This window comes from Pleurodeles waltl, chromosome 9 (assembly GCF_031143425.1).
Source record: "Pleurodeles waltl isolate 20211129_DDA chromosome 9, aPleWal1.hap1.20221129, whole genome shotgun sequence".
In the NCBI taxonomy this organism is placed as follows: Eukaryota; Metazoa; Chordata; class Amphibia; order Caudata; family Salamandridae; genus Pleurodeles; species Pleurodeles waltl.
The window spans coordinates 954,609,700-954,753,878 of NC_090448.1; positions in this window are offsets into that span (position 1 = coordinate 954,609,700).

Genomic DNA, 144,179 nt, shown 5'->3' on the forward strand with positions numbered 1-144,179 from the left:
GGCAGCCTGGCCAAACAGAGAAGGTCACTACAGAGCTGAAGTTGGCAACTTTCAGGTAGAGTTTTAAAAGTCTTCACCTGAACTAGTTATATTAAGTCCAACAATTGTAAGTTGTGGGATTTATTATAACAATTACTTTGATACCAAACTCAAGATATCTGCCAGTTAAGGGGGCTTTATTAATTAAAATAAAGTCTCCCCATGTTAGCATATTGTAGCCATTCACTACAGTGAGGGAAAAATTACTTTGGCTATTTTACCTCACCAGGGCTTATAAAACCATTTTTATAAGGCCCCTGCTTATAGTTACATGGCACCCAACCCTAGGGACACATAGGGCACACCTTAGGGGTGACTTACGTGTAAAAATAAGTTTGTTTAAGGGTTTGGAAGCACTTTTAATTCCAAAGACGAATTTGCATTTAACTTTAGTTTAAAAGCAGCCAGCAAGGCAGGCGTGCCTTTAAAATTACACTGGGCACCTCAGCAGTGCACCCATAGGTGCACTACCTATGCTGGGGTCCCTAGACCTACATGCCCCACGATATGCTAGGGACTTATAGGTAGGTTGACATAGCCAATTATAATTAGCCTAATTTTCATACTCATTTTACACAGAGCACAGGCCCTGGGATTTGCTAGCAGTATCCAGGGCACCATTAAAGTGATGAAAACACCAGCAAAAAGTGAAAATGGGGTAAAAGGTTTGGGGGCCTCTGCAATCAGCCCTGTTTTCTCACATATATATATATATATATATATGTATATTCAACTAAATATGCCAAAGGTTACAGGAACGTTTTAGTTAGCAAAAGCAAACACTCTGCTTTCAGAAAGAGAGAGCAGAAAGCATGTTCCTACTTGCTTGAAGCAGAGATTTCACCTCTTCCTCTGCCTGTAGACATGTGGGCATGGAAAAAGATTAAATTATTGCTCCTGAACACAGGGAGCTGCATATTTAGAAGGAGGCGGGAAGCTGGCTGGGACCAGGGGAGCCTTGAGGCTCCCTCCACGGTCCCCATCAAAGTCTACCAGGTGCCCAGAGTGGGGCCAGGGCACCCATGAAGATGTGGCTGGCCCCTGGGGGATTTTGACCTCTGGGCTGAAATCAGCCTAGGGAGGGGGCCCTATGCCCCCCCTGTGATTTGAAAGTAAATATTTGGCCCTGGGGAGGTGGTGATCCCTGGGGCCTGGGGAGATCACGTGGCCCCACTTACAATTATTAAGTGTAGCCCTGGGGAGATGGTGGTCTCTGGGGCCTGTGGGTGTCTGCGCAGCCCTTCACATATTAAATGTAGACCTGGGGAGCTGGTGGGGGTTGCATGACCCCCTAAATAATTTAATTATGCAGCCCTGGTGAGGTGATAGTCCCAGGGCCCAGGGGATCTGTGTGACCCCCCTGTAGATTTATTAAATGTAGTCCCAGGGAGGTGGTGGTCCTTGGGCCTTTTAAAAGCTCTAGGAGAGGGGCCCTCTGCACCCCCCTCTTTATCTATTGTATTGGGCATGCGCACGGGGCCTAGCCCACCAGGGCGCAAATTACTAAGAAGTGGGGAGACTGCATTGTTTTTTTATTTTAAAAATCATTTTGGCCATGGAGGACCCCAGGACCAAGACAAGGGTGTTAGGGTGTTTGTACCTAGACCCATTTTCTTTTTTTTGTGTTTGGCAAAGGCCATGTGTGACATGACATTTGGCACTTATAGGGGGTGGGATGCAGGGCCTGGCTGCAGGGCAGGCTCTGCGACCAATGCCTACTGTGCTTGGCCGAAGGCCATGTGTGCTGCGTAGTAAGTTGGCTGTGTGGGGTAGGTACCAGACCATGCAGCCAACCGCACACAGCCAAAGGCTGTGCACAGTGGTTGGATTAAAGTAAAGTAATTAAAATTACTTTGATTAAAAAAAAACTAGAAATTCAACGAAAAAACATAGGTTATAGGGACGTGATAGTTAGGAAATACAATTTAAAAATTCACTTTAAAAACTTTCTCTTTAAGGTAATTGTAAGTTGCATCCTCCCCATGCACTGCTAATTACCCCAGATATAACTGTATTATGGCATCTTTTATAACATCATTAAAAATATCAATGTAACATTAGCTGTAAAATTATTTAAGAGAAAAATTTGCATGTTGGGGGCACGAGTTTACTCACCTTACAGTGAGAGGTATAGTTACTTGAGATATCCATAACTAGAACTGCTAAATATCTACGGTTTTGTGCGAGTAAATTCTGAATCTAATTATAACGACCCAGTAACTGTTGTATATATATATATGTTTCAATTATCAATATAGAGAACTGTTAAGTTCTCTGTTATCCTTTTCTAGGATAAGTCTAGCCTCTAACCTTCTAAGTGTTGATTCTCTGTCTCCCCCTCTAGGGGGTTTGTGTACATTTCGAGATAGGAATCTCTTCATCAGGAGTGAACATTCATTTTCCTGCCCCTAATATACACCAAATATATGTTTTCAACTCACATATTCAACTTACCACTACATAAACCAGAAAAACAATAAACCATATTAACTCATGAATCAAATTAATTTCCAATTCATAATAAAATAGAATTTACACGTAATTATATGAATAAATCAAAAGGAAATGAGTTACATGGTTTAATGCAACTACAACAAGAACACATTATTAACAATGTGATTACAGATTCAATGACAGATCAACACCTAATAATTGATATAACAATTACATTTCATCATTTGAAAACAGTGAACAGTATTACGGTAAAAAATTGACTTCTAAATGTTCCCCAAGGTTTCACACTGTGGATAACAGGGTGACAGCTGTGATGGAATTCTGAGGGACCTCGTGAGTGTTGGAATGTGGATTATTAGTTGGAGCGGTTGGAGGATCTCACCAGGTAATAATGTCACTAATCAATATCAGGTCCAGTTGGGTTACATTCATTTAAACTTGAGCACAGGCCTGGGTAGCTGTGGCACAGAGCAGTCAGGCTTAACTCTAGGGAATCAAGTATAAAGCATTTACCAGTACCAAAGCAGACAATAAGTAGAAAACACAACACAATAAAAATCCCACTCCAATTGATAAAACTAGCGTATAGTTTGAGCTATACATAGAGACCTAAACAGCAAAAATCTGATGAAGGGTATCGGAGAGAAGATTTGTTCAAACGTTTTCATAAATAACTCCAACTTACTCAAAAAGTTTCATAAATCATTGCTTTTCACTTGTAGAGGTCTATGAGTCTCAAACTTGGGAGTTTCTGGCAAAGTCAAAGTTTTAGGCCGACCACAATGGAGCGGCAATCAGATATAGGGCACTGACAGGTACTGCTGAAGGCTTTCACTTATGCAAGTGGAAACTTTTCTGATTCTTATCCTCATTGATGGGGCTTGTTGGAGGGGTCCTCTGTAGCTTGGATCCAGTGCTGTGCTCAATGTCAGCAGGCAGGCAAAGTCCAGCAGTCCTTTGAGACCCTTGATTCTTGATGGGAGTTCGAGGCTATCCACAATCAGGCAAAACCTTTCAAACGGTTGCAGTCTGAATTTGACCACCCAGGAAGGCCTCAACTATGATGGGGGGCTGAGTGGTGACAGTTTGGTAGCCTCTTCTTATTTTTCTAAAACTCTTTGAGCGCTTGGCTCCTATATTGGAGTTCTTCCAAAGGAAAGACTAAACTATACCACCAGCCAAGGGTATAGGACCTGGTGGGCACCTTTTGGGGGCTAGGACGCAATCTCCCAAAATGCATCAGAGGGATCCAGGACAAATCCAGTTGTAACTGGACCACTGGGCTCTGACAGGTGCAAGGAATTTTACCCTTTGTGTTCTTGGAAATTAACAGGAGGCTAGCCAACTAGAGTGGAGTCCGCTCTTTTGTCCTGTGCAGAGCTTCTCTCTACCAGTTGTACAACTGGTCTAGTCCTCTTTGCTTAGAGTCCAACAGGAGGTCAGTAGGTGCAATCCTTTTTCTGTCCTCTACAGTTTCAATAGTGTTTCAAGGCTGGAATCCAAGGGTGACACTGTTATGTCAGTCTCAAGAGTGTGGGTGGGTAGGACTTCCTGACCAATAAAAATAAAATTCCCACCAATAACCCTACCCACTCTTGCATCACCATTACTGCTCTTAGGACTGACACTAAACAAACTCATAGAGCATTTCTCTGCCCATGTCCAGATGTCAGATCCTTCTTTCGCTGAGTCTGAGCAGAGGACGCACCTGAGGTGTGTAAGGCATAAAGAGCAATGTCTCCTGGCAAACTGGTTCTGCAATAGGTTTTCCCTTTCTGGGAGAGATACCAACCTGTCTACCTAGAGAAAGGGGACAGCAGGCTAAAGTGTGAATCATATTTGACTGTGACTGGTGGCTGACCCTTTGTACCTTGACCATTTTCAGTCACAGTCATCTGACCTATCTGTCACAAGAAGGGCATTCCTCCTCCCACCAATAACTCTATTATTCTCCTTTCCTGGGAACAGTTCACACCTCCGGGTAGGAGGGCAGCAGATAGTCTCAGTTAACAGCTGCTGGAGTTAGTCAGAAATGGCTGCTAGGAACATTTTAAGCAGGAAGTGGTGACTTTTTAAAGTCATATTTTTAATAATAGGTAGCTTAAATCTGACTTTAGCAACAACTCAGATTGGATCTCAATATTAATTTGATACCTTGAACTACTACTTTGGTATTCCCAAATGGAAGTTAGTACTTTGTACATGTAAAACTGTAACTCCATTTTAGTCAACAGGAATGGCAGCCTTTCCATGGTGAAAATGACTATGGTGAGTTTTCACTGTGAGGACATGTAAAACATAAAATAAACATGCCCTTTTTTAATATACACAGAAAGAACAGATGATGGACGGAATGTGGAACAAATCAAACATCCACCCCCAGTCACAGATCTGGGTTTAATTCATCAGTTGTTTTGCTTGCCATGCCATTTTAGTTTGGACCCAGCCGTATGCGAATCATTCTTGACCCTGTTCCCCATGTGTACAATCCAGCCTGAACTACCAGACGAGGTCCTCCCTGGAGCAGAAACAAGCATCCTGGGACCGGTTTCATGGCAAGCTAGCTTGAATCAGGGCCATAGCAAGCTCAAGACCCACGTCTGGGCATACCCTTCCCACTTAGTGAAACAAATACAAAAAGAACAGATGATGGACGAAATGTGGAACAAATCAAACATTCACCCCAGTCACAGATCTGGATTTATTCCATCAGTTTTCTTCCTCGCCATTCCATTTTAGTTTGCACCCAGCCGTATGTAAATAAGACTTGACCCTATTCCCCATGGAAATAGTCCAGCCCGAACTGCCAGACTGGGTCCTGCCTGGACCAGAAACAAGCATCCTGCACCGGTTTCAGCGTATCACCCCTTCTCAGCCAAGCTAGGTTGAATATGGTGGCATAGCAAGCACAAGACCCACATCTGGGTATACCCTTCCCACTCAGGGCAACAAATGCAAAAAGAACAGATGATGGACGGAATGTAGAACAAATCAAACATTCACCCCCCAGTCACCGATCTGGGTTTAATCCATCAGTTTTTTTGCTTGCCATGCCATTTTAGTTTGGGCCCAGCAGTTCAGTAGTTTGGATTCAAGCTAGCCTGGCTCATGAAGGGTGATACCCTGAAACCCGTCCTAGGATGCTTTTTCCTTTTTTCTTTTTCAAAATGCAATAAAGAATTAACACAAAAAAGAAAGCGACAGGTGATTGAAAAGGCTAAGGGGCTGCTAAAGGGTTACATATTAATTCAAACTCGTTTGATTCTGAGTGAAAATTCTACAGACAGATACAAGTCCTCCAATATTGTATGTCCATTTCCCTCCCAACTCTAAATAAATGCATCTATTTTCTACAAGTCAACCCAATGGCTAATGCTACTAGATTTACTTTCACTACCACAATAACCTTAGTAGAAATGTAGTTAATCTGGTCAAAACGTTGAAATAGTCTATACTTACTGCACAGTGATGAAAGGACCACCTTGAAAATCAAGTAACATTGATGGAGCCTTTCATCAGGTAGCATAAGCAAAGTGTTTTGTGGAGAAAATAGTGAGCCTTTAACCGTAGTGGTTCAGATATTGCTCTTTTCAAATTTTTCATGGTGTCAGGAATATATGTTACAAAGTATACATCGTAGGGCATTTCCAAGGGAAGAACAGGTAGGATACAAACGAGGCTCAATGGAATTGACGATGTGGTGAGGCTGTTAGAGTCCAATGCAGGTGGAGAATTGATCATTTGATTGATTTTTGTTCTGAAGACAGAGTGCTGTGTACATCATAGAGAAATACAAATAATCAATCAATCAATCATGAATTTGTAAAGCGCACTACTCACCCATGAGGGTCTTAAGGTGCTGAGGAGGGGAGGACAGGGGGGGTGTGGGGAGGTGCTGCTACTGCTCAAACAGACAGGTCTTGAGAAGACTCCTGAAGGTAAGGAGGTTTTTGGTCTGACGCAGGTGGGTGGGAAGAGTGTTCCACATCTTGGCGGCGAGGTGCGAGAATGATCTGCCACCAGTTGTAGTTCTGTGGATGTGTGGGATGGTTGCGAGGGCAAGGTCGGCAGAGCAGAGATGCCGGGTCTAGGTGTAGAAGAAGAGCCGTCTGTTGAAGTATTCTGGTCTGGTGTTGTGCAGTGCTTTATGAGCATGGGTGAGGAGTTTAAAGGTGATTCTCTTGTTGGATGGGAGCCAGTGCAGGTCTCTCAGATGGCCTGTGATGTGGCAGTGGCGGGGATGTCCAGGATAAGGCATGGAGGTGTTCTGGATGTGTTGCAGCCTTTTCTGTTGGCTTTGGTTCTTGCATAGAGGGCATTGCCGTAGTCCAGTTTGCTGCTTACGAGGGCTTGGGTGACTGTTCTTCTGGTTTCAGTGGGTATCCATTTGTAGATCTTTTGGAGCATGCAGAGGGTGTTGAAGCAGGAGGAGTAGATGGCATTGACTTGCTGGGTCATGGATAATGAGGAGTCCAAGATGAATCCTAGGTTGCGTGCGTGGTTGGTGGGAGTCAGAGCGGCTCTGAGAGTGGCAGGCCACCAGGAGTCATCCCAATGCGGAGGGGGGTGGAGCCGAAGATGAGGACTTCCATCTTGTCAGAATTGAGTTTGAGGTAGCTGCTCTTCATCCATTTGGCGATGGCCTTCATTCCTTCGTGGAGGTTGGTCTTGGCAGAGTCCTCAGCGTATGGGATGATGTTGAGGTTGTGGGATCCGGCGATGTTAGCAAGTGGGGTCATGTAGATGTTGAAGAGGGTCGGGCTGAGGGACAAACCTTGGGGTACACCGCAGATGATTTTGGTGGCCTACGAGCGGAATGGGGGGAGGTTAACTCTCTGGGTTCTGCCGGTGAGATAGGAGGTGACCCAGACCAGGGCTCTGTCGTGGATTCCTGCATTGCTGAGGCGTGAGTGTAGGGTGTGGTGGCAGACTGTGTCGAACGCAGCCGAGAGGTCCAGGAGGATGAGGGCTGCGGTTTTGTCGCTGTCCAGTATGGTTCTGATGTCGTCGGTGGTGGTGATGAGGCGGTTTCGGTACTGTGATTGCTGCGGAATCCTAATTGGGAAGTGTCCAGGGTGCAGTTCTCCTCGAGGAAGCAGGTTAGTTGTCTGTTGACAGCGTTCTCAATGAGTTTTGTCAGGAAGGGGAGCAAGGAGATAGGCCGGAAGTTCTTGAGGTACTTTGGGTCCACCTTGGGTTTTTTGAGGAGTGCATTGATCTCGGCGTGTTTCTAGCTCACCAGGAAGGTGGCGGACTCGAAGGAGCTGTTGATAATCTTCTGTAGTTGGAGTGCAATGACAAAGCTTGCTTTGTTGAGGATGTGGTGAGGTCAGGGGTCAAATGGAGAGCTGGAGTGGATGGTGTTCATGATTTCGATGATGTTGTTGTCATTGATGGGGGTCAAGGAGATCAGGAGGTTGGTCGGAGGTGAATCTGTAGTGTTGGTGGTTGCTGGGGGGTCTGGGTGTTGAAGCTGTCGTGGATGTCTGCAATCTTGCGGTGGAAGTAGGAGGCCAGGGAGTCACAGAGGTCTTGGGATGGTGGGATGTCGCTGGCATTGGAGCTGGGGTTGGAGAGTTCCTTCACAAAGTTGAAGAGCTAGCTCCTTGTGGCTGTGTGCGTTGTTGTTGATTCGGTCTTTGAAGGAGGTTCTCTTGGCGGCTCAGATGAGTTGGTAGTGTCTGTCTTCAGCAGGTTTGCTTAGATTCGTGTAGATCGGCGGTAAACCAGAAAGCCTTTCTGTTGGTGTGTCTGTTGGAAGGATTCTTGATTGAGGCAAGAGTATTGGCACAGGTGTCGACCCATTGCCTGAAGTTGCAGGCAGCTGCATCAGTGTACCGGCAGTGTCATTAGCAATCCCAGGAGCCTAGTTTTCAGACGAACCTCTGAAAGTAGAACGTTTGAGTAAATCAGGAAACATTAATATATCACAAAGCGATTCTATACTCTAACCCATACTGAGATGTATAATATTGTGTACTATTGTTTATGAGTGTAGGAGTCTGGCCTGGCTTATAGTGGGTACCTTGTGGTACTTACACCCTGTGCCAGGTCCAGTTATCCCCTATTAGTAGAATAGAGATGTTTCTAGCAGCTTAGGCTGATAGAAGGTAGCTATGGCAAAGCAGCTTAGGCTGAAATAGGAGACATGCAAAGCTCCTACTATACCACTTATATCATATAGCACAATATCATAAGAAAACACAATACTCAGAGTTACTAAAAATAAAGGTACTTTTTTTTAGTGACAATATGCCAAAAGTATCTCAGAGAATACCCTCACTTAGGAGGTAAGTAATATACAAAAGTTATATGTACACAAACCCAAAACAGGTAAGTAACAATAAGAAAAGTAGTGCAAACATTGTAGAATCACAATAGGATGCAATAGGTGAACATAGGTCTAGGGGCAACACAAACCATATCCTCCAAAAGTGGAATGCGAATCACAAATGGACCCCAGACCTATGGGAGATTGTAGAGGGTCGCTGGGACTGTGGGGAAACAGTAAGGGTGTCCAAAATACCCCACCTCAAGACCCTAGAAAGTAGGAGTAAAGTTACCCTACTACCCCAGAAAGACACAATAGTCGTGATAGGGCGATTCTGCAAGAACCACAAGAATCAGCAAAACACTGAAGATGGATTCCTGGACATGAGGACCTGCAAGGCAAGGAGATCAAGTCCAAGAGTCACAATAGTGTCCGGGGGGGAAGGAGCCCAGGAAACCCCGGATGAAGGTGCAAAAGGGCTGCCTCTGTGTGGAAGAAGCTGAAGATTCTGCAACAACAAAAAGGGCTAGGAACTTCTCCTTTGGATGGGAGATATCGCACAGCGTGCTGGATGTTGCAGAAGTGTTTCCACACAGAAATACTGCAAACAAGCCTTGCTAGCTGCAAGGGTCGCTGTAGAGGTTTTTGGGTGCTGCTGGGGACCAGGAAGGACCAGGATGTCGCCCCTTGGAGGAGGAGACAGAGAGGGCGCTCAGCAACTCAGAGAGGCCCCACAGAAGCAGGCAGCACCCGCAGAAGTACCGGAACAGGCACTTAGAAGATCTGTGAACTCAGAGTCACAAAAGGAGGGTTCCACGACGTCGGATCCAACTCAGTGGGTTGAGCACTGCAGGACGGAGTGCTGGGGACCCAGGCTAGGCTGTGTACAAAGGAATCCTTGGAAAAGTGCACAGGAGCCGGAGCAGCTGCAAATCACGCAGTACACAGGTTTGCTGTCTGGTGTGGGGCGGCAAGGGCCACTGAACTGTGGGAGACACTTGGACCCAGCTGCTGTGTTCCAGTGACCACGCTCGTCAGGATGAGAGGGGACCCAGAGGACCGGTGATGCCGTCTTTTGGTGCCTGCGTTAGCAGGGGAAAGATTCTGTCAACCCACAGGAGATTTCTTCTTGGCTTCCAGTGCAGGGTGAAGGCAGACAGCCCCCAGGGCATGTACCACCAGGAAACAGTCGAGAAAGCCGGCAGGATGAGGCGCTACAATGTTGCTGGTAGTTGTCTTGCTACTTTGTTGCGGTTTTGCACGTGTCCTGGAGCAGTGAGTGGTCGATCCTTGGCAGAAGTCGAAGAGGGAAGTGTAGAGGAACTCTGGTGAGCTCTTGCATTCGTTATCTGAAGAATACCCCAGAGGATAGACACTAAATAGCCAAAAAAGGAGGTTTGGCTACCAAGAAAGGAGGTTTGGCCACCAAGAGAGGTAAGAACCTATCAGAAGGGGTCTCTGACGTCACCTGCTGGCACTGGCCACTCAGAGCAGTCCAGTGTGCCACCAACACCTCTGAATCCAAGATGGCAGAGGTATGGGACACACTGGAGGAGCTCTGGGCACCTCCCCTGGGAGGTACTGGTCAGGGGAGTTGTCACTCCCCTTTCCATTGACCAGTTTCGCTCCAGAGCAGGGCCGGGGGATCCCTGAACTGGTGTAGACTGGCTTATGCAGAGATGAGCACCATCTGTGCCCATCAAAGCATTTCCAGAGGCTGGGGGAGGCTACTCCTCCCCAGTCCTTCACACCTATTTCCAAAGGGAGAGGGTGTAACACCCTCTCTCAGAGGAAATCCTTTGTTCTGCCTTCCTGGGCCGGGGCTGTCCAGACCCCAGGAGGGCAGAATCCTGTCTGAGGGGTTGGCAGCAGCAGCAGCTGCAGTGGAAACCCAAGAAAGGCAGTTTGGCAGTACCCGGGTTCTGTGACAGAGACCCGGGGGATCATGGAATTGTCCCCCCAACACCAGAATGGTATTGGGGTGACAATTCCATGATCTTAGACATGTTATATGGCCATGTTCGGAGTTACCATTGCGACGCTACACATAGGTAGTGACCTAAGTGCAGTGCACGGGTGAAATGGTGTCCCCGCACTCACAAAGTTCGGGGAAATTGCCCTGAATGATGTGGGGGCACCTTGGCTAGTGCCAGGGTGCCCACACACTAAGTAACTTGGCACCCAACCTTCACCAAGTGAGGGTTAGACATATCAGTGACTTATAAGTTACTTATGTGCAGTGAAAAATGGTTGTGAAATAACGTGGACGTTATTTCACTAAGGCTGCAGTGGCAGGCCTGTGTAAGAATTGTCAGAGCTCCCTATGGGTGGCAAAAGAAATGCTGCAGCCCATAGGGATCTCCTGGAACCCCAATACCCTGGGTACCTAATTACCATATACAAGGGAATTATATGGGTGTAACAGTGTGCCAATGAGAATTGGTAAAATTAGTCACTATCCTGCAGTGACAAATTTAGAAAGCAGAGAGAGCATAAACACTGAGGTTCTGGTTAGCAGAGCCTCAGTGATAAAGTTAGGCACCACACAGGGAACACATACAGGGCATACACAGGATCCCAGTGACACAAGAGCAAAAACAAACATTCATACATTGAAAATGGGGGTAACATGCCAGGCAAGATGGTACTTTCCTACAATGATACACTTCATTCTTCATTTTGTGGCGCCAAAACGCATTATTGGACACCATTCTACACAATGTCTTATTTTCTTTCTACGTTTGTGAACCTTCACTTATTTATATATATATATATATATATATATATATATATATATATATATATATATATATAATTTTTATTTCCAGGAAGATCTTTTATCAAACGTTTGGTGGAGAACTTTCCAGAGAAAGGTTTCATTATATTGGAGAGTGAGACATTAAAATTAAACGCATTCAAAGTGGTTTTGTTTTCCAGGATCTTGCTAGTTAGTTACCTTTAAGACTCTCAATTCTCGTCCAAAGTTCAAACCAATAAGCAGTTTTCTAGTTACATTAGACGATCAGTGTTAAGTAGTATAGTGTTCTGCTTGGCAGCACTGGAATGTTTTGATTTCTGAGAATAAGATAACGCTTTCCAATATTATTACACAGCGTAATGCTAATGAACTGCTGTGTTTTCCATTTTTAATCTCTATGTCTTAAAGGGAGCTTTTGAACTTCCTGAAATTCGTGGTATAGATATTCCGACAATGTTAGTATTGCAGAAATACCAGGAAAAGTCTCCATAAGAAGATTACGAAAACAAAGGAGCCATTGTATACGATTAGCCTACTTCTATAGAGTTTGTGCATGGATAAGCATATGACCAGTTTTAGGCAGAATAAAGTTCATGTGCAGAAGGTTTTGAACGATGTGGCTTTCGAGGAACTGAACAAAAAAATCTGTATACAAATTCGTCTGTCCGTTGGTGCCTGGAAATAGGGGCATCAGCAATAGGGAACAGAAAATGAGTATTTATAACACTGTCCCAGAATGGCTGCGTCTGCCTATTGATTCACCTGTGTATCATTGTTAGAATTCTGCATCTCTAGTACACAGGGCCGAGCAGGAAACAAAAAATACTCACTTAAATTATGAAATATCGGCCCCCATAATTTGTGTTCCAAACAAGCACGACTTGATGACTTTTTGAAGGGTGTAGGGGTTCTCCCATGAAAGAACTGTTTAAAAAAATAGGGTAAAATTGCATTCTATAACGCATTATTCAATAGGAAAGGGCATGCTGTAGGTGTCATTGCAAATTGATTCAATAAGAGACGCATCAATGTTTTCAAACAGAAATACAGTCAAAATCATTCAAAAATTCCCAACTCCCCTATTGGGAAGCTGATGCGTTTCTGTTAGCCACCAACACACCCTAACTTAACCTATGCTCTCTCCCTGGATTGCTTTGCAAGGAGCATTCAGGCTTAGTTTAAGAGGCAATGTGTTAAATATGTGTGCAACACTTTAAAGAGTGAAACAGTGAAAACACCACACCAAAAGATACCACACTTGCTTAGAAAAATAAAGCTTAATTTAAGGAACAAATAAAAAATAAAAACAACAAAAAATCAGTAGGAAGAACATGAGATATTAATTTCTAAAGAATAAACTGAAATGTATTGCTTAAAAGTATAAAATGCCAAATGGGGTAATCTGGTGGCTCTAGACTGGGTGTAATCTGAAAGTTCAGGCCAACCATGCCGGTTGGATCCAGCCTTGGCCCACTGAAAAAGTACCTTGATTGCGTCGAAGTTGAATAAGATACGAGGAGCAGAGGAGGTGATGAGGCATCATCAACCCTTGTGATGGAGGCCGTGGGTCAGCTCTGAGCCTCACAAATTTGGAGATGTGTTGGAAATTGAGGCAATGCACAGTTCAGCAGCGAAGTGTCAGCGTTAATGCAGATGCTCCAGTTCCGAGCAGCACAATACTGCTAATGAGGGGGTTCAGTCTAAGGCAACACTTTATACCCACTTCCAAAGGCCCAGGACTGAATTGGCACCACTTGCAGGGCAAGAATCACAGATAGGAAAGTCCATGTGCTGTAGCAGGACAGTTAGAAGTCTTTAGTGTCCCTGAGACTTCAGAAACCAGAAGATCAGTCAGCTGGCTCTTGGAGTCACTCTGGATGTTGAGTTCAGGTGATGTGGGTCCAGTCCTTCTCAACCAGGCAAAGAGTACAGTAGGTCAGCACAGCAAGACAGACGTTCTTCCAGAGCAGCAGTCCAGCAGAGTGGCAGTCCTTGAAGTAGCACAGCAGTCCATCTTCCTGGCTAGAGTACCCACAGGTCCAGAAGCGTACTGAGTGTGTAAGGTCAGAAGTCCTGTTCTTATACCAAATGGTGCCTTATAAGTGGGGGAGACTTTAAAGAAGGGCTTTGATGTGGACAGCGGGCCTCCCTTCATGCCCTGGCTCCAGACTTACAACAGGGGTTTCAGCAGTCCTTTCTGATGGGACAGGACACTGCCTATTCAGGTGTAGGTGTGAGGCTGTGCCCAACTCCTTCCTCCCATCCTGCCCAGGACAGCCCATTAGGATGTGGACGGCCCATCAGTCATACCTAACCTCCCTTTGTTTGTGGCTGTCTACAGGGAATGCACAATACCAGGCTGTCACCCAACCCAGACGTGTATTGGAGACAGTCTGCAGGCACACGGGGCTAAGAGCAGGAAAATGTAAACTTTCAAAAAGTGTAATTTTTAATATTGTAACAAGAAACCTGACTTTATCATTTAAGAAGATTTATCATTAAAATCCCATGGACACTACATATGACAGATCTACCCCTTTCTTTGAGAAAGTAGCCTCTTTCTAGCATGGTTACCCTCATTTGTGGCCTGTTTGTAAGTGTTTGTCAATGTGTTCTTACTGTCTCACTGGGATCCTGCTAGCCAGGGCCCCAGTGTTCATAGTTTAAAACCTATTTGTCAGTGTGTTTTACCTGTCTCACTGGGATCCTGCTAGCCAGGACCCCAGTGCTCATAGTTTGTGGCCTATGTGTATTGTCAGTATGCTTGATTGTGTCACTGAAGTTCTGCTAACCAGAACTCCAGTGCTTATGCTCTCCCCAAATTTGTCACTACACTTTAGTGATTCCATATTCCAATTCTGATAGGCTCAATGGACCCCCACTTATAAGTCCTTAGTATATCGTACCTAGGAAGCCCTGGGCATTAGGGTTCCAGGAGATCCTTATGAGCTGCAGCATTTCTTTTGCCACCCATAAGGAGTCCATACAAACCTTTCTTCAGAACTGCCACTGCACTATGGTAACTTATAAGTCACCTATGTGTCTAAACTTCATTTACTGAAGGCTAGGTGCAAAGTTATTGTGTGTGAGGGCACCCTTGCACTAGCAAAGGTGCCCCCACATTGTCCAGGGCCAATTCCCCGGACTTCGTGAGTGCGGGGACACCATTATAAGCGTGCACTACATACGTTGAATACATATACATAGCTGCACAATAGTAACTCCCAATATGGCCATGTGAGGTGTCTAAGATCATGGGATTGTTCCCCCAATCCAAATATGGTATTGGGGGACAATCCCATGTACCCTGAGGGCTCCCCCATGGACACCCAGTACTGCCAAACGAGCTCTCTGAGGTTTTCACTGCAGCCCCAGCTTATGCCACCCCACAGACAGGTTTCGGTCCTTCTGGGGATTGAGCTGGTCAATACCAGGAAGGCAGAACAATGCATTACCTTTAGAAGAGGGGTGTTACACCCTCTACCATTAGAAATAGGTGTTACTAGCATGGGAGGGGTAGCTACCTAGAGCCTCTGAAAATGCTTGGAAGGGCACAAACGGTGCCCTCCTTGCATAATCCAGTCTACACCAGTTCAGGGACCCCCAGTGATAGGTGCATACCTGGGTAGGTAGCCAATCTCCCTCTCAGGGCTATTTAGGGTCTCTCCTCTGGGTGTTTCCTCTGATTTGGTTTGCAAGATTCATCTAGGACTCCTCTGCATCCTCTGCTTCAGCTTCTGACCGTTGGAAAACTGCAGACTGCTCCAGGAACCACTGTAACTGCAACAAAGTATCCAGAAAAACTTCTGTGACCTGCAACGTCAGCTCCAGACAGCATTTGCAACAGTTTCCAGGGTATTCACACTCTGAGGACTGCCTGTCTTCACCCTGCACCAGAAGAATCGAAGGAATCTCCTGTGGAGTGATGGAGTCACTTCCCTACTTCTGCAGGCACCCTTATGCGATGACAACTTGTACTCTGGGACTCCTCTCCTGACGATGAGCATGCTCCCTGGAACACAGGGGGAGGACCGAAGTGACCCAGACTGTCCAAAGGTCCAGCTGTCCAAATTTGGTGGAGGTAAGAGCTTGCCTCTCCGTGCTGCAACAGTGCCCCTGTGCACTGCGTCTTCTGCAGCTCCTTGGGCTTCTGTGCACTTCTTCCAAGAATCCTTCATGCACAGCGTAGCTCAGGTCCCCAGCACTCCATCCTACGATGCACAGCTCCCTGAGTTGTTCTCCAGCGGCATGGGACCTTCCAGTGTAGTGCTGCGACGACTGCACTTTACATCTTCTTTGTACCTGTGTTCTGGGACTCCTGTGGGTGCAGCCTGGTCTTCTGAGGACTTTCTGAAGTGCTGAGAGCCCCCTCTGTCTCCTCAGTCCAATTTCAGACCTCCAGGTCCCTCCTGGGTCCAGGCAACTCCTTTTTGATGCAAACCATGATCTTGCTTGAACCAAGGCTTGTTGGCGGAATCCAGTGACGCAAACAGCCTGCATCCAACAACTCAACGTGGGACATCTCCTGCACCAAGCATGAACCCTCAGGCATCTTTTTTGGTGCTCTTCTGTACTTTTCTTCTGACAGGAGAATCCACTTTTGTACCTTCTTCTAGGTTGGTAGGAGCTCCTGTTCTTCCTGGACTCTTCTTCGACTTCTGTACTTGGTCTCCTCTCTCCACAGGTCTTCAGGGCCAGGAATCCATTGTTTGTTGCTTGCAGGCTTGCTTGGTGTAGGAAAGTACCATCTTTCGTGGCATGTTACCCCCATTTTTACCTGTATGTCAGTTTTTGCCTGTCTCACTGGGATCCTGCCAGTCAGGACCCCAGTGCTCATAGTTTATGGCCTAATTTGTGTGTTGTGTACAGTGTTTGACTGTGTCACTGAGGCTCTGTTAACCAAAACCTCAGTGCTTATGCTCTCTCTGCTAATAAATTTGTCACTATAGGCTAGTGACAACATTTACCAATTTCAATTGTCACACTGGACCCCCCCTTATACGTCCCTAGTATCGTACCTAGATACCCAGGGCATTGGGGTTCCAGGAGACCCATATGGGCTGCAGCATTTATTTTGCCACGCATAAGAAGCTCAGACAAACTCTTCCACAGGCCTGCCATTGCAGCCTACGTGAAATAGTGCACACACTATTTCACAGCCATTTTCACTGCACTTAAGTATCTTATAAGTCACCTATATGTCTAACCTTCACTTACTGAAGGTTAGGTGCAAAGTTACTAAGTGTGAGGCACCCGTGCACTAGCAAAGGTGCTCCACATAGTTCAGGGCCAATTCCCAGGAATTGTTAGTGCGGGGATCCCATTACACGCGTACGCTACATATTGGTCAATACCTAAATGTGGCTTCACAATGGTAACTCCGAATATGGCCATGTAAGGTGTCTAAGATCATGGAAATGTCCCCCCATTCCAAATATGGTATTGGGGAGCCAATTACATTAATCCTGGTGGCTCCACTCTGGACCCCCAGTACTGCCAACCAGCTGTCTGAGGCTTGCAATGCAGCTACAGCTGCTGCCACCTCACAGACAGGGTTCGGCCCTCCTGGGGTCTGAGCAGCTCAGTCCCAGGAAGGCAAAACAAAGCATTTCCTTTGTGAGGAGGGTGTTACACCCTCTCCCTTTGGAAATAGGTGTAACAGGCTGGGGAGGGAAAGCTTTCCCCAGCCTCTGGAAATGCTTTGAAGGGCACAGATGGTGCCCTCCTTGCATAAGCCTGTCTATGCCGATTCAGGGACCCCTTATCCCTGCTCTGACGTGAAACTGGACAAAGGAAAGGGAAGTGACCACTCCCCTGTCCATCACCACCCCAGGGGTGGTGCCCAGAGCTCCTCCAGTGTGTCCCATACTTCAGCCGTCTTGCTTTGAAAGGTGTGGGGACACTCTGGAGACCTCCTGGTGGCAGCCAATCCCCCTCTCAGGGAAATTTAGGGTCTCTCCTGTGGGTTCTCTTCAGATTCTACTTGCAAGTGACCAGCAGGAATCCTCTGCAACTACTACTTCATCCTCTGACCTCGGATCAACCGCAGACTGTTCCAGGGACTGCTGTGACAGCAACAAGGTATCCAGAAGGGCTACTTTTCCTCTGCAACTTTACCTCCAGCCAGAAACTGCAACAGATTCTATTGTGTGCACGCTCTGGGGACTCCCTGTCCTCAGCTCGAACCAGAAGGTCCGAAGAAATCTTCAGTAAAGTGACTCGGTCACTTCCCTGCTCACGCAGACAACTTCAAGGTCGATGACCGGTTCTCTTGGACTCCTCTCCTGGTGACGAGCGTGCTCCTTGGAACACACAGGATGAACCCCATCGACACAGATTGTTCTGAGGTCCTGCTGTCCCAATTTAGAGGAGGTAAGACCTTGCCTTCCCCAATAATGACAGTACCCCTGAGCATCTTCTTCACCTCCTGAGGCCTCTGTGCAATATTTGCAAAATTCCTCTGTGCACAGCCTGGTCCAGATCCCCAGCACACTATCCTGCGACGCTCAACTCGCTGAGTTGTTCTCTGGTGGCGTGGGACCTTCCTTTGTAGTGCTGCACCAAACTGCATTTTGCACCTCTTTTGCATGAAAGGCATTCGCAGACCAAAAAAAAGAAATCGCGAAAATTTCGATTTTTTGCGGTGCGACCGGGTTTTGCGAGTCGCATTTTGCGATTCGGTATTTCCAGTAGGAAATTGCGAGGTGCAAAATGCGAATCGCAAAATCCGAATCGCAAAGAGATGCAGCAAAAAATCGCAATTAGCGATTTTTCGCAGAATGGCATTTTGCACATGCAAAATACTACTAAGTGAAAGCAGGTGGTAACCAGGTGCAACCTATATAAAGAGGCCCAGAATGCCTCAGACTCTCTACCACAATGGCTGCACTCTACGTCATGGCGAGGAGGATGAGGATCCTGGCAGGTTTGAGGAGAGGGAGGAGGAGACAGGAGCGAATTTTCAGAGCGGGCACTACACTTTTTGACCTCACAGATGAGGAAATATATGAGAGGTATAGGTTGAACTCAGCCATGATACTTGACCTGATAGCTGAGCTACAACCCATACTGCAGCGCAGAACACTAAGGACACATAGGGCCTCATTCCGATTCCGGCGGGCGGCGCCCGCCGGGCGGGAACCGCCACTTGCCCGCTCCGCGGTCAAAAGACCGCGGAGGCCATTCTGGCTTTCCCGCTGGGCCGGCGGGCGCCCGCCAAAGGAGCGCCCGCCGGCCCAACGGGAAAGGCCCTGCAACGAGGAAGCCGACTCCGAATGGAGCCGGCGGAGTTGCAGGGGTGCGACGGGTGCAGTTGCACCCGTCGCAATTTTCACTGTCTGCAAAGCAGACAGTGAAAATCCTGCTGGGGCCCTGTTAGGGGGCCCGGCACTGCCCATGCCAGTGGCATGGGCAGTGCAGGGGCCCCCAGGGGCCCGCGACACCCGTTCCCGCCATCCTGTTCCTAGCGGGTTTTACGGCCAGGAACAGGATGGCGGGAAGGGGGTCAGAATCTCAATGGTGGCGCTGCAAGCAGCGTCGCCATGGAGATTCAGCCCAGCCGGGGGAAATCCGGCGGGAAACCGCCGGACCCGGCTGGGCGACCGCGGCTGTAAAGCCGCGGTCAGAATAACAGAGGAAGCACCGCCAGTCTGTTGGCGGTGCTTCCGTGGTTGTTGACCCTGGCGGTCGATGACCGCCAGGGTCAGAATGACCCCCATAGTATCCCCACCCATGTGCAGGTATTATGCTCCTTACACCTACTCGCCTCAGGGAGCTATCAAGGGGTCATAGCAGCAGCTGGGGGGGTCTCACAGAGCACCCTCTCCAGATTCTTCAGTGCATTTATCAACGCCATGCTAAGCAAACTCCAACAGTACATCCGATTACCCCACACCCCACAGGAAATACAGCAGACAAAAATGGACTTTTATCAGATAGCACAGTTCCCCCACGTCCTAGGTGCCATAGATGGCACACATGTGGCAATATGTCCACCTTCTGTCACAGAGTATGTGTACCGAAACCGTAAACACCAACATTCCATGAATATACAGGTGATATGCAATGCCTCCTACATCATAAATGATCTTGTGGCCAGGTACCCAGGGAGCACACATGATTCATACATCTTTCGCCACAGCGGCATTCACACAAGACTGCTAGCTGGGGAGTTTGGTGGAGGATATCTACTAGGTAATGTCACTCTTTACAATGGCGCATAGATAACAAACCCATTTCAGATGGCTGAGGTACTCATCAAACCTTCTGTCCCTTTCAGGAGACAGTGCCTATGCAGTGCGCACCTACATGATGACGCCCTACCTCAATCCCACCACACCGGCAGAACATAGATACAATGCAGCACACAGGGCAACCCACAACGTGGTGGAGCGCACATTTGGCCTCCTGAAGAGTCGCTTCCGTTGCCTCCACAAGAGTGGAGGGGCACTACAGTACAGTCCAGAAACCACATGTAGAATAGTGGCTACTTGTGCAATCCTGCACAATATAGCTACAACCAGGGGCATTCCTATAGAAATCAGTGACACTGAATCAGATGAGGATGACGATCCCATACCACCTCTACAGCCAGCAGACAGGACCAGTGAAGCAGAGGGACGGCAAAGGCGTGCTGACATCACACACAACCATTTCAGACGTGAGTATGTATAACAAAACTCCACTGACAACTGTAGCTGTAGTGATAGAAATATTTATTACCTTACGTCAGGTTATTAATTGTGATGAAAGAAGTAAAAAGGTGGATGAGAAAAATGAAAATCAACAAATGAACTGAGTCCCACACTATTAATCCATAGTGGGGACACCAGAGTCAATGCGACAAGAGTCACTTCCTCCTCCCTCGCACACCACTGGGGTGCCCAGTTGACTCACTGGCACCCTGAATGTCAGCCTCAGTGGCAGTGCTGCGCCTGGCACTGCGCCGTCTGGTGTCTGAAGCAGGTACGTGCACACTACTGAGGCTCGAAGTGTCCACTGTGTCAACCAAGGCAACCTCACTGGGAGTGGCCGACCTCTGTCCCATTACTAGTTCTATCACATTGGGGATTTGGACAAGGCCCTGGACCACATCCCTGCTGGTGTGTGCAGCCTCCACCTGGGCCGCCACAGCACGACGGGCGATGAGGGTGGTGGAGTTGGCCATCCGATTTGAGGACCTGCAGTAGTTCGCAAACATGGTGCGAAAACGGTGCTCATGTCTGCGTCGACTCACTCTTTCGTGTCTCAGCTCCTCACACAGGTCACGCACTGCACTGGTCAGCTCCCTAGTGTCCTGGGAGGTCTGCACCTGTCCCTCACGCAGCTGGTTGATATTTTCGTTCAGGGTGTCAATTCTCCGATGCAGGCCAACCATATTTCTGTTGTGGACTCTAAGGTTCCTGTCCAGACTCAGTATTCTTCTGTTTTGCAGGCGCTGTTGCTGCAACATAGCAGCCTCAAGTCCACCAAACAGGGATGTACCCTCAGCTGCCTCCTGCAGTTGGTGTTGGGACACTGTGGCACTTCTACAATGCGCTGAATGACCCCTGTCCTCTGGGACCTGGCTGCGCCTCTCGGGTGCAGATGGTGTGCCTGGCCCCTCCTGCTGCACATCGGAGTCACCACTGAGGTCTGGAAGTGGCAATGGCCTGGGCCTGCGGCGCACAGTTGAGACATTGATGGACCCACTGGTGTTGGTGTCAGAGGGCAGCTGTGTGTGTCCGTCTCCCCTACACACACAATTTCTGTGGCTGCTGTGCCAGGCCCACCTGCAACAACAATATGCAGCATGTCAGTTCTGTATGTTACATTCTCTGTCCAGAAATGGCAATAAAGCTATAGGTACTGCTCTACATGGTGTAGTGTGTGTTGTGTTACCTTGGGTGCCACTATGCTTGCTTCAATTATCATGCCACTGTCTGTACTAGTTTGTGGACCACGACTCCCATAATGCATTGTTGTGCTGCTACTAAGATGTGGAGTGGACTACTTCACACACTACTTCACATTACATGCTAATTCCTAAGGGGCTTTTATGCATGCATATATTGGGTTCACTCGACAACATTGCACTTACCTTGGCTGGTACTTGGTTGAGCGGAGGTGTCTATATCTGTGACCCCTGTCACTGCTTCCGGTAGGAGTGTTGATTCCACCAGGTCCTCCAGTGGTGTGGCAGGTGGCTCGGTTGGTGGTCCTCCTCCTGTGCTCCTGGCCTCTGCAAGTCGCCTTACCACCCTCTCCTTTGCCCAGGACCGAGGGTCATACCAGTGTTTCTTGATATCTTCAATGGAGCGTAGTGCCACTCCAATTGCTCAGATTTTACTATGAATCTCAAGCCAAAGTCTTCTCTTCTCACTCTCTGGCACCTGTAGGAATGATTTGCCAAACAGGCGGTCATGACTCCTCACCACCTCTTCTGTTAAGACCTCCAGCTCCTGCTCACTGAACTTCAGTTTGCGCTTCCTCTCCTGCTTCTCAGATCCTGGACCTTGGGGCTCCATTGTGGCTCAGGTGATGCTGCTCCTTCACAGTGCTGCTCACAGTGGCTGGGCTGCTCTCACTCAGGATGCTGGTTTGGATGTGGCACCTGAAACAGCCTGGGATGACTCTTTCCTGCTGGTGAGTCATCAGGCTCCTCCAGGTGTGCATTCTCGAACTCCATTTACCGAATCGCAAAAAAATCGCAAATTGCGAGAATGCAAATTGCGATTCGGTAAATGGGCCTCGCAAACCACAAATATTTGCAGACCCCAGTTTTCATACATCTGGCCCCAGGTCTCCTTCCTTTGCAGGTCTTCAGGTCAAGGAATCCACTGTTTGCAGACTTGCCTGGTTCTTGCAATAACTCTATTCACGACTTCTAGTGTGTTCTAAGGAAACTTGCAGTGCTTTACTCCTGCTTTTCTGGTCTCTGGTGTGGGGTAATTTACTTACCTTTACTGTATTCTTACTCTCCCAGCGATTCTGCATACACTACACTTGTCTAGGGGGGAATGCGGGCTTCGCATTCCACTTTCTTAGTATATGGTTAGTGTTACCCCAGACTTATTTTCTCCCATGGCATTCGATAGCATTTGCTATTGTTCACACAATTGTATGTCTAATTACTTGCCTTATTTTGGTGTCTAGTGTATATATTGTGTATAATACTTACCTCCAGAAAGAGTATTGCCTCTAAGATATTTTTGTTAATGTGTTACCCAAATAAACTACTTTTATTTTTGGTAACACTCAGTATTGTCTTTACTTGTGTATCAGTACTGTGTAACTATAAGTGATATTGCAGGAGATTTGCATGTCTCCTAGTTCAGCCCAAGCTGCTCTGCTATAGCTAATTCTATCAGTCTAAACTGCTAGAACACTACTACATTTCACTAATAAGGGATAACTGGACCTGTTGTAAGGTGTAAGTACCCAAGGTACCCACTACAAACCTAGGCCAGACTCCTACATTGGTGGTGCAGCGGTGAGTTAAGTACTTGCAATTGCTTTACCACTTTGTTATTAGTGCTTTTCACAAGAAAAGCTTGCTCCTATACTTACTGCATACATAGTATATACCTAAAAGTAATTTCTAACATTCTAAAAAGTTCTTTCAACTTTGCAAAAGTTTTTCAAAGTTTTTGAAAGGTTTTCTTCTTTCCTCTAAAAAGTTAGCTCTGTTAGTCTACTAACTTTTACTCACTTTCCTAAACTTTTTCTCTTTCAATATGTCTTCTGTAGAAGCTACCCCTAGAGTTGTAAAAACTACCTATGAGAATCTAAACTTTAAAAGTTTGAGGGGTCTCTGTAGTGAAAGAAGTTTAGGGATTGGGAAGAACCCCAACAAAGAGTTCCTCTTAAATCTTCTACTCCAAGATGACAAGGGACTCAGCACTGGTCCAGATCAGACGGGGGAGGGCGGGTAGAGGAAGATTCCAACCAGGCAGGCTCAGAGGGGCACACTGATAATCCTGGGGAGGGTCCTTCCATTGATCTTTCTGTTAACAGGCCCCCTGGTATAACTGGGAGTGGGAAGGGTTGGCACACTAGTAGGGCTCCATTCATCACCAGAGGCCAGGTCACTAGAGTGACTCAAGTTAAAGAAAGATCACCCTCTGCACATTCCCATGTTACCTCTGTATCAGAGGTATCCCACACATCTAACCATGAGGAACAGTCCCTAGATAGGGATCTCTAGGGATCTCAGAAAGCTAAGGTTAGAGGAGGCCAGACTGAGGCTATTGCAGCAACAGATGGCCTTAGACAGGGAATCCCTAGCTGTGGAAAAGGAAAGGAAGGGTATTGGGTCAGTTCCCCGTGGTGGCAGCAGCAGTTTTAGAAATTCCAATGTTAAGGAACCATGATTTGATGCTAGGAATCTGCATAAAGTTGTCCCTCCTTACAAGGATGGAGATTACATAAATAAGTGAGAGGGCCTGTAAAGTTCAGAGGGTGCCTCATGTTCATTGGGCTGCTATCCTGTGGCTATCCTTCTCTGGCAAGGGGTGAGACAGACTCCTCATTGTCAGAGAGGATGATGTAGATAAATATCAAATTCTCAAAAGTGCACTCTTAGATGGTCTGGACGTAACCACTGAACAATACAGGATAAAGTTCAGAGAGACCAGAAAGGAGGCATCACAGGATTGGACAGACTTTGTAGACTGTTCAGTGGAGGCCCTAGAAGGTTGGCTAAATGGCAGTAAGGTGACTGACTATGAAAGCCTATATAACTTAATTCTGAGAGAGCATATATTGAATAATTGTGTCTGATTTGTTGCATCAGTATCTTGTGGACTCAGATCTGGCCTCTCCCCAAGAATTGGGAAAGAAGGCAGATAAATGGGTCAGAACAAGGGTGAACAGAAAAGTTCATACAGGGGGTGACAAGGATGGCAAGAAGAAAGAAGGTAAGTCACATGACAAGAGTGGGGACAAAGATAAAAAATCATCAGAGTCTTCATCAAGCCCACACAAATAGTCTGTGGGTGGTGGGTCCAAATCCTCTTCTCACAATAATAAGAAACCATGCTGTCATCTGTGTAAAGCCAAAGGTCACTGGGCAACTGATCCTCATTGTCCAAAAAGAAACACCAAACCCATCACCACCACAACCCCTACTGCAACCACTCGTGCCCCTATTAATAGCAGAGGTGGTGGGAAGAGCACTACTAATAGCCAATCAAAGGGTGTAGCTGGGCCCACCATTAGTAATGTAGTTGGGGTTGGTCTAGTTAGGGACATCACTTAGGCTGTTTTAGTCTCTTATGTTGGCATTGACCTCGCCACCTTAGTTGATTGTTCCCTTAATATGGATAAGTACAAGCAAATACCCCTGATTAATGCTGTTCAGGTTGTGGGCTACAGGGACACAGGTACCAGTGTCACAGTGGTGATGGAGAAATTGATTGCCCCTGATCAACACCTACTTGGTTATCAGTACCAAGTGACAGACGCCCATAGCAACACTGTTAGCCACACCATGGCTGTTGTGAATCTCAACTTAGGGGTGGGGGTTATTGGTCCCATGAAAGTTGTGGTAGCCACTGATTTACCTGTAGAATGTCTGCTAGGCAATGATTTGGAGACTTCAGCTTGGGCTGAAGTGGAGTTGGAGGCCCATGCAGCAATGCTGGGAATTCCTGGGCATATCCTTGCTCTTACCAGGGCTCAGGTCAAGAAGCAAAGAGGACGGGGACACTTGGATCCTGGAATAATGGACCAAGTGCTCCCAAAAACTAGGGGTAAGAAGGGCAAATCTTTGTCCACTATCCCTCCCTCCACAGATGATTTCCCGTTTGAGGAAGAGGAATTCTCTCCCTGTGCAGAGCCTACACCAGAGGAGCTGGAAGCTGATACAGCTGAGCTTTTGGGTGCAGGGGGGCCTGCCAGGGAAGAGCTGAGCGTGACACAGCAAACCTGTCCCACATTGGAGGGCCTCAGACAGCAAGTTGTAAAACAGCAGAATGGGGATGTCAATGACAGCCACAGAGTTTACTGGGAGAATAAGCTCCTCTATACTGAAGCAAGGGACCCTAAACCTGGTGTCACCATGAGACTGGTCATCCCCCTTCAGTACAGCGAATTCCTCCTAACTCTTGCTCATGACGTTCCCTTGGCTGGGCATTTAGGCCAGAGTAAAACATGGGACAGACTTGTTCCACATTTTCACTGGCCCCATATTTCAGAAGACACAAAGGAGTTTTGTCGCTCCTGGTTCACCTGCCAAACCAGTAGCAAGACTGGTGGCACCTCAAAGGCCCCCTTAATCCCACTGCCAGTGGTTGGGGTGCCCTTTGAAAGGGTAGGGGTTGACATTGTTGTCTCCCTTGACCCTCCAACAGCTTCTGGCAATAGATTCATCCTTGTGGGGGTGGACCATGCCACAAGGTATGCAGAAGCTATACCCTTAAGGACCACTACAGCACCTGCAGTGGCAAAAGGCCTCCTGGGACTCTTTTCCAGGTTGGGTTTCCCTAACGAAGTTGTATCAGACAGAGGTAGTAACTTCATGTCTGCATACCTCAAGGCAATGTGGAAGGAGTGTGGTGTTACCTACAAGTTCACCACCTCTTATCATCCACAAACAAACAGATTGGTTGAGAGGTTTAATAAACCTCTCAAAAGCATGATCATGGGACTCTCTGAAAAACTCAGAAGGAGATGGGATGTTCTCTTGCCATGCCTCGTTTTCGCCTACAGTGAGGTACATCAAAAAGGGAGTGGGCTACAGCCCCCTTGAACTCCTATTTGGTGACCGTGTTAGGGGTCCCCTTGCTCTTGTTAAGGAGGGTTGGGAACAACCTTTAAAAGCTCCAAAGCAAGACATAGTGGACTATGTACTTGGTCTAAGATCAGGAATGGCTGAGTACATGAAAAAGGCCACTAAAAACCTTCAGGCCAGCCAAGAGCTCCAAAAGCAATGGCATGACCAGAAGGCTGTCCTGCCAGAGTACCACCCAGGACAGAAGGTGTGGGTATTGGAGCCTGTGGTCCCAAGAGCACTCCAGAACAAATGGAGTAGACTCCATCTGTAGGAATGTAGCCTCTTTCTAGTCTTGTTACCCCCACATTTGGCCTATTTGTGAGTATATGTCAGGGTGTTTTTACCATCTCACTGGGATCCTGCTAGCCAGGGCCCAGTGCCCATGTTGAAAACCCTATGTTGTCAGTGTGTTTGAATTGTGTCACTGGGATCCTGCTAGCCAGGACCCCAGTGCTCATAAGTTTGTGGCCTGTATGTGTTCCCTGTGTGGTGCCTAACTGTATCACTGAGGCTCTGCTAACCAGAACCTCAGTGTTTATTCTCTCTCTGCTTTTAAAATTGTCACTGCTGGCTAGTGACTAATTTTACCAATTCTCATTGTCACACTGGAACACCCTTATAATTCCCTAGTTTATGGTACCGAGGTACCCAGGGTATTGGGTTTCCAGGAGATCCCTATGGGCTGCAGAATTTCTTTTGCCACCCATAGGGAGCTCAGACAATTCTTACACAGGACTGCCACTGCAGCCTGAGTGAAATAACGTCCATGTTATTTCACAGCCATTTTACACTGCACTTAAGTAACTTATAAGTCACCTATATGTCTAACCCTCACTTAGTGAAGGCGTGCACTACATATAGGACAACACCTAAATGTAGCGTCACAATGGTAACTCCGAACATGGCATTGTAACATGTCTAGGATCATGGAATTGTCACCCCAATATCATTCTGGTATTGGGGGGACAATTCCATGCATCCCGGGTCTCCAGCATAGAGCCCAGGTACTGTCAAACTAACTTTCTGGGGTTTTCACAACAGCTGCTGCTGCTGCCAACCCTCAGACAGGATTCTGCCCTCCTGGGGTCTGGGCAGCCCCAGCCCAGGAAGGCAGAACAAAGGATTTCCTCTGAGAGAGGGCGTTACACCCTCTCCCTTTGGAAATAAGTGTGAAGGGCTGGGGAGGAGTAGCCTCCCCCAGCCTCTGGAAATGCTTTGATGGGCACAGATGGTGCCCATCTCTGCATAAGCCAGTCTACACCGGTTCAGGGATCCCCCATCCCTTCTCTGGTGTGAAACTGGACAAAGGAAAGGGGAGTGACCACTCCCCTGACCAGTACCTCCCAGGGGAGGTGCCTAGAACTCCTCCAGTGTGTCCCACACCTCTGCTATCGTGGAAACAGAGGTGTTGGGGGCACACTGGACTGCTCTGAGTAGCCAGTGCCAGCAGGTGATGGCAGAGATACCCTCTGATAGGTTCTTACCCCTCTTGGTAGCCAATCCTCCTTTCTTGGTAGCCAAACCTCCTTTTCTGGCTATTTAGGGTCTCTCCTCTGGAGTATTCTTCAGATAACGAATGCAGGAGCTCACCAGAGTTCCTCTGCACTTCCCTCTTCGACTTCTGCCAAGGATCGACTGCTGACTGCTCCAGGACGCCTGCAAAACCGCAACAAAGTAGCAAGACGACTACCAGCAACATTGTAGCGCCTAATCCTGCCAGCTTTCTCGACTGCTTCCTGATGGTGCATGCTCTGAGGGCTGTCTGCCTTCACCCTGCACTGGAAATCACAAAGAAATGTCCTGTGGGTTGACGGAGTCTTCCCCCTGCTAACGCAGGCACCAAACTTATGCATCACTAGTCCTCTGGGTCCCCTCTCATCTCGATGAGCATGGCCCCTGGAACACAGGAGCTATATCTAAGTGACCCCCCCCCCAGTCCATTGATCCTTCAGTCCAAGTTTGGTGGAGGTAAGTCCCTGCCTCCCCACGCTAGACTGCAAACCTGTGTACTGTGTGATTTGCAGCTGCTCTGGCTTCTGTGCACTTCTCCAAGGATTCCTTCATGCACATCCTAGCCTGGCTCCCCAGCACTCTGTCCTGTAGAGCTCAACCCTCTGATTTGGACTCCGACATCGTGGGACCCTCGTTAGTGACTCTGAGCCAGCTCCGGTTCACAAATCTTCTAAGTGCCTGCTCCAGTACTTCTGTGGGTGCTGCCTGCTTCTGTGGAGGCTCTCTGATTTGTGGAGTGCCTCCTCTGTCTCCTCCTCCAAGGGGTGACATCATGGTCCTTCCTGGTCCCCAGCAGCACCCAAAAACCTCTACCGTGACCCTTGCAGCTAGCAAGGCTTGTTTGTGGTATTTCTGCGTGAAAATACTTCTGCAACCTCCAGTGCGCCATGGGACATCTTCCATCCAAAGGAGAAGTTCCCATCCCTTTTTGTTGTTGCAGAATCCTTGGCTTCTTCCACCCAGAGGCAGCCTTCTTACACCTTCATCCGGGGTTTCCTGGGCTCCTGCCCCCCCTGGACATTATCGTGACTCTTGGACTTGGTCCCCTTGCCTTGCAGGTCCTCAGGTCCATGAATCCGTTTTCAGTGCTTTGCTGGTGTTTGTGGTTCTTGCAGAACCCCCCTATCACAACTATTGTGTCCTATTGGGGTAGTAGGGGTACTTTACTCCTACTTTTCAGGGTCTTGGGGTGGGGTATCGTGGACACCCTGACTGTTTTCTCACAGTCCCAGCGACCCTCTACAAGCTCCCATAGGTATGGGGTCCATTTGTGATTCGCATTCCACTTTTGGAGTATATGGTTTGTGTTCCCCCTAAACCTATGTTCGCCTATTGCATTCTATTGTAATTCTACACTGTTTGCATTACTTTCCTTACTATTACTTACCTGTTTTGGGTTTGTGTACATATGACTTGTGTATATTACTTACCTTCTAACTGAGAGTATTCACTGAGATACTTTTGGCATATTGTAATAAAAATAAAGTACCTTTATTTTTAGCAACTCTGAGTATTGTGTTTTCTTAGGATATTGTGTTATATGATATAAGTGGTATAGTAGGAGCTTTGCATGTCTCATAGTTCAGCCTAAACTGCTTTGCCATAGCTACCTTCTATCAGCCTAAGCTGCTAGAAACACCTCTATTCTACTCATAAGGGATAACTGGACCTGGCACAGGGTGTAAATACCACAAGGTACCCACTATAAGCCAAGCCAGCCTCCTACATTGGTAGTGCAGCGGTGGGATAAGTACTTGCAACTGCTTTATTACTTTGTCATTTGGTACTTTTCAGAGAATCATATACCAAATAGTTCAGAATTTGTACACTTGATCAAAAAAGTTTACTTTTCTATTCTAAAACTTTTAACAAAGTTCTGAAAAGTTTTTGGAAACTTCTAAAAGTTTTCCCAAAGTTTAAAAAGTATTTTTTCTGTGCTTTTTAAAGTTCTAAAACTTTTTCTTTCTCACTATTCTTAAACCTATACTATCATGTCTGTTGTAGAGCCCACTCTCAAAATTGTTAATGCAACAGATGAGAGTTTAAATTATAAATGTTTGAGGGGTCTCTGCCTGGATAGAGGTTTGAGTATAGCAAAGAATTCTACAAAAGAGTTCCTCCTCAACATGCTCATTGTAGATGACCAGAACCAGTCTGGCCCATCTCAGGAGAGGTTAGAAAGGGCCATATGTACGAACACATTTTCCCATAGACACTGAATGGGTAAAACCCTTTGCTACATCTGGCCCAAAATGGGGAAGCTTCCCAGTCTGACTCAGGGGAGTTCCTTGAGAAAGCTGGGGAGGGTTTGTATCAGGTCCTGCCCCCTAGCAGGGCACCTGGTGATACTGGTAGTGATAGAGGCTCCCACAACAGTATGCCATCTTTCACCCATAGAGGCCAGGTTACTAGGGTCCAGACAGTTAGGGACAGGTCCCCCTCTGAAACTTTCCACATTTCCTTTGTGTCAAAGCATTCCCAACCCACCCACCCTGAGGATAACTTGTTAGAAAGGGAACTCAAAAAGTTGAGGGTTGAAGAGACCAGACTGAAGCTTAAACAGCATCAGCTGGCCTTAGATAGGGAATCCCTAGACATAGAGAGGGAAAACAGAGGTTGGGGTTAGTTCCCCATGGTGGCAGCAGCAGTATTTCTGATAGCAATCCTGTTAACGAGCAAGATTCCAGAAACCTGCATAAGATAGTCCCCCCTTACAAGGAGGGGGATGACATTAACAAGTGGTTTGCTGCACTTGAGAGTGTCTGTATGGTACAGTTGGTCCCTCAAAGGCAGTGGGCTGCTATCTTGTGGCTATCTTTCACTGGTAAGGGTAGGGATAGGCTCCTTACTGTCAGAGAAAGTGATGCTAATAACTACAAAGTTTTGAAAGATGCGCTCTTGGATGGATTTGGCTTAACCACTGGACAATACAGGATTAAGTTCAGAGACACCAGAAAAGAGTCCTCTCAAGACTGGACCGACTTTGTAGACTGTTCAGTGAAGGCCTTGGAGGGTTGGTTGCATGGCAGTAAGGTGACTGACTATGAAAGCCTGTATAATCTGATCCTGAGTGAGCATATTCTTAACAATTGTGTGCCTGATTTGTTGTACCAGTACTTGGTAGACTCAGATCTGACCTCTCTCCAAGAATTGGGAAAGAAGGCAAACAAATTGGTCAGAACAAGAGTGAACAGAAAAGTTCATACAGGAGGTGACAAGGATGGCAAGAAGAACAATGGTGAGAAATCTCAGGATAAGCATGGGGATAAGGGTAAAACTAAAGATCCTTCTTCAAATCCTAAACACTCTTCAGGGGGTGGAGATAAATCATCGTCTTCCTCTACTTCACAACCCACACACATTAAAAAGCCTTGGTGGTATGTGTGTAAAAATAAAGACCATAGGCCAGGGGATAAGTCCTGCCCAGGTAAACCCCCTGAGCCTACCACCACTAATACATCAAACTCTAGTGCCCCTAGAAGTAGTGGTAATAGTGGTGGGACTGCTGGCAACAGTCAAAATAAGGGTGTAGTTGGGTTCACTTATGGGTCCATCCTAGAAACTGGGGTAGTAAGTCCCAAGACAGTTTCTGTCACACCTAGTGGCACTGGCCTTGCCACACTGGCTGCTTGTCCCCTTACAATGGATAAGTACAGGCAGACAATTTCAATAAATGGTGTTGAGGCTCAGGCCTACAGGGACACACGTGCCAGTATCACTTTGGTGACTGAAAACCTAGTGTCTCCTGCACAACACATCATTGGACAACAGTACAAGATTATTGATGTCCATAACTCCACTAAGTTCCTTCCGTTACCTATAATTCAGTTTAGTTGGGTTGGACTTACTGGCCCTAAGCAGGTGGTAGTATCACCTAGCTTACCTGTAGACTGTCTCTTAGGTAATGACCTAGAGGCCTCAGGTTGGGCTGAGGTAGAGTTTAATACCCAGGCAGCCATGCTGGGTATCCCTGAGGAAGTGCTTCCTCTCATTTCAGCTGAAATGAAAAAGCAAAGGAGAGAAAAGGGCCTGAAAACTCAGGATCCCTCTCCAACAACAGGTGAGAAGGGTATCAAAGTATCCCCTACCCACCCTGGCATTCAGGATACCATTCCTGTGGCGGGAGAAACCTCTCCCGGGGGGGCACCTGTACGAAGGGAATCATCTGCTAACACAGCTGTACTCCCTGAGGTAGAAGTGCCTCTCTGTGGGATAGCTAATATTGGTGAGAAAAAGTGCACCATTTTAGTTAACAAGGAGCATCCCTCCAACCCTCCCAGAGAAACTTTAGTGCAGCAACCCTGCACTGCCTCACAACACTTAGGAAAGCAGCCCTGCCCTAGTGTGGAGCTCATAGGACAGCATCCCTGCCCTGCACCAACTCAAGAGAAACAGCAACCCTGTTCTCTCTTACATAGACAAACTTTTTTGCCCAGCTATGGCTTTATTGAGACAGCATCCCTGCCTGGCATTCTCATCACTTGATATAGGTCCAGTGGACAATTCACACTGCTCTAAACTAAAACATACTAATAGAAACTCTGAGAATATAACTTCGCATTGTTGGCTAGCTAAAAAACTTCAAACAGGGTGGTTCACATACTCACAGGGAAGTAACCATACAGTGGATGATAAAGGGAGTAACCAATCTAGTGCAGAGCTACTTTCCAATTATCACCACTTAGACAATAAAGACTCAACTGGCCAAAGTTAGCCTTATTGTCCTTCGTTTGGGCAGGGGGTGTAGGAAGGTAGCGTCTTTCTAGCCTTGTTACCCCCACTTTTGGCCTGTTTGTGAGTATATGTCAGGGTGTTTTTACTGTCTCACTGGGATCCTGCTAGCCAGGGCCCAGTGCTCATAGTGAAAACCCAATGTTGTCAGTGTGTTTTATATGTGTCACTGGGATCCTGCTAGCTAGGACCCCAGTGCTCATAAGTTTGTGGCCTGTATGTGCTCCCTGTGTCTTGCCTAACTGTATCACTGAGGCTCTGCTAAGCAGAACCTCAGTGTTTATGCTCTCTCTGCTTTTAAAATTGTCACTGCAGGCTAGTGACTAATTTTTCCAATTCTCATTGGCACACTGTATAATTTCCTAGTATATGGTACCTAGGTACCCAGGGTATTGGGGGTCCAGGAGATCCCTATGGGCTGCAGCATTTCTTTTGACACCCATAGGGAGCTCAGACAATTCTTACACAGGACTGCCGCTGCAGCCTGAGTGAAATAACATCCACATTATTTCACAGCCATTTTACACTGCACTTAAGTAACTTATAAGTCACCTATATTTCTAACCCTCACTTAGTGAAGGTTAGGTGCAAAGTTACTTAGTGTGTGGGCACCCTGGCACTAGCCAAGGTGCCCCCACATTGTTCAGGGCAAATTTCCCGGACTTTGTGAGTGCGGGGACACCATTACACGTGTGCACTACATATAGGTCAAACCGGTTTTGCCTGTCTCACCGGGGTCCTGCTGGTCAGGACCCCAGTGCTCATATTTTATGGCCTAATGTGTGTGTTGTGTATAGTGTTTGACAGTGTCACTGAGGCTCTGCTAACCAGAACCTCAGTGATTATGCTCTCTCTGCTTTTAAATTTGTACCATAGGCTAGTGACTTCATTTACCAATTTTAATTAGCACACTGGACCCCCCCTTATGAGTCCCTAGTATATGGAACATAGGTACCCAGGGCATTGGGGTTCCAGAAGATCCTTATGGGCTTCAGCATTTCTTTTGCCACCCATAAGGAGCTCAGACAAACCCTTCCACAGGCCTGCCATTGCATCCTGCGTGAAATAGTGCACATACAATTTCACAGCCATTTTCACTGCACTTAAGTAACTTATAACTCACCTATATGTCTACCTTCACTTGCTGAAGGTTAGGTGCAAAGTCACTAAGTGTGAAGGCACCCTTTCACTAGCACATGTGCCCTCACATAATTCTGGGCCAATTCCCGGGACTTTGGGAGTGCGGGGACACCATTTCACGCGTAAACTACATATAGGTCAATACCTATATGTAGCTTCACAATGGTAACTCTGAATATGGCCATGTAAGGTGTGTAAGATCATGAAATTGTCCCCCATTCCAAATCTGGTATTGGGGAGCCAATTCTGTGCATCTTGGTGGCTCCACTATGGACCCCCAGTACTGCCAAACCTGCTCTCTGAGGCTTGCAATGCAGCTACAGCTGCTGCCACCTCACTGACAGGGTTCTGCCCTCCTGGGGTCTGAGCAGCTGAGTGCCAGGAATGCAAAAGAAAGCCTCTCCCTTTGGAAATAGGTGTTACAGGCTGGGGAGGGGAAGCCTCCCCAGCCTCTGGAAATACGTTGAAGGGCACAGATGGTGCCCTCCTTGCGTAACCCAGTCTACAACGGTTCAGGGGCCCCTTGTCCCTGCTCTGGCATGATACTGGACAAAGGAAAGGGGAGTGACCACTCCCCTGTCCATCACCACCCCTGGGGTGGTGCCCAGAGCTCCTCCAGTGTGTCCCAGACGTCAGCCATCCTGCTTTGCAAGGTGTGGGGACACTTTGGAGGCCTCTGAGTGGCCAGTGCCAGCAGGTGATGTCAGAGACCCCTCCTGATAGGTCCCTACCTGATGAGGTGGCCAGTCCCCCTCTCAGGGCTATTTAAGGTCTCTCCTGCGGTTTCTCTTCAGATTCTACTTACAAGTTTCCAGCAGTGATCCTCTGCAACTACTACTTCATCCTCTGACGTCGGGTCAACCGCAGATTGCTCCAGGAACCGCTGTAACAGCAACAAAGTATCCAGAAGGTATACTTTTCCTCTGCAACTTCAGCTCCAGCCAGCAACTGCAACAGTTTCCATGGTGTCCACGCTCTGGGGACTCCCTGTCTTCACCCTGCACCAGAAGGACCAAATAAATCTCTTGTGAAGCGACAGAATCACTTCTCTGCTCACACAGGCTCCTTCTAAGTCAACAACCGGTTCTCTTGGACTCCTCTCCTGGTGACGAGCGTGCTTCTTGGAACACAGAGGGTGGACCTCCTTGACACAGACTGTGCTGAGATCCTGCTGCCCAATTTGGAGGAGGGAAGACCTCGCCTTCCACAAGAACAACACTACCCCTGTGCACCACGTCTTCTTCACCTCCTGAGGCCTCTGTGCACTATTTGCAAAATTCCTTTGTGGACAGCCTGGGCCAGGTCCCCAGCACTCTATCCTGTGACGCTCATCTTCCTGAGTTGTTCTCCGGCAGCGTGGGACCTTCCTTTGTAGTGCTGCACCAACTGCTTTTTGCACCTCCTTTGTCCCCATGTCCTGGGACTCCCATGGGTGATATCTGGCATTCTGAGGGCTCTGTAAAGTACTGAGAGTCCCCTCTTCCTCCTCACACAGAGTTGAGACCCCCAGGTCCCTCCTGGGTCCAGATAGCACCAACTTGACACAAAACACGACTTTGCTGGAGCCAAGGCTTGTTGGAGGAATCCAGTGCCAAAACTCGCCTGCATCCAACTTCTCTTCGTGGGACATCCAGTGCATCATGCAGGAACCTGCTGACATCTTCCTAGGGTGCATTTCTGCAGACTTCGTCCAACCCGGGACTCTTCTTTCTCACCCTGGGTTGGCAGGGGCTCCTGTCCTTCCTGGAACTTCCTTCGACTTCTGGACTTTGTCTCCTTCCTTTGCAGGTCTTCAGGTCCAGGAATCCACCATTTGTTGTTTGCAGTCTTGCTTGGTTTTTGCAATAACTCTAATCACGACTTGTAGTGTGTGCTAAGGAAACTTGCATTACTTCACTCCTGCTTTTCTGGGCTGGGGCAATTTACTTACCTTTACTGTATTCTTACTCTCCCAGCAATTCTGCACACACTACACTTGTCTAGGGGGGAATTCCTAATTTGCATTCCACTTTCTTAGTATATGGGTTGTGTTGCCCCTGGACCTATTTTCTCCCATTGCATTCTAGTAGCATTTCCTATTGTTTGCACTATCTAGCTTACATAAGCAGTAAAAGGAGCCTTGTTGAGACAAGCAGGATTATTGTGTTGTTCAGCAAAAGTACCCGATCAGGAACAGTACATTCAGGATGAAAGGATGTGGAACCACCTGAAGAGTTATCTAGTTCAATAGTATGAGCTAACTCTGCACAAGCTATACTTTGTGAACTCTTTTAAAAAAAAAAGAGTTTATAGATGTGATAATTTGCTGAGTCTATTTTGCCATATAGCCTACTATGAAAAAGTAGGAAACAGAAGACTTTTTAGCAGGCTAAGGTGACTAAAGGACAGGAAAAGAAGGTCTACCTACATCAAAATCCAGTAGGTAAATGAAGCAAAAAGGGTGGAGGTGTTGATGCTTGCTGATGAAAGTCAGAAATAAAAAATATCTTAATTAGTGAAATTGGTTATTGTTTTGCTTCACAGTTGTTGACATAGTTTGCTAATATAAAGGTTTAAAGTTACTATTGATTTCTTTCCTTACTAGTTATCATTTTCACTTTTACTATAGTATTGCAATATTGATTAAAACTATTAGTTCCATCTTCAAGGAGTGTAAACGTTCTGCTGCAAGTACATATATCTATATGGTACTATGCACATCTTTTATGCTATAGAGACTTGGTAGTAGCAAAGCCAATTATTTCACTATCCAACTATGGTGAATTGTCATGCAACAGTGACGGGTCAGTAGAGAGATCAGTCCTTTTCTACACTGTAGTATAGGGACCTCTGATACAAGTGAGAGGTCTTGGCCCAGAGGGTACTGCATCTTCATACTCTACTATGCACTCTTATCATCTGCTGAAGATATGATAGTGGAGAGGGCAGTTGTTTTGCGCATCACTATATATACTTTTGACTCTGAAGAGAGGTTTAAACAGTGAGGTATGTCCATGTGCATACCCTACTATGTAAGGCTGTCACCATTGGGAAACATCTGCAAGAGAAGTGAGTATGTTGCTACATTCAAATATGCACTTCAGTTGTTCACAACACAATTCTCAAAAGAGAGGATACACCATTTTATAGTCTACTATCGACATTCATCACTATCTGTCATTACCCACAGCCTACTTTGCACATATTTTAATCTGGGGAGGTGTCTGAGCTGACAGGGACGTGTGTTTACATGCTATAGTTTCTATAGTTGTTATGTAAGACAGACTTCTCAGCACAGAGGTAATTTTATCCCCATGCCTTACTTTTAAAATTTTCATCCTGGGAAGAGCTGTGACCAGAGAGCTAAGCCCCTTTTCACACCCTATGCAAGCCTGTCATCAAAGACACAGGTCACAGGAGGAAGTCCATTCTCTCCCCATACTCTACTATTCAGACTTATCATGCAAGAGAGATGTGTCAGCAAAAACTGCAGCTCCTCCCCGTAGCCTACTATGCATGCCTGTCAGCATTAGAAAAAGTTTGAGCAGAGAAGTCATTTTTTCTCAAGCCCTACTACAGATACCTCTCATCCTGGTGAGATGTGTTAGCAGACAGTCCATTCCATTCCCAGACAGTACAGCATATCCCTGTAGCTCCAGGGAGAGGCATCAGCAGAAAGGTCACTCCTTGCCCACTCTGTAATGCACATCCATGTTGTCCAGGAGATAGGTGTTAGTGGAGAGGAGGATGTTTCCCTACACACTACTGTGCATGTCTGTCATCCCGGGTAGAGGTCTGAGTGGACAGGTAAACCCATTCCCACACCCTAATACATATGGTTATTTCTCTGGGGAGAGGGCTCAGTGGAGAGGACAGTACTTGTTATACTTGCTATGCAATAGATATGTCTCACCTGTAAGGTGAGTACCTTCCCCACCCTAATATGCATACTGCTGAGCTTGGGGGAACATGTGAGTGGAGAGGCAGTATATCTTTACACTCTACTCTACACCATGGTTACCTTGATGCAAGGTCTGAGTGGAGAGGGCAGTCCCTACCCTCTACTATACACAGTTGATGGTCTAGGGAGAGGTCTGAGTGAGAAGCCAGTGTTTCCTCACACCCTACTGTGCAATATTGTCATAGAGTAAAAATGACTCTTTGGAGGGGCCACTGTCTCTCCATACACCACTAATGGGGACTATAAGGCATAAGTACTGTAATGAAGAAAAGTGTAAATTTCTCCCCAAAAAGTTTTAGGATCTTGAAAGACTCTTGCAGGATTGAAAAAAATAAGAGTGTGGAGAAAATCGTTCTCAAGAGTGAGGTTTCACTGCAGAAGCTTGTATGTTTGCACTGTCCAATACACGCTCGCTATGATTCAGAGTTATATTGCATGTAAGATAGGTGAAATGTTTGAGCTTGGGAGCATGTGGAATAGGCATTTGGGTGCTCTTGCTCTAGCAAGACTCTCAGGGGATCGTAAGTTGGGAGTCAAGACAATCTGTCTCAAGACAGAGGTTTCAGTGCACAGGCTTGTGTGTTTGTAGACTGTAGTATATACACCCTACTATGTACAGTTGTTATCCATGTAATATAGGTGAAATGTTTGAATTTGTGAGCCTCTTGTGAGTGTCGGACAAACATGCGGGTGGAGGCAGGTGTTTGGGTGCTCCAACTCTGGCAAGAGACTCCCAGTTATCAGTTGCCCAAAATAGAAAAGGGAGTTATGACAGGAAGTAATCACAGGATGTAGGGATAGGGTGGCTCTGACAAGAGCCTTTGTGTTTATAGTACGTAATGTTCAGTTACACATTCAACTGGATGCTTTCCTTGATGTTATTAAGGAAGATCCTGTTCCCTTTTGCAGTGAAGTGCACTCCAACTCACCTACAGGTACCAAGCATATCAAATCGGATGTTGCTATGATATAGAAAGCCCATGCCATAGTCAAGAAGAAACGCAGAAACTGCTTTATTGACATGCTACTGGGATTTCTCAATCTTAGGACAAACCTTTTTTGATCCTTACCATTTCTGCTTTGGCATATATTAGAATATACTAAGGCAGTTTGAGGAAAGAGAGACATAAATTGTGAAAAGGTCTCCTTCATTTGGTTTTTAAGGTCAACCCTGTGATTGTGCCTAGGTCATTGCCACCACAGTGCACTATCATCAGGTCTGGTTGCTCACAATCAAAAATGCTCTCAACCATTGGTAACAATTCATGCCACTTCCAACCTCTATGGCCAATCCAAGTTATGTTCAAGTTCGGAAATCCAAGATTCTTGTCAATACCACAATTCATGGCATATGCTGTAGCCCAGTGGATGAGGGTGTTCGAAATTGTGTTTCTAGTTGGCAGTCATTTTCTACCCTATCCAAGTAGGGACCCTCATTCTAGTCAGGATAAGGGAGATACCCAGCTCAGATAACCCCTGCTCACTCCCTTGGTAGCTTGGCACAAACAGACAGGCTTATCTCAGAAGCAATTTGTGTAGCCATTACACATAACACACAGTAATAAAGGGAGAACACTACCAAAGGACACCACACCAGTTTTAGAAAAAATTGCCAATACTTATCTTTGTAAAATAAAACCAAAACAAGAAAATCCAACATACAGTTATAAAAGTATGAATTTTACAAGAATTAACTTAAAAAATACAGTTCCTTGAAGTTGATAGCTTTGTCTGGGGCTATCATAGCATCCTGAACAACAAATCCAACAGTTCAGGCCGGCTGCGGCATCACAGGCCAGCCATGGTGTCAGGAAGACCCGCAAACAGTACCTTGGAAATATAGGGCATCGTGATCCTCGCGATGAGATCCGGAGTGCAGCATTGCTGGTGTCGCAGGCATCAGTTCTGGAGGTTAGTGAGGGGGGGTCATCAGGTCCTTGAAGTCACATGCATTGGAGATCTAACTCCGGGCTGATGATGGAGTCAGGAGAGCTGGTATTGATGACGTCAGGGCTGTAGTACGACACGGGAGGATGTGACGAGCGGTTCCCACAGGTCACGGTGCAGGCAGCGTCTCGGTGACGGCATCCGGCAACATCAGTGAGACTAGGTCTGGGATGTGAAGCGGGGTGGTGCGACGTGTGGTGTCGCAGGTCACGGTGCAGGCAGCGTCATTGTCGCTGCTGAAGCAATGGCTTTGGTTGGCACAAGACAGCGGTACAATGCGGCCGGGGTACGTGCACCGCTCACGGGTCGCAGTGCAGACAGAGGTGTCGGATGACAACGATGGAGTTGATGGCGCTAGCGTTGGTGGATCAGGGCTGCTGTGGGGGGTGGGACGGTGCTTCGTGTACCTCACAAACAGTGCCCACAAGCCACGGTGCAGGCAGCAACGTCGGTGTCAGCGTGAAGCATCATCATCAGGGATGTCAAGGCTGTGGTGTGAGCAAGGCGATGCAGAGTGCGGGGCCCACAGGTCATGGTGCAAGTAGCAGCTCTGTGACGGCAACAGGTGGCAGCATTGTGAGACCAGGGTTGCGGTGCAGTGTGGGGCACAGCTCTGTGTGGCGTTGTCAGTCACGGTGCCATTGGCGGCGTCAGTGACAGTGTCGCAGTGGTTTTTCTTCTGTTGCAGCACAAAACACACAGTTCCCATTGCTGTAGGCAGATAAAACTGATGTCTTCGATATCCCTAAGACTTCAACAGGAGGTACGATCTACTCCAAGCCCTTGGAGAAAGTTCACAAGCTGGATACACAGCAAAGTCCAGTCTTTGCCCTCTTTTAGGGCAGAAGCAGTAACTGCAGGCCAACCCAACAAAGCACACACAGCAAAGGGGCAGCACTCCTCCTCCAGCTCTTCAGCTCTTCTCCTTGGCACAGGTTCCTCTTGATCCAGAAGTATTCTACTAGTCTGGGGTTTTGGGTCCACTACTTACACCAGTTCTGGCATTTGAAGTAGGCAAACTTCAAAGAAAAGTCTCTGATGTTCACAAGATCCTGCCTTACCCAGGCCTGGCTCCAGACACACACCGGGGGGTTGGAGACTGCATTGTGTGATGACAGGCACAGCCCTTTTATGTGTAAGTGTCATCTCCTCCCTTCTCACTCTAGCCCAGGAGACTCCTGGAGACTCATCGGGTTATGCAGGCTACACCCCAGCTCCCTTTGTGTCACTGTCTAGAGGAAATTCACAACAGCCCAACTGTCAGTCTGATCCAGACATGGAAAACACGGGCAGGCAAAGGACCAGAATGGTAAAGCTGCTCCCAATTAGAAACTGCACTTAAAATATTTAAAGGGAGTCTCCATGTTAAATCTATGAGAGAGATAGACCTTGCACCAGGGCAATAGTTAACTGTCAGGACACGTAAAACACACTAGTACATCTACTACCTTTTAAATACACTGCACCATGCCTATGGGGCTACCTAGGGCCTACATTAGGGATGTCTTACATGTGCAAAAAGGGAGGGTTTGGGCCTAACAAGTGGATATACTTACGAGGTCGAATTGGCAGTGCAAGACCTCACACACAGACACTGCAGTGGAAGGTCTGAGTCATAGTTACAGGGCTGCTCGTGTGGGTGGCACATCCAGTGCTGCAGGTCCACTAGTAACATTTGATTTACAGGCTCTAGGCACACATGGTGCACTTTACTATGGTTCTACTAGTAAATCAAATATGTCAGTCATGGAAAACCAATCACCAATATAATTTACATAGGGAGCGCTTACACTTTAGCACTGATCAGCAGTTGTAAAGTGCGCAGAGACAATAAATCAGCAAAAACAGAATACAGCATACAATAAAAACAGGAAGTCAGAGTGCAAAAAAACAGGGAAAGCACACCAAAAGATGCCAGGTCTAACCAAAGCTATATCCTAAAGTACCAAAATCTAGAGGCAAACCATGGTCCAGTATGGAGATCTCAGTCACAAGAGGAGTGCTCAGCAAAATCAGCAAGCTCCAGGAGGAAGATAAAGTTAAATCAGGAGAGAAAAAATTAGAGTGTGGTAAAATTATAAATGTAATTGGTATGTTTTTGGCAGTTAGACAGTAGGTTAAGTTGTGACCATCTGCGGTTTCTATGGTGTACAATTACTTGATAAACAGAATGACCTTTTCTATTGGCTGATTTTCAAAATTATGTACAGTCCTGTGAGGGTCTCGTGAGAGTCACTGACAAGCTTCTACAGATGAAGCTTGATAAGAGGACACCCATGATCCCGTCAGAGCACCATGACCCTTGACCGAGTGACCTTGCCACACACTTTGTTTCAATCTTGCAAGAGTCTTGCAAGTTGTATTGTACATGGAGAGAAAAGAACATGTATTACCACAGTACAAGTGCCATTAACTGGTTAAAACAACCATAAACCAATCGAAGTAACACAGGTAGTAAATGTTAATAATTAAGGTAAAATTAAAGGTTACAATAGCTATTAAAAGGGATTGAGGTACATGTAGTACATTTACTGTGAAACAGATGCATTTCTTATTTGTAGAATGCAAGACTGAGGTTATGTTTGACTTTCCCTCTATAAGTTAAAAAAAATCAACAATGTGATTGCCTTCAAAGCTTGAGGGGTCATATACTTGTGTTGCATAACCTCAGGCATCTGAGATTGCCCTTGGTGGTTTGGAAGTGAAGCAAGTATAATCTCATTGACTTGTGCTCAGCAGAAGTCATTTGACTTTTGATTAAAAGTGATTGGTGTATTCCGCTACTTTCAAGATACAGCTTCATTTTCAGGTAAGTGAAAATATACTATAATTTATTTATGTAATGTCTGACTAAATAGTAAAATAAAATAATATATTTAGGAACAACTTTCAATATATTTGTCTAGTTTGAATGTTGAAAATGCTAAATAAAAATTACAAGTGCTTGCCATTAAATGTCAGCTGATTGTATCTTCCATGTATTGTTGCACTCATAAGTTGCTATGGAGATTGTTTTGCTTTGGGTTCTAGGTGTTTCTGATGCATGTTTGATGTATATACTAAAGTTTGAAATTACTATATAATTTTTTGACAATGGATGTGCTAAACACAGTTAAACATATACTAGAGTGCTTTTGCACTACAGAGTATGCACCAAGTGAATTGAATCATAGCTGGTACTCACTCAGAAAAAATATATTTTCATAAGGAATAAATTACTAAATTGTTTAACACAGAGGTTTCACCCTGGGCAAAGATGTTTTGTACAGAGTTCAAGTTGACATTAAACTAAAGTATTCATACTCTAAGTTGTATGATGTACACGGAAGGTTTCTATCAAATTGCACTTTATTCAATCAATAAGTCAATGTTAATGGGTGATAATAGAGGGCCTATTGTTTGCATAGATCCTTCTACATGTATCCCTTATCCTCTTCAGAACTGTTAGGTAGGTCTTTCTGATCTGAAGCAAACTCCCTGTTCACTCTGACAAAAGTGTGTTTAGAGAGATGGGTGTATTAGTAAATATGTTCACACGTATTATCTAAACTGTACATAGCTGTAAACAGAGTGGTATGCTATTATAAATTTGAAGCATTCACTCTATGTAGGCGTGTATTAGAGACAACTATTATTCCAAAAAACAGTATTACAAGCAAAGTGTAGCCTGTTTACATCTGGTAGGAGAGAGCCTAGTGCTTGTCTAAAACCTTCTATATTGACCCTTTACTCTCGTCAGAGGTATCCGTAGAGACCTTGGTGTCTATAAACCCATATATACAACATATTCTCACAGTGGAAAAACCTTTGTGCAGGAGTGAATTACTCAGTACATTTTTTTACACCCAACCTTTAAACTCTACAGACCTCTTAGTAGAGTGGGAATGCTCTGATACAAATGAACTAATCATTCTGTATACAACTCTATAACAAACTTGTTATTTTAAATCAAACTTAACTATCCCTCATCCCTCCTTCGGTAAAACGTAGTAGCACAGGGACTAGTGTTTGTCTGATTCCTTTTACACATACCCTTTACTCTGTTCACAGATATCAGTAGGCAGCTTGCTGTTCATAAAGCTATATAACACATGAGGAACTAGCTCTCAATTGTCTTGTTTGCAAAACAATAGTTCTCTGTTGAACTGTCAGTCAGACAGAGTGATTTTACAGGATACTATGATATAGTATCACCGGTTGATGAAACTGTATCATGCAGAATATGTAGCATGCTGAAATATAGTGCATGAAGGCTCCTTCTTCTGTCCGTACTCCTACAGAGACTGTGTACTCTGCTCAGATGAATCATTATACAGCCTATTCACGCAAAGAAAGTGATAACATTCTCAGTAAAGCATTTCACTCCCAGCACTCACCGTGATTAGATGTGTCAACAGAGAGGATATGAAAAAAGAAGCATTGAGGGGCATATTTATAAGCCCCTAGCGCGAACTTGCGCCACATTAGCATAATTTTTACGCTAATTTGGCGAAACGAGGCCAAAATCCTCGCATCACATTTACAGAGTGGCACAATGCATGCATTGAGCTACTTCGTAATCCTTTGTGCCACATTATGCCTAGTCCAGGCATAATGTATGCAAAGGGGGCGTTTCCCCATTGGGGGGCTGAACAAATGCACAAGGAAATCTATAGATTTTTACAGCACTTTTAACGCCTGCAGGCATTAAAAGGGGCTTCCATTATTTAAAATGGGCCCTGATGTACTCTGCAGGAGTAGCACCAATATTTTGGCAGTACTCCTGCAGAGTACATCAATAGCATCATGAAAAATTAACGCTATTTCCCACTACCCTGCGCCATGGTGTGCCATATTTTAAATACGGCTCACACATGGTGGCTGTAGGGGGAAGGTAAAGGGCACTAAAAATTGATGCTACACACAGTTCCTAAATATGCCCCTTAGTCTCTATACACTTATAAGAAAAGGAGCTCATCTCTCCTGAAACTGAACCGTACAGAATTTGTGGCGTGTTAAAGTGTGATAATAGAAAGTCCAGGAGCCTGCTTCACAAAGATGAAGGTAGACCAAAAGTCTAACTTTATGATTTTTGACATTTACAAAGGGACTTATGAGTCGTATCTTCAGGATTGCAGATGTACTGCACTCAGGGTGGAATCTCCTCAACTGGGGCAGAATTTCCTCACTCAGAGCAAAGACTCGACACTGAGAGCAGAAACTTCATACTTGGAGTGGAAAGAGTGTAATTTTATGCAGTTGCAGTCAATTAATGTTTCCTGCAACCCATGTACAACAAACCACATAAAACCAGCACACTTCCAAGACTCTGGTTTTTCGCACCCACATGTCACCAGCTTCTACTGTACCTTGCCATTACCTAGTTACCTGTGAGGTGGAAGATGAACTACTCTGAGGAGGAGACTACCATCATTGTGACCTTTGGAATTACCAAAAACTACATAGTCTACCTCCATACTTTAGCAGTACAACACAGAAGGCAGCCCTATTCACTCAGGGGAGGATGTCCAGTCTGTCACATACATAAAAAAGAAGTGGGAGGATGAGTGGAGGAAAGTGGAGGAGAAGGGCACCAGGATAAAGGGTGCCCCAGCTCTCCCTGAAGGACAAACTGCAACCCGTCTTCTTCTCAGCCCATGTGAGAAAGATATCCTATCTACCATGCATGCCAAGCAGCTGCATGGGCCTTCTGTTGATTGTAGAAGGCTGGCCTGGTTAGTAGTGGGTACCAAAGGTACTTACACTTTATACCATGTCCAGTTATCCCTTATTAGTGAAATGTAGTCAGTGTCTAGAAGCCAAGCTGTCTAGGGGTAGCTGTAGCTGAGCAGCCAAGGCTGAACTAGGAGACATGCAAAGCTCTTGCAATACCACTGTAGTCACACAGTACTCACACACATGAGAGAAAATACTCAGTGTTACAAAAATAAAGGTACTTTATTTTGGTGACACAATGCCAAAAATACCCTAGATACTATACTCCCTCAGGAAGTAAGTAATATATACAATATATACACTAGTAACCAAAAACAGGTAAGTACACAGTCAGAAAACAGTGCAAATAGTGAAAACCACAATAGGTTGCAATGGGCCTAGGTAGAACACAAACCATATACTAAAATAGTGGAATGCGAATGTCGGTTTCCCACCTACGCAAGTGTAGTGTGTAGAGGGGAACTGGGACTGTAAGAAAACACCAAAGGTAAGTAATAGAACCCACCCCAGAGCCCAGGAAAGCAGGAGGAAATCTCAGTAAGTTTCCTGAAACACACAAGAAGTTGTGATAGAAGATTATGCAAGAACCAGAAGAGAGTGCAAGACACCAACAATGGATTCCTGGACCTGAAGACCTGTGGAAGAAGGGGAACAAGTCAAAGAAGCACTGAAGAGTCCAGGGAGAACAGGAGTCCCTGCTAACCCGGATGAAGGTGCAAAAGAAGAACCATTGTGAGAAGACAAAGTCAGTTATGCACCCAAGAAGACAGATGTGGGTTCCTGGTTGGTGCAGAAGATCTCCCTTGCCAGATGGATAATTGCAGTCTGGTTTGCGTCGCTGGAATCTGCCAACAAGCCTTGGCACACGCTAAACTCGTGGTTGGCAGAAGCTGGTGCTGCCCGGGACCAAGAGGTTCCTGGTGGCCGCTACTCAGGACAGGGAGAAAGATGGGGCTCTCAGCAACTCAGAGAGCCCTCAGAAGACCAGGCAGAATGCACAGGAGTCCTACAGCATGGGGACAAAGAAGGTGCAAATGGAGGTACACACAGCACGACCCAAACGAATCCCACGCCGCCGGAGAGCCACTCATGAAGCTGTGCGTCACTAGATGGAGTTCTGGGGGCCTAAGCTGTAGTGTGCACGAATAACTTCATGGAAGGTCACACACAAGCCTTGGCAACTGCAAGTCAAGCAGTGCACGGGGACTGTCTTGCGTGGGGAGGCAAGTTGTTACCTCCACCAAAGCTGGACTGCTAGACCTTGGGAAAGTCGGGGTCATTTTAGTTCACCACCCATGTTGCTGGATCTACGCTCGTTGTCTGGAGAGGGGACCCACGCCACCGGTCCTCGTTGCTTAGAGGTGCCTGCTGAAGCAGGGAAGTGACTTTGTCACTCCACGGGAGATTCCTTCAGTTCTTCTGGTGCAGGCTGAAGACAGGCAGTCCTCAGAGGATGCACGACCTGGAAACTGTTGCAGTTGCTGGCAGGAGTTGAAGATACAATGTTGCAGAAGTTGTCTTTGCTTCTTTGTTGCAAGTTGTGGAGTTCCTGGAGGGTTCAGCTGCGGTTCCGTCAGTAGAAGATGAAATAAAGGATGCAGAGGATTTCCGCTGGAGTCTTTCAATCTGAATCTGAAGAAACACTCAGAGGAGAGACCCTAAATAGCCCTGAAAGAGGGCTTGGTCACCTAACCATGTAAGCACCTATCAGGGGAGGGCTCTGACATCATAAGATGGCACTGGGCACTCTGATGTTCCCAGAGTTCCCTGCTCATCCTGAAAACAAGATGGCAGAACCCAGGGACCCTCTGGAGGAGCTCTGAGCACCACCCTTGGGGTGGTGATGGACGGAGAATGGTCACTCCCCTTTCCTTTGTCTGGTTTCGCACCAGAGCAGGGACTGGGGGTACTGAACTGGTGTAGATTGGATTAGGCAAGGAGGGCACCATCTGTGCCCTTCAAAGCATTTCCAGAGGCTCTGAGAGGCTACCCCTCCCATGCCTGTAACACCTATTTCCAAAGGGAGAAGGTGTAACACCTCTCTCCCACAGGAAATATTTTGTTCTGCCTTCCTGGGCTTGAGCTGCTCAAGCAACAGGAAGGCAGAGACCTGTCTGTGAGGTGGCAGCAGCTGGGGCTGCCTGGAAAACCTCAGAAGGCTGGAATGGCAGTACTGAGGGTCTATAGTGGAGCTCCCAGAGTGCATGGAATTGTGCAACCAATGCTAGAATCAGTATTGAGGTACAATTGTCAATTTTTAGACATCTTACATGGCCATATTCAGAGTTACCATTGTGAAGCTGGACATAGGTATTGACCTATGTCCAGTGCATGTGTAAACTGGCGTCCCCGCACTCCCGAAGTCCGGGAAAATAGTCCTTCATAACGTGGGGGCACCTCTGCTAGTGCTGGGTTGGAAGGCCTGACATATAGGTGGCTTATAAGTGACATGGTGCAGTGAAAATGGCTGTGAAAGGGTGCATACACCATTACAAAGCTCCCTATGGGTGGCAAAAGTAATGCTGCAGCCCATAGGGATCCCCTGGAACCCCAATGCCCTGGGCATCTAAGTACCATATACTAGGGACTTATAAGGGGTGACCAGTATGCCAATTTGGAGTGAAATACTAGGTTACAAGTATGTATTGATCAATTTGGAAACAGAGAGTGCATAAACCTTGGTGTCCTGGTTAGAAGGACTTCAGTGACACAGTCAAGCATACTTTGAAAAACAGTGATACATACTGACAATAAGGACAAACAAACCATGAGCACTGGGGTCCTGGCTAGCAGGATCCCAGTGACACAGTCAAAACACACTGACATCAGGCAGAAATTGGGGGTAACATGCCAAAAAGAGGGTACTTTCCTACGTTGATGATGACCCTAATGTGGTGCTGTAGGAAAGTACCATCTTGCCTGGCATGTTACCCCCATTTTGTACTTATATGTATGTTTGTTTTTGCCTGTGTCACTCGGATCCTGCTAGCCAGGACCCCAGTGCTCATAAAGTGTGCCCTGTATGTGTTCCCTGTGTGGTGCCTAACTGTATCACTGAGGCTCTGCTAACCAGAGCCTCAGCGTTTATGCTCTCTCTGGTTTTAAAATTGTCACTGCAGGCTAGTGACTAATTTTACCAAATATGATTGGCACACTGGAACACCCTTATAATTCCCTAGTATACTGTATTGTGCCTAGGTAGGTATTGGGGTTCCAGGAAATCCCTATGGGCTGCAGCATTTCTTTTGCCACCCATAGGGAGCTCAGATAATTCTTATACAGGACTGCCACTGCAGCCCGAGTGAAAAAACGTCCACGTTATTTCACAGCCATTTTACACTGCACTTAAGTAACTTATAAGTCACCTATATGTCTAACCCTCACGGAGTGAAGGTTAGGTGCAAAGTTACTAAGTGTGAGGGCACCCTGGCACTAGCCAAGGTGCCCCCACATTGTTCAGGGCAATTTCCCCAACTACATATAGGTCAATACCTATGTTTAGCTTCACAATGGTAACTCCGAACAGGCCATGTAACATGCCTAAGATCATGGAATTGTCCCCCCTATACCATTCTGGTATTTGGGTGACAATCCCATGCATCCTCGGGGCTCCAGCATGGACCCCGGGTACTGCCAAACTAGCTCTCTGGGATTTTCTCTGCAGATACAGCTGCTGCCAGCGCTCAGACAGGTTTCTGCCCCACTGGGGCCTGGGCAGCCCAATCCCAGGAAGGCAGAACAAAGGAATTCCTCTGAGAGAGGGTGTTACACCCTCTCCCTTTGTAAATAGGTGTGAAGAGCCTGATAGGAATACCCTCTCCTGGCCTCCGGAAATGCTTTGAAGGGCATAGATGGTGCCCTCCTTGCATAAACCATTCAACACCGGTTCAGGGAGCCCCCAGCCCCTGCTCTGGTGCGAAACTGGACAAAGGAAAGGGGAGTGACCACTCCCCTGTCCATCACCACCCCAGGGGTGGTGCCCAGAGCTCCTCCAGTGTTTCCCAGACCTCTGCCATCTTGAATGCAGAGGTGTGAGGGCCCAATGGAGACCCCTGAGTGGCCAGTGCCAGCAGGTGATGTCAGAGACCCCTCCAGATAGGCGCTTACCTGGTTAGGTAGCTAATCCTCCTCTGAGGGCTATTTAGGGTCTCTCCTGTGGGCTCGTCTTCAGATAACGAATGCAAGAGGTCACCAGAGTTCCTCTGCACTTCTCTCTTCGACTTCTGCCAAGGATCGACAGCTGACTGCTCCAGGACGCCTGCAAAACCACAACAAAGTAGCAAGAAGACTACCAGGAACATTGTACCGCCTAATCCTGCTGACTTTCTTGACTGTTTCCTGGTGGTGCATGCTCGGAGGGCTGTCTGCCTTCACCCTGCACTGGAAGCCAAGAAGAAATCTCCAGTGGGTCGACGGAATCTTCCCCCTGCTAACGCAGGCACCAAACTTCTGCATCACCGGTCCTCTGGGTCCCCTCTCATTGACGAGCGTAGTCCCTGGAACACAGGAGCTGGATCCAAGTGACCCCGACAGTCCAGTGGTCCTTCTGTCGAAATTTGGTGGAGGTAAGTCCTTGCCTCCCCACGCCAGACAGTAATCGTGTGTACTGCATGAACTGCAGCTGCTAGGGCTTATGTGCACTTTTGCAAGGATTTCTTTGTGCACAGCCTAGCCCAGGTCCCCAGCACTCAGTCCTGCATTGCTCAACTCACTGAGTTGACCTCCGACTTCGTGGGACCCTCTTTTGTTGTGCTGAGACGACCGCCGTGCTCAGATTTCTTGAATGCCTGTTCAGGTCCTTCTGTGGGTGCTGCCTGCTTCTGCGTGGGCTCTCTCTGTTGCTGAGCACCCCCTTTGTCACCACCACTCCAAGGGGCAACCTCCTGGTCCTTCCTGGGCCCTGGCAGCATCCAAAACCTTCACCTGCGACTTTTGCCACTAGCAAGGTTTGTTTGCGGTCTTTCTGCATGGAAACATCCTCCAGGATGCCGTGAGACATCTTCTGACCAAAGGAGAAGTTCCTGGCACCTTCCGTTGTTGCAGAATCTTTGGCTTCTTCCGCATGGAGGCAGCCCTTTTGCACCTTCATCCCGGGTTTAGTGGGCTCCTGCCCCCCCCGAACACTTTTGTGACTCTTGGACTTGGTCCCCTTCCTTTGCAGTTCCTCAGGTCCAGGAATCCGTCTTCAGTGCTTTGCAGTCTGTTGTGGTCTTTGCAGAATCTCCTATCATGACTTTAGTGTGTTTCTGGGGAAGTAGGGTAACTTTACTCCTACTTTTCAGGGTCTTGGGGTGGGGTATCTTGGACACCCTTAGTGTTTTCTAACACTCCCATTGACCCCATACACACTACACTAGGCCTGGGGTCCCTAAGTGGTTTGCATTCCACTTTCTTAGTATATGGATTGTGTTGCCCCTAGGCCTATTGCATCCTTTTGTATTCTACAGTGTTTGCACTACTTTTCTAACTGTTTATGTACCTGATTCTGGTTTGTGTGTATATTTTGTGTATTTTACTTACCTCCTAAGTGAGTATATCCTCTGAGATAGTTTTGGCACATTGTCACTAAAATACAATACCTTTATTTTTAGTAACTCTGAGTATTGTGATTCTTATTATATAGTGCTATATGATATAAGTGGTATAGTAGGAGCTTTGCATGTCTCCTAGTTCAGCCTAAGCTGCTCTGCTATAGTTACCTCTATCAGATTAAGCTGCTAGAACACTACTAATCTACTAATAAGGGATAACTGGACCTGGCACAAGGTGTAAGTACCATAAGGTACCCACTATAAGCCAGGCCAGCCTCATACAGCTCCACCTCTTCTAATCTACTTCTGTGTATGCAGGTTGTTGGCTACTGCATTCACCCTGCCCACTATTCTGGAACACATTCACCTTTTCTGGGAAATAGGAGTATTTTGGACTTGTGTTCCAAATAATTATGGCTCTACTATAATAATTCCATCCACCATGACAGGGAACTCTACCTCTGTAAAACGCGGATTTCTTCTCCCTGCCATTCTGATTAATTATGAAAAAAGAGTGCCCCAAAAGATGATGGAGGAATACAAAAAGTAATGGTAGCAAGAAACAAAGGGAGTGTAACACAGAAAAAAATGGCTCCTGTGTGAAAATTCCTGCATCCAAATGATCTGCTGGAGTGTAATGGCAAAGGATCATGGTCTGAAATGGAGTGTACTTCATAGTGTGTTTTGCAGGTGTTCACAATTGTCCAATTTACCACAGGTGTGAGCTACTAGCATTCGACCAATGGCCACAGCCGTGGTACTATACTGAACAGATCGTGCCACAGACTCCTGCAGTCATTTCTTACTGCTGACACACCGCCAGCACGACTATGTGATATAAATAGACTTGGCTGGAAGTCGCAGTCAAGACGGTGACTGAGTGCTAACCGTCAACATTGGAGTCTGCTGCGTCAGCTGCGGGGCGCAGCTAGCACGACAGAGCCACTCCGTTGTTGCGGTCTGTGACTTCGCCGCACTGCATTTAAATACAGTGATCAGGGGAACACCGATGTGACGTTCTTTTCAGGCCCGCCACGGACTCAGCTTGGCAGTAAGACCACCAAGATCTAAATCGGACTCTTAGCATCTTAACCATTCGACCTATGAAACGACTGCAGTGTTAGAGTAATCTTAAAGTTGTTTCTTTACGAATAGGCACTGTTAGTAAAACTTTGAGAATGGGAGTGATTTCATTCCGGAATGTATTGTGCTTACCTTGACTCGTGTTTGTCTTATAGTCCACAAATGCTGAGAAGAAATCTTAAAGTTTCATTTTGTTTCAGATAAAAATGTAAATGTATTGTGTGTCTAAAATGTTCTTTGTTAAAACTTCCAAGATTGACAGAAGGTGTCCAGTTCTCATGATGACATCAAACTGTGATTGGCTGAAACCAGAAGTTACCTACAGAATACTTGCAACTTGTTATATTATTACCTTTGTATAAATACATGTTCCCAGACTAAGATTGAGGGAACCCTTTCCTTGAGCGAGAATACTCTGACAAATTTTGGTAATGCGTCTCAGATTCTTTCTGAGACAGACTCTATCCTGCTTTGAATTTATTTGTTAGAGAGTCTGCAGAATCTGTCAGACTCCTCTTTATTAGAAGCTCTATTAAAAGACTATAGGCTATGACATTTGAGGCAAGAGGTCTTATGGATCCTACTGATGTTCTATGTCCTGAAATTAGCTAAGAGTAGGGCTAAGATTTTATGAAACACACTTCCTGCTTTGGTCTGTAACTGCACTGAGATTAAATGATTGGCTAATCATTTAATAAAATCGTGAAATATACTCCAACTCTCAATATTGACTCCTATGAAACCAAATTGAATGTTCTTAAATTGTGAATGTGCAGTTCTTAATCCCGTCTAGTTCTGGCTCAAAGGTTCTGCCTTTTGGGCTCAGTTGAGGTGCAGGAAATTCATATGTCTGAAGGCTCACAATAGCCCTCAGGGTGCAGTGTTAAAACTGTGTTGGCAATTTTACACACATTCTCCTGATAAAGGATATGACATATTATGAGGGTAGTCAGCTCTTATATGAAGATTTCTTTTATTTTTACTGTCCAATGCGATATTCACTTTATTTGCCCAGTTTTTTTTTAATCAGGATTGAAAAACATACAAACACTAAAACAAAATCAATAAACCCTCAATCGAAGGGCTTGACTTTTGTATTGCTCGTATTTTTACACAAAATATGTTTTCTTCTTTGACCACCCTCCCCGTCCATAAAATATTGATTTTGCTCAATGCATTGCAGTAAAAAAGTTCATTGAGGCATGACCCTCATTGTCACGATATACACAAATCTCAATAAAATATCCATCTTTACTGTTTGTTTGTTATAGTTAGGACTTGTAAGGTTTCTTTAATCATTATTTATTGAAGATCTATACACTATGGTTGTGCAAAATTCACTGATTTCCTTTTGGTAATTATGCAAAATTTTAAAAAAATTCTGAGAAATTACACAAAGTTATTAAAAAATTCAAAACTGGAATGTAACTTTACATATTATATGGTGAAATGCATCCTCAAAACCATTTTATATGCAAGGAGGAAGTTAGCACTAAACAAATAGAACCAAAGACATAACTACTGCAAACAACAGTCACTCATCATCTGTTTGTTGGCATTGTTCCCATGTTGTGTTATGGTGGAATTTCGGACAAAACTGCAGAATTATGTAAGATTACATAATGGGCATTTTGGCCAGGCCTGCTAAGCACTAATTTTTTAAGTGGAAGCAGTTGTACTTTAGCACCAAATTGGACAAATTATTGTATGAGTAAGAGTAGGACAGAGTCAGAAAGAAAAAAGAGTTTCATGCTTCCCCTCTACAAAAGACTAAGGCCTCATTACAATAATGGCGGAAAATGCCGCCTACCGCCGCGGCGGCCGCCGCAGCCAAAAGACCATCGTCGCGGCTACCATCTGTTTGCCAAATATAACCACAGCTGGATTTCCACCACAAGAAGGGCGGAAATCTGGCTGTGGCCATACTGGGTGATGATGGTAAGGTTGTGCTGCTACCACTAGCAGCGCCACACCAGTAGACCGCTGCCAGCCCTATTATGAAAAATAATACAGCCTGGTGGTGTTCTGCTGGTGGGCCCTGCTGGCGGTAGCAGCGCCCCTTCCCGTCACCTGCCGGAAGACCCCCTTGGTACAGTAGGTAAGGTTTCCGACAGGGGAGGGGGTCGGGGTTTGTGTGTGTGTGTGGGGGTGTTTGCATGTACGTTTGAGTGTGTGCATAAATGCGAGTGTGTGTTTAGTGTTGTTTCCGTGCGTGTATGCATGTGTGTGAGTGCGTGCATGAATGGAAATGTGAATTCATGAATGAATTAATGCATGCGTGTATGTATGCATGTATGTCTGTGTGAATGAGTGTGTGTCTGCGTGTGTGTGTGTGTGTATGGGGGAGGTTGGAAGTGACGGGGAGTGTGGATGAAGAGGGGGTGGGGGCATCTGGGGAGTGTTGGGGGCAGGGGGGCTGCTATCAGTGACAGGGAAGGAGTTCCCTGTCACTGATAGGGCCTACCGCTGTGATTTTCGTGACATTGCTACCACCATGATGGTCGGAGTTGTTCATTGGCGGGTTGGCTTCAGCCAACCCTGAATGTCATAATGTGGGGGTAAGTACCACTAGCCTGTTGGTGGTACTACCACCACATTATCTCTGACCGCTGGGGTCATAATGACCCCCTAAGTGCATCGTAGGGCATCATCCTGCAATGCATATTGGTGCAACCATGGTGTGTTGATTGTATTTTATCCAAATCAATCAAACCAACACCACTTATGTTAAAATAAGAGATTCTAATGCCCTGTACCAGGAAGTAATTCTAGTGGGCAGTGGAGGAGATGTTGTGGTGGAGCCTGGATTGGGTGGGCAGAAGGAGGAGAGCTTCTGCTGTCTTTCCTACTGTCACTTTATTTTGCCTCCCTAATCACCTGTGGCCGCTCACGTCTAAGGCAGCAGTGCTTTGCACACTGTTTGGCCACAGTTGGGACTATTGTTTTCCACATGCTTCTCCCAATTTTGTTCATATTTTTATGGCTGAAGAAATCACATCTGTGGTTTTTCCCCATCCCATATTGGGCATATGGGTGTATGTCAAAATATAAACAACAAAAACATATTGGTAGAACAATATCGTAGTAAAAATATTCTACACGATAAAAAGCATTTCAAATACACAGTGCAAAAATTGCTCCCGTGCTGGAGGAGCCGCCAGCGAACGTACTGCTTATCTCCAATATCTGAAAGAAAAGCCAGCAACCATACTTCTCATCTCAACGATTTGAAAAAACGCTCACTCAGGAAGTCTTCTAGAGGTTAGAAGTTTATTGTTGAATTCTAAACCTCATGACACGTTTTGGCAGCAACAGCAACCTTGTTCACACACCCAACTGAGTGTCGTAGCCTTATTTAAAGTTTTCCACAGAGAAAGTACAAACAAAACACAGAAAGGACATTGCATTGTGGCACTCAGGGAACCAACTTGGAGTGGTTCACTATCTATGCCAACATACATATTATAACAAGAATGTATACATACAAACCAGGAAACAATACAGCCCAAGTGGGCGCACCACTGGTGAAACTCATCACATCTCCTGCAACAAAAATGTTGCTATATCTTTCTGCAAAGATACATCCTTCAGATGCTTTGTAATCACGTTACCTACATTGGGAGTCCTTCCGACAAGAAACAATGTACCATTTTAATGTAAAGAACAACAGACAACAAATAATGAGCTCACAATAAAACCCAAGTGGCTACCGTCTCAGCTGATTCTCAAAATAACCATTAGTTGTTTCAATCTAGTGCAAGTGGGCGAATTTAGTCATTTCAAAACTATGTTGTCCACATGGCCAAGTGAACTGCAACACTTAGTGAAGTCTTCAACCTCGAGAAAATAATGCATAAAATATTTACGAACCAAACAATAACTTCAAAAAAGCAATATTTCAAGGAAACGTACATGTGCCATCACACATAATAACGACGATCTCAGAAGAAAATGGTAGGAGGTTCCTAAAAATATGACCTTTCTAACACTATGGCCACTGCTGCCCGAGAATACCCTTTCTAATCTTTCAATGTGATACAAAGACTAAAAAAAGTATTAAAAGCGACCCAAAACATGGTACACGTTGAAAGTGGAACAGTAAAATCAGTACATTAATCTCCCAAATGCACATTCGTTTCTCTCCCTGTATTCTAGTAACATGGAACCTCAGCGTCATGGTCAATGATCTGTTTAGACTCTTCTCCTAAGTTATAACTACCTGTTCCCTTCTCTAATGTTATGTAGGATTTGTTAATTAGCCTAGTAGTTCAGTTGATTCCAATCACTGAAGTGAGCTTTCCATAAATGTATAGTATTAGGGTAGTGTTTGTCACAGCTGTGTATGGCCGTCATCTGTTCCAAAACTTTCTTTTTCACCTGATGTATGGTGCTCCGTATGCATATTGTCTTTCAACCGCGGTAAACCATTTGCGGTACACACCGCCGTGCTGAAAATACACACACACATACACAAAACCACACCACATTGGACAATTCAAAATACACACACCTGACACACATACACGCACCACACCCACACACCCAAACCACTATAAAACACACACCCACAACCCCTTAAAGCGAAAAAAAAGAGACCAAGCACAGAGAGACAAGCAAGAGGACCCACTCAATCAGAGGCACAGACCACCATCACCCATACACCATTCATGCACATCACAGCATACACCACAACACATCACCCCACACATCCCCCCACACATCCTCACTCTTATCACTTACACCACATCCATGGCACCCCAAAGACACCCCAGGTTTTCAGAGGAGGAGCTAAGGGTCATGGTAGAGGAAATCATCCGGGTAGAGCCACAGCTTTTCAGATCACAGGTGCAGCAGACGTCCATTGCAAGTAAGATGGAGCTATGGCGGAGGATCGTGGACAGGGTCAATGCCGTGGGACAGCACCCAAGAACCAGGGATGACATCAGGAAGAGGTGGAACGACCTATGGGGGAAGGTGCGTTCCGTGGTATTAAGACACCAGATTGCTGTACAGAGGACTGGTGGTGGACCCCCACCTCCTCCCCGACAACTAACAACATGGGAGGAGCAAGTCTTGGCGATCATGCATCCTGAGGGCCTTGCAGGAGTAGCAGGAGGACTGGATTCTGGTAAGTCAAATCTTTATTACTATACCCCCACACTACCTGCATGCCATCACAAACCCCTACCCCTACCCTCACCCCCATCACTCCACCAACTCTCATATACCCCACTATCACAACCCACCCGTCCTAATACCAAGCCCTGCATGCAACACCAGTGCATGGACACCCATCACAGGCCTGCATGGACACCCATCACCAGAGCATGCACAGTAGAGAGACTCACCCAGCTCACAAAATCATCACTCACACAAGGGCAAGCCGACAGGGAAATCACAATCAGAGATGGAAACACACCCATTCACAATATGGCCAACACAGATACATTAACAATGCATTTGCATCCCAACAGGACCCCTACTCAACGTCACCAGAAGGAGGTGCCAGTTACATCCAGTCCCCCACCCCCCCGAAGAGGCCCACAGTGACGACAGCAGCTCTGCACGCCTGGATCACGATGACCAACTTGGCCCATCAGGGGCCTCTGGACAGTCGGTTCACCTGCCACAGTCCCAACCCACCACAGAGCCTACCCCCTCAGGAAACACCAGCACAGCACCCACCCAGTGGGCCCATGCCACTGTCCCCAGGACACATCAATCAGAGGGTGTTTTACCACCATTACAGGGACCCCAGGCAAACACAGGACGATCAGGGACCTGGGGTCAGTGGCAGTGGGCACACGGTTCAGGGGACAGAGGCACAGGACAACAGGGAAGCTGGGAGGACTGCTGTGCGACAGGGGGAGGACAGGCCCAGGGAACCCACTCTCCACGAGGCACTCTCCAACATGCTGGGAGCATACCACCATTCCCAGGAGACCATGGGCCAGATACTGGCCAAGTTGCAGGAGACCCAGCGGCTGCAGGAGGGACAGTACCTGGTGATTAGGGATGACCTAACAAAAATCTACACCACCCTGGTCACCATTGCAGGGGTGCTGGCTGACATGGGCAAGACCATGAGGGAGGCAGTGGCACAACAAAGGGCGCCTGACACTAGCCAAATCGAGGAACAGCCTTCCACCTCCTCCGGCGCTAGTGGACAGGAGGCCTCACCACAGGACCAACAGGCTACCAGCACGCCACCCCCTGCAGAAGGAGAACCACCCCGCAAACGGTGCCTGCGATCCAGGCAGAAGACAGAGAACATTGCAAAGAACCCCGCCAGGAAATAGGACTCTCCTGATAGTCACCCTTTTGTCCCACTATGTTACCCTGTCCACCTTGAACTGCCATTGCTCCCCTTCCCATGCCCCCTTGGTCAATGCACCTGTGATACCAAGAGACTGAACTCTACCATGGACTTTTCTCCACCATCACACCCAGCCCCTTGCACATACCTCTATACTTATTAGCACCTAAATAAACACCCTTGAAACAAATAACAATCTGGAGTCAGTCTAATGATTCACAAATGTAGTAGTACAACATTATCAAAGCATTGCAATGTATATGTACAGTGAAATATACTACAGGATGACCTTTGGTGGGCATCAGTACATATAGCAAGAGCCAGAATGGGACACAGTGATCTGAAAATAGAGAATCCAAAGGAAACAGTCAGTGGCCATAGACATAGGGAAGCAGGCTGCCATGTACAATGTCCAACAGAAAATTGAAATGTGAAGTAAATTTACAGTGTCTTAACTGTGTGTCACTGGAAGTACTGCTGTATTATGTTTGTTCTGTTGTCCACATCTTCTTCCGCTGCCTCCTCTTCGTCACTGTCCACAGGCTCCACAGCTGCCACAAGACCATCTCCAGGCACATCCTCCTGAAGAAAAGGCACCTGGTGTCTCAAGGCCAGGTTGTGTAACATACAGCATGCCACGATGATCTGACACACCTTCTTGGGTGAGTAGTACAGGGATCCACCTGTCAGATGGAGGCACCAGAACTTGGCCTTCAGGAGGCCGAAGGTCCTTTCTATAATCCTCCTTGTACGCCCATGTGCCTCATTGTAACATTCCTCTGCCCTTGTCCTGGGATTCGTCACAGGGGTCAGTAGCCATGAGAGGTTGTGGTAACCAGAGTCACCTGCAGATTTGGAGGGACAACTGTTAGACACACACTAACCCTTAGGGGCAATCCCATACCCAGACATCAACATATACTCGGATGGGGACCTTTGGCTCACCTATTAGCCAACCTGGTGCCTCTGGAGTTGGCCCATCACATATGGGATGCTGCTATTCCTCAATATATAGGCGTCATGCACAGAGCCAGGATATTTGGCATTCACATGGGAGATGTACTGGTCCGCCAAACACACCATCTGCACATTCATCGAGTGATAACTTTTTATATTCCTGTAAACCTTTTCATTTCTCCGGGGGGGGGGGGGGATGCTACATGTGTACCATCAATGGCACCAATGATGTTGGGGATATGTCCCAGGGCATAAAAGTCAGCCTTCACTGTGGCCAAATCCTCCACCTGGGGGAACACGATGTAGCTGGACATGTGTTTAAGCAGAGCAGACAACACTCTGGTCAACACGTTGGAGAACACGGGGGACATGAATGCAAGATGCCATGTTCTCTCTAGTGGTGTCAAGCAATCAGCGTGCAACAAAATGGGACACTTTTAGGAACTCAGATGACCTAGTAGCCCGGACACATGATTTAGTTTCCAGTCAATTGTTAGAATTCATATCTAATATCCACACTCTAAAACAGATCATGGCTAAGCATGACAAGTTGTTTGCCTCCTTGAAGGCATTATTTGTTAGAGATGATGAAGGAAGAAGGCAGGTTAAATTGGGTAAAGCCAACAATTGGTTTAACAGTAGATGCAAAAAAGCTATGAGCAGACTTCTGGAAGCAATAAGACAGAAAGATAAATCTATGATCTCGGCTAGGCGTGCTTATGCAGATGTCATTAAAACTAGCAAGGCATAGTGGGAAGAGGACACATGGAACAAATTGTTAATAGCAGTGAAAAGAAACAATGCTAAACGATTCTGGTCCCTAGTTTCCATTATGGTTGCAATGAGAACCCCAGACCTGATTGTCACATCTCTGCTTAAAACTGGACTCTTCACTTTGCTGAACTAAATAGACAAGAGCCTGGATCACCACTAGGTTTCGTGAACTCAAATGAGTGGAGTGACGAAGGGGTTGGATCAATCACCCCTTTTACTTTAAGGGAAACTGAGGTAGCTATCATGGTGCAGAAACCAGGGAAACCGCCTGGGCTAGATAGGATATCGACTGACTTGTTCAGATCTAATGTAAAGCTCTGGGCCCCTACATAGACTGTGTGTCAAAGGCTGTCCTGTCAGGAAGCCATTTTTCCCATTTCTGGAAAGGTGCGATTATTGTACCCAGCTATTAAAAAGGAGACAAGTCGGCCCTGGGTAACTACAGACCCATTAGTCTGTTAGACAACCTCCAGAAAATATTTTCCTTTCAAATATTGGGCAGGCTTTGGGACTGGATTATGGAGAAAGATGCTCTCAGCCACCTACAGACAGGCTTCAAGCAGAAGACAAGTATGGTGGACCAGATCTTCCGGTTTTTCACAATAAAGTGGAAATCTGTTGACCTGGACGCCGGGAGACTGTTTGTAACCTTTGTAGATCTCAAGTCAGCCTTCCGCCTAGTCCCTCAATACAAACTATGGGAGATTCTTGCTAGAATTGGCATCCCCGGGGCTTTGTTAAGACTGATTAAGGATTTGTACTCCGAGAAATTTGCCAGAATAAGATGAAGCGTGTACGGGGAATTATCAGACGAGATACCTATTCAGAAAGGCGTCAGGCAAGGATGTGTGCTGGCCCCCACGCTTTTCCTCCTATACACTAATGCCTGTATTCCTTATTTGGACGATTGTGAAAATGATGCTCCAAAAATACACGGGTCAAAGACACCCTGCTTGTTATTTGCCGATGATACCCAAACAGCGTCTGGATTGTCTAATCTCTTGGAGAAATTCCTGGGGTTCTGCAGAGACCATGGTCTGCAAGTAAATAACACCAAAACCAAATACATGGGCCTATATTTATACTTTTTGACGCAAAACTGTGCCAACGCAGTTTTGCATCAAAAAGTTAACCGCCGGCTAACGCCATTTATTTGCAGCACAAAACACAGGTGTGAGTCAATTTTTTTCTACTCAAACGTATGCGTCACGTCGTAAAGAAAAACAACGTTAACGCGGCGAAAATGGCTGTGAGCCGGTTTACGACGTCGCAAACCGGATACACGCCGTTTTTTGACGCAATTGCGTCAAAAAGCGGTGCAAACACAGCAAAATATGCTAAGGAGAGCCAAAATGGATCCCAGATGCTTGCATAGACCCCAGGAAGATGAAAACAGACCAGGAACCAACCAGGAGAACCCACACAAGGCCAAGGACAGGGAGAAGAAGAAAAGAAAGTGTTGCTTCAGTGCAGAGGAGCAGGAAATTCTGGTGAAAGAAGTGACGGAACACAGGGACCAACTGTTTGTCACCTCAAAGTTGCCAATTAGTAGGAGAGAGGCAATATGGCAACAAATTGTTGACAAGATCAACAGTGTGGCAGAAGTACGGGGAACAGTCATCGAGTGCAAGAAACGCTGACATGACTGCAAGCGCAGGACCAAGGAAAAGATGGCCAGGATCAGGAAGGCAGCATTGCAGACTGGAGGTGGGAGTCCAGCACCGAGGGAGGCCCTGGACCTCATGGAGGAGATGGTCGCAGCTTTCATCCCAGAGGAGATCGTCACAAGGATTCAAGTACAGGACAGCGCAGACTACCAGGAGACAACACACATGCAGGGTAAGTCGCATGGGGAATTGAAATGCAAAAATGTTAACTGTAAGCGGGGGTGGACATACCTATTACACGATGCATGTAAGTTATGATATTCAGGGAGTGGCATGGGTAAAGGGGCATGGCACGGGGCATGGGCTGTACATAGGAAACCTGGGGCACAGTTCTACACTACACCAACAACCTTTGCATGGGGGTATGCTGCCATGCCAATGATGTTGGAAAGGTAAAGCCAGGCCAGGAGGGTAGGGTACAATGTAAAACTGGCAGCCCGTCATACGTCAGCCAGTATTCTCCCTACATGAACTAGGGCCCCATTAACAACCTCTGGCCATATCTGCAAGTGGAATATAACATTGACAACAGTTGCCATTACCACCTCTGCTGTGTATGCCTGTCAAGTAGCTAATGTCAGTAACGTCCCTATGGACCAAACACACCCAAATTAGAGGGTTCAGGATGACAATGTTATCAATCCCCTGAAATCAATACAAATGTCCCAATCCTGTCAAATGTGATTGTTCATAGTTACTACAAACATCAGCCATTGTCATAAACATTAGGAGGTATACAGCACTAATGCCATACCCATGCTGCATATGTCTGGGTCCACCCTGTGCCTGGGTCACAATGCAACATCCCAAATGTCATACAGCTCAGACAACAGCATTGAGGAGGAGGACATATGTAACTGGTTACAGAAATACACCTGCACAGTCAGAGGAGAAAATGGAACACTGCTAGGACAATCAGTACAATCCAATGTAGCACACATTCCCCAACATCAGCAGTACACATTACCAATGCTGACATCCATATCGTGCCATACCAATGCTATACATAGTATATGCTAGATCTCAACAACATATAGGTGGATGTGAAAGATCAGAGACTGGGGCAGTTCCAGAATGTTAAGTGTGGTGCTAGCGCCATCAGAACACCCACAACCAGTGAAAGGCTTCACCATGAGAATGGAAGTAGACGGAGGGTTGAGTAGGACAAGAAGGTGGCAATTCACAATTTGGCCTGAACCAACACCTAGAGGATGTGATGCTGACAAGTCCACAAACTGGCCACAATACATGTGACATGCAGGTGGGGCATAGGCCTGGGAGAATGCTAATATGAAAGACAGGAACCAAGATCAAAGTGTGAAAATAATCGGAAGGCAGGCATGTCACATTACAAATGTCACAACACAGACACACTAATTGTACCATATCTTATTGCAGAGGACGATGGCTCTCATGCGGATATGCCTGTCCAGGACTACCCTGATGACATGGATGACGAGCTGACAAACATCAGCCAGCAGACCCTCCAAGATGTCCTTGGAACCCTCCAGACCCCACCTTCAGTCACAAGGAGGAGCACAGAACTAGCAGCCATCACAGAGGACCCACCCACCACCCCAATTGTACGACCTGCCAGCTCCAGCACAGCTGAGGACTCTGACGACCCTGCCACCAGCTTTGAGCGAACTGTAGTTGGAGTACAGCGGGAACTGGCCAAGGAGGTGCAGGTGGGGATGCAAACTATGGCAGCCAGCCTAGTGGGGGTGCGTTTGTGCATGATGTCAACCGAAGAACACGCAGCAGCTATGCAAGGGCAAACAACAATCTTGTAGGAACTTGAAAAATGGTTGAAGGAAATCAGCACAGCTGTAATAGAGTTGGCCCAACACCTACAACAACAATCCTGTCAACGCGTGCACAAATGCAATATTGAACCCCTCAGAGCTGACCTAGCTGCCTACCACAGTGATGTGGCTGCTATTCTTAAGAACCAGCAGCTCCTCCTTGCTGCAGTACTGCCCTTAATAGCCCCACAGTTGGCAGCTACCGGGATGTCTGACTCCACGTCTTCAAACACTGTGGTGTGTGTTGCCACTTCACAACCACCACCACAAAGGGCAGAGGAGATAAGACACACATCAGAAGATGAAGACATGGACCAGATCACCTTCACTCGTAAGAGTACCCGGTAGCACTAGTCCCTGCCACATGGCCACCTATTACCAAGGTCTTGTGCTTTGTAACATGCCAGTCTTGCAACAACTGTACTCAAGCACTGTTCTTCAGCCCACTGTTTATCTTGTCTTCCTGCCCTGTGATTGTCTCTCACTACCTCATTGGCAAATCCTGTCCCTCTGCACTGTCTGACACTTCACCCCAGCATGTCCAATGACATGTCCTTTTGCACTTGTGTAGGATCACAATGGAAGATGTCGCACTAATGGACTCACAATCATGGACAATGTAGATATAGCACTACAGCACTTTCAAATAAATAGCACTTACACAACAACTTTGTTTCTGTGTAATGTGACACATCAACCGTGATGGCCATCAGTGATGTTTACCTCAGGTCAATGATTATTGATTGTCAATACACCTGACCTGAACGAATGTTGGCTGATAACTATGCACAGTGGTCTGGATTGTACCATTATCTGCCCTTCCTGAGGGTTATTTCTGAGGAAAATAGAAACTATACACCATAATGCTGTGCTGGACAGAATAACGCTTCCTCAAGGGATGTCTAAGCCAGAAAATAGTGCCTTCAATGTTTTCTTCAAGCCAAAACTTACGTATGTGGCATTTGCCCCAATTTTTACATAACACACACCATACAGCATGAATGGATGTGTATGAGTTTCCATACAAATAAGTCACTGGGTTGAACATTGTAACAAATGATAGGTGTGAGTTATGTATCCCATACTACATGAGAGCATTCTACCACTCACCTTATAAGGATTTGCTTGGACATCAGGCTGCAGGCAGACGTAATACAGTGTCCTCAGTACCAAATATGGTAGCAAAGTATGTGACATTGAAAACATACATCACAAATTAACCACACTTTGGGATCCATAGTAACCGTGAGTGGTGGGTGCAATGGATGGCCGAAACTTAGCTAAGTAGCTTTGGTGTAGCTGCCAATCTAACAGCTCAGTTGGGATTTGGTTGCAGCATGGGACACAAAAGCTAATTCAAAAGAGACACTGTTCACTCATGACAAGGACCTGATCTACAAGCATTTGGCACATACTGTAAAGGGTTACCTAAATATTTATTAAACAGTAAAAACAGAAGCTAAAACCAGGGGAAACACCTTACCTAACCTAAACTATTCTAGCTACACATTACCCACAACTGGCCCTAACTAACCTAAGCTAAACTTACTTATCACATTTAACGAAACAATCTAAACATCAACCCCCCACTCCCCTTATAAGATGGGACACATGGAGGACACCATCTACTAACCTAAACACATATTTTTGGGGATTTTTTTTTATCTATATATTTTTTTGTTTTTTAAAACACCAAAACCCCAACATCTTCAACACACACAATAAAAAACAAATATAAAAAGGATCATACCTCCACCACCTACCCACTACTACTAACTAAACTAACAGCCTATACTAACCTAACACTAAGCCCCCTAAACCCACTAATTAAAACAACCAGGAAAGAGGAGGGAGGGGAGGGAATCATGGCTGAGTATAATGTCTACAAGTTGGCCCTCTGCAGGGTCTTTTTGATGGCACGCACCCTTCGATTTACTTGTGCCACCTCCTGCTGCAGCCTGGTCATTTTCCGCAACATATGGTCCAAGTTCCGTTGCATCTGTAGAAAAGCTGCTGGGTCTATGACTACAGCAGGGGTGGTCTGGGTGTCAGTGGAGGAAGTATGGGCCCTTGTCAGTGCCATGTCTGTAGGAGGAGGTGCAGGTGGTGCTGTGACAGATCCTGGAGCTGTGGATGTTTACGGTCCCCCAAAGGTGCCTGCTAATGTTGGTGCCACCTGGATGGTAGTGGTGGTTCTGGTGGTAGTGTCTGTGGTGGACACGGATCGGCCCCATTGGGCAAATGCAATCCACACTCCGGAGGAGCTTTCATGGCGATAACGCCTTGCCATGTTGCTGAGCCCCGACTCCACATCCAGAATGTGGCGGTAACGCATCGCCCTGCGCTGAAACTCCCGAATCTGGATGGGATTCATATTGGCAGCTGTTAAAACAAATATAAAACCAAACATTAGGTACTTGATTGTGTGATATGGCTCCAGAAGTAAATCAGACAATACATCTAATGTACCAGAAACAGGCCATATCATCATACAGATCACTGAGTGTCCCTGAGTCAGTACATGCTGAGGCAGCCTACACATGTCCTATCATCAAACAGCACAGCAAAACTCTAAAAGATGGGTGACAACTTGAATGACTTTGGCATCATTGTTCAGCCATTTGTCAGGTACAAATAATGCGGCAAGTCCTCCACCACTGACAGGCCAACAAATTACTATGGTGGTCATTCCGACCTAGGCGGGCGGCGGTTGCCGCCCGCCCGTCGGAAGCCGCCTGAATACCGCCCCGCGGTCAATAGACCGCGAGGGGTATTCTGACTTTCCCGCTGGGCTGGCGGGCGATCTGATTCAGATCGCCCGCCGGCCCAGCGGGAAAGCGCCTTCCACAAGGAAGCCGGCTCGGAATCGAGCCGGCGGAGTGGAAGGCGTGCGACGGGTGCAGCAGCACCCGTCGCGCTTTTCAGTGTCTGCATCGCAGACACTGAAAAGCCTAGTTGGGCCCTGTTAGGGGGCCCCGCGACCCCCCCTACCGCCATCCTGTTCATGGCGGCTTTCCCGCCATGAACAGGATGGCGGTAGGGGGGGTCAGAATCCCCTCGGCGGCGCAGCGAGCTGCGCCGCCTTGGAGGATTCTAAGGGGCAGTGGAAAACCGGCGGGAGACCGCCGGTTTTCCCGTTCTGACCGCGGCCAAAGCGCCGCGGTCAGAATGACCAAGGGAGCACCGCCGGCCTGTCGGCGGTGCTCCCGCCCCCGTTGGCCCTGGCGGTAGAGAACCGCCAGGGTCAGAATGAGGGCCTATGTTCTTGATGACAATCAAGGGCCACAAGATCTGCGAGTTGTAAATGGAATTGCCAGGATAGAATGCAGTTGCTAATCATGAGTGGGTATCCTAGGTTTGGACAACTGACTTACAGATTTACATGTCTGTGTACTAAACTTGGATCATCAGTCCTAGGTACACTATTCACAACCCTACGCCTGTGCCTGAGGGGGGAGGGGGTGGATGTAGGAGGCTGGTCTGGCTTGTAGTGGGTACCAAAGGTACTTACACCTTGTGCCAGGTCCAGTTAGCCCTTATTAGTAGAATAGAGGTGTTTCTAGCAGCTTAGACTGATAGAAGGTAGCTATGGCAAAGCAGCTAAGGCTGAACTAGGAGACATGCATGCAAAGCTCCTACTATACCACTTATATCATATGCACAATATCATAAGAAAACACAATACACAGAGTTACTAAAAGTAAAGGTACTTTATTTTTACGACAATATGCCACAAGTATCTCAGTGAGTACCCTCAGTAAGAAGGTAATTAATATACACAAGTTATATGTACACAAACCAAAAAATAGGTAAGTAAGAGTCAGAAAAGTAATGCAAACAGTGTAGAATTACAATAGGTTGCAATAGGAAAACAAAGGGCAACACAAACCATATACTCCAAAAGTGGAATGCGAATCACGAATGAACCCCAGACCTATGGGAGCTTGTAGAGGGTTGCTGGGACTGTTAGAAAACAGTCAGGGTGTCCAAGATACCCCACCCCAAGACCCAGAAAAGTAGGAGTAAAGTAGACCTACTACCCCAAAAGAGCACAATAGTCGTGATAGGGGGATTCTGCAAGAACAACAAAGACCAGCAGTGCACTGAAAATGGATTCCTGGACCTGAGGAACTGCAAAGCAAGTGGACCAAGTCCAATACTCACAACAGTGTCCGGGGGGGCAGGAGCCCAGGAAACCCCTGATGAAGGTGCAAGGAAGCTGTCTACGGATGGAAGAAGCTTGGATTTCTGCAAGAACAAAGAGGACTAGGAACTTCTCCTTTGGATAAAAGATGTCCCACGTCACGATGAAGCTTACAAGTGTTCCCACGCAGAAATACTGCAAACAAGCCTTGCTAGCTGAAAGGGTCACAGTAGAGGTTTTTGGGTGCTGTTGAAGACCAGGAAGGACCAGGATGTCGCCCCTTGGAGGAGGAGACAGAGGGGGCGCTCAGCAACTCAGAGAGCCCTCACAGAAGCAGACAGCACCCGCAGAAGTACCCAAACAGGCACTTAGAAGATTTGTGAACCAGAGTCCATGCAGAGTTACAAAGGAGGGTCCCACGACATCGGAGGCCAACTCAGAGGGTTGAGCACTGCAGGACGGAGTGCTGGGGACCCAGGCTAGGCTGTGCACGAAGGAAGTCCTGGAAGAGTGCACAGGAGCCGGAGCAGCTGCAAATCACGCAGTACACAGGTTTGCAGTCTAGCGTGAGGAGGCAAGGACTTACCTCCACCAAAGTTGGACTGAAGGGTGTGAGTCACTTGGATAGAGTTCCTGTGTTTCAGGGACCACGCTCGTCAGGATGAGAGGGGACCCAGAGGACCGGTGATGCAGTCTTTTGGTGCCTGCGTTAGCAGGGGGAAGATTCCGTCGACCCAGGGGAGATTTCTTCTGTGCTTCTGGTGCAGGGTGAAGGCAGGCGACCCCCAGAGCATGCACCACCAGGAAACAGTTGAGAAAGCCGGCAGGATGAGGTGCTACAATGTTGCTGGTAGTCGTCTTGCTACTTTGTTGCGGCTTTGCAGACGTCCTAGAGTAGTCAGCGGTCGATCCTTGGTAGAAGTCGAAGAGGGAGATGCAGAGGAACTCTGGTGAGCTCTTGCATTCGTTATCTGAAGAATTCCCCAAAGAAGAGACCCTAAATAGCCAGAAAAGGAGGTTTGGCTACCAAGAAAGGAGGATTGGCTACCAAGAAAGGTAAGAGCCTATCAGAGGGGGTCTCTGACGTCACCTGCTGGCACTGGCCCCTCAGAGCAGTCCAGTATGCCCCCAACACCTCTGTGTCCAAGATGGCAGAGGTCTGGAACACACTGGAGGAGCTCTGGATACCTCCCCTGGGAGGTACTGGTCAGGGGAGTGCTCACTCCCCTTTCCTTTGTCCAGTTACGCACCAGAGCAGGGCTAGGGGATCACTGAACCGGTGTAGACTGGCTTGTGCAGAGATGGGCATCATCTGTGCCCATCAAAGCATTTCCAGAGGCTGGGGGAGGCTACTCCTCCCCAGCCCTTCACACCTATTTCCAAAGGGAGAGGGTTTAACACCCTCTCTCAGAGGAAATCCTTTGTTCTGCTTTCCTGGGCCAGGGATGCCTAGACCCCAGGAGGGCAGAATCGTGTCTGAGGGGTTGGCAGCAGCAGCAGCTGCAGTGGAAACCCCGGAAAGGCAGTTTGGCAGTACCGGGTTTCTGTGCTAAAGACCCAGGGGATCATGGAATTGTCCCCCCAATACCAGAATGGTATTGGGGTGACAATTCCATGATCTTAGACATGTTACAGGGCCATGTTCGAAGTTACCATTGTGACGCTATACATAGGTAGTGACCTATGTATAGTGCACGTGTGTAATGGTGTCCCCGCACTCCCAAAGTCCGGGGAATTTGCCCTGAACGATGTAGGGGCACCTTGTCTAGTGCCAGGGTGCCCACACACCAAGTAACTTGCCACCCAACCTTCACTAAGTGAAGGTTAGACATATAGGTGACTTATAAGTTACTTACGTGCAGTGAAAAATGGCTGTTTCACTCATGCTGCAGTGGCAGGCCTGTGTAAAAATTGTCAGAGCTCCCTATGGGTGGCAAAAGAAATGCTGCAGCCCATAGGGATCTCCTGGAACCCCAATACCCTGGGTACCTCAGTACCATATATAAGGGAATTATATGGGTGTACCAGTGTGCCAATCAGAATTGGTAAATTTAGTCACTAGCCTGCAGTGACAAATTTAGAAAGCAGAGAGAGCATAAACACTGAGGTTCTGGTTAGCAGAGCCTCAGTGATTCAGTTAAGCACCACACGGGGAACACATACAGGGCACAACATACTATGAGCACTGGGGTCCTGCCTGGCAGGATCCCAGTGACACAAGGGCTAAAACAACATACATACAGTGAAATATGGGGGTAACATGCCAGGCAAGATTGTACTTACCTACAGTGGACAAGCAACAAATACTTTCAAACAACAAGGACACCCAGGAAGTTCTGGACAGCTGTACATGGGTTGGGCCAGCCCACCACAGGTAAGGAGGAAGTCCAACTAGGATGCACCCAACCTTGGGCAATCCTATCCACACTTATGTTTGGAAATGCAGACCATTGTCAACATCATTTCCTACCAATAACCCATGACTTACAACAAGCAGATAGATGCAAGCACACTTCCTGCCATGAGCTGCATGCACACCTATGCCATTGTACTCAAGTACCTCATACTCGTAGCACAACATGTGGAGCTACATGCTGCTAAGAAGTCAAACATACAGTCAAACATGTTCATTAGTGAATAGGGAAGCTGAAGTCTGTGGGTAAGACTTTGGCATCCCTATTTGGGAGAATCAGGGTCTGACTTGCTGACTAAATCACTAATATTGTCCTCTGCATTTTCTGAATTTAAGTTTTATCCACATAACTCATTCCTATTCACATGGCCGTGCCTACAGGACTGACCTACAATCCCAAATTATGACAATACGCTAATGACTGGCCAACTCAAAGATGGGGAAAAATGTATACTCCACTCAATGAACATAACCGATCATTGACCAGCGCATCACCCCTTGCTATGTGTCCAACACACAGGAGTCAATCACACATCATCAGCAAACACAACACACAACAGAAATATCAACACTTACTGGAGACGTCTAGGTCTGCAAATCGAGCCACCTCTCCGATAGTGTAGGGTGCAGCTCCACCTGTGAGGCATGGAAGGGAGAAATGTGCTCAGTCTGTGCACTGTACAACACTTCAAAATACAAATACTTTGTGTAATATTAACTCAGAAAGTCAAGCCTCTCAGGCATGATGATACTGCATCCTACATACTACTGCAAACATGTACAGACCCAGGGACTCCAGTGAGTGATACACACATATCTGCACACATGCAGTGGCCCTAACTATCATGTGGTGGCAAACATGCTCCTTCATTAGTTTGCAGACTAATTCATGGAGAGTATTCCTCTCATCATGTGTATCCATGAGTGTTAGAGGATGGTTCTTACCATCAGGTCTGCCCTGATTTTTCAATTTTTGACCACCTGGTTTTTGACTGTTTACTATGAGGAAGCCTCCTATGAGGTGACTCCCGCACAGTAAACACATGGTAAAATGGACTGCACATGTTTCCCGCTGGTGTCGCCGTGCTAAGGAAAGGCTGCTGTGGCGCAGCAAGGGCAGGAGGCCCCGGGCAGGTTACATGGGATCATGTGTGCGCATGGATGTGCACCCATGTGAGGGCTGTGGGAGGAGGATTCCTAGTGTGCACAGCCCAAGAACTGCGCTTAGGTAGTCCTGGTGCAGGAGGAACTATGCAGAGTGGGTGGTGACCTGGAGCAGGTCTCATGAGAGGAGTGTATACATGTGAGGGAGAGTCAGTGTGCTTACTGTCTTTTCACTGTAGGGACACCCAGTTCAATGCCAATGTCAGGGTGCTTAAGATATTTGCATTGGGGGGATACTCCATTGAATGTCAATGGGAAAGGAGGGCCTAGGGTGCAACTCCAGTTCTTTGAGACCAGAGTCACACCAAAGTATACTGTAACCTGTAAGAAAAGAATGATGCAGTAGGTTACAAAAGCTTAGTTGAACAACTTATGGGTCATCCGGGGATGTCATCTTTCTCTGACTCAGCTCACGATTAGGGCCAATTACTGCTCTGTCCAGTTGCTGGAGCAGGGCCTAGCATGAATCAGCCAGCTGTCATTCCGTGTCAGGAGCAGGCTGGAGAAGCCCTGCGAGGAATGTCAGGGAGGAGGGGGTGAGACTTTCAGAGCACATGTGGCAACTAACTCCTAGAGGATGCCATCTTGAGCTATCCCAGAAGACTGTGCAAGAAGGAGGGGATGGGGGCAAGGAAGTGATGTGGCACATCTGGATAGGCCAGAGGTGCAGACCTGCTGGACACTTCCGCCCCCACTTAAAAGGTCCTGCACATGGGAGAGCTCTCTCTCATGGCTGTGCTTCACTGCTGGACACTGGGACTACAGACGGGTGTCATGGACAACTGGAAGGAAGAAACTCCTGACTGCCCTTGGGGCAGAGACTGTGCCCCTGAAGGATTCCAGGCCAGCGAGGCGAATGCCAGGGCCAGGCAAGCTGACCCCCTTACCCCCCCAGAGGACTAGTTGGGGGAAGGACTGGGCTAGCGCAAGGAGAGCACGCTGCCCAGAAGGAAAAGAGGGAACCCAGAGGAAAGATTGGCGCTGGAGTCAGTAGGACTGGCTCCCAGATGATCTGGGACCCTACCAGGCCAGGAGGCCTAAGGAGAGTGCTCCTGGTGGCAAGGGCTTGTCACCAGGAGCGGAATGACACAAGAATGATGAAAATCGGCCCTTGGGGGCCCGAGAAATCACCAGACAAAGGATGGCAACCTTTCACCTTTGGGAAAGCAGCTACGAAGCGCGTGGAGCTCCGCAGCTGCTGGCGACTGTGCCCCCAGGGTGGGCCAGTGCCTGGGGGCTGCCCAGGAGGAAGAAGAGAAAACTGGAGTGTCGTCGCACTCCCCCTCTCTGAAGAGGAAGGGGCCCCAGACCCCATCCCAGGGCCCCGTGAAGCCTGGTTCAATTTTGGTGGTTTAAAATGGGGGGGGTGCCGTCGTGCACCCCACTGCCGCTGTGGGAAGGGACCCCGGACCCCATCCCGGGGCCCCCGGCGCGAAGACATGCCGAGGAGCGCTGTTGCGCTCCCCGTGAAGGAAGGAGTAATGGGGGGGTGCCGTCGCGCACCCCCCACCAGAAGGAAAGCCGCGGAGCGCTGTCACGCTCCCCGTGAAGTTGGCCCACATGGGGCCCCGGACCCCATCCCGGGGCCCCGAGAAGAGGCAGGAGTGGGGTGCGCACCCCCAGCCGAAGCAGAAGTCGGGGAGCGCCGTCGCGCTCCCCGTGAATTTGGTTGGCAGGGGCCCTGGACCCCATCCGGGGCCTGAGCAGAAGAGGGCCCGGGGGAGCGCCGTCGCGCTCCCCCCCAAGGAGAGGAGGGGCCCTGGACCCCATCCCAGGGCCCCGAGAAGGGGATGACTCCGGGGAGCGCCGTCGCGCTCCCCGTTGCAAGGTAGAGGGGCCCAGGACCCCACCCCGGGCCCCAAAGACGCGAGGAGGAAGGGGGAGTGCCGCTGCACTCCCCCCGCACGGCCCTTCCAGCCGTGAGCATCCCTGAGTCTGCCCGTGGGAGCGGGCAGACTCCAATTCAGCAGACCGGCTCCCCTGGCAGCACCCGGAGGTGCTGGCCGTGCGGGGAGCTGGCGGGGGCGGCCAGGGGTGGGCTCCCTGGGCCGCCCTCCAACGAGGGAGCCTTGTTGTGGTGCGGGGGTGTCCGGGTGGGACCGGCACCCTCAAGAAAGAAAAGCAGGAAAACGGGCACAGCGGCTCTCCCCAGCACAGCGGGAGAGCCGCTCATCAATAATGCAGCCGCTCCAGCATGCTTTGCAGGGCAGGGGGCTGCTGTTTGAGCCCCCAAAACGCCTGTGGTGGTCCCAGGGAGAGGAGGCCACCACCAACGGAGTATTAGGAGACAGGGGGAGCTGCAGGAGCAGCGCAGCCTCCCCCCAACATCTGTTGGTGTCCCCACCCTAGGTAGGGTGGGACACATGAGATATAACCCCTCAAGGGTTGGATGGATATTTGAATCACAAGCTTCAGTGAACTTTTGTTCCTGTTTGTGCAAGAGTATCTACCATAGGTGTAGGTTGGTATGGCCCCATGTATTCTACTGTTATTTTATGGTTAAGTAGGAGTAATCCAAAAGTGATCTAAATGTAATCCTGATGGGTATAATTCTAGAATTTGGTCTCTCATGTTCCCCGATTATGCTAATTTGAATAATGATACTGACAGTCACATCTTGGCAAGATGAAAGCATTTAATCACAAATGTAGGTGTCATCATTGCACTGTACTGTTGAATTCTGTCAAAATGTTCAAATGTCGCAAGGGGGGTACTGGGATTGTTTTGCAATGTGGATTGTTGGATTATATTCTCTCTTGAGGAGACCTGAGAGATTACATACTGTTTGCCCAGAGTGATTCTATCACTTTGTATATATTTGTAGATTGTTGCATAGTATTGAGTAGTGTGTGTGAATAATAAATGTACTTTTACTTTATCAAAAGAAAAAGCACAGACTGGACATTCATTTATTAAGAGTCATGCTTGCGTGCTGGTGAATGGGGATTACTAGCCCACACCACCTCCCTTGAGTAAGCCTTGGACTGCTCTGCAACGCTACCCTATGAGAGTCAAGCGCTACAATGTGGTGTTTGGTTCCCAGTGGCGGTCGTGTGCGGACTCGTTACTTGTGCAGGCCACACAAATAATGACCCACCTTCCAACAATGAGAGACATGCCAAGCCAATTTCTGGGAGGACTGCAATACCAGTCACCCAGCTATTGTGACTAGACCAATTTAAAAAACACAGGTACAATATACAGAGGGCCAGGGACAGTTGTTAGCCCTCAATTTGTATCATTTTCTTCATTTGATGTGCCACAGCTATGGTAAGTTGCACCAACCATAGAGATATGAATCTGTGTGCATACCTTTTGGCATCCATCCCTAATTTAAATGTGGCACTACAAACTCCAAATATCAGTCTAAGATGTTACCTGAGGTCAGCTGTAACTTGTTACGTATGTGTCAGAATCCAGTTCAGACATGTATCACAAGACATTGAGGAACACTATGGGGCATATTTATACTCCGTTTGCGCCGAATGTGCGTCAAATTTTTTGACGCACAATCAGCGCAAACATTGCCCCATATTTAAACCCTGACGCCCGAGCCCGCGGACGATAAAAATCTGCAATGTGCGTCATTTTCTGGTTGCGGCAACCCGCTCTGCGTTAATGATATGCAGGGTAGGCGTTCCCATCCAAAAAACGAGGCACACGGCCATGCGTCGTATTTATGCTTCCGGGCAAAAATGACTCTCGGCCGGGAGGCGGAGCAAAAAAAATGACGCAAAGCCCGATGTGCGTCAAAATTTAACGCCTGGGTCAGGGCAGGCGTTAAAATGGGGCAAACACACATGTATTTAATCAGAACACACAGAACAAACAACAGAGCAGCAGAGCAGCAGAGCAGCAACAGGGAGACATGGAGGTGATTTTTATCCAGCGTGCACGTAGACGCAGAGCCCTGCAGCAACAACAGCAGCTACAACAACAACAGCAGGGACCCCAAAGGCAGTGCAGAAGGCAGAAGAGGATATTCCGCCCAAGAACAACCCTGCATGGCCTCAGGGAACACGACATCATACAGAGGTACCGGTTGAACTGGCAGGCCATTCAGCAGCTGCTGAGAAATATTGAACAGCAGTTGGCCCCCACTTTAGTGACACCCCACACCATCCCAACAGAAACAAAGCTGCTTGCCGTACTTCACCTGCTGGCAAGTGGCTCGTTTCAGACAACTGGTGCCCTGGTTGGCGGAATATCACAACCATCATTCTCCGCATTTCTGCCAAAAGTACTGGATGCCATCATTCGCCTGACACCCCTCCACATCTGCTTCCCTAACACACTGCAGAAGCAGCAGGAAACAAAACAGGGGTTCTACCCCATCAGTAGCTTCCCACACGTCCTTGGTACAATCGACTGCACACACGTACGCCTTGTGCCACCTGCTGCAACAGAACACCTCTAACGCAACAGGAAGCACACACATTCCATCAACGTGCAGGCCATAGTCGATCACCAAGGATTGATCAGCAACATCGTGGCTAAATATCCTGGGAGTGTACATGACTCCTTCATCTTCCGTCACAGCACCATCAACCAACACTTCCAGGATGGACGGTATGGCAATGGAATACTTGTTGGTAAGTACAGAAATCTACTTATATACACACTGCACAGCAACCCTCTAGGACACACAACACATACACCACAACAGCAACATGTCGACAGGAACACACTGAGGTCCTCACATCACTAGCCATGTTTCTTAAGTCACCATTGAACCTGTCACACATTGGAATTTACTGTACAGCTTAATGTGAAGACATTAATGAGTGTGGTTGCCTAAATGTCACCTTGCAAATTGTAAGTGTCACAATAACCTGTACATTAATACATTGCATAAGTCTAAAGGTATGGGATGTCCAGGGTACTTTCATATGAACGTGTGAACGACACTTTCAATTTTAACTCTGCATGGAATTATCATGTCACCCCCAGTGAAGACACACGGACACCTGTATCACAAGTCACAATGCTAGGGAGGACACACTCTATTGCAATTCCCAAAACATACTGCTGACAAACGGTTAGCTAACAAACACTTGCTCAGCCAAGGAAAAAACACAATGCAAAAGTATTAGCCTACAAGTATAGGTTGTCACATTAGTACACAAAAGAGTCACAGACACCACAAGACAACTACTGCCATTAAAGGTCTTTACAAGAGTGCCTCCTACATCTACATGATCCCATTCTGTTTTTTTCTTTCAGCTGATCAGGGGTATGGCATCCAGCCTTGGCTAATGACACCATTTGGGAACCCGACTACTGCTGCAGAGCGGGTATACAATGACGCCCATAAGAGGACACGCAGCATTGTTGAGCGGACCTTTGGGATTCTAAAGTCAAGGTTCCGCTGCCTTGACATCACTGGCGGTAGCCTGATCCAGACACCTGAGACATTCTCTCACTCAGCACAAAAATGTAGCTCATTTGAAAGTCTCATTACACGTGTTCAGTGACAGGGTGGGACCATCCATGTGTAGGTGACCATGTCCTCAATGGCTTCTCTCCATTTCTGCTACAAACAATGTCCAATTGGAACAAGAGTAGCTGCCACTAACTCATGAGGAGACCTGGAAGTTACAGTGACAACATACACCCAGACAGTTGATAGTGGATCTACATTGGACCACACTTATAAACATGTACCATCCAATCAACCAAATATTTGCAAGCAGCCGATCACAGTAGTGTCCCAGTTGGAACCTAGCAGGAAGAATGAAATATGCCACTAAACGAGGTAATGCATAAAGGGCCACATACATCAACAACCTATTTGTCATCAGCACATGAGGAACCCCGAGATTTAGAAAAACATTTCAATGCAAAATGGTATGTCAGATTGCTCCAAATAATCAATAGGGCAAATGTCAAATGTGCAAATGGGATTATTGAATGGCAAACAGTGAATAATACCCTATGGCCTTCCATGAGCCTGCTGCTGCAGGTTTAGCATTACTGAATAAATGAAACCCTTGGATAAAATAGCAAATCTGGAAGGGCAAACCCTAGGGTGCTGGGGACCTAAGTCCACCTATACCGCCCCCCAAATATACATGAAATATGCACATGTGAAGTACACACATGCATAAGGCGCATGTGTGGCATACATGTCAAAAGTAAAACACATATAAGATACACAAATTCAAAATAAGGACATGGTTACCCCCATAAAAAGTGTAAGTGACAATTGCACAACCTGTTTGGACTATAGATAATTGGATTACTGTGAGAAATGTGGACACATTGTTGCTAAGGAATACATCCTGGTATCCCATTCATCATTTGAAATTAGCCATCAGCAATTACCCAAAATATGTGTACAAATATGGGTAATAACCATTTTGAGCAATCATTACTATTACACTGTGAATGCCTTCTATACATCCTATAAGGGACATGTGTCATAGCTAACCCCAAATGTGTATCACTTAGCACCGTTTGGTCATGACAAAATTCCTTTCACAATCTGACAAATTTAAGACATATTTCTCAAAATGCGTCATATTTCCACGCATACAGCTTGGGCGTCATAAATTTTGACGTACAGGAGTGCACATAATGCAGAGTCAAAAAATATCATTTAGAAATTAATATATTAATAACCAGAATTACATGGCCACCATATTTTATATGATGCATCATATTTCCACGCATACAGCTTGGGCGTCATACATTTTTGACGCACAGGAGTGCACATAATGGAGAGTCAAAAAATATAATTTAGAAATTAATATATTAATAACCAGAATTACATGGCCACCATATTTTCTATGATGCGTCATATTTCCACGCATACAGCTTGGGCGTCATAATTTTTTGACGTACAGGAGTGCACATAATGCAGAGTCAAAAAATATCATTTAGAAATTAATATATTAATAACCAGAATTACATGGCCACCATATTTTCTATGATGCGTCATATTTCCACGCATACAGCTTGGACGTCATAATTTTTTGACGTACAGGAGTGCACATAATGCAGGGTCAAAAAATATCATTTAGAAATTAATATATTAATAAACAGAATTACATGGCCACCATATTTTCTATGATGCGTCATATTTCCACGCATACAGCTTGGGCGTCATCATTTTTTGACGTACAGGAGTGCATATAATGCAGAGTCAAAAATAAATTTAATATCTGGTCATCATATTTGCCAGCGGCATAAATTTAAACTCTAGAACTGTAAAATAAGCCTCACACAAATATAAGGGAACAATGTCGAAAAAATATTTGACTCTGCATTATGTGCACTTTTATGCGTCAAAAAATATGACGTACAATCTGTATGCGTGAAAATATGACGCATAACGGAAAAATAAAAACGGCGGCCATTTTATGCAGGATGTGATGTAATAGGATATCCTGTTTACAGATTCTGTACTGTGGGTGTACTTTCACTTTCACTTTGCAGTCTCAGATTATTCTAGACTGTGTGGCTGTGTGGAAAGTGTTGTCCTGTGTTTTAGTGCTTTTGTGTCCAGTGTACATTCTCTATTGTGCTTTTGTGATCACTGTGTTGTTGTTGAATCTTGTGTGAGTCTGTTTTGTATACTTTTGTCAAGTCCAGTGTTTCTTTTATTGTCTGTGGGAGTCTATTCTGGGTAGTTTAAATTTGGGGTTAGTTGGGCTCTTATTCTTAAGTTTTCTTTTTTTTTCACTACTCTACATTTCCCCATTTCCTCCTTTTCCTATTTTTTCCAACTTTTTCACCTTTATAAGTGCAGAGATGTCAGGTAGGCCACGGCTTGCCAGGATGGGTGAGGAGGAATTGGGGGGTTTTATATGGCTTGTTTGCCATTTCCTCCCACTCATGCTGGAGGCTGGGGGCCGTGTGATACAGGGGTATCACACGGAGGCACGTAAAGTCCGGTGGGGTAAGGTGCGCCATCACTTGGTCCGGGTCTACGGTAGCCTGAAGAATGACCATCAACTCAAGCACTGTTGGGCTGATCTGATATCCAGGGAGCAGGATCTGCTGGACCACCTGGGAATCAGGATTGGTGGCCATGTTGGTGAGTACAAATCAATTACATGTGAATAATTGAAAGCTGTGTGGGGACATGTGATGATTGTTACCCAATCTGCTAGATAAGTAGCTGACTGTGTGTAATGCTAGGGAAACCTACGGGGTGATTGTTGCACAATGTGTAGGAAGACAAATGCTAGCAGTCAGATAGCTCATGTTTTCTACACATACCGATGCCTGTAGCTGTGTGTAATGTAGTGTTGCCTTTGTGTCAGACAAGCGACACGTTAATGCCTCTATTTCAACTCTACAGGTCATAATAGCCAGTGAAAAATGGATGTTGAAACATCATACCTACATATGTAGACGCCATAGCTAGACAGAAATTTGTAAACCCAATATGATGCTATAAATGAGTGGTGCCTTCAAGTCAATTGAAGTTAGCTATGTTGTCCACACATATGTCACATGTGTGTCTGGTTGGTGAGTGTTGAAAATGACCACATAGCCTGTTTGAGTTTGAGGGGTCATGCAGTCCTCAAGTAACCAGCTTTTGGATGTCTCTCTGGGATGCACATGATGAGATGAATGCACCCCAATATTGTTGGGGCATACTAATGGAGGTGTAACTTTGACACCACATGACTGTCCTGGCTACTGCATGTGTGTAGTAGGGTGTGTAACTGTAGCAGGAGACTCATCCAATGTAAATGTTGGTGAAGAATTCTTCCATGCAGTATGAGCATGTGTGAAAGTGTTTCATTACGCATGTCATATTCTCACATTGTCATTGTAACTGCAATTGTTTGTCAGTGCACGGAGTCTGAGTATATTCTTCCTTCCATGCTTTACAGGTGGACCTGCACCGTGCACCGTGGGAGAGGTGGCTCATTTTGAGGACTCCGACACCTACAGTGAGTGTGGCATGAGTGCTATTTTTATTGTTTGCTAGTGATGCATGATGGACTACTGTGTGTACAACAGAATTCAAGGTTTGATGCGCTGCCCATTCATTGGTATTGTTGCATTAGTGGGATTTCAAATATCACTTCAGTTTCAGTAGACCAATGCTTATCCATCTCTCAGATGTAGGGGCTGTAGGTCATTCCAGTCGGCCCCGCTATGGGGAGTGGGATGAGTCATGTGGAATACACTGGTTAATGTAAGAGTTGCTCTGGGACTTGGCTTGGACTGAGTCTGCATTTCAGACTGACATTCTCCCAGATACCTTCTGCAAAAGGCATGTCTTAAATATGCAGCTTCCCTAGTTGAGGATGCACTGAGTACACTGTAGGTTGGATCTTCCGGGGGCATGTACTTCCACAAGTTGAACTAGAAGTGTGTGGGACTAGAGTGCAATGGCCTAGGTGTTCATTCTACTCATGATCATGGGTGTTCTTGCTCCTCTGTGTGTGTGTTAAAATATGCCTCACTGGTAGTATGTGATGTTGGCCTAAGTCAGTGCATTTTGACATGTGTGGACCTTGGATAGGACAAGGTTTGGCTGACTCCAATTTGTTGCTAGCCCTTCATTGGTGTTGTGTGTGGAGGCAAATACTTGTTGACCTTTCTATACACTCCTGGGTGTGCTTTGAATCTGGGATTGTTGGTTGTTCTTCCCACCCCACCCTCAAAGACTGCCATGTGATTGGGAATAGGGTACCAAGGACTGTAGCAACCAGTATGTTACACATAGTTGTGAGCTTTTGCAACTTTGTTTAGAACCTAGTGTACACATTCGGTTATGGCACATGAGTTCAATATTTGCAAAAAACATTTACAAATGGCATTGAGTGAGGGTTGTGATAGTTATCACATAGAGTGACATATGTAGTGAAGTCAGTATGCGGAAGAGGTTCAGCCATAATGTCAGCTGCATTACCCATTATTTGGATGAGAAGTTTAGGCTGATGTCACCCATCATGTTGAGACATGGATATGCTAGGTGTGAGATGCCCTTTTGTATGCAGGCTTCACATGTACTTCCTCTGAGACTTTCAATGAACTATGTTGTGACAATCGCTGTAACAATTACAGTACAAGTAATGTGCAATTGACCCATTGTGCAATTCCACCCAATGCATTTCCTATGGTAAATAGTTGCCATATCTCTTCACAGCTGCAAACATGAGTGCCGCAGAGAGACATCAGTTTGAACGGTGTGCAATGAGATACCGGCACATCCTGCAGGTGCAGTCGGGGTTCAGGAGGATGGCCCGAAAATACCAAGCCGATCGGGCCTCCGGGGCATGGTGGGCCTCACCACAGGGTGGCCCTACATTGCCCACAACAGCCACCACCACCACCTCCACCAGGTCTCCCCAAGTGGCCCCAGCAACGGCGGGGACAGTTGACCCTGCCTCGTCAGCACGACCTGGACCCAGAAATTTCCAACACGCAGGACAGTCCAGTGGGCAAACAACTACTGCCACACCGTCCACCTCGGCCAGCACACAGACTGCAGCAGCCCCTCCTATTGATCCAGCGGCATTCCTGGCATTAAACCATAAAATGGACAAATTTATTTCAAAGGTGGACAAGCTAAGCCAGGATGTGGCATATATTAAGAAAAGGGTTCGGTCCATCAGGCGGACCCTACGGAGGGCCAACCTCTAGGACTTTATTGCATGTTTTATATTTACCCCTCCCCTCTCTCCTCTTTCCTTTTTTGTACTGATAGTTGGGTTTTGGGGATTAGTGTTAGGTTAGTGTAGGTTGTTAGCTTAGTTAGTGTTAGGGAGGAGGGTGGGGGGTCCTTATTCTTTCTATTTTTCATTTTTGTGTGGGTGGGTGGGGGTCAATGTTGGGATTCCTGTTTGTTATTTAAAAAAAAAAAATTACAAATAATAATAATAATAAATAAAAAAAAAAATAACAAAAAAATATATGATTGTTTAGGATAGTATAGTATGTGTGTAGGTTAGTATGTGTTGTCCTGCATGTGTCCTGTCTCATAATGGTGGGTGGGGGGTTGATGTTTAGATCGATTCGTTATATGTGTAGAGTAAGTTTAGCTTAGGTTAGTTAGGGACAGTTGTGGGTTAGGAGTAGTCAGGTTAGATTAGTGTAGGTATGACTTTTCCCTTAGTTGCCTCTGGTGTGAATACATAGGAATAAACATATAGTTAACCCTTTGCATTATGCGTTAACTGCTACTTGATCATGGCCTTGACATCAGTGTAGGTGAATGTTTTTCTATGACATTTGTGTCCTATGCTACACACCACAGAAAATGGAGGTTTAACATGGCAGCTACCCCTGTGCTAACTTGGTAAGTATCCACCATTTGGGAGACCCACCATTGGTAGTTTACATCGATCACCAAGGATTTGTGTTGATGAGTAGGTATTCTACATCACAAAGTGTGCTTCCAGACTTGGTATTGTGGGTAATTTATTAGGTCGGAGTGCAGTGTGATGTTCAGGGAGATCTTTGTAGATGAGGTGTTGTTAACACTCTTGTCTTGTTGCATTCATTGCTGACATAGATCATGTGTGTAAAAATTCAGCATGACTTCCCTTCATGGAAGTATACTCAGAAAGGGTGATTGATGCAGTGTTTATTTGTGTTTGCTTATATTATGCTGCATAATTTCATGTTTTAGTATTGCATGGTGCCTACTTTTATCAGCCACCATTAGTTGACTTGAATTGCTATAGATGGAGCATTATTCTGTCCAACACAGCATGATTGTGTGTGGTTTGTCCCTTCATCAGTTATTCTCCTCAGGATGGTAAGGCTATGATGCAATCCTGGCCACTGCACAGATGTATCAGACTACATGATGTCAGGACAGTTGTATTGACGAGCTATATGGTTGTCACACAGGCACTTTAGAGTTATCTACTGCACAGTTGATGTGTCAAATAACACAGAGACATATTAGGTGTGCAAGTGCTATTTATTGATAGGTGCTGTAGTGCAAAATGTCCATTGTCCATGTTTGCTGAGTCCGTTCTGGTGCATTCTTACATGGTGATCCTACAGAAGGGGTGTGGATGATGCTCCTGACATGCTGGGGTGATGTCACAGACAGTGCAGAGGGACAGGACTTGCCGAATAGTAGGAGAGAGACATTCACTGGCAATGGTGACAAGTCATACAGTGGTTAGCAGAACAGTCATTGAGTGTAGTTGTAGTGAGACTGGCATTTGACAAAACGTAGGACCTTGGTCAAAGTAGGCCATGGTGCAGGGACTAGTGCTTCCGGGTACTCTTCCGTGAGAATGTGATCTGTTCCATGTCTTCTTCTTCTGATGTGTGTGTTGCCTGGTTTGTCCTTGTTGTTGTTGGTTGTGAAGGGGCAACACACACCTCAGTGTTGGAAGACGTGGAGTCAGACATCCCGGGGGCTGCTCCATGTGAAGTTCTTAAGGGCAGTACTGCTGCAAGGAGGGCCTGCTGGTTTTTGAGAATAGCAGCCACATCACAATGGTAGGCAGCCAGGTCGGCCCTGAGGGGTTCAATGTTGCATTCGTGCACGCGTTGACTGGATTGCAGTTGTAGGTGTTGGGTCAACTGTATTACAGCTGTGCTGATTTCCTTCTGTGTTGACGTCATGCACGAACGCACCCCCTCAAGGCTGGCTGCCATATTTTGCATCCCCACCCGCACCTCCTTGGCCAGCTCCCGCTGTACACCAACTACAGTTCTTTCAAAGCTGGTGCCAGTGTCGTCAGAGTCCTCAGCTGTATTGGAGCTGGCAGGTCTTACAATTGGGGTGGTGGGTGGGTCTTCTGTGATGGCTGCTTGTTCTGTGCTCCTCCTTGTGACTGAAGGTGGGGTCTGGAGGGTTTCAAGGACCTTTTGGATGGTCTCCTGGGAAATGTTTATGGGCTCGTCATCCATGTCATCAGGGAAATCAGGGACAGGCATATCGGCAGGAGATCCATCTTCCTCTGCAATGAAACAGGGTACAATTAGTGTGTCTGTGTTGTGACAATTTTGCCGTAACATGCAAGCCCTTTGATGACTTTACTTTGTGCTCTGGTTTGGTATTGGTATCTGCTGTCCTTCATATGGGCATTGTTATAGGCCTATGGCCCACCTGTGTTTCACATGTATGATATAGAGTTATCAGACTTGTCTGCCTAATCGCCTCTAGGTGTTGCTTTGTACCAATTAGGGAATAGCCATCTTTTTGTCCTACTCGTCCCTCCGTGTATATCTATTCTTATGGTGAGACCTTTCACTGGCTGTGGGTGTTGTGATTGCCCTGGCAGCACACTTGCCTCTCAGGACCTGCTCCAAAATCTTTTTATTCACACTGACCTAATTGTAATTGTTATGTGGCATATCCTATGCATGGCAATGTTACGATGTGATATGGATGTAGACATTGTTGATGTTTCCAGCTGATGTTGGGTAATGTGTGTTTAATTGGGTTGCCCTGTTTATCGTATCAATGTCCTATTTGGTTCTCAGACTGTGCAGGTGTGTTTCAATGACCAGTTCCATGTGTCCCCTCCTCAATGTTGTTGTCTGAGCAGTATGACATTAGTGATGTTGCCTTGTTAGCCAGGCACCTGAGGGACCCTGACGTATGCAGCATGTGTGTGTCCTTAGTGCTGTGTGACTCCTATTGCTGTTTACTTTGGCTGATGTATGTGTCAACTATGGGCATTGACATTTGAGTGTACTGGTGCCTTTGTCTTATTTCTGGAAATAGTTGCAGATGTCATCCTCACCCCCTAATTTAGGTATGTATGTTCCATGGGGAGGTTACTGCCATTGGCTACTATAGCTGCACAGAGATCAGAGGTGTTATTGTCAACTGTTGTCGCAGTTACATTGCAGTTGTTGTTTTGGCTACTGCATTACTGATAGGGACCTAGTTGGTGTAGGATACATTTTGACTGATGAGTGCCTGGATGTAAGTTTGACGTAGTGGCCTTCCCACCTGTCGCCGCTTTCCCTTAGCTCCATTGTTGTCATGACAGGATGCCCCCACGGGACTGTTGTTGGTGCTGTGTTTTGTCGTGCCCCAGCTTCTGTCTGTGCTGGGCATGCCCCCCTGCCGTGCCCCTTTACCCATGCCACTTCATATATATGCTGACTTACATGCATTGTGTAGTAGGTATTCCCCACCCCGGTTGCAGTTATCATTATTGCATTATAATTACCCATGCGACTTACCCTGCATGTGCGTTGTGTCGTGGTAGTCTGCGCTGTCCTGTCCTTGAATCCCTGTGACGATCTCCTCAGGGATGACGGCTGCGACCATCTCCTCCATGTGGTCCAGGGCCTCCTGGTGTGCTGGACTCCCACCTCCAGTCTGCAGTGCTGCCTTCCTGTTCCTGGCCATTTTTTCCTTTGTCCTACGTTTGCAGTCATGCCAGCGTTTCTTACACTTGGTGACTGTCCTGCGTACTTCAGCCACACTGTTGATCTTGTCAACAATTTGTTGCCATATGGCCTCTCTCCTGCTGATTGGTAACTTAGATGTGATGAACAGTTGGTGCTGGTGTTCCGTCACCTCTTTAACCAGGATTTCCTGCTCCTCTGCACTGAAGCAACACTTTCTTTTTTTTCTATATATGTCTTGGTTCCTGTATGGATCATCCTGGCTGGTTCCTGGTCTGCTGTCATCTTCCTGGGGTCTGTAGTGGCATCTGGGATCCATTTTGGCTCTCCTCTGCTGAAAGGGCAGTGTTCGCGGGTAAATTTGACGCTATTGCGTAAAAAAAAACGGCGCTTTCCGGGTTGCGCTGTCGTAAATCGACCCACAGTCAGTTGCGTCGCGTTTCCTTTACGACTTGACGCCGCTGTGTGCGTCACAAAATAATGACTCCCACCTGTTGGTTGGGCCGCCGTGCGTCAAAGTATAAATTTGACGCCCGCACGGCGCATCAAAATGGCGTTAGCCGGCGGTAATTTTTTTGACGCAAAACTGCGCCGTGCAGCTTTGCGTCAAAAAGTATAAATATGGCCCTATATTTCCTGTAAAAATATGGATTTAAAACATGTGTTTCATGATACACTCACAGACCATGCATGAAACATATGTTAGAGCCACATTAGCATCATCAATTGATGTGAAGGCAGCACTAATTTACAGGCTCCTGTTGTGTTTTGAAAGTTAGATTAGCTGTTGCGTAAACAAATGACGGTAATGTGTAGGAATTTTTGTATATCTCACAGGCAACTGTGGCCCATATTTAGGCATTTTTTATGCAGCATTTGTGCTGCTTTCTGACACAAAAGCAGCACTAACTTACAAAATACAATTGTATTTTGTAAGTTTGCGCCACTCTTGCTTCAAACAATGAAGCAACTGCAGTGCCAAAAATGTAGAAATATGGGCCTATATGTTTAACTTGCATTCCACATGTTCAAAAGCATTGCCTGCAGCATATGAACAAATCAGCTACTGTTACTACAGAACATTTAAATGTGCATATTACTCTGATTTGTACTCACCAACAGGACCACCAATCACAATTCCCGGGTGGTCCAGCAGGTCTTGCTCCCGGGCAACCAGGATATCCCAACGGTGTTTCAGCTGGTGGTCATTGCGTGGTGTGTTGTAGATTCGCTGTAGATGGTACAACACCTTTGCCCACCTGAGCCTCCTTGCCTCTGTGTGATAGCCCTGTATCACACGACCACCTGCTTCAATCATTATGGGCAGGAAGTGGCACACCAGCCAAATAAAGCCACCCAGCTCCTATTCTCCCATCCTGCCAAGACAAGGCCTACCCAACATGCTTGCACCAAAAAAAGGGAATAAAGGGGTACAGAGGAGAATAGAGGGAAAGTAGGACAGGGAAATGCAAAATAACTAACATAACTCAGTCCAACTATCCCCAAACGAACACTACCCACAACAGACTCCCAACACTACAAAGACACACCAGAAATGACCAAAAAAACACTAACACAGGATACCACAGATACTTATGAAACACAAAAAGACAATTTAAAGACCATACTGGAGACAAATTCACAAATTGCACAGAGAGACAAGTCAAAACACAGCCACACAGTCAGGAAATATCACAGACTGCAAAGTGAAAGTACACCCACTGCACCAATTCTGTTAACAGGATATCCCATTACATCACTTCCTGCCTCAAATACGGTGCTTTTTTATTGTTATGCATCAAAATATTATGACCCTTACAGTCTGTGCGTAATTTTCTTTTGACGTGCATGCTTAGAAATAACCCTACATCCATATTTTGAAATATGTTTCATACTTAACCAATTTCAGGGGTACAGTGTGGGAATTACCTCTCAGGGCCAATGGATGTTTCATGGCAATGTGTGTCATATTTCAACACATATGCGTCATTTTTTGACGCATTTGTGTCTTTTTTTACGCGTCAAAATTTCTGTCTTTAACTGGGTTTGGGTAATTTCTCATTTGTAACAGTACATGACAGTTGTGACAATACAGAGATAGGCTGATTGCACCAACATTGTGCATTCCGGTGTATGGACACATGTGACTGATCATACTACTGCGGACCATGATCCTCTACTTGTTGTACCAGATTTGCACTCTTCACTGACACAATAGATGGCCAAACGTGTGGAATACAATTAGGTATTACCCAGTTTGGGCATGTTTTGCGTCAAGAGAGGATAGCAAGGCGACGCAACTCAATACAGTAACTTAATGCCTATGGGTCAATGTGTGTGATTTGGCTCTTACTATTGTTGTTGTTCCACTATGTGAACATCACAAGACGCATTTTTGCAAATCTATGAATGTGGAGTCAGTGTGTCCAACCCTCAGATGCTATTCAGTGTGGAAATGAGAGAGGACATGTGTTTGTCATACACGTAGCAACAAAATATGTGTGCACTTCCTATTTTTTTTGGACCATAAGCACCACCAATGACAAAGCATGCACAGGATAGATAGCAGACGGTTGATCATGGCAATGTTCCAAAACTAAGCCTCCATATGTCCTGGAATGTTGGATACTACTTCCTAAGTACTTGTTTGTTTACTCACCATGAGTCAGGCATGGGATAATGCTATGTGGGTACCATGTTTGTGACACTGAGTCCCAAATACAATCCACAAATGTCATGTCACGCCACAGTTGGAGTCATATAAATGAGCCATGTCTCTCGTGTGGCAGTGGAGGAACAGCAGACCAAGCAGCACGTGTTCACATATTTCCAGTGGTAAAATGCACAAAGGTGTCCGGTTTAAGTGTGTTGGCCAATGTTTAGCCTCTATCATTATTGGGGTCCATGTTGTCACAGTTACGTGCAGGTCTAGTCATGAGTCTATGGAGCCATTTCCTGCATCTACAAAGTATCCTTCACAGATCAATTGAAGGAAAGCCGAAGAGGAACTGAGAACACACATGGGGATAGTCCAGCTATGGCACTGCAGATGTGTTATGAGACTGACAACAGGGCAACCTTGGTGTGCTGACAAAGATAATGTATCAGGATTCTTAAACCGGCAGGTGTCCTCACAACATTTGTACAAAGGATGGCCTCTTAAATTCCCACTGCATCCGGAAACATCAGTGTCCCTGTGCTGATTAATCTCACAGCTATTTACCACGCATTGCCCCATCAGTATGTGGGGGCAATGCGAATCAGCGTGTGGACTGTCATGGTCCTTTCATGTGTTGACATTTGATGCAGATTATCTGACGTTGTTTGTTGTGCTGGAGGAACCATACCCAATCCATGCATACAGCCATGGTACACTGTCACTATTTGTCACTCATGCATACATGAAACCCAGACAAGGGATAGGCCATGATTCGGCTATTTGGAGAAAAGTTCCACCCCATGGTACAAAAAGTAAACTGATTATGCTATACAATGTATTAGAGTATGCATTGTAGACCCACCTGACACAATACCCCAGCAGGAAAGTGAGGGCTGGGAAAGCAACTATGATACAAATGTAGCCACAGGGAACCTTTGTGGTAACGCAAAGACAGGAACCAGTCAGGCTAACAGGATGCAGGGTCAATCAGGATCCAACAATTTAACCAGGCAAATACACAGTGAGCAGACTGAGACTGGTCAAAGGTGGAACAACACTGTGGAAAGTGAAAACTGTGTTTCTCCTGTGTGTTAGAACGTAACACAATAACCCAAGGGCTGTGTTACACAGCTGATTTATACGACAATGCATAACAGTGTTATAGATAAAATGGCAACTTCTATGCTGTTACAGGCAGCTACAAGGGCAGTGCATGTTCAAATGGCTGGTCTCCATGGAGGTGCTCACAGGTGTGTGCAGCTTCAGTCTCTCACAAGTCCTGTAGGTGAGAATCAAGTTCAAAGGGCCAACAGTACCTTTCACATGGGAAGCAATGTACAGGTTTTATTATTTTATTTGAGTTCATTCGGTCTAGAAATCTAGACCATTTGAGGTAATAATAACAATCATACATAAAAGAAAAGAGTGATAAAAACATGGTAACAATGTAAAACCAATAGTCGTCAAAACATTCTAGCAATAGAAACAACAGGACAGAGCATTTGATCAAATATATAAATACAATAAAGTAGGACATAAATAGATGTAGTAAAAAAAAAGGGGACAGAGCTAAAAATTAAGGTATAAAACTTTTTGTCTGGGGGACCAGTGTGCACGACCAGAAGACAAAAAGACAGAGATAGTCTGATTATATTAAAAAATAGAAAATAGAATAAAAAACATTATCAGAATACCAATCAAAAAACAGCAGTAAAAGCTATATGGGAAGGCTATATAGGCTAGTGCAGTCTCAGGAAATCATGAAGAAGGCAACAACTTCCTAATGGAAATTTCCTGCTAAAAACAATACAGGAAGATAAAAAGAGCAGATTAAAATCCTTCTAAAGACTAATATAGAAATGACTCAGGAGCTTTTAGATGCAATGAATTTGCGACGGATGTACCAGGTCTCCGATAAGTATTTGGTAACTGGAATGGCTACCCTGGGAGAGAAATCATGCGTGCAGATTCTAATGGCAGTTGCTCTATCCTGAAATGACATATTTTTACAGAGGGGAATAATCCACCTCTTTCTTGGTGTCTTATACAGAGGGCAGAAGAATAATACATGCTCTGATGATTCTTTACAATGTTGGCAGAAAATACACCTATCATTTGTAGCGATGTTAGATGGTCAATGGGCCGTGAACCCATTGATAGGCAATGTACCATATCTTAACTGCAGGTAAAGAGCGCGGGCATACGGAGGGATAGGGAGGTTCAGGAAATTCTCAGCCCAGGGTTCATGCTTAATTTGAAGAAAATCCATTGTTAACCTACCCGCCCCCTTTTGGTGCAAGGAATCTTCGTTAACTTTCTCCCAATATCTGCTTGTAACAAATCTCCTAGCCTTATCAGGGATTTGATCCGGGTGGTTCCAATAATGGGGAAGACCCATTTTATCCCAGGCGGTTTTCATCTCTTTCAGCCAAGGGATTCTCTCCAATGCCTTGGGGGCAGCTATCAACTCTCTTATAGCCAGCCTATATGGTTCAAGTTCAGCAGATTTCCATAGACGAATCCAGTAGGAAAGGGGTCTTAAGGCCGCTATGGTTTTAATGCCATTTAAACCAAGGTCAAGCCTTAAAGGGGTCATTGGTGTACCTGTACCTAGCCTGGACACCTGCCTAAGGAAAATGTTTTCCTTGGTTTGCAGAATGTCCAGGTTTTTGTTGGACCCCCAAAGTTCCGCTCCATATAAGGCCGCTGCTCTAATTTGAACATTATAAATCTCCGCGAGAATGTTCAGAGGGGGGCTCGGAGCCTTTCTAGATCTACGGACTAAGGCCCCACCTCTTTGGCTTATGATCAGAGCCCCTTTATCAATAGCTGCCTTCCATTTGCCTGATGTAGATAATCTGAGACCCAAATAGTCAAACTCTTCAACTTTCTCCAATGGGGTTGAATTCATCTTAATATCAGTACACAATCGTTTTTTAGAGTTAGTGAATATCATGAATTTAGTTTTCTTAATGTTTACTTCTAAACCATAGTCGCTACAGTAAGCACAGAACTGGTTGATCAGGTGTTGAATTCCCATTGGTGATTTTTGACAATAGGATCGTATCATCTGCATAAAGCAGACAGGGGATTTTTTTCCCACCCAGTTTCGGAGAATCATTTATGCAGTTCTCTAGGTAGTGGATACAATTATTAATGTAGAGCAGAAAAAGAGTAGGTGCCAAAACACAACCTTGTCTAACTCCTTTTTTGATAGCTACAGGGTCAGTCAGCTCGCCCCCTTGTCCACACCTGATTTGGGCAAAGGTATTTGTCAATGTACAGGTGATTACAGGTTCTGCAGACTACAAGGCAATGCATTATTTAACCAGAAGTCCATGCAGACAGAAGTACTAAAGAGGGAAGCACACTGGATTCACATTGTGAGTATGGGTGTGTGTAGAGGATGGATTATCTGGGTCCACATATTCCCTTTCCAGGGACATCTGAAGAAGGGTGGGGTGAGACAGGGAACATGGGTGTGGCAGGACTTAGGACATGGGCTGCTATGTGCAGGGGATGTCTTATGAGCAATGCTAGTGATACCTGAGGCACTTGTGCTATCAATTTGCTGCTTATATGGAAATCTTGTCACACATAGGGGGTGATTCTAACTTCGGCGGGCGGCAGAGGCCGCCCGCCAAAGTTCCCCCACCAAAATACCGCTCCGCGGTCGAAAGACCGCTGAGGGTATTTTGGGATTTGCCCTGGGCTGGTGGGCGGCCGCCAAAAGGCCGCCCGCCAGCCCAGGGCAAATCAACCTTCCCACGAGGACGCCGGCTCAGAATTGAGCCGGCGTAGTGGGAAGGTGCGACGGGTGCAGTGGCACCCGTCGCGTATTTCAGTGTCTGCATAGCAGACACTGAAATACTTTGTGGGGCCCTCTTACGGGGGCCCCTGCAGTGGGGCCCCGCGGCACCGCCTACCGCCATCCTGTTCCTGGCGGGAGACCCGCCAGGAACAGGATGGCGGTAGGGGGTGTCAGAATCCCCATGGCGGCGGAGCGCGCCGGTTTCCCGCATCTGACCGCGGCCGAACCGCCGCGGTCAGAATGCCCTGCGGGGCACCGCCGGTCTGTCGGCGGTGCTCCCGCCGACCCTGGCCCCGGCGGTCTCTGACCGCCGGGGTAGGAATGACCCCCATAGTCCTTGAAAAGATAGGTGATGTAACACTTACTGCTGTCAAGGGTCTGGTCATACCTTCTTGTCACCAATGCAATAGCACATCCACTGCCTCATGTACGAGGCATTTGTTTCCCTTATTGACTGATGGTGTCTTAGTTGTGTGTCATCTGCTGCGATGAACCATGTTGCCAACATGTATGTGTGAAATAGCTGTGGTCCTCTGCTATTGCCCTTCAAATGTGAAATGTACAGGATATATGTCATTTGCAGTGTGTGTGAATTTGGCTGTACATTCACATGCATCAAATTTGCTGCAGATTTTTCTGTGTCCTAATCTGTATTTCTTCAATACTCCATGAGGCTACACTCTGATTCTGATAGTCAAGGATAATGTTATGCAACAATGATTATCCAGACCATGACATTTTGATTAGAATAGGTGTTTATTGACATATGGTAAGACAGTGGTGATGGATGAGTAGAGTTAAAAGACATTTTGGACAATATGTTGTCTCTGACGTAATCCTGCAGCTGTGTTTGGATGGTCCCCCTCATGTTGATGGACAGCATCCTCCTCTTCCTCCTCTTCAGGCATTTGTGGGTCAGGTTCATATAGGGGAATGTTCCTTCTTAAACATATGTTGTGCAAGATGGTACAAGTCAAAATTATTTTGCACACCATTTCAGGTGAGTATAGGAGGATGCCTCCGGTGATGGCGAGGCACCTGAATCTTGACTTCAGGATGCCAAAGGTCCTCTCGACTATGGTGCATGTCCTCCTATGTGCCTCATTATAGGCACATTGTGCTGCAGTGCTTGGGTTTGCAAATGGGGTCATAATCCATGGCTGGATCTCATATCCCTGATCAGCTGAAAGAGAAAATGAGCCAGAACATGTTGATGTGGCTTGCACCATAATTATCACTTTGCATGGCAGATGTTCTCTTGTGTTGTCTGTGACTCAGCGGTGTTAGTGTTATTGAGTGGAATCCTAGGCTTCTAGGATGTACCATCAGCATTGGGTTGTTTCCTTTTCTGAACAGGTGTTTGGCTGATTGACCGGATGTCAGCAGTATTTTTGTAGAGTTGCAGTACAGTGTGTACTCCCTTGCATTATGTCATGTGAAAGAGGTGTCCCTGTGTCTTAACTAGGGGTGAGATGATACTTCCATATACAGAATCAATTCCACAGTGGTGGTAACACGGTTGCATCTATATACCCTGGACAACCCATCCAATTTCACATATGCAATAGAATTATTTAAACATCAGTGAGACCCTTAGATTTGGCTAGGTGACAATGTACAACACATCTCCATATGTTGTCAGCACTGACGTGTTGACAATTGACTATGCACTAATTTCACATGTGTGACAAGTTCACTGCAGACCTATTTCTCTGCCCTTGCCAAGTCGACTCAGGTTGTAACATGTACCTATACTAGTGAACATGTTCTAGTTCAGATGGCTAACTTGGTTGTGAGGTTGTCATTTTGAGTGTCAGAAGGTCCATGTGCCTGTACATCTGCTGTGTGTGTGTGAATTTGTCGCAATGCGTATATGTAGGAATGTGCACTTCCAATATTGTCCCATCACTATGTGTTCTTTGCACAGTCCACTTGCTTATTGGTAGTGGGCAATGTGAGAGCAGGAGTGGTGTAAGATATTGGTACAGCCTCAATGATTGCATGTCACCTTTATTGTAGCCATCATCATGCTATGTGTGTCATGGTGCTTGACCTGCAACGAAACACCTTACACACCCCTTACACAGTACGTATTGGTTGGAAGGGTGTTTGATTGAGTGTTTTTGATGTGATATTGAAAGATTAATCTTCCAAATTGTACTGCCAGTTGAAGCCATGTCATTGTGTTGTTTTAAATTGTCCCCTTGTGTCTGTGGAGTGGCATCTGTTGTTCTTTCATACTGTCATTTGTCCATAGGTGCGTATCCCATTGGGTGAGGATATCAAACATGCCTAGCAGTGTCACAACCTCATTGTCTTCCTGGCCACGTGTCGATGTTGTGGTGTATGTGTTGTGTGTCCTAGAGGGTTGCTGTGCTGTGTGCATATAACTGGGTTTCTGTACTTACCAACAAATAGGCCATTTCCATATCGTCCATCCTGGAAGTGTTGATTGATGGTGCAGTGACGGAAGATGAATGAATCATGTACACTCCAAGGATACTTTGCCACAATGTTGGTGATCAATCCCCGGTGATCGACAATGGCCTGCACATTGATGGAGTGTGTGTGCTTCCTGTTGCGGTATAGATGTTCGGTTGCAGCAGGTAGCACAAGGCGTACAGTCAACAGCACCAAGCACGTGTGGGAAGCCATTAATTTGGTAAAACCCCTGTTTTGTCTCCCGCTGCTTCTGCTGTGTGTTGAGGAAGCTGATGTGGCGGGGTGTGAGGGAGATGATAGCATCCAGTACCATGGGAAGGAAGGCGGAGAATGAGGGCTGTGAGATCCCGGCAACCAGGGCACCAGTGGTTTGAAAGGAGCCACTTGCCAACATGTGGAGTACAGCTAGCAGCTGGTTTTTGGTGGAATGGTGTGGGGTGTCTGCAAGCTGGGTGCCAACTGTGCCTCAATGTTGTGCAGCAGCTGCTGAATGGCTTGCCAGTTGAGCCTGTGCCTCTGAATGATTTCTTGTTGGCGGGGTCCCAGAAGGGTTGTCCTGGTGCGGAATATCCTCTCCTGCCTTCTGTGTTGCCTTTGGGGTCCCTGCTGGTGTTGTGGAAGCTGCTGTTTTTGGTCCTTTGCTCTGCGTGCAGGCTGGATGAATAGCACCTCCATGTCTTCCTTTTGGAGCTCTGCTGTTGCATCTGTTTTCATTAAGTACAGGTGTGTTTGACCCAGTTTAACACCTGACCTGACCCAGGCGTTATTCTTTTACGCAAATCAGGCTGTATGTCATTTTCCGACTCCGCCTCCCGGCCGTGCAGGAGTTTTGCGTGGTTGGATAAATAAGGTGCATGGGTTTTTAAGTCATTTTGTGGACGGGAACGCCTACCTTGCATGTCATTAATGCAAGGCAGTTTCCTGCATCCAGAAAATGACGCACACAGCGGAATTTTGGCATTTGCGGGCTCGGGCGTCAAAGTTTAAATATGGTGCACGGTTTGTACTGAACGTGCGTCAAATTTTTTGAGGCACATTCGGCGCAAACAGAGTATAAATATGCCCCCTGGTCTTTGGAGATAGTAAGCAGAGAGTGAAGAAATCCATACTCTTAGATGGAGAGGAACGTGAAAGAATCCCGGAATTCGACCACTTGGGAATCAGATTAGACAATTCCCAAAAATGGTCGGGCCCATTGTTGAGGTGTACCATGTCCTTAAGACAAAAGGTAGGGAGAATCCTAAAATTTTACGGAAAAGCATCCAACAAAAGTCAAGCCAGAGGGGGAGCTCTATATGGCGCTGAGTTGTGAGGTTACAGCAAATTGGATGACGTGCAAAATGTAGAGAACAACTTTTTAAAAGCTTTAATAGAGATCCCCCAGAGCTCACCAACTCTTCCCATCTGTCTGGATTTGAGTCTGCTACCTATTGCAGATATTGCAGCCCTTCGGCTGCTGCAGTATTGGATCAGGGTTTGGTCTACAGAAAAATAAGAACCATAGAGGGTATGGCTTAGATGGCTGTTGGAGGGTCCCCATGTTGAGAAAATTGGGTGGTGTTGTTATGTAAAGGGCAGTTTTACTAAATTAGGTTTGGGCTCACACCGTCCCAAAAATGCTTTGCAGAGCCTAAAGGATTTATATTGGCCCAGCGTGCAAATGGAGGAATTAGCATCTGTATCATCGGGCAGTTTGACGGATAGTTCTTTTTTTTAATCAATCAACTTTTTTTATGAATTAGAACACTATTTTGATACTATTTCACAGACTTCATCACGTGCACTTTATATCAGATTTAGAATTGTATCTTTACCTTTGTGTGACTTTACGACTAGACAGAAACAAAATCGCAGATTAACAGATTTTTTCCCCATGGGATGTATGACCCAAGAGAACATTAGCTATGTTTTGTTCTTTTGTCCCCCTTACAAGAAACAGAGGGCTCATTGGATTAAATCCCTTTGTAAATTTCAGGGGCTTCGCTATCGTCATTCAGCCCATAGGATTTGCAGAACTAGCACCCATGGTGTTGTTGTGCGTGCTGTAGCAAAGTTTTTAACAGCGATATGGCACATTAGATCATAGTCCCTAAGTATCAAGGAAACATTCTAAAACCAGAGGGCCCAAAATGAATTCTGTAGCACATGTATTTTATTGTATATTTTAATGTATGGTACATATCTTTATATTTTATCTAGGTTTTAATCCCATAAGAAGTGGTAGCAAGAATGTTATTATATTTTAACTTCTGATGTTTTACACTTTTTTGTAATTGTACCTTTTATGATTCAAATGAATCGAAATAAAGGATGATGATGATCACGATGACAAGTTTGTTCTTCACTAGCCTCAGACCAATATAATTGGATGTTGAATGCTCATCGCTAAATCGAGTGGCATTTAATATGTCCTTTCTAATGACTGATCTGCAGCCTCTGGCCTTTCTGAGCCACTCAATGGCATTATTGATTTTTGTATCTTGTGATTCTCCACTGTCATGTGAAAGTTTGGGGAAAGTATTCATGAAGATGTCATTTTGCTTAATGGAAACTCCTGGGGGTCTTACTCTTAAACCTTTTAGATTTGGTATTGAATTTGAATTTGATAATTTATTGTACAGATAATAAAATCCAATACAAAAAAAGAAGAAGCAAAAAGAAAAAAAACTGTTGAAAATAAATACCCTCAGAGACTAAATTCATGCTAAAAGCACACCATGATTAGACACGCATACCATTAAAAAAGTCTAAAAATGTAAAACATCCTGCAATATAAAAATAAAACACTGGGGGTCACATAACTAAAGCCACCAAACAAAGAACCCCACATAATACACAGAGACAAAGTGCATGGGCATGCCCTAAAGTGCATGGTGCATTAAGAAGTAATTGCACTAAACATCAACATATGCCATTAGAGCTCCTCAACCTAACCAGTAACAGGCAATATAGTAAGAACTGAAAGGATTCTGATTATACCTGTTCATTGCTCACAGTGCAATTGAATTTAGATTGTGCAATTTTAATAAATTCAGTCAATAACACATTTAGGGGGTTATTCTAACTTTGGAGGAGTGTTAATCCGTCCCAAAAGTGACGGTAAAGTGACGGATATACCACCAGCCTTATTACGAGTTCCATAGGATATAATGGACTCGTAATACGGCTGGTGATAAATCCGTCACTTTTCCGTCACTTTTGGGACGGATTAACACCTCCTCCAAAGTTAGAATAACCCCCTTAATGTTGGGTTGCCTGGGTCCAAAGACTGAATAATAGCCTGTTGACAGGAGCAGATTCCCAGTTCATTCCATTTGTTCCAAATCAGGAATCTACGCTCCTTTAATAAAGCTGGACACAGGCAAACCACATGATCAATGGTTTTATCCGCGTTGCTACAGCCTCTACATACCATCCGGTCCCCAGGAGATAGCTGCCATAGGGGCAGATGTTTTAAAAAAAAAACAATCTCCCATCCTTAAGGCCATGAAGGCCTTTTTCAACCAAAACCCATAGGGGCAAGAAAAGAAACTAGATGGCTTGAAGGATTCTATTACTGGCCAGGCATGCTTCCATTGAACAAAGGGGGGCACAATATGAATGATAGGAATACAATTGAATGCGTCTTTTAATGTCTAGTTTAAACAGAGGTTAGGAGGGGTTACTTCCCCAAAGGTCACTAGCATCTAAATGCCATTTACATTCAACCAATAAATGAGAAGAAGTACACTTCAATTTTGATTCACTAATTTCTTGCCACAGAACTGCCTCCAAGTGACCGTCCGTGACCTGACGCAATTTATAGCTTCAAAAAAGCACCAGCACGACTGCCAACAAATCTGGAAGCCCAATTTCCAACCCTACCTGCGCAGGTGAAGCCAGTCGCGAGACAAGGAAAACTCTCTTGTAGATTTGTTTGATCAGCCTATTGAGTAGGCAAGAGCCCTTGCCCAACAGCATTTCTCGGCCATAGGAAAGCGAGGGGATAATCTTTATTCTCATAACTTCCATTAGAGGAAGAAGAGTCGGCCCCTTTAAAACTTTAGATAGTTTGGAGAAGGCCACTTGCAGTGCCATAGCTTTAAGTTCGATTTCCTTCATATGTTTAACAAAACTGCCCTTGGAATCGAAATGTACCCCTAAATATTCATAAGACTGGTCAGAGACAAGTTTACAGATTTAGAATGCCAACTAAAGCCCGAATGTTTTTTCCTTCCAAAGGTGACCACTTTTGTTTTAAACAAATTGACTTCCAATTGATTGGTAGAGGTATACGATGCAAGTTGGTTAAGCAGACATTGGAGGCCAATCTTAGTGCAAGTAAATAGTGTGAGATCATCAGCATAAAGCAGATGACTAAGCCTAAGGCCACCAATCTTGGGGGGATGGGAGTTAACGGCATCAAGAAACTTTGACATGTCTGCAATAAACAGATTAAAAAGAAGGGGCGAAAGGACACAAGTGGTGGGAATTTTCCTGGAGAGGGAGCACCCATCACCAAGCTTAATACGGTCCCAAGTGTTTGTATGGAGTTCTATTATAGCACCCAAGAGTACTGCTGAGATGCCACAGTTTAGTAGTTTGGTCACTAGCAGAAAAGTGGATAGTAAGGTAAGACGTCCAAGCTCCTTCTGAAATACCAGCAACGCGAGTGCCCCTTTGGTTGCTATTTAATTTGTTGATAAGGGACCAAAATTTCATAGGGTTTGGATCTTTACTTGCACTTAAAAGTTTAGCCCAAAAGACCAGGATGGAGCGCAGTTACGCGCAGAATGGTGGAACTTTGACCACAAAACCAAAGAAAGTTTAACCCATAACTAAATTGGGGTCCCACAGCCCGACCCCTCAGTGTCAAAGAAATTAATACATTCAGTCAATACTATGCCGCCAATAGATGCATTCCATTTTAAGCGCTATAGTGACTCAAAACAAACACCACCACCCACTGCCCGCATAACATTATGTGCAGAAAACCTAATTTTGGTAGCAGTTTGTGGACAATAATCGCTCTCACTTTGGGACGAAATCAAAAACCGTTCAATGAAAGGAAATAATTCAATATTACAAATGGTGTAGTCTAAATAGGAGCGAGATCGACAATCGGACGTTGTCCACCGAGGGGGGGGGCATCATCAGGTAAATGGCCATTCAGAACTTTAAAGCCCATACTTTTAAAGTGCGTTACTACATACTCTCCCAATGGACAATGCAGACAACCCTGGGGCCTTTATTGATCTGGAATTGACTGGCGTTTACCACAGACGGGACACTCAAGAGCCTCCATTATGTCCTGAAACAGGTTTGTATTAAAATCACCAGTTACAAGATAATTAGCACATGTGTATTCCCCAACTAAGTTGCCCACAATCTGCTTCAGTCGAGACAATCTGCCCCTTTTTTCCTTTGTTCCGTGAACAATGTAAACATTAATTACTATAAGGGTCTGCTGTACGGTCCTGTTCCTTATGACAATCCCCTGAATCCAGTTATCATCCCAAACCAGTGGCAATATACTCCCATTTAATTTAACAGTTACATAGATGGCCAATACTCCCTTAGCACGGCCATTCTTACTCATTCTATGGGCCGATTTCCATATTTCTAGATACCCTGACAATGGGCAGTTGTGCTCAGCCTAAGTTCCCTGAAGGGTGATTACATCATAATTGTTCAAAAATGTTAAGAGGTCAGCTGAAGTAAACTTATGTGTAACCCCATTGATATTCCATGAACATAGGGACAACTAACCAAGTGTTTGAGCAGGACTACCCCCGTAAGGGTCAATAGGAGCGTCCATGCAGAAGGGTAGATGGCAATCAATCCCAATTAGCAGACCCCTGAGAACCAGAAACAGCACAAGAAGTGCCATTAAAAGTAAAGGTGCCACCTAGGGCACTTTTCAAGATTGAAAAGGGCTTCAATACTGTAGGGGCCGTTAAACATTGGGATTCTGATAGAAATGCAGGGTAACCGGACTCCTTATAGGGAGTTATTTTAATGCCCCATGAGAGAAATAGATCTCTCTTAGAGAGAATAGAATGAGCTAATGTAGCAGACATTAACGAGACCAAGGTGGAGCCCCTTGGGTAGGGCCCCCTGGAGTCCAAAAATGCAATAAACGCAATGTCACTGGGGCCAATGTATTTGAGGTGCAGGATGGCATTAAAGAGTCTCAAAATGTTCCCCCTATTCAATATGTCATGAGGACCCCTAGAGCGCTACTCTGGGGTAAACACAAGTTTAAGAGTTGAACGATCCAATAGAATCGTAGAGGGACACAAAGGGAATAGAGGTTGTGGCTGTTCCTCTACACTGGGTTGATCCACAGAGCCCCCCAAAGCCAGAGTGTCAGCAGAAACGGGCCGGAGGCTAGGTGGCAAAATCACAGAGGGCAATCTGAGGACATTGGAAGAACCAGGGGCCAAGACATCACCATCCATGATCCCATGAACAGCTTTAGATACAATTAGTGTGGCAGCAGGGCAAGTAGGCATTCCACTGCCCCAGTGCGGGGCTACCGAAACCGACACACTGCCTCGGTTGCCTTTCTCGGCCAAGATCAAACAATCCTTGAGCGGGAGATCAGTTTCCTGCAGAGTAATGCCAGCCGAAGAGTCCTTTACAGGCTTAGTCTGGAGGGGAGAGCCAACAGGTGGGGTCAGCAGGGAATTGGATGGTGATGTCACACTAGCGACACTCTGCAACTGCGAGAGCTGCTGCCCCTCAGGATGAAGCAGCAGTTGAATGTTTGTTAAAGGGCCTTGCAGAGGTTGACTCCGCTTAATGTTCTGTTGTTTAAGGAGTCTTTTTTTCCCTCTTGCTCAACAACGGATGACCCCCGGGATCAGCTCTTGGGGCATTGATTGAACCAAAACAGGTTGTGCAGGAGTACAAGGAAAAAAGGAAGAGGACGTCACTGTGGACTCAAGTTCGGGAAAGGAAGAAGTCGTGAGAGCACAATTGGCCGCAATAGCATGCTCCAGGACTCCAGTAGCAACTGGCCGAGGAGGATTGATGGAGGTTACACTTTTAGCTGGAAGAAAGTAATCGTCTAATGTTTTTGATTGAGTTGGCCCACGGCCAAATCAGAGAGGGAGCTTAGACTCGGCGGGGGCACCAGAGACACAGAAGCTGAAAATAGTCTTTTGATTTCACATACCACCGAACTTTAAAAAGTGGGTAACAAAGAAAGGCTTTCAATGATTGGAGAACAACAACATGTTGATTGCACAAAATTGGAGCTTGACTGCGCTCTAGTGGTTCACTGGTTGAAGTTTTCAATTTTTTGATCAATGCCGGCTACATAAGAAGCCAATGTGCTCAGCAAATCAACTTGGACGACCAGTTTGGAAGAGTGATAGTTCAAAACCAGCACAGTAGATTGAAGGGTTTGCAGAAGTGAGGCCAGGCCGAACCAGTTGCCATGATCGTAGGAGAAGGCACAGGGTTGAAATCCCCATCAGCACCGCTCAGAGAATCATATTGAAGACAAGAGAGGTCAAGAAGAGAGTGATCATTGAGCTCGCCTTCAATGAACTCAGTTTGACGGCTGGGAACAGACCTGCTAAAAGGCCTTATTGATAACATTGGATGAATGCTGCCAGTTGAAATCCGTGTCCATTGGGCTGACGGAGGGCTGGGTGGCAGAGGGATGCTGTGAACCTGTGGGGAGTTGCGGCAAGATGCAGTCGGCCCATCTTGCTCTGCCAACCGATGGAGGTTTGCTGGAGAGGCTGCTGAAGAGGGCCCCCACTCCTCTTCGTTTAAAGAGTGGTCACTAGAAATGATGATTGGTGAACATTCATGTTTTGACAGAAGTGCAGACGGCTGGTCCTCGTGAGGTGGTGAATGACTTATTTCGCTCTGAGATACTAATTGAGGGAAGACGGGAGAAACTGGCAGTGGACTTGTGCCGCTGTTATAGAATAACCACAAGCAATGGATAAAGGATTGGTGACTGCAGGCTCCATGGAAACACTCACGCTGGACTCCGGCTTAATCTCCCCACTATTAGCCAAAGGTTCCAACTTAGTTTTTTTCTTAAAGTAAGTCAGAAGAGAGGACTCACGGAGCTTCGAAGGGCATGGATGTGGCGTATAGACAACAGAGGGTTGAGATTTCAAAATTGCTGAACTGGACAAATCAGCAGCTGGTGAAAGACGGGCTGCAGTAATTGCAATGGGTGAAGGGGAATGAGACCACTTTTCAGAAGCTAATTGTGAAAGCGAAGTCGTATTACCCACATCGATGCCACAGCAGCATTTCTTGCGCTTTCGAGCATTTGCGTGCTCCTTCCTTACTTTCCCAGACCTCGACAGGCTCCAAACCCTTCCTTCAAATCTGGGGAAGCTCGGAGAAGGGAATATAACACTCGGTGCAGGTGAGTAAATCCTTGAGTCCTTAGGAGCTTATCTCATCTCCAGCCACGCTCCGGTGTCTCCAGCAGCATTTCTAGCAGCGTGCGAGCACCAAGCGTACTCCGCTCTGCCTCCTGTGATGTACGTACGTCTCAACGTCTCTCTCTGCACTAGAGCAGCAATTCCTCTGCGTCACTGTCACTATTTTCCTAATGCGCCGACCAGGATTCGGTATTGGGACAGCCTTCATCATATTTTGTAGGCCAGATATTCCTTTGTCCTTATGTAGTTGTGTAGGCCTCCAGTCATGCCCCAAAGATGGATTAAGATTGCGTCCAAGGTGCGGGAATGATATAGTAAAACTCTAGCAGTAACACATGCATTTGTGTTTTGGGGCTGAATTGCTGGGCGTAATATAAGGCCATTCACTGGAATGCTTCCCAAATAGTTTGCTTGGTTAGAATGTACAAAATCGTCCTTCCCCTATGTTTGGTGTAAATTGGAATTCAAATTTATTACCTAAGTCAACAAGTTGTCCATTTTGTCAATGGTGGCTTTGGACATTCTATCAATACAAACACTTAGGCTAATTATCTCTTTTTGTAACAAGACTAGCTGCAGATTTGAGCGGTACCTGTCTGCTGCAGAAATACCAATAAAAATTGCTAAAGTCTGGGGGTTATCAGGAATGAGTTCTTCCATGGCCCCTAATGCATTGAACCTGTTATTACATTCAATAGGTATTGTAGGGACAAGAGTAGCCAGAGCTAATGGCTGCGTTATTGGTGGCTTTGTTGGCTGATCCCCTGAAGTGGCAGTACACTGGTATCTACGTCAATGTAGTCAGTACACTGACTTTCACCAGCTTATTGAAAAATGATTTAATGTCCCCTATCTGCTCTTCCCCATTTATTTCCCTTAGCTTTCGTGGCTAGCATTCCTTCAGCCTATTCAATCACTACATTTATTTCACCTAGGGTGCAATTCCCTGCTGAATGTCTTGGTGTTTTTATTTTTTGTTGCTTTCCCTAGGTCAGATAATTTATAATTGGTTTTAAGTTTCACCATGATGACGAGGCAAAGCAAAAACTACTGCAGCACCTAACCTATTGTATTGTTAGTATGTCTAGGTGATATTTCACAGAGAAAGAGAAGCACCAATAGTTTCAAGGCCTTCCACCCCAGGTAAAGCTAGTAATGCTAGTAGCCAACCAGAATTATCACACAAAATATATCAACCAATAAGCAGCTCTAAAAGCTTCAGTTTTCTATGTAAGAGAACAAACATATTGCATAAAAAAAGGTTTTCATATTCAGTATTACAAATACATTTTAGATACTATTTAAAATCCATTTGTCTTTGAATGTAAAGGACTTGGTAATGTCAGTCCGTAGGTGCACTCCTGCACTAAACAGCACTAATTCATAATTAATTAATAATTATCAAAAAAGAAGAGGAGCACCTAACCATTGCACTTTGCAAAATTGCAAAATTCCCACCAGTCAGGTGAGTGTTCTTTGCCAGCTGCTGATTCCTTGTGCTGGCAATCCAGAAGGTCAAAGTAGGGAGGCAGGGCTTCCAAACAGTTTAGTCAGTAGCTGACAAAGATGTTAACAGTTAGTTCCTGCACCTAGTGGTTTAGTAGGCTGTAATCTCAAAATCCAGGACCACAGGCTGGAGAAACAAGTCCATGCATTGGTGGTGGGAAGTCACAGAGAGTGGCCTCCACACCTGCCTTTTTCTGGCACTGATGGGTGCAGGATGGGCTTTGCCCAGGCGTGTCTTGCACAAAGGGAGGTGTCTCTGCGCTATATAGCGCTACTGATAAGGTGTAGGTGCGGTAAAGCTAAGGGACTCCTCCTTGCCCTCAAAGCAACATGGGACATGTGGTCTGCGAACACAGCAACAGCATTGTGATCCCACACAGTGGGACGTGTCTCTGCGCTATATAGCACTCCCGCTAAGGTGCAGGTGCTGGTAATGCTAACGGTCTCCTCCTTGCCCTCAAGCAGCATGGAATAAGTAGTCCCCAGTCACCACTGTAACAGTGTTGTAATCCCACACAGCTGACGGTGTCTTTGCGCTATATAGCGCTCCCGATAAGGTGCAGTGCAGGTAATGCTAAGGGCCTCCTCCTTGCCCTCAAAACAGCATGGGACACAAAGTTCCCGGTCACGGCAACAGCATTGTGATTCTGTGCAGCCGGAGGTGTCTCTGTGCTATATAGCACTCCTGATAAAGTGCAGGTGCTGGTAATGCTGAAGGCTTCCTCCTTGCCCTCAAAGCAGCATGAGACAGAGTCCCCAGCAACAGCTTGTGATCTTGCAAAGCAGGAGGTGTCTCTGTGCTTTATAGCACTCCTGATAAGGTACAGGTAATGCTAAGGGCTCCCTCTTTGCCCTCAAAGCAGCATGGGACAAATAGTGATTCCACACAGCAGGAGGTGTCTCTGCACCATATTGCGCTACCGATAACATGCAGCAGCTGGTAATGCTAAGGGCCTCCTCATGGCCCTCAAAGCAGCATGGGACATGTAGTCTCTGGAAACAGCAACAACATTGTGATTCCATGCAGTGGGAGGTGTCTTTGCACTAATATCAGGACAAATTTGATGCCTAGTATTCTGATGAGGTGGGAACATGCATCATCTCACCTTTGATACAGATCTGGGTCCCTACAATGTCAGGATTACTGAAAAGACATGGCAGTGGTCACTAGTAGATCCAGCTTCTCTGGTTTGAAACACCTAAAATATAAGCAGGGAGGAGGCAAAGGAAAATGATGTTGCTTGCCTGGGATCACAAAGCTGGGATTTTTTTAACGAGACTTCTGCGACCACTATTTAGTAATTGGCAGTGTCCTCCACTCACTACATCTGTCATTGTTTGAAAAATGGGATGTTTCAAGCTGCTTTGTATCACCCACAAAGCTATACATGGAACAGGACCGCTTTTTATCAGAAACAAAATAACCAAATACATCCAACAAAGAAACCTCCGCTCAAGATTGGCACCCCGCCTTAGAATGCCACCATACAAGAAAAAGACTATAGGTGGTAGATCCTTCTCCGTTCAAGCAGCCAAACTATTGAATTCATTACCCCCAACTATAAGAGCCACAGATAACTTTCTTGCCTTCAGAAAACTACTCAAGAGTTGGCTCTTTCCTTCATAACCACCATATTCAAACAACTATGGACTGCATATGCCTATGTTGCTAATTATTTTTTCTGATTATGTGTATATTTCTAGTTATGTATAGTTATGTAGAAAATATGTATTGCTACTATGTCATAACAATAAAATACACACACACTCTTTAAACCTGTTTGACTAAGTATATTTACCCATGGTTCTAATTATGTATTGTATGTGCATATGTGTGTGTATTCATGTGTGTTTGTATGTGTGTATGTGTATATATATATATGTATATATATATATATATATATATATATCTCTCAGCTCCAACGGATCCAAAGAGGCGCACTCTTCTCATGTCGGTGCCCGCATGGGAAGGACCTATTCCCATCAATAATCTTCACACCAGTTTGACAATTACATCAAAAAATGCAGCACTCACAGGATTACAGCAGGTTGCTTTTATTACATAACAGGATCCCAAACAAACTAACACCAACGTGTTTCGACCTTCCCGGTCTTGGTCACGTTTTTCTCTCTGCTTCCACATCTAACTCACCAAACCTCACTCTACTACCGTGACCTCCCACACAACCCTACTAAATTCTCCTGCATTTATCTCACCCTGCTACTATGGTCTCCCTAACCCTTCCACATACTCTTCCCTCCTCCATCCATCCCCCTTTACTCATCCCAAGCCTTTGGGTTGAGTAAATGAAGGATATACTCCCAATTAACACTTCTGGATTTCTTTCCTCCTCCACCCCTCCGTTACTCCAGTCAATCTAACTCTCATACCCGCGGCTCAAATTAACTCATAATATTACTAAAACTGTACTCATATTTCCCGATACTAACCCATCACTAATTCTTGTTGGGTTCCAGAGTAGCATGCTACTCACCAAAAAGTGCTTCGACGCCTCGCCAGGGGTAGTAAGCACTATATAAATACTATTACAATACAATACAATACAATACAATACAATATAGTGCTCCCTATAAAGTGCAGGTGCTGGCAATCCTAAGGGCCTCCTCCTTGACCTCAAAGCAGCAGGAGGCATGTTTTTCCCAGTCACAGTAACAGCTTTGGGATCCCGTGCAGTCGGAGGTACCTCTGCACTATACAGTACTCCCAATAAGGTGCAGGTTCTGGTAATGCTAAGGGCCTCCTACTTTCCCTCAGAGCTGAATGGGACACATAGTCACCAATCACAGCAGGTGGTATCTCTGCACAATATAGTACTCCCAATAAGGTGCAGGTGCTGGCAATACTAAGGGCCTCCTCCTTGCCCTCAAAGCCCCATGGGACACCTAGTCCCCGGTAAAAGAAACAGCGTTGTGATCCTGTGCAGTGGGAGGTGTCTCTGCACTCCAGCACTCCCAATAAGGGCCTGGTAATGAGAAGGACCTCCTTCTTGCCCTCAAAGCAGCAAGAGACCAAAGTCATAGGTCACGGCAACATTGCTTCAATATGGCATTGGGCTGGCAACGTAGCCAAAACAGTACAAGCGAAGCCATTCATTCATAAAAAGACTAGACTGTTACTTTTTAACATACTACTGCATGCATTCAGCTATTACAGTACAATTGAAGGTCATATAACCATATTAACCAACAGAGTACAGTATTATAAATATACGACCCAATGACCTTATTTGGAACATATTATACTTCTAAAACAAGCATGCTGTTTGGTTCAATATGACATTGGGCTGGTAATATAGTCAAAACAGTACAACTGAAGCCCATTCATTCTGAAAAAGGGATATAGTGGGTAATTTCTTCAAAATGACCCTAGAACATAAACTAATTGTATTGACATGACATGAGTATCCAATTATATGCGTTGTTCCAAACAACATTTGGATGAAACACTAATACCTATTTCATAATACTTACCTGTAGCCTATAAACATAAGCCAATTTAGTTGTGTGCAGTTTTGCTCTAATACAGCTGGGCTTGAACAAAACATTACAGATATACTCATTTGTTTAGAAGTGTTCCATTGTTTCCATCTAAGGTAAATTACAGGAAACTGGCATTGTATTTATCAATAAACTATTATTAAACTAGTGTTGCATCTACCTCAGATCTTTATACTCCATTGTATTTATTTGTAATACTACTTTTTATTTTGATCATTAGTTTTCGTGACACCCAAAGTTACCATGATGCCTTGAAAACATGACCTTCAGCAAAATAAATGAAAAAGTACTCCAAAGGTATAACATAAACCGTAGTCACAACATTCAAAAGGACAAAGTGGATGATGTAAATAGGAGACACGTTATAGTAATATTAAATGCTTGTAAAGTAAAACATGAGTTTCCGCTCAGAATATGCTTCAGAAAGGAGATGATTACAAATATTCTTTCTACACAGTTTACAACAGAGTACTTTGAAATGTACTATAAAGTATTCCTACTTTTAAACATAATTTTTTTATGTAATTGACTTTTAATGGCGATTTACCAATCATTCAATCCTTTATTTGATTTTAGTTACAAAATCATAAAAGTACACATAATTATCAAAAACATCATAGAAATAATAAAATATAAAGACCCAAAACAGATCATTCAATACCACTGCACTTCTATAAGTATGCCTCATTAAAAGTTACCTAAATTGGCTTATACCACTTAAAACAATGTATAATACATGTAAAAACAACTCCTTAAACATCCAATACCAAGTGCTATCGAGATCAATTCTATACCAATCCTAACACAGCGTGCTGACATATAGCCCGGTGCATAAAGATTGCCACTGAATGACATAACCTCGCTGTAGATAGCCTCTGAACAAACTTGAAGGCAGCCCTACGCTGCCTTATCTTAGACTGCTTCAAGAATGGCAAAATGTATGTTGACCTAAAAGCAGAATAAAATTTACAAAAAAGAATGGTACCTTGTGCAGACAATCCATCACACGGACAGGCTGGGAGAGTAGCATGGGCCACTAAAAAATAGGCTGTATTAAAACGTAATCTAACTAGCAGAAACCTATGTTGTGGATTGTTCACCAAAATAATAAGAATTTTTTGCCAGTCTTTTATCTGCACATCTCTCTAAAAAAGCCTGGGTTAATTGTGTCCTGAAGCTGAAGCTAGCGGTGGAGGAATTCAAAAACAGCTCATCCAGGGCCAGTTACAGGTCTTGGATATATATGAGAGCCAGGGAATTTTAAGGCCCTTTTCCAAGGCCAGGCAATCAGCCAAGACTGCGCAATTTAATGTGGTCTCTTCCTTTGTCCATACCCTTAACCATAAAAGAAGAGGCTGCAGTCTCACAAAATCGCCTATACTGTATGCCTTTGACCAGTTTCAAAATGACGTACATAATTGCTCTTGATTTAGGAACAGCAAACAGTCATTTAAAAAAAGTTGACATTTACCGGTCACTTACTTCTCGTTGACTGCATCCACTTACTGCCAGTACCTGTAAGTATAAAGTTATCAATAGCACACAGCTCTGTATTTAAATAATGCTGGAAATAGTTCAAATAAGAACAGTTTTTTTCTTTTTTTTTGGTTGATTTTTGGGGATTTTTTTGGGAAGGAATTGTAGGTCAACATGACCAACACAACCCAGAAACAGGAATGCACCCGTCAGGATGTCAACACATGTCCTGCAAACAAATCCCCAAAAACCCTATGGGCTCTGGTGAGGACAATAGTGAGCAAGAACCAGCTCACTGTGAATGTTTAAATCACTCTCCCCTGCATGATAACTGTCTGCCTGCACAGATAGTGTATTTCTGTACCCACATATGAATCAAAGATATTCCGTTCTTGGTGAAGACGGTTCACAGGAACCTGGGAGCCAGCTGCTAGAATGGTGGGTGGCAAAGAGGTGGAAGGTTGGGATGGTGGTTGCCTCTGAAGGCCGGATGTTGAGGCAACAGGAGGAGGTGTTGTGTTGGCAGAAGCACCAGATGCTTCTTGGCCCAGTTCCTGTAAATCCAGGTCATGCCTTATCTCGGCACATGCCAAACTGGTGGCATGTATGCCGCAGAGGTGCTGGTGCAGTCTTGTGGTCCCAATGGAATACTGTTGTTCAGACCCCTGAGAAGTCAATTTTCAGCACAGGCAACAAGTTACCAGGGGGGCATTTACTTTCCTCTTCAGAGATGGAAGAGAGAGGAACTGCCAGACAACAGAGTTCTCCTCTTGCCCCTCCAAAGGATCTGGAGCAGCTGCAGCAGGTTGAGGTCTTTCTGCCGTCTCTGCACCAACTCCAGTAGAAGACCACCACAAGATGCAGCAGCGCTGGGGCAGGTTTCAGTAGCCCTGAACCAGAAGACAACCAAGAAGAATCACATGCTTATTTTTGGCTGACAAGATCTTCTTACAGCCTATTAGAATCAATGTTACACTTGTGGAGTACCACTGTACTCATGAGTGAGTACCGCAAAACTGGTGAACTTTTGAAAAAACATACAAACTAAACATACATAATGCACCTATATAACCTAAACCCTGGTCACTACTACTATTTCTAAAAGTTTAAAACTCACCTTACTATATTTCCAACAGATTAATATTACAGGCACTTCATATTACATGAGAGCTACATCATTGTAGCCCAAATGAAGCCCAAATCCAAAATGAGGCAACATTTTTAAAAACAATAAACAGTGACACTTTAAATATAAAGACTACTTTTAAAATATATTTACTATAAAAACCCAATAAATGTGCAAAAAACAACAAAGGTTACTTGATAGTTATTCTTAGGGATTACTACATGGGTATAACAGGACTTTTAAACTACATAAACCTTAAAAATATAAAATTTATAGTTTGCAACTGAATCCACTACTGTAATTCTTTATTACATCACATATTGTAAGCTTTATATTCATATAGTACTTATTAACATCACTGAAACATTGAAATAACTATAACTCACTGTGTCTGCATGTAATTAGTGTAGAAATGTTTTCATGTCAAAACAATTTTGATGTTGTTATGGTTGTTTTATTGATGCTCTTTAACTGCCTTTTAAATGTTTTAATTAATGGATCTATTCATGGTGAGTTTGAGTAACATTTAAAAATATATGAAAAACATAAATTAATTCCACTACCTATTACCACTTTAATAAAGTGGTAATAGTAGGGACCTATTACCCACCTATATCTAAGGCCGTAACCCTGAACACAGCCGAAGTGTAGTATATGGCTGCCTTTTCATTCTCAAAAAACAGCCATTACCCAGGCTTGTCATCGCCATGTAGCATGGAATGCTGCAAAGTTATTGTGGTTTAATGTGGCCCAAAATATAACTGAAGCCTAGCTGTATTATTTGACTGTGGTACCCTTGCGTCACTCATGGTGTTGAATGGGCAATGCAATACTAAAGTCAGATTTACAAAGGAACACAAGGCTACCATGCGTGGCCCTGTGTTGATCTGTAAATCTGGAGAAAAGCAAGGCAGCACAATTCTCTGTTTTACATTACTTTGTACAACATAACCTACATTACTGCTAATTTCATATACACTCATATGCCACTCTGCTGTACCCACTTAACTATACAATATTCCACTCTGTGCCACTCCACTCTATGCCTCTCTACTGTACAAGACTCCACTCTGCACCACTCCACTCTATACTTTTACACTGTAAGCAACACCACTGTACTCCACTCCAGTCTATGTCACTCCACTCTTTGCTTCTCCACTGGATGCTACTCCACTATACATTATTCCACTCAATGCCATTCTACTGTACAACACTCCATTCAACTCTATTCCATTATATGTTCCTCCACTGTACAACAGTTCACTTTATCCTATTCCACTGTATGCAACTCCACTGAATTCTACTCCACTCTAAGCCACTTCAGTGTATGCCACCTCATTCACACTATTCGATAGAACCCCTCTCCAATGTACGCCACTCCACGGTATGCTATTTCACTGTATGCTACTCAGTACTACACTCTACCACACTCCACAGTACAACACTCTGCTCTACACCACTCCACTCTAAGCAATTGCACTGTACTACACTCTACCCCACTCCACAGTACAACACTCTGCTCTACACCACTCCACTCTATGCAATTGCACTGTACAAAATATCACTCTACATCAGTCCATTCTATGCTATTACACTGTATGCAACTCCACTCTATGCCTCTTCAGTGTACGCCACTCCACTATATGCCACTCTGCTATACGCTAATCTAGTATATGCTATTCCACTCTACACCATTCCACTGTATGCCACTCCACTCTATGCTATTTCACTGTGTGCCACTCCACTGTACACACTACTCCACTCTATGCCACTCAAGTGTATGCCACTCCACAATACACCACTCCATTCTACACTACACTACTACATTGAATGCCACTCCACTGCACGTCACTCCACTGTATGCTATTACTCTCTCCCCATTCCACTCTACACCATTTCACTCCACTCTATTCCACTGTATGCAATGCCACTTCAGTATGTCACTCAACTGTACGCCACTCCACTAGATGCTTCTCTACTACACACATATCCACCCTATGCCATGCTACTGTAGGCCCCTCCACTCTATTCCACTCTATGCCACTCTGCTCTACAGCAATTCCACTGTAGGCTATTCCAGTGAATGCCACTCCGCTGTATACTTATCCACTTTATTTCACTCCAGTGTATAGCACTCTGCTCTATGCCACCTTTTCCTATTCTATTCGATTAGATACCTTTCTAATGTATGACTCTCCACTATATACTATTACACTCCACCTCATGCCACTGTGTGCAACTACAGTCTACACAACTCCATTATACAATACTTGCTGCACGCTACTCCATGATACACTATTACACTCTACCCTACTCCACTGTACAACACTCTGGTCTATGCCTCTTCACACTACGCTATTACACTGTACACAACTCCACTCAATGTTATTACCCTCTATGCAACTCCACTCTATGCCTCTTCAATGTATACCACTTCACTGTATGTCACTCCGCTGTCTGCTACTCCAGTATATGTTATTCCACTCTAAGCCATTCGACTGTACGCCACTCCACTCTATGCTATTTCACTGTGTGCCACTCCACCCTATGCTACTCCACTCTATGTCACTCAAGTGTATGCCACTCCACTCTACCCACCGCCATTCAACGGTATTACATTGGACATCACTCCACTGTATGTCATTCCACTGGATACTATTACACTCTACCCCATTCCAGTGTACACCACTCCAGTCTACACCCCCCACTCATAACTATTCTACTATATGTGATTCCAGTTTATGCTATACTACTCGATGCCACTTCACTCTACACTATTCCACTGTACACCACTCCATTCTACGTTATTACACTGTACACAACTTCAATTTTTGTGCCTCTACTATATGGTATTCCACTTCACCCCCTCCACTGTATACCACTCTACAATATGCTACTACAGTCGACCCCACCCCACAATACACCACTCCAGTCTAAACCACTTCACTGTATGCTACTACACTACACACTAATACACTTTGTATCCCTCCACTGTACACTACTATATGATCTGCAATTACACTCAATGCCACTCGACTGTACACCACTCTACTGCATGACACTCCAGTCTACACTACTCCACTCTGCACTATTCCACTTTATGCCACTCCACTGTATGCTACACTACTCTACTCCAATCCAGTGTACTCTCCAATCTATATAATGTCACTCTACAAAACTATGATGTACTCTATACCATTCTACTAGACTCTACTCTAGTCTATCCCCATATACTTCATTGTCCAAATTTGCACTCAACTCTATGCCCCTACACTCTATTGCACAACACTCTACTCTACAACAGCGTCCAACACTGTGCAACACAGCACTCCATTCTACTATATAAGACACCACTCCAGTTTATGACAATTTCCTTGACTCTTTGCTACACCACTTCAATGTATGCCACCCAATTCTACGTTGATCCACTATACCATACTCCACTTTACCCCACTCCAATGTACACCACTATAGTCTACGCTATTCCACTCTATGCCACTCCAGTCTTCTATACTCCACTGTATGCTATTTCACTGTATGCTGTTCCATTTTACAGCAATCTACTATACGCCAATACAGTATGTGCCACTCCACTCTATGCCGCTCCATTGTATATCACACTCTTCCACTCAATATAACTCCACTCTATAAAAGTCTACCATGCTTCATGGCACTCTACAACATTCTACTCCACTCTATCCCCGTACACTCCACTGTCCAACTCTATACTCCACTCTATGCCAGTACACTCTAAACATTCAACACTCTATTCCACTTTGACACTTTTCTATACAACACAGCACTCAACTCTACTGTACGACACCCCACTCTAATTTATAATAGTTTACTACCTGCGCTACACTAGTACACTCCACGCCACTCTACCCATGACACACCAATACACTCTATTGTAATTTACTTCATAGGTTACACAGCTCCACTTGACTCTACTCCACTATACAAGACTTTACCTCACTCTAAGCTACTATACAACAATCCACTCTATGCAGACCCAGTTTTCACACAAGAGTAATCTATGCAACTCCACTCTATAACACTCTACTATACTGTATACGACTCTCTGACACTTTACTTCTCTCTATATCTCTTCACTCCACTGTACAACACTTTACTAAACTGTATTCCACTATATAACACTTTACTCTCCGATACTCTAGTCCACTGTATGACACTGTATGCAACTGTTTGTATGCCACTTCACCCCACTTTACTCCACTCTACTCTTACACAGTACCTCACTCTGCTCCACTAGTCCACTGTACGACATACCAATCTATGCCACTCAATGCTATTGTACTTTATAACACTGTTGCCAATTCACTCTACTGCACCCTACAACACTGTTGTGTACTGTACACCCCTCCACTTTCAAAAAATCAACTAGACTGTATGCCACTCTACTCTACTGAACTCTGCATCACTTTCCAATACTGTACGACACCCCACTACACTCTACTTCACAACATGGTACACCAATTTATGAAACTTGATTTGACTGTATGCTATGCCACTTCACTTTACAACACTCCACGCCACTATAGGTTACAACACGCCACTCCACTCTATACTTTACTCCAGTCTATGCTACCCCACTCCATTGTACTCCAATATACACCACTCCACTATACTCCACTCTACCACACTTTGGGCCTGATTCTAACTTTGGAGGACGGTGTTAAACCGTCCCAAAAGTGGCGGATATACCACCTACCGTATTACGAGTTCCATAGGATATAATGGACTCGTAATACGGTAGGTGGTATATCCGCCACTTTTGGGACGGTTTAACACCGTCCTCCAAAGTTAGAATCAGGCCCTTTATCCCTTTCTATGCCTCTGTACTATACTCCGCTCTATGCCGCTCCACTGTCCAACACTCTACTTCACTGTATACAACTCCAATCCACAATGTTGTACCACACTCTATGCCACATCATGACACCCTACTCCATTCTATGCCCATCCACTTTACAACACTGTACTACACTGTATGACACTCAATGGCATGCTCTTCAACTTCTTTCTATGAGACACTACTCCACTATATGACACAACACTCCCCTCTACAATACTCTTTTACACTGTACTCTATGACACCCCACTTGACAATACTTAACTCTACTTCACCCTACTCCACTCTAAAACAATCTACTGCACTCTGTGACAGTATACAACACCCTACTCAACTGCTGAGTCGACACATCATTCCACTGTACATCTTGCTGCTCCAGTCTATGAAACTTGACTCCACTATATGAGATACCATGCCACTACACTATATAACACTTTACTACATGGAACAATACACTACTACACTCTACTCAATTCAAATCTACAATACTCCAGTCTATGACAAGAGGTTTTACAACAATCTCCTCCACTGTACTATAGGACACACCACATAACTCTTCACTTATGACACTGGTCTTTACGATTTGAAACACATTTTTATTTAAAAAAAATTCAAAACAATTGTAATTCAATGAAAAACCAAAGGTTAACACTTAGTTATAGCTAAGAAAACATATTTTCTCTGTACAATCTAAGTTTAAGCTACACACACTTTAAAAACTTTAAAGTTACTGTCACAACTTTTATTTACAATCTATTCACTACCTTCAAATTATTATAAGTAGCAGACCTCATTACACACTCTTTTCAGCTCACTAACCACACAACACTAACTCTAACTCACCAGTCTACCATGTCATGTGTTCTCATAAATAATGACACTCCGCTGTACAACAATATCCTACATGAGACTCTCATCCACTCTACTGCACTATTTTAAACTCGACAACAGTGAACTATATGACTATCTATTCCACTGAGCTTCCCTTTATGCCACTACACTCTACAACACTCTGTTACACTCATTGTCACTCTACTACACCCTACTCAATGATACTCCACACCAGCACACTCCATTTCATGACACTCCAGGCAACAACACTCCACTGTACAACATTCAGCTTTACTGTTCAACATACCACTACACTGTACAACACACTGCTCCACTCTACGATACTTCACTCCCATTATACGACATACCGCACCACACCATACCAATCCACTGTATAACTCTTTACTCCACTGTACAATACGTCACTCCACTCTACTCAACTCCACTCTATTCTACTCAACAATACTCCACTCTACCACACTAGACTGCATGACACTCTCCTTCACTGTACTGTACTGCACTCCCCTTTACAGTACTCTAATCAAAGACACTGCTCACTGCATTTCGAAAAAAAAAAATTTAACAAATAAAAAACATTGACATACAATGAAAAAACAATGGTTAAGGATAATTTATAGTTAGAATTAACGATGTGTTTCTTCTATAAAAACCCAAATTAGCATACACAAATATAAAAAATTGTAGTTATAATTATAACTTTAATTTAAAATTGACACACCACTTTCAAATTACTGTAAGGCGTGCACTTCTGAACACAGTCTTGTCATCTCAGTCGCCACACTATATTAACTATAACTCATGCCTTTTCCATGCACTGTTTATACCCATGCATACTACATCACCATAGCATGTGCAATCATAGCATTCATAACAACACTTATAACTTCTCAATTTACTTTATTTGTCATAACACAGTGCATAATAGAGTAGTGAGCTATAATTAGTGTTGTGTGGTAAATCTACACATATACACTAAACTTTGTGACTAGAGCCATTAAAGTTTTGATGAAATGGCCCATTTCATCATAGCTAGAATCCAAAGAATACAGTAGCAAGAAATAGTCCACAGGAAAACAATTGTAAAACCATATTAAAAAATGCACACTCTAATAAAATATTTGTTTTTTAACTGCTTCATAATCCAGGCATTCCTGCAAGGAAAAAGAATAATTAAGACACAATTTAAGAAAACTACAAATAGAACATAAATGTCAAATGTTTGTGGCAAAATAACAAAAATCACAACATTAACGTAAAAAAAAAAAAATCATCCACCAAAGCAACATCAGGATGATTCCTTCTTCATCAGCCCATGCATAAAATGTTAACTATAGTGCACCCCCCTGTCCTTCTTAATGCTTCCACTGCCAGGGTGTTTGTGCAGCTCCGTGCCAGATGTTTTTTCACAATATTGTCATTACTTTGTTCAAGAACATGTACCCTTTTGATCTCCCACGCACCCCATAAAACAATGAAGCATATTTAAGAAAAGTGGCGCTGTACAGAGTGCAGCGCCACTTTTCTTGCACCCTTCCGTTCCACCCTACCGCCAACACGTGTGCACCGTATTTAAAATACACTGCAACATGGCGCAGGGTAGAGGGCAATAGTGTCATTTTTTTATGCTATTAATGTACTCTGCAGGAGTAGCGCCAACATTTTGGCGCTACTCCTGCAGGGTACATAGGGCCCATTGTATTCAACGGCATGCCCCATTTTAACACTTGCTCTGAGCAGGCATTAAAAGTGCAGAGAGAAACGATGCAAGACAATTTTTAGATTTCCTTGTGACATTTTTTCAGCCCCCTTAGTGGAGGAATGCCCCCTTTGCATACATTATGCCTGGCACAGGCATAACGTAGCACAAACGGTTATAAAGTGGCACAATTCAGGCATTGGGCCACTTTGTCAATATGGCACAGCATTATTGGCCTTCTAATGCCACATTAGCATCAAACAATGACACTAAAGTGGCGTTAGAATAGCGCTAGGGGCTCTTAAATATGCCCCTATATGTTTTTATGTTTTTGACCACATTGAGGGCTACCTATTGATGCAAACCTGCATCATTATCTCATTGCAGCCTGAAGATATAGGGCCTGATTACAAGTTTGGTGGCCGGTGGATTATTATGGTGGCGGTCCAACCACTGTTAATCTGGCAGTTGGGCCTCTGTATTACAAGTATGGAGGTCGTATTAACAGAAGACTGCCAGCGGTTCGCTGGCACTGCCAGGTTGGACAGACTGCCATGGGCACAGGGAAGCACAAACAGGCCTGAGGAGCCTGCATTGCCGCTGGACTCCTTGCAAAGTTGCACACAGCAATTGTGACCATGGCAGTCCAACCACCATGTATCAGAAGGTGGAAACAAACAGTATATGTTGAGATGGGGCCACTCACCTAAAAAGCAGGATGTCTGCAGGGGCAATGGTATGCCACCGACCTCCTGGAACACCTCTCGGCACTTCCTGGTAGACACAGAAACCCCGGCAGGGGTCCCAAAAGAAAAGGGGGAGTGGAAGAGAAAGAGACAAAACACTGCCACATCTTGCCGGTCCTGCCAGGCACCCTGTATCTTCGGGGTGCAGGTCGTTGTTGACAGAGTGATAGTAGAGTTAGTGCACTCAACTTCCTTGAAACTGAATCTCTCTTTCTGATATGGGCATGGGAGCGGTAGAAGAACACCGGGATGCTCCAGCACTTTTCTTGGATAATAATAACTGTTGGCACAATTACTAACACTGCATTACCAAAAACCCAAACTGAGTACCATAACAATAAGTACTGCAACACTATGGCTGGCTTCACAGAGATTCGCTGTTGCACACTACAATTACAACTGTGGTTGCACTTATCATGCACAAGAAAGACAAACAAGGGCATTAATTATATCACATATAACTTTCCTGCATGCATAGGGTTAAAGTAAAAGAAAAAAAAACAATCCAAGAAACACAAATGTCCACTCTGGATTTAAACAGTTAGGGTGGCGCAGTTTGGTTTGGTTTCACTGTGTGTGTGAAAAACCCTTCAAAAGCAAATTCCTCAAACCTGAAACACAGGCATGAGTGACACAATTTAAATCCAAGAGTTATGCTATTAGACAAAGAAAAGTCATGTAAATGCTCTTTTAAAACGTCACTGTCTTTTTTTTTTGTACTTGAGCTCAAGCGGATTTCCTGAAGCACATTTAGGCAAGTAACTACAATAATAATGTAGAATGTTCAAAAATGCATTTGCCTCTTCAAGATAAGAATGCTGCCAAAATACGAGGTCTGAAATACACCAGCTGTTCTAGGAAAGCGCGGAGCTCAACGAACCAACGCCCTGGAGAATACTAGTCACTTGGCTGCAGCCTTTTCCGGAGTGCTGGAGGAATGCCTAGTGTAAGCTTGTCTAGGAATGAAGAAAAGAATTACCTCAAAAGTCTTGAATATAAGGATGACAGCAGGGGCTGGACTGCCAAATCCGATGCTGAGACCAGGAAGCAAAACAGAGCCAAGCAGGGAGGCATGCTTCACTCTGCTATTTATAGCCAATCAGGAAAGCAGTTGAGCTTCCACATGTGGATGAGTCACCACACCCAATTAGAAGTACATGTCTACACCACACCCAATTAGAAGCACATGTCTACACCTGCTCACATTAGCAAACAAGCATTGGTAAAACAGGCATTGATAAAACCAATTGTGTAACACAGCACATTATGTTTACTTAGAAACATGAAGGTTTACCAAGAACAGAGATATGATTTAACCCTAATAGGGGGATGCTGACAGATAACGCAGGAGGCATCTTGGGGATTCCTGACAGTATAAAGGGAGACACTCACCTGCAGGCAGACTTACAAGTCCAGTGCAAACATTATGCAGCTGTTCCTGCTCATCCAAAGACAACAAAATTCATGCTGCTGTACACGCCAACAACCGTAAGTACACACACCTACGTGTATTATTAACCTTAAAAACAGCATGTTGTGCCTGCTTACACATTGGGGGGCACATCACAGGCAGCAGGTACACATCTCAAACCACACACACCCACAAACATACAACAACACGGATGCGCACACAGTCACTATACATCCTCTTTGGGCAGCACAAACACACTGCACCTCAACACTATACAAATACACAAGGACACACAGCTGAGGCTCAGGGACAGTGAATGCGACACAACATTGTCACACCCCTGGCCAAGGACTGTTCACACATCCAACACACATATGTATCTAAGTCACATGGAACACAGGCAATACCACTGTGAAACAACCCTGCAATGGACACACACATCACAGCACAATGGAAGTACAATTGCATGCACTAAACACAGAGACACATATAGACAAGGAAAACATGACAACTATACCTGCACAAATGGGGGTAGGGCATCCGGAACACCCAGGGAAGGGGACTGCACTGGGACATACATCACCTCAAACAGGCCTCTCAAACAACATGTGCACAGGAAATGGCCCTACATGGGTCCCAGGGACAAACAATACTAAACCCAAATGTCAGGCACATCTTCACAATGGGGAAGGGCAAGTCAACAAAGCACCTACAACTTCTACTGCATGAGACATACCCCTACAGGAACTAGCTGCAATAGACTCACACCTAAGTGGCCACACGCACTGAAAAAAAAAAGTGGGGGGGTGTTTGACAGTGGAGAAACCGGTGCTCAAAGACACAATTGGCAAGCGTATAATTGTACAAACATCGACTAAGCGGTGCTCTCCTTAGGGAAACACCCTTATCCCTAAACCTGAAAATCCAAAGCTTGTCAGACAATAGATCAATAACATTAGAGGCACACGCTCAAGTAAAGAGTTTTCAAATCATATACTCATTGTAGGTTTTCAGTACATAAAGATATCTTAATCATGGAAGAATGGACCTCAGAGTCCAAATCACAATATCACAATGAGAATCTGTTTACAAATAGAAATGGCTGCTCAGTCCTTCTTTATGGTTGAATCAGTTTGAAGTTAATCCAATTCAAGCACAGTTTCATTTCTTCTGTTTATGCAGATGATAGATTCCAATTGTATCATAGCAAACACATGTTTCGTCTTAAAGAATAACCCAAATGACTTCCTTAGGGCAGTAATTTCATCAAACAAAAGAACCTTATTGTAAATAAAATAAATTACAGCTACAATAAATGCATTCCCTTCACCAAAATCCCTTGGGTATGGAGAACAGTTATTGTGAAACCTCTCATGTTACAATTATTAAAAGAGTGTGAACAATTTGTTAGCTTATTGTTGTCATGATCATTGATACCTCTAGCATAGTAACATGCCATATATTATCTTGGGTTGTTGTACAATCAAAATTCTCATGCCCAAAATTGTATAGAACATGAAACCTACCAAGTGAGGAGTGTAATAAACCATGCACACATGTGCAACAGAACCCAGTGAATAATGCAAAAAAGAATAATCTCGGAATTATAACCTGTTACTCCATCAGTTTTCTGATCAAATGAAAAAACACATGATCACCCCCTTATCCTGGCTCCAACATAATTTTATTACAAGACAGGAGGCTCATATTATGCTATTCTTTTCATGCTTTATTTTAAACAGCAGCCAAGAAACTACAAATCCCAGAATCCCTGGGAAAAAACTACAAAACTGCGTCACAATGGGATCCACCCATCACACGAAGATCCCGAAAATAACTATCTTGACTGAGAGCAACAAGCCCTCTTTTCTTGCTGCTCGCAGTCAAGATAAGTACACTGCTCGCATTCTGTTTTTTTTTTATATGTCTATGACTTTATAATGTAATTATATGATGTGTCATGTGTTTATATCTTTTATTCTGTCACTGTTCTTGTGGGGGTTTTTCCTTGTCTTGCATAGAATGTCCTCCGTAATTTAATTTTCATTTCTAGCGCTCGCGCGCTCCGTTGCGCTTTCCGCGCTGGTAGGCCGTCTGTCAGAACGTTCTCTCAACGTTCTAACAGCCGCGCCTCAACTAACGGCATTCCTCATATTCCTTTCCACACGCCGCAGCCCAGCGTGTGCTCATCTGCGTTCAGCCCTTCACACTCGAGTTATTTTTACGAGCATCTGTCAAACAACTCCTCAGCGTGTTAAGCTTTACACGCTTGACTGCCCGGCTTAATTCTTTGACTCGCAACTCAAATTCCTTCTGTGGCTCAATACGCTTGCTGTTTTACAAGCGCGTTATTTCCATTAAGGTTAGTGGCACATTCCCTCAACCCCGGCCAGCCTCCCAGGTCAGTTAACTCTTTCCTAATTGTTTTTCCCTTGGTTTAAACGGGATTTTTTCCTGTTCCTTTCCCTTTTATTAAATTTAGACCTTCTTCTTTTTCCCATTATGTCAGAGGACGACCAAACCCAGTCCATAAAGGACAATTTGAAATCCTTTATCAAAGATTCGGTCCAACACGCTGTATCAGTGTCTATGTTGGACGTTTCAAAAAATTTGGAAGCCTCTATCTCGAAACTGCTTCACGCACCCAAAGCGAACCCTCTTTTGAGAGGTAAGAAACATGTGTCCTACTCCAGGGACAGTTCAAAAGGCGTTTCTCATAAATTTGGGCCTCCAACCCGAGAGGCGAAATCTTCGGGTCTCCCCTCCTCCCCCCTTAATATCCTTCATTTGCGGGACACGGATAGTGATGGGGATGATGATGTCTTACAAGACAATCTTGATGATGATTATTTTGATGGGCCTCCGGAGAAAAGGCGTAAAATTTCTCCTCATGAGTACTCCCCTCACTTAGTGCCCGACGACCTGGTTGGTGAACCTTTGTTTGACCCTACTTCTATACATCATCCCAATTCTTCGGAATGGTTCCCTTCAGATCATGTTTCGGATTACGTATCATTTTATCTCCGACATCACCTGGATAAATCATCCAGAAATAAATTGAAATCTGAATGTCCCAGGCCCTCCCTACCCTGTAAAGTCACAGATACCCCTGCCATTGATCCCAATATGCTCCTTTTCTTCACAAAATTTGGGAAAGATCCCAAGAAAGGAGTTGACCGGGCCTGGTCAAATTGTCAAGATAGACTCCTAGACTTGGTGGGTCCCCTCACCAGGATTTTCGATCTGGCTGAAGAAGCCAAGATGGAAGGCTCGCAAGTGGATCCTGATACCCTCTCCAACTGGGCTCAACGGGCTATCTGTATGTTGGGCAACGCCAACTCCTACATTTCCCAGAAACGTCGCAAAAGCCTCCTCCTCAGGATTGATCCAAAACTCAGCACTCTGGCTTCTAAGGAGGAAGGCCTTAATGCTGATGGTCTACTCTTTGGGGACTCTTTCATAAAGGAGATGGGCAAATACGTCTCTACTTTTAATTCCCTGGACAAAGCCCATTATTCAATGAAGAGAATTTTTTCCAATCGGGTTTTTGGAAGGGCCGGCAAAGGAAGGAGCCGTTTTGCCGGCCGCTTCTCATCAAGGGGTCAATCCCTCAACAGAGGCTCCTACACCCAGTCCAACCAGCTTGAAGTGTATCAAGGATACAAACCCCAATTCTACCCTCGCAGATTCCGCGGTGGCCGCAACAGGGGATACAGAGCCAAAGGAGAACAACTTGCAGGTAAGAACTTTCAGTTCTGGCCTTCCTCCAGTAGGAGGCAGACTAGCTTTGTGTTTAAACATTTGGCTATCAATAACTTCCGACCCTTGGATAATCCAGACCGTCCAAGGCTATTGCATAGAACTTTATCAGACCCCTTTTCAACCTTTCCTTCCTCGCCCCCTTCATTTTTCTCACGATCAATCTCGTCTCATTCAAGACAAGATACAAGGTTTACTGTCAAAGCAAGCTATAGAAGAAGTGGTGTTCGACCCTTCGGGTTTTCTCAGCAATATCTTTCTGGTTCAAAAGCAAAACAAAAAACATCGACCGGTCATAAACTTAAAGGAGTTCAACAACTTCGTAGTGTATCACCACTTCAAGATGGAGACTATTCTCCATCTCAGGGATATCCTTCTTTACAACGACTGGCTAGTTCGCATAGATCTCCAGGACGCCTACCTTTCAGTACCGGTGCATCCTTCATTCAGAAAATTCCTCCGGTTCCGGTGGGAAAATTCTTTCTTTTGTTTCAAAACTCTTCCCTTCAGCCTTTCTTCTGCCCCTTGGTGCTTCACCAAGATACTCAAACCAGTGGTGGCCTTTCTCAGGGCTCAAGGAATACGCCTTATCGTCTATCTCGACGATTTCCTACTTATGGCCCAAGACAGGTCTTCCCTAACATCCCATCTAAAAATTTGCCAGGACCTCCTTTCTCAGTTGGGGTTCCTTATAAACTTCCAAAAGTCATCTCTTGTTCCTTCCCAAACTATCGAGTTCCTTGGATTCCTCGTCAACACCGCTGAGTCGATTCTCCAGCTTCCTCAGGACAAAGTTTCTTTGCTAAAGAAAGAAATTCGTCATGCCTTGTCTCTCCCTTATACTTCCCTCAGGGCACTGGCTCATCTAGTAGGCCTCCTTTCTTCTTCCATCCAGGCCATATTTCCGGGCCCTCTTCACTACAGAGCCCTTCAGAGGCTCAAGATCCGCCATCTTCAACAGGGACTGTCATATTCGGATCAGGTTGTTCTCGACGCGGACTCCAGGGAAGAACTCACATGGTGGATGAGTCATTTAGACGTCTGGAATGGGAGAACGATTTTCTCTGCCTCCCCAGATCTTGTCTTAGAATCAGATGCAAGTCTGACAGGATGGGGCACAAGATGTGGTCCACACTCGACTGGCGGGCCATGGTCCGTTCAGGAGTCGTCAATGCACATAAACTGTTTAGAGATGCTTGCAGGTTCCTTTGCCATCCAGTCCTTTACCAAAGACAGAGTAAAATGTTCCATTCTTCTCCGAATGGACAATCTATCTGCAGTATCTTATATAAACCGCCTGGGCGGGACACGATCCAAACCTTTAGCCCTTCTGGCCAAGAGTCTTTGGGAGTTTTGTCTTCACAAAAATATTTCGGTCAGAGCGGAATACCTACCAGGCAATCTCACTGTGGTGGCCGATTGGTTCTCAAGACACTCCCACGACTCGAGCGATTGGCGTCTTCACCCTTCTATATTCAAGCGTCTTTCTTCTATCTTCGGTATAATGTCCATAGACCTCTTTGCCTCAAAACTCAACTCCCATCTTCCCAAATTCTTCAGCTGGAGGCCAGATCCCTTAGCCTTGGCTTCCGATGCTTTTCTCCAGCCGTGGCCTCCTTCCCTTCTGTACGCCTTCCCTCCCTTTCTCTTTATTGCCCGAGTCATAGCACATGTACGCCGTCAGGGCTCCTCCCTAGTTCCAATCACCCCATTCTGGCAGTCTCAACCCTGGTTTCTGACCCTATTAGAGCTCTCGTCAGATCTTCCAGTCCTGATCTCCCCCTTCCCAGACCTTCTTTTGAATCCCCAGGGACATCCTCACAACCTCATATTACAAGGTTCTCTATTCCTCATAGCTTGGAGAGTTTCGGGGCTTCCTGGAGAACCCCAGGAATTTCGCAACAGGCTGTCCAATTCATCCAACAATCTTGGGCACCGGGTACCTCAAAGGTCTACAGAGCGGCTTAGTCAGTATGGTGTATGGACAGGGATTCCGATCCCGTTTCAGCTAGCGTTACCTTAATTGTAAATTTTCTAGCTTCCTTAGCCTCTCAGGGCAAAGCATACCGTACCGTTAATACCTATAGATCAGCAATATCTTCAGAACATGTCAGGGTGGATGGTAGACCAGTGGGAGAGCATCCCTTAATTTGCCGCCTACTAAAAGGAATACGCTTTTCCAAACCTCCAACCCCCAAATATAATTCTATGTGGGATGTGAACTCCGTCCTCCGTCTTCTCCTTTCTTGGCCCGATAATTTGGACCTCTCGTTAAAATATCTGTCTGCTAAAATCACTATGCTCCTCTGTTTGGTCTCTATCAAACGAGTTTCTGATGTCAAAGCTCTGGATGTTTCTTCCTTTCAGTTCTCTGCCTTCGGTGTGTCTTTTAATGTGGCCAGACGTACTAAGACCAATTTGTCTTCTGTGATTTACCCCTTCTTTCCCTCCCAACCTAAGTTGTGTGTGGCTAATTGCTTGAAAGCGTACGTTTCACGAACTGCAGATCTCAGGACAGCATCTTCTTCTCAGTTATTGATTTCCTATCAAAAACCCCACAAACCTGTATCATCTCCCACTTTAGCCCATTGGCTTAAGTGGCTGATGGATTTGGCTGGTGTCCCTATTAACATTTACGGTGCACATTCTGTTAGAGGAGCCACAGCTTCTAAGGCCTTTTTTACTGGGGCTAGTTTACAGGATATCCTTAGATCTGCAGATTGGTCTAACGTCAATACGTTTAGAACGTTCTATTGTAAACCTGTTGATCATCCTCTGCAGAATGTTGTTTCATTGCTTTGAACAAGCATAATATGAGCCTCCTGTCTTGTAATAAAATTGAGATTTTCCTAGCCTTGGTGTCAGAAAGGCTAGATTTTATTAAAGACAAGGAGGCGAGTATTATCCTGCCTCTTCTAACCCTCCCTGTTCTTTTATTCTAGTTGCCTCCACCGCAACCAATTACAGCGCTACCGTCTGATCAACTTCTTTCAACTCCTTCTGGACCTTCTCTTCAATCAACAGTATCTACACAGGGTTATCCTTTCCTCAAGGCCTTCTGTATGGACGTCCTTTCAGCACTTTTGACTCTTTATGGTCTATTGTTGTTTTTCTCGAATCGTTCTATTGACTGTCTTTCGCAAGAAAAGAGGGCTTGTTGCTCTCAGTCAAGATAGTTATTATAGGGATCGTCGTGTGATTGGTGGATCCCATTGTGACGCAGTTTTGTAGTTTTTTCCCAGGGATTCTGGGATTTGTAGTTTCTTGGCTGCTGTTTAAAATAAAGCATGAAAAGAACAGCATAATACTCGCCTCCTTGTCTTTAATAAAATCTAGCCTTTCTGACACCAAGGCTAGGAAAATCTCAATTTCAAACGCTTTGTTAGCTGTCAATATAAAAGATGAATCCTAAATCAATCCATTATCCAATTGGGTAGTCGGAAAACCACAACCCTAAAACAGAGAAAAAGACCTTGGTATCGAGTCAGCATGCACCGTTGTTGCAACGCTGTAGAGGTTAGTGGCGAGCCAGAGTCTGATGTAATTGTAAAAAAGAATTGTGTATACATTTCAGACTAACCTAAATAATCATAGACAAGAGGGTTAGCATTAGACCACAAATCCATGGTTCACAAATGCCTAAGAAACCGCTCACCTGATAACTGTTAATACGATACAGAATAGAGTAACACAATGCCACTGGTAACGTCCGCGAGTATGCCAACATTTTCATACAGAAAACGTCCGCTTCTAAAGCCATGGAGATAAAAGAGGAACTCATGTCTACATCCTCCCTTCTTCACCATCTTGAAGGTAGAACCTCTTAAGTGTCCACAGTTCGTAGCCTGCCGATATAAGTTTCTCATCAAAGTGTTACAATATCTTACCTCTAATGGATTTGGATCATATTTATTCGGCCCGAAAATTAATGGAGTATAATTTTTTTTAATTTTGTATGTAAAATCGCAATGTCTGATTATTAACAGAGCAAAAATCATAATTAACGAAAAACGATATTGGTATAAATAGCAGATTAACTTGACCGTCACTAAGAGTTAAACAGGACTACACTTATGGCCTCAAATGTCATACTGAGATTATATAACTCCAATATCCATATTCAATTGCCATGTCATTCAATGAGCAAGGTAGCTAAGCCTCAATCTAAAACAGCCAAGCAGTGAAACAATTCACTATCATATAGAAAATTCTACCTAGTCGCACTTGTCTGTCTTCCATCGGTATACAATAAGCAGACCCCTAGTTCTAAAGGCCACAAAAGGAAAAGGATATAAGGTAAATTATTTACAGGTTTAATTACAAAGCTTGATCATAATGATATTTAAGAGAATATAAAATATTACTTGACAATTATATATGGATGATCAGCCCCTGAATATCGATCTGGGTCCGTTGCTAAGCCATGTGTGTGCATGTTCAAAAATAGTACACATAAACAGTATAAAGATAGCTACAGCGTCCACAGAACAATAATTATTTCCAACATAACAGTTTAAATCAATATTTGCCCTATGTATGTATATTTAAAATTTACATATAATCATTGGAGTTTACTACTAATAGGTTTATACATTACGTATAATAACATGCAGACATATTCAACAAAGTTTATATAACTAAGTATTCCAATTCATGGTCAGTGTTTAGACAGTCCTCAACAGCTCTGAGGCGCATAATCCATAACGCCTCCTTTCTTCTCAATGTATGTGCATGTTCCCTGTTGCCACCACTAATATCTCTCTGTATATGTTCGATGCCACAAAATATGAGTGATTTGCTGACTCCTTGTGTCTGGCAAGTTCTCATGTGTGCCACTATTGGATATCTCTCATCCTCATGTATAAGTGCTCTCACATGCTCACTGACCCTAATTCTAAGTGGACGAATAGTACTTGCCACATAGATAAGATCATATTTACATATTATGATATATATAACAAATATTGTGTTGCAATTAATGGCCGATACTATCTTAAATGTTCGTTTAACAGTACTAGTAAATTCCTTCTTGCTGTGACAAGCCCATCTACACATCCCACATTGGCCACACTTAAAAAAAAACTTTCCTCTGGTCAGACAGCCAATTGTCCCATATTCTGGGTTTCAGAAAACTAGGGCTAAGGATGTTTTTCAAAGATCTGCCTTTACGAGATATAAAATCGGGTCTATTTGAAATAAAATCCTTAAGAATATTGTCTTGAGACAGAATGCCCCAATGTTTGCTCATCATCTTTCTTAGAGCAATGGATGTTCTGATGTAGTCTGTGACTAATTTAACCTTACCAACCTCTTTCCCAATGACAGAAATATTGGTGGGTTCTGATGTCTTACTCCTGGGAATACGCATAACCCTGCGTCGTGCTCTCTTTCTATCTCCCATTTGACAGCCTCGCATTTTTAAGTGTTCACCTCTTTCCTGGATGCACTGTACAAAATCCTCATCCCTGCTACAATTTCGTCTGGCTCTCACCATCTCTCCAAATGGTATTGATGTTATTTGATGTTTGGGGTGAGCACTTGACTTGGTAGGTTTTCGGAAACATTTACTCTGTATTTTGTTGTCGTCAATGAATAATGCCACATCAAGAAATGCAATCCTTTCCAAATGATAATGGTAAGTAAATCTTGTATTTACCTCATTGGAATTTAAATACTCACAGAAGCCTAATAACTGTTGAACACTGCCTGTCCAAATCATAAGACAGTCGTCAATATAGCGGCCCCAATATAATATATGTGTCTGCCATTGTGTAGAATCATGACCCCAAACCCACTTCTCCTCAAACCAACCAATAAAAAGATTTGCATAAGAAGTGGAGAACCTAGAACCCATCGCTACACCTTGTTTCTGTTTGTACAAATCCTTACCAAACAGAAAAAAAGTTATTATTTAGAATCACATCAATCATTTTGATCACCATCTCCGTGTGTTCCCATAGGCTAGCAGATCTCTTATTAAGGAAATATCGTATCGCTTGTAGGCCTAGTTCATGTCCAATACTGGTATACAGTGAGATAACATCAAGTGTCACCAACAGCATATTTCCCTCCCATTCAACATCACCTGAAATACTCAGGATGTGTTTTGTATCTTTAATATAAGAAGGAAGGTTGTTAACAAAAGGTTGCAAAAATATATCCACATACTTTCCTTCGGTCCTGAGATACCAGAGACAATTGGCCTCCCTGGTGGAAAAGGTAGCTACTTATGAATTTTGGGTAGAGTGTATAAGCAGGGGAACCTAGGACGGTCCACTCTAAGGCACATAAATTCATCCTCATTGAGTAGGCACTGGCAAATCCAAACACAGCAAGCACAACTGAACACAATCCACGTCTGCACAAACAAAACTCAAGATGACACACACATCAGACACATACAAAAGCCATATGAGGTGGACAAGTTGAACACCATGCATGCCCACATTGCACAACACAAAAAGAAATACTTATCATACCAAATACTACACAATGCCATGACACCAACATTGCATTTACACACACACATGCTATTCACCGCAAATGAAAGTGCAGTTACCATCCACTTGAAGTGGATGGTAACCCAGGCGCAAATGGCCATGGGACCCCTTCCCCTTTGTGTCTGGAATAAAAAATAATTTTTCAGAGCAGGCAGTGGTCCAATGGACCACTACCTGCCCTGAAAAATACCGAAACTTTAAGGAAAACGGGTTGCACTTTGAAAAAAAAAAACTGCTTTATTAAAAAGCAGTCACGGACATGGTGGTCTGCTGTCTCCAGCAGGCCACCATCCCCGTGAGTGCCCTGACTCGCTATGGGGTCGCAAATTGCGACCAACCTCATTAATATTAATGTGGTGGGTCTTTGCGACCCCATAGCGATTCGCAGAAGGTGTCTGAGACACCTTTCTGCATTCCAAATTGCGAGTTGCAATTTGCGAGTCGCTGGGACTCGCAAATTGCAACTCGCAATTTGGAATCTTCCTACATCTGGCCCATAGACCTTTAACAGAACGTTAAAAGGCCCTCAACCTGTTGCCCACTGAGCACCAACATCACTAACCACATCTTGGACATCTCAATCCTAGTGCCTGTCTGTGGATGAATGCCTGTACCCAAACACATGTGATGTCAACATCACTGCAATTCACTCCATGATGCATGCCAACAGTCAGGACACAATCCTTAATCATTACACATGTGCAGTGCACTTTTACACATGATTCGACATCAAGGGCATAGATAAACACAAAGTGGTTCCACACTCTGGGCCTACCTGTCATCTCCCTCATAGCTACTGCAGTTCTACATGCAAAATGACATACTATGACGCATGAAGGTTTATGTCAGACGATGAACAATGGCGACACACTCCTGTCTGTGGCACCATATGAAATGGACACCTACTGTAGATTTACTATGCCACTAACAGTTGCCCGTGCACATGAAGGTGAGGGATTACAGGCATTATCTCATCAACATGGGTAGAACATGCATGGAACTGCAGCATAGAAATGTTTCCTATAGAGAAAGGGACACATGCTGACATGTAGGCCCAAAGAATGTTGGCAAACAGTGATGACACACATTCTTGTCAATAGAGATTCCCCACTTACCAAGGGAAAGTAGTTTGCTCCAGCTGCAAACAAATAGCTATGTAAGCCATGTCATATGTATGATGGACACCTACACATCACAGACTACAGTGAGGCACCAGCACCCATCATACTCAGAAGATAACTTGCTCCTGGGGGCAGATGTCTACATACACATATACCCAGACACATGGCAGACGATAGTGATCCACAACCTACTTACTTTGGCCTGTAAGATATAGGTAAAGTGATCAGTTGGATAGCAATTGGACCACTAGAACAACAATCAGTAAATGAATGATTACGGTACACAGTCACTTGTGCTCTCTGCTGAGCAAACAGTCTGAGGATTCCCCCCAGTTATGTCCTAGGCCCAAGGTCCTAAAGGCAAAGCACACCAGTTTGATACACATGACATGTCAACACAAACAATCTCCCATCTTCTATGTGACACATGGCTCATCACCCATTGTCAGGGGGAGCAGTCAGTATCTCACTCAATCACCTGGCAATGGGCAGGCAGGAATTTGCTGTGTACTCACCTACTTGTGGCTGCTGTGCTACACTCAAATGCCCATCCAGCTCCGGGTATACCACCGCCAGAATGCAGGCAATTAGGGGGGTCATGGTCTGATGGGCACCCCACCCATCTTGGGAGGACTGCCCCTGATGGCCCTCCGCGATCTTCCAGGCCCAGCGTCTTAGAATCTCCCACCTATTGTGACAGTGGGTGCTCTGCCGGCTGTGGACTGCCAGGGACTTCACATTCTTGGCGATGGCTCTCCAAATCCCTTTCTTCTGATGGGCATTGACCTGCATGGATGCGAAAGACAGGACAAGAAATTATGTCAACAAGTCCCATCTAAAATGGCTGAGTCACGTACATGTCTGTATTAGGGGTGGGCGATGAACTCCGCTCCGCTAGCAGAGTTTGCAGAATATTTCCCACTCCGCGCTCCACTTACAGCGTGAAGTTTCAAAAGACTCCACGTAGTGGAGGGGAGTTTTTTTCTCGCTTGCACTCGTCACTGGTGCGTTGGCGAGCGCAAGCAAGGAAAATCTTACTCAAGAACACTTTCCTGCAAGATTTCTCAATTCGAGCTGTCGCAGATGGTTGGGACCACTCGTGTTGAGAAATCTTCTGTTCGTATTGAGGTAGCTGCCTCTCAAGTAGAAAATCAACTCAAGAGGCAGGAAAGAAGCATCGTCCTCTTGTGCTGCACAGGAAGCCGTTCTCGCAGATTTTTCATTGCAGAACAAACAGTTGATGCAAAAAAATCAGTGCAAATGGCACGACCTAACACACTCCGCTGCTTGCAGAACTCTGCATAGCGCAGCAGAGTTTTTTGGGCACTCCAAAGAGCTCTGCGTAGTGCAACTTTGTGATCTCCACCCATGTCTAGTCAGTGTACCAAGGTGAGAACATCCAGTCTTGCTCATACTGCCTGTGTGTGACACTTATCAGTCATTGAATACAGAGTGATGACTACAAACACTTCCTAATATGCAGCCCTACCCACCACCCATCTCATACCCTGCACTGACTAGGTAGTTCAACTGATATCTTGTGGGACATGATCTAACAATCTGACAGAAATCAGAAACACTATTAGACACATCATACCTATGTGGCTTCTGGAAGGTAAACCCCTCAGCCATGAATGCATCAAAACACTCACAATCTGTGAGAATGATTCTCTTCATACAGTGTACCTTGGCAGTAGCCTGTAGGGAAACTCTAACATCACACAAGAGTAACAAAGAAGGGATTGGCATGGTGGGCACAGAAAGAGTCTAGCCTGTCCATATGTAGACATGTGCAAATACAGATGCAGACTCCTGCCACTTGAGGGCGTTTGGGTATGTGTGTCTTATCATCAACACAAAACGCACTTTGACATATGTGTACATAATACATAGGTCACCTTCTGAATAACATGGGAATGCATTGTACATTTTCTGGAACACGACCAGACAACTGAGTCACAAATCATGCGTTATCAGTAAACAACCCACAGTTTGCACTTATTCAATGTCAGAAATGCAATCAGCCTGCATAGGACACATGTGACCTGTATGAAGGTGACAACAGGGCTGTGGGATCAAGGGACCTGTCAAGGCTCTGAAACACACATTGACAGAGATGCCAAGTGCACATCAGTCACAGATCATCAGCTCTCCCGTAATACCATGTACATTCTTATATGAGGATAGAGCCTCAATATGCTGCATATTAGCACTGAGGCAATATTTGGACACATAACATGTTGTGCTGGGATACAGGGAGGAGGCACAGTGCCACAGTTGCATAAAAAAGTGATTCAAAACAAGCTCAGACTTGGACAAATACAATGAGATACATTTGAAAGGCCCCGATCTCCACAGGCTGAGGATATAGATCTACATGAAACTACATTCACAACACTTCCATGCATGACAGTACATCATGTAGCTAACAGCCAATTGGCATGTGGTATTTTTGTTCCAACTTGAGGGGCAGAGTAAGTTGGGATATGCCTTCCAAACAATAGTCTAGCAGAGGCAGATGAGGTTTGAAAAGTCTGTGGGCACCATATACAAATCTCACATTAGTCACAACTGACACATACAACATGCATACAATGATCATGCTGTCATTCAAATTAATGTGCCCTCACATTGATGACATCCATGAGGTAAGAAATGTCTGGGGATGGCTGTTACGTCACCTCACATAGGGCCAGATGTAGGTAGGAAACATTTTGCGAGTTGGAAATTTGCGAGTCAATGCGAATTGCAATTTCCGACTCGCAAAATGGGATCCAAGAAAAAAAACGACATCAAATTGCGACTCGCAAATGATGTCGCACCGCAGATTGCGAGTCCGCTTTTAGCGAGGTCGCTTTTTGCGGCCTCGCTAAAATTGAACTTGCAATTTGCGAGTCGGGTGTCGCAATTTGCGACTGGCCCGCAAATTGCATGCAGGTGCAGCATACCAGTTGGAAAAACACTTCCTGGCTCTTGCTGATGACATCAGAACCAGGAAGTCATCAAATAGACCTGGGAGGAGGGAGGACCACACCCTTTTCAAACTGCTGTGCAACAACCAGGAGAGAGGAGCTGCTGCTACCATGGAAGAGACAGGCAGTGCAGGAAGGAAAAGGAAACTCAAGTTTTCAGAAAAAGAACTTGAGGTGCTAACAGAAGAATGCTGCCAGCACCATGACCAACATTTTGGCAAGGCAGCCCTGAGTGTCCCAGACACTGAGAAGAGGAAGATCTGGCTGCAAATCCAAGAGAGGATCAATGCCATTGGGGTGAGCCACCGAACCCTGGATGAAATAAAAAAAAAGGTGGTACGACCTGCGCTCCAGAACAAAGGAGAGGGTGGCAGAGCGCCTCAGGGACATGAGGGGCACAGTAGGAGGCCCATCCACCATCCCACCACCCACAGCCATGGAGGAATTGGTGGAGCAGACACTGGAGCCTGAGGCTGTGTCAGGAATGGGAGCATTGGACACTTCTGCGCAAGGGACATCCAAAAGTGAGTACCATGAAATATGCATGTACACCTACAAATGTAGTATCCACACTCTCGCAGTACACAGCAGCAGGCACAACCAGACTAGCTTCATTCCAGACTAGCAACCACAAGAATTGTTGCATTATGGGCAATGTAGTACAGTAGTCAGCATATAGGCAAATGTTTATTATGAGGCATACAACAGATGTGAGAGACTGACAGTGTGTTCCCTATGTCCCACAGGTCTCCCACATGACACCCCCACCAGCCACACCATCCAGGGAGAAGACAGCAGGCCACATGCAGTGCAGGAGGCTGCAGCAGCTACTCCAGGGCCCAGCATGACACCACCACAGTTCCCTCCAGAAGAAGTACAGGGCATGGAGGAAGAAAACACGACCCCTGGCCCCAGCCACACAGTGAGACATCCAGAGCCAGCAGCACAACCGCGTCACAGGCGCAGATGCCAAGTCCAGGCGGTGCCCCAGGAGGAGATAGGGGAGGCAGCAATGTCTGCAGTCGAGGCATCCCTCCTTACCGGTCAGCGCCTGCAAACAAGGCAATTATGGTTAATTTCAGGTGCTTTGCACAGACTGGAAAATAATATGACACATGGCCTGGCTGATGTGACCTTGCAGTTCACAAGACTAAATGACAATGTGAGCGAACTTACACAGTCAATCTGCCAACTAGTGATGGACGGGTGAATGATAGACACAGCGCAAGGCGCCGGGAGCGCCACCTAGTTACGAGATTTGACCGCATGGCAGTGTCCATTGGCCGTCTTGCCACGAACACTACAGGCCTGTCAAGTCGGACCGTGAGTCTGCAGGTCGAACTTGGCCACTTTGCAGGGGATGTGGCACGGGGACTGGGCCGCATTAGCCACGCAGTGGACATGTTGGAGGCCAGGCAGGTGGCAAGGGGCACGGTTGAGACCCCTCAGGACTGTGAGGAGGGGTCCACTATTAGCAGTGTGTCAGCCACTGACTCACGTGTGCTAAGGAGTGGCAGTGCACGGCAGGGGTCAGCTGACCCACCTGGGATGAGCCATGCTGGGCGAACCAGGAGGAGGGTGTAGGCCAGAACACAGCAGGACTCATGAGGCACATGCAGTTAATGTGTCCTCATAAAGGGTGGACATGTGCAGCCCCTTAAGGACAGTCATGTTCTTCCGACATTTGGTTCACAAATTAAAAAGTTTTGTTTGTTCTACTACACAACTGGGCTCTTTTTGTGTGACATTAGTGAGTGTGGTGTCAGTTGCCACGTACATTCCAAAGTATTGGGTTGCATTGTGGTCCCGTCTCTGTCTGCCTTGATTTGCAATGCTTCTATCTCCAGGCTGGCGATGTGGTAGCTCCTGCTCCTCATCCTCCGAAACTGGGTCTTCAGGGGTGAGATGTAGCCCACGTCTGGTGGCAATGTTGTGTAGTATTGCGTATGCGCCAACTATCTTGAATACTGTTATTGGGGCATACTGGAGGGCACCTTCACTTCTGTGGAGGCATCTGAATCTTGCCTTTAACAGTCCAAAGGTCCTCTCAATGACATTTCTGGTCCGCCGATGTGCACTGTTATATCGCCTCTCATTCTCATTGCCAGGTGTTAGGTACGGGGTAAGTATCCATGGTCTTAGCGCATATGCACTGTCACCTGTTTGGCAAAAATAAGCAATGTTAGCAGGGCATGGATGGTTTCTACAGTGACCTGTGTGTATGGCTTCTGGGTGTATTCAGCAATGCCTAATAGATATCCGTCTCCAAACTCCCCACGTTCTAGGCGTTGGTGTAGCCCACTGTGCCTGAATATGTATGAGTCATGTGTACTCCCTGGAAATTTGGCTACAATGTCTGTGATGACATTATGGGCGTCACATACCACCTGGATGTTCAGTGAGTGGGTACATTTTCTATTGCGGAACAGATATTCCAGATTTGCAGGAGGGCAAATTTGTATATGTGTCCCATCCACACACCCTATAACATGGGGGAAGTTGGCAATTCTGTAGAAGTCCAACTTGGTGCTGTTAATTTCTGCCTCATTCCTGGGTAGGTATATGTATCTGGACAAGTGTGAGTATGGCATCTAGGAAACATCTGAGGAATCGTGAGAGTGCACTTTGGGATACCCCACCTGCCACTGCAAAAAAAACCTGATAGCTACCCGAGGCCAAGAGGTGCAGTGAGCATAGCACTTGCACATGTGTGGGGATGGCGCTGCCGCACATTGTCTGGTGTTGAAGCTGCGGATTGAGTAGTTCAATTAATTCTAATATTGCTGCACTGCTGAGTCTGTATTTGTCATAAATCTCCTCCTAGGTTTGTTGGAAAAGTGTCTGCCTGGAACTGTATATCCTCTCCTGTCTCTGGCTCCTCCTCTTCCTCTGCTGGGCGGCGTGGACTCTCCTCCTCCTTGCTATCACATATATTTCAGCTATGTTGAGTAACCCAGATGCCTTCTGGGTCTCCTTTTATACTTTGGTTCTGGTTACCACCTGCTATGACTTAGTGTTAATTTGGGTGTGCAAAATGGTCTTTCTGCAACTAGTCGCAATTTGCGACTGGCTTTCTCATATGATTTGCGGCTCGCAAATTGCGACTTCCTATTTGCGGGTCGCTAAATCAGGTCGCTATTTTTGCGAGTCGGTAATGGCTCGCATCGCAATTTGCACTTCGGAAATGGGATTTTTGCATCCCATTTCCGATTTTGCGGTGTCGGGCCATTTGCGACTCGCAATATTTTGCTACATATGGCCCATAGGTATGTGCCTCCAATACAAGGTGGATAAGGGTACACTCAATACACACACACCACAATGTATCAGAACTCAACACCTGGCACTGAACACAAATACATACGCATTGACACCCCCATTGATGTACACTGACTGTACCTACAGGGCTTAGAGTTCACATACTGCCACACATGGTCACACTCTAGCCTGTGACGAGGGAATATCTGTCGAAGTACAGAGAAAACTGTGCACATGAGGTACTTACCTGCTCCTCTGGTGCACCATAGAGCTGTCCATACAGGACTAGGGCCCCAGACACCAACTTCTCTAGCTCCTCTGGTGAGAAGGCTGGGGCCCTATCAACTGCCGGTCTTGGCATGATTTCTCCCAGAGGTGGTACACACAAGGTCATGTAGTGGAGGTCTTGCTCGCAGCGGTGTCAGGAGTCAAGTGAGGAATTTTGCAGAGCATGGTGTCACGTCCATGGCCATCACCACCAGTGGACACAACCATTGGCCTACAACCACTTCTGTCATCAAAGTTAGCCTCTGGCTCTGCCCACCGCGATTGCAACCGCCTACCACCATGACAACTTCCTCCAGCGATCGTGGGAGGTTTCCAATGTCCTGTAGAGTAGGTTAGGCATCCACCATTTTAGAGGCCTGAAGTGTATTATATGGCTCAGACAAATGCGTCACACCTCCGAAATTGTTGGGTTTTGCATCATTAACTGCTTGTCTTTTCCAGTCATGGTGCTCCTACTTCTCAAACACCATTGTTGTACATTGCTAGGCATATATGCCAATTTACTTTTGGGCAAACCCTCCCCCCCCCCGACAAAGGTCATTTTAATGCGTGGGGCATCAAGGCACAGCCCAACCAGCATGTTTTGTTGCACAATTTGTGATGACCATTCTCATGATGTGTACACACGTACGTCAAAGCAAGGGGGTGACATGTGACTGCTGTGTGATTATCAGTTGTGATGGGTACTGAGTATCATGTCTAAACCTCAATACATGCCTTGCCACATTCTAACATTGACATACATCCTGTATGTTGCTTGGTTGCTTGGGACACAATGAATAATGACAATAATCATGTCTTGTCATACATAGGTACCCTGGGAGGGGAAGGATCAGACAACCTCCTGTCTATCGTCCACTGCCTGTTGCGCCGTGGCCGTGAGCACGGGCCGCTGCGGCGCAACCAGAGGACACAGCGGCAGGAGAGGCCACGACTCGGGTCAAGGGTCGCTGCACCCGCCGCGGCCCTTTTCTACGGCCGCAAGCTGCTTTTCAAGCGCGGCAGGGCCGGAGACCCAGAATCGGGTCACGGTCCTTGCCGAGCTCAGCGCACAGATTATTTAACACGTTAGGATGCCCAGGACCTCCCTCCATAAATCCACTTACCTGTCACACGCACAAAATCTGTCTGCCTACACATGACTAGGTTATAAAGCATGCCTTTCTCCATCCCAGCATGCTGTTCACTTCCTCTCTTCCCTGCATGCATTGTTTCTCTTTTCTCAGGAGCATGTTTTCTATTTTTAGTTATGACCTTTTCCCAAACCAAGATGGTGGTATTACTACTTCCTTATATAAGGGGAATCTATCTTTCTTCTCATTGCGTTGCAACACTCCTACGGTGGTAGTCACGCTCCGGCTGGTTTCCTTTTGTGGCGGCAGTTGTTTCTTGATCTGTCTTCAGTCTCCAGAATTCCAGGATCTTAAGTTCTAAGGGCCAGATGTAGCAAAGCTTTAGCGAGTCGCAAACGGCGAAAATCGCCGTTTGCGAGTCGCTAAAACCACTTTGAGATGTAGAAATGCATTTTGCGAGTCGGAACCGACTCGCAAAATGCATTTCCGAGTCGCAAATAGGAAGGGGTGTTCCCTTCCTATTTGCGAGTCACACTGGTATGCATTTTCATTTGCGACCGCGATTGCGGTCGCAAATGAAAGCGCAGTTACCATCCACTTGAAGTGGATGGTAACCCAGGTGCAAACGGGAAGGGGTCCCCATGGGACCCCTTCCCCTTTGTGTCTGGCACAAAAATTAATTTTTCAGAGCAGGCAGTGGTCCAATGGACCACTACCTGCCCTGAAAAATACCGAAACAAAAGGTTTCGTTTTTTTTTTCAAAGTACAGCTCGTTTTCCTTTAAGGAAAACGGGTTGCACTTAGAAAAAAAAAACGTCTTTATTTAAAAGCAGTCACGGACATGGTGGTCTGCTGTTCCCAGCAGGCCACCATCACCGTGAGTGCCCTGAATCGCTATGGGGTCGCAAATTGCGACCCACCTCATTAATATTAATGAGGTGGGTCTTTGCGACCCCATAGCGACTTGCAGAAGGTGTCTGAGACACCTTTCTGCATTCCAAATTGTGAGTTGCAATTTGCGAGTCGCTGGGACTCGCAAATTGCAACTCGCAATTTGGAACCTACCTACATCTGGCCCTAAATTCCTTGTGTCCTCCATCTGTTTCAGGGAGTTCCTGTTGGAGGTTTTTTACCCTTTTGGGGTTTTTCCTCTGGGACTCCTTCTGGAGGGCACGGACTGTAGTGGCATACTATTGTCAAACAGCACCGTGGCTACCGGAAGGGGTCGCCCCTACCTCGGCCAGAGCAGGACTTGCAGGAAGCGGGGCCGCTCACCACCTCTCTCCAACATCGACGGTAACCTCAGGGTGAATCGTGACAGATTGCAAAGCCCAAAACTCCAGTCGTCGTCCGGAACCATGGAGAATCCTGTGATGAGTACAGAACCAACAAGCCAAACCCTGCTCCTGACTATACAACAACAGGCCCAAGAACTCCAACAGCTATGTACCGAAAACACAGTCTTCCGACAAGCCTTCGCCTCTAGAACCACCGATGTTCCTACAGTCTCTGCAACTACGCCTCGCTTCTCCGGGGATCCTAACAAATTACGAGAGTTCCTGGATGCCTTCATGGTCTATTTCGCATTCCGTCCTTCACAGTTCATGCAAGACAAGACCAAGGTTGGGTATTTGATCAGCGCCCTATCTGGACCAGCCTTGGCATGGGCAACCCCTTTGGTGACAAGCAACAACCCTAGCCTGTCTAATTATTCCAGCTTTGTCACTGCCTTTAAGCAGATGTTTGAGCGTCCTGGACTGGAGTCTTCAGCAGAGGAAGCTCTCTGCGATATTCAACAAGGAAATCAGGACATCTTACAATACATCACTCGTTTCAGACAGTTGGCAGCTGAGACTTCCTGGGTGGAGCGTAATTTTGTGACCCTGTTTCGCAGGGGTCTCAGAGAGGACATTAAGAACGAACTAGTGCACTCTGCCAGAGTAGAGAATCTTAAGGGTTTAATGGATCAGAATATTGGTTAAATGAGCGAAGGATGGAGAAAAAGAAGAGTCGTATACTATCCCACTCGGTGACGTCCCTCACCCTTCCTCATCGTTCTGAGGATGCTACCGATGGAGAGCCTATGCAAATCAACATGGCATGAAGGCCATTATCATCTAGTGAACGGGAAAACAGATGAAGGAAAGGACTTTGCCTTTATTGTGGTGCTGCTGGTCATCTAATTCGCACATGTCCCATCTGTCCAGCCAAGCCTTTGGGAAACGCCAATTCCCGTCCTCAATGAGAAGGGTGAGGACGGGATATTTCGAAATACCTTCCATTTGTTCCTCAAGGGAGGAAGGAACTGCTCTTTTCCTCTTACCTGTTATCCTCCACTTAACAGATGGCCGTGAAGAAAGGGCACTGGCCTTGATGGACTGTGGAGCCAGTGGTATCTACCTAGACGAAACCTGGGCCAGGGAAAGACAGATTTTTCAAATACCTAAGGAAGTACCAAAACAAGTCCACATGGTGGATGGGTCACTCTTGGCCTTGGGACCTGTACAGTATACCACTCCAACCCTATGTCTACAATTCGGGAAACATCAAGAAAACATTTCTTTTGATTTGATTTCCTCGCCGCATCACGTTATGATTCTGGGAATTCCATGGCTAACTTGGCATAACCCTTACATTAACTGGGAAACAAGAACCATTTCTCTATCCTCTCACTTCTGCCAACACCACTGTTACTTAGCAGGAGACTATTGGTCCCCAAAGAGTCTCTTACTGGCACCCCCTAAGGCGGGATGTTTCATTAACGTTCTACAAGGAGTACCCAGACATTATCTAGAATATGCTGATGTATTCCAGAAACCAGAAAGACCTGAACTGCCACCCCATAGAGAATACGATTGCGCCATTCCTTTGGAACCAGATGCCGTTGTTCCTTTTGAGCGAATGTACTCTCTAACAGAACCTGAGAAGAAGATCCTCAAGGAATACCTAGAGGAGAATATACAGAGTGGTTTGATTGCCCCTTCCTCCTCACATGCCGGGGCTCCTCTCTTCTTCGTACCAAAGAAGACGAAAGACTTGCGTCCCTGTATAGACTTTAGAGGATTAAATAAGATTACTACTAAGGATCGATACCCTCTACCTCTTATTAAGGACATCTTAGAAGCTGTCAGAGGGGCAAAGAGATTCACCAAGTTAGATCTTAGAGGAGCATACCATCTTTTAAGGATAAAGGAAGGTGATGAATGGAAGACTGCCTTCAGAACACCTTTCGGTCATTATGAATACAGAGTAATGCCTTTTGGACTAACCAATGCCCCCTCCATCTTTCAAAGATTCATGGACGCTATTTTTTCTGATCCTCTACATCAAATGGTGGTTGTTTATCTGCACGACATTTTAATATTCTCTGTCCACCCAGAACAACACACTAAACATGTACTCCAAGTCTTAGATAGACTCAGACAACATCATCTATTCTGCAAGCCAGAAAAATGTGAATTAGACCGAACAGAGGTGAAATACCTGGGATATTGCATTAACCAAGTAGGTGTTGCCATGGATTCAGATAAGATTCAAGCTATTCTGGATTGGCCATCCCCCTCTTCCATCAAAGAAACTCAGTGTTTTCTGGGATTGGCCAATTTCTATCGACAATTTATAGCGGACTTTGCCCAGAGAACCAGTTATATTACACAAACCCTTAAGAAAGACAATCTAAGGAAAGGTTTTTGTTGGACACAAGATGCTGAGTTGGCTTTTCAAGAATTAAAGAAGGCCTTCATTCAAGCTCCCATTCTACGGCACCCAGACACCACCAAACAGTTCATCGTTGTCACAGACGCCTCAGAAAGAGCCATAGGGGCTGCCTTACTACAGAAACAAGATGATGATGGGTTAGAGCATCATGTATTCTACCTTTCACACATATTATCCGATTCGGAACGGAACTATTCGGTGTTAGAACGAGAATTACTCACCTTGAAGACAGCGTGCACGGAATGAAGACACTTCCTGATGGGCTCAAAAGAACCCTTTGAGGCACGGACAGATCACCGAAACTTACAATGCTTGAGAAACTTTCAGTGTCAAAATAGCCGGCAGGCTCGATGGGCTTTCTTTTTTAGTCAATATGATTTTTACATTACATACATCCCTGGTTCTCAGAATATCTTGGCCGATGCCTTGTCCCGGCGTTACCCTGAGTGTAGCGATACTCCTGTACAGAACCTATTTGAAAACAATAAGATCATTGGTTTAGTACAGATATTCCTAGACCAGGTCAAATCCGAATATTCCCACCTGGAAACTACAGAGATGAACAATTTACGCCCGCAGCTTCATATAGATCATGGTTACTATTACCACAACAAAGCCCTGTTCTTACCTACTAAGATAGTCCAGACAGAAGCCCTACGTATGTGTCACGACTCCCCCATCGCAGGTCATCGCGGAATGAAAGCTGCCCAAGAGCTCCTGCTTCGCTCTTTCTGGTGGCCCACTATCAAGGCTGATACTGAGGACTATGGGGGTCATTCTGACCCTGGCGTTCGGTGATAAAGCGGCGGCCAACCCACAAACAGGCCAGCGGTCAAAAAAATGGAATTCTAACCCTGGCGGGAACCGCCAACACAGGCCGCCACTTTAACACTCCGACCGCCACGGCGGGACCGACAAACAGCGCGGCGGTCACCGCCAACAGGCAGGCGGCAGACAATGTACCGCCCACCCTATCACAACTCACCAATCCGCCACCTTTTCCGGGGATGGAGCCCCGCAGACAAAAACACTGCGGAAACAGACTACGAACGGGAAAACGCTCACCTATGCACACTCCACGAGGAAGGAGGACAGCATGGAGCCCGAATTACACATCCTACCAGCTATTGTCTACCTGCTCATCTACCAGGAGTACGAACGCCGGCGCAGACGACAACGGTGAGTACTGCACCTACGACACAGGCGAGGGGGGAGGAGGAAAGCTTACGGGTAAACACATGCGCCATACACCCACCCCCCCACCACAAATACCTACACCCCAATGCCGAGCAACAAGTCAGAGTGACACCACACAAACCCCCCGGAATAATGCAAAGACACAATTTAAATGATCTATAAAATATATGTATAAATAGCTCCATTGAAGGAATGGCAAATATGCCATATAAAAGATACAAAAATAAGGAATGAACATAGTCAACAATATATACATAGGCAAAAAGTCCTGCACATTCCGTTTAAGTTCCATAGTCCGTGGGCCCATGTGCCCAAACACATGGGCAAAGCCCACACAGGAGACCAGATACCATTGGAGAGAACACTGCAG